This window comes from Cyprinus carpio, chromosome A22, assembly GCF_018340385.1.
Source record: "Cyprinus carpio isolate SPL01 chromosome A22, ASM1834038v1, whole genome shotgun sequence".
Taxonomy (NCBI): Eukaryota; Metazoa; Chordata; class Actinopteri; order Cypriniformes; family Cyprinidae; genus Cyprinus; species Cyprinus carpio.
Genome location: NC_056593.1, coordinates 11,228,180 through 11,354,745, shown reverse-complemented (window position 1 = coordinate 11,354,745; position 126,566 = coordinate 11,228,180). Strand labels below are relative to the sequence as shown.

At 36.8% G+C, this 126,566-nt stretch overlaps 2 protein-coding genes across 3 annotated transcripts; both read left to right on the top strand.

Annotated features, from left to right (window-relative positions):
- Positions 1-6,150: 6,150 nt before the first annotated feature.
- Positions 6,151-16,827, top strand: LOC109086771 (LIM/homeobox protein Lhx9). 2 transcript variants are annotated; one of them, XM_042711880.1, is made up of 6 exons: positions 6,151-6,299; positions 8,823-9,033; positions 9,985-10,187; positions 10,821-11,173; positions 14,210-14,412; positions 14,822-16,319. In XM_042711880.1, exons 2-6 carry the CDS (start codon positions 8,860-8,862, stop codon positions 15,074-15,076), a joined length of 1,188 nt encoding a protein of 395 aa, XP_042567814.1. In that variant the 5' UTR covers positions 6,151-6,299; positions 8,823-8,859; the 3' UTR covers positions 15,077-16,319. The 2 variants fall into 2 exon arrangements, with proteins under 2 accessions (XP_042567814.1, XP_042567815.1); XM_042711881.1 differs by lacking the exons at positions 6,151-6,299; positions 14,822-16,319 and adding an exon at positions 16,665-16,827 and having other exon boundaries at positions 8,043-9,033.
- Positions 16,828-26,774: 9,947 nt separating this feature from the next.
- LOC122135018 (serine/threonine-protein kinase Nek7-like) lies at positions 26,775-95,452 on the top strand. The gene is made up of 9 exons (XM_042712454.1): positions 26,775-27,090; positions 48,319-48,398; positions 55,359-55,529; positions 62,678-62,821; positions 65,920-66,028; positions 68,850-68,957; positions 76,437-76,531; positions 91,481-91,596; positions 95,426-95,452. Exons 2-9 carry the CDS (start codon positions 48,345-48,347, stop codon positions 95,427-95,429), a joined length of 801 nt encoding a protein of 266 aa, XP_042568388.1. The 5' UTR covers positions 26,775-27,090; positions 48,319-48,344; the 3' UTR covers positions 95,430-95,452.
- Positions 95,453-126,566: the final 31,114 nt, after the last annotated feature.

Genomic DNA, 126,566 nt, shown 5'->3' with positions numbered 1-126,566 from the left:
TACAATTTACATATGCTATATACAGGGTTGTTGTCAAGGCCCTGTGTTAAAATGTCCTTAATGGCATACACTTTGAGCTACTTTGAGGGTGCAGGAGATTAACAATAAAAAATGGTCCTGGGCCCTTTCAGCAACGACTGTATGTGTTTGAGATTCCGTGTGCATGTTTATGTATTTACGCATAAAGAATTGTTTAATTGCATATAAAGTTTATTCATTCAAAGTACATCATATTCAAAGTACATCACATTCAGTTGTTAGTGTCTGCTACCTCCTGGCCATTATATGCATCTTCATATTTGCCTGTCTGATTTATATCTCCCTGTGGCTAACTGAGATTGATACTCAGGTTTTCCATCCACTGAAACTGATTTCAGCGCAAAAAATGGTAAGTACACAGATCACATACAGATTTTTAGAAATCTCTTCATTTCTAATCGTGCCGTCATTGTATTTACATGATACTCTTTCTGAAGATATGCAAAGCCAAGTAGGATTTTGCCCCAGGCACTGGCCGTCCAACCTGTCACACAGCATCGCAGGGCAGGAACAAGGAAACGGTCTCTGAATGCGGGAATGTGTGTGTAGCAGAGCCCTGTCCCAGCTTTGCCGACTGGCGCCGAGCACGATATCAGGCGACGGGAGGGTCCCAAGGCGGGCACACATTTATCAGGAGCAAGGCCCTGTGAACGTTGACAAGGAGATTCATGATCTCAACAGTTCCAGGGAGGACAGGCAGGCAAGGGGCTTGTGGCATCGTCAGTCCGGATGAGAGGCAAATTTATTTGGGTAAAACCTAAGATGAGGCAGCGGAGCGTACGGCAACAACATTTCCAGTGGAATGGCAAAGGTGTCACACTCATCAAGTACCTGGGCATGCCTGCCATCGGTCTGCTTGTTTTGCCTAGGGACTTGTCTGTCACATTAAAGTAGATGCATTGCCATTCAAGACCCTTCCCAGTCCTAGTGCCTGACCATGAAATAGGCCAACTTTCAAGTCTGCCTTATTCCTCTGCATCATATGACTTCAGAGATCGCATAGTGTTGTCGTTCTTTTTTTCCCCTTTTCTGTCCCTCCTTTCTCTGTTTCTTAGTATTTGGTGACTGAGACGCAAATGCTACACAACGCTCAGTCCCTCAGAGCACAGACAGATTTCAAGAAAACTTGCTTTAGCAAACAACTCACAAGCCATGCGCTCGCTAGACTTGTCATGCTCTGGGATCAGGTGTGGGAATCATAACAACTGAACAAGAAAACATGCAAGTGAGGAAAGGGAAAATGAGTCTAAAACCTCAAGGGACTACCTTGGAAAGAGAGGAAACTGGTTATGCTTGAGTAGGATCTCCATCCAGGAGATTCCTTTGGTGTTGAAACTGAGCATCTGGTGAGATCTGTTTATTTCCTCTGTCAGTTAATTGTGCATACAAGTCTGCCGAAGGTTACAGACTATATGTAAAATCTGTGGTTTATTACATGAATCTTTCTGCCTATATTAGCCATCTTGTTTTTTATATTGTCTTTCCGTGCTTATCAGCAGGTCATTAAGGTCAGAAACACCTAGGTTCTGGCTTCAGTCACACTAAGCTCTCTCACCTGTAATTCCCTCTGAATTGAAACCCACCCAAGCTGTTGTGGGGGCTACAGTTCCTGCATCTGCAGAGCTTTGGAGTCCGTCACCTGACCTTCAGCCAGAGCATATGCTACAGCAGAGTCCATGCACTGCCACTTTTCTAGAGGCATAGGGACAGTCTGCCTGGTCCAGCGTCCAAACGTATCACTGGTCCAGGCAAACCGTCCTTTCCAGCTCATGGGGACTGGGGGCAAACCCTTGCACCCTCAGCAGCATCACAGACTGCTGCTGTTCTCGCTATTCAAGTGCCCAGGCCAGGCAGAGGATGACACGCGTTGGCTGCGAGGAATGGTTGTCAGCCGAGTGATGGCTAGAAAATCAGTTTCAGCATCTGGGCTGTCCCTCTGAGTGTGTGTGGGTGTGTGGTCCATAACGCCGTTGTTGGCAGTGTTTGTGTGTGTGTTGAATCAAACTGTAGCCGAGCAGCCCGTCTGGTCATGCAACAGAGACAATGTCATTCAGCCTTGGGGCTGAAGCCTTACCAAAGTGGTCAGATGGAAAACCGGCTTCCCTGTGGTTGCACCAGTGCTCCTGAAAAAGCTCACCACATCTGACTGACAGTCACAGGGCCAGATTCCTTTGGACAGGACTGTAAATAGCTGCACAAAACAGTAGGGCATCTCCCCAAGACCCGTCCCAGTGTTCCAGCCAGACCGTCTGGCCATATCATGCCATATGTGGCACCATTCAGGCTGGATCAGGTGGTCAACTCATTCAATGAGAAACCTTAACTTTACCTAATGCGAAAGGGTAGGTAATGGTCTTGAGATCAGCCAGCGTGATCTCGGCAATGTGGTGTAGACACTGTCCATTCCCACTATAGCTTGGAGTGCCAGTTGTCCTGATTGCCCAATGCAATTAAAACCACTGAAAAATACCAATATGTAGTGTGATGTGCTAAATAGTTTGTGCCAACAGGTAAGGGCAACTCTATGAGGAACGCTTTCTTTGCCAACAGAACTGGTAGCAGAAGTTTACTTTGATTGGAATTAGGGGTGCACCGAATTTTCAGTGTTCAGCGTACAGGTTTCACTCTCCTCGTCATTGCGCAGTTTGACGCTCAATATTCCGCTCTATGAATGTGCTTGTGTACCGCTCATGCTCACTGGAAAAGCAAAGTCCACACAAATAACGTGCTGACTGGAAATTTCTGTGCAGTAGCCTATACTTGTTCCTGTTTGCAGTAGCGCTGCTGTGCTGTAACGTGCTGTTGTACAGCTGTACTGGACAACGCTGGTATACTGATGCTATCTTCAGTGACGCTATGCTCTGCTCACATGCTCTGATAATAATAGCTTCGTAGGAGTATCCATTATTTGGATTCTGTTACATAGACGTGAATAAAAATATTATATTGATATTTAATATTAAGGTAACACTTTACAGTAAGGTTCCATTAGTTAATGTTACTAACATAAACTAACAATGAACAATACATTTATTACAGTATTTATTCATTTTTCTTAATGTTAGTTAATGATAATACAGTTGTTCACTGTTAGTTCATGTTAATTCAGAGTCTATTAACTTAACAAGCACATCTGTTGATTTTAATAATGCATTAGTAAATGTTTAAATTAACATTAATTAAGATTAATAAATGCTGAAGACCTATTGTTCATTCTTAGTTCATGTTAACTAAAGTAGTTAACTAATGAACCTTATTGTAAAGTGTTACCAATATTAATATAAATTCTGTCCAGTTTTATTGTTACTTTCAGTAAAAGTGTTGCGTTTTTTTTTTTTTTTTTTTTTTTTTTTTTTTTTTTCAGTATCATTAAAATTGAGTTAAATTAAAAAGTCTTACAAAATTACTTTATATTATTTAATAAAATAATAAATAATCATTACAAAGCATTATTAGTTTAGGTTTTCGGCCAAGTGCATTCAGAACTTTCTGTTTCGGCCCAGAATTTTCATTTCGGTGCATCCCTATTTAGAATCATTCCACAACAAAGTAAAATGTATTTTGTTGATATAAGTTGTATACAACATATCTAGCTATGAAGCTAACATATTAAGCTAGAATTTCAGTATACTGGAGAGATTTTGACAATGGGACCAGTCTTGATTTGCTTGACATGAGGCCAGTGCATTGATTAATGAAATAGCTAATTGAGATGCACCCGAAAGGTGCTTCCAAGGCAGAAAAACAATGTTTGGGGTTGGTTTAAAACTTAGGGTCTTGGATTTGGATGAAGACTTTTCAAGGAATATTAATACTGCCTGCAAGCACTGTATTAGAAGCGGATAACTTCATTGGGTTTAGTAAATTTAGTATAGTGGTGCAGGAAGGGGAAAAAAAAAACAAGAAAAGGAAAAAAGGAAGAGAAGTGAAAAAACTGTTGGTTAGGCAGCAGTTGGACTGTTGGGATGGCTATGTGCTATGGAGCCATCCTCCATCTGTCAACACGGGGAGTTGTGATTCTTGCATCAGCAGAGCAGGGCTCAGCATCAAGAGGAAAAGGGTGAGGAGGGAGGGAAAGTGAGAGAGAGAGATTTTAACAGCAGCTAAATTCTCATCAGGCACGCTAGACTGAACGTCCCCTCTTCGAAGCAAAGCACGAAACACCGGTGAGGAGCATCTGCGCTGTGGCTTTGTTGCCTCTTAAAAAAGTACACCACGATGGCTCTGGAGAAATCGTGGTCCATCTTCAGTTTGTAAATATTTGTTTCATGGTTCAGCCGTCACATATGGTTCATAAATGGACATGGTTACTGTGTAATCGTCTGTATCCCACCATAGTTTTTTTAGGCGTTATGAATGAGACATGCTAAAGTATTATGATTATTCTAGATGATTATGGCTGGGGTATTTTTTACAGTGATGTTAATGGATTTGCAGAAAGTGGTCTACAGCAAATGAGCCTGGGAAATTTAGTAGTGTGCCTTTGGTAATGTAACAGCAGTTTTTCATTTTTAGGTCTATTTGTGTACTTATGCCTAAGTCTCCTCCCCTTTGAATTGCCTGGCATGAAAGGTTGCCCGCAAGTCAAACTTTCAAGATAAGATTGCTTTCTTCTTACACCAATAGTTTATTTAAAGATATCAAAACGCTTAACATTCTTGAGTCAGCCATGTTTCTGAATCAGTGGACTCAGATTTGCAATATTTAGGATGTTATTGCATTGTATGTTATGGCTTTGTGTGTTTCAAAGTATCGGAGAACAGATTTTTGATCTTTTTGTGTTGGACAATTCACACTTTTTAAAATTTAAATACGTTTCCCTAAAACAGAGCAAACAATTCCCTATAAAAGCTTGTACTAACTCCACAAAATAAAGAACAAGCACAGAGGGCCTTGAGCACTAGGGTTTAGGTGTAAATCTTATGTACTTTTGACTTTTATTACAGATTTTCTAGAGTCAGCAACTCAACAATTAGGTAAATCCTTTTTTCTTCTTCTTTTTAGCTGTTATACTAAATTACTCTGAACTGTTGCCACAAAGTTGTGCATTATATTACATTTGTGTTGTTGTCTATCTTTAGTTGAACTAGGATGCACTTCCAGTTATACAGTGTGCATTTTAAAATACATTTGCAATTTAATTACAATCGGTGCTTTTATAAATGTTCAGTGTTTGTTCTGTGCATAGGGGAGACTAATGTTGTAACACATTGTTTCAGCATGTAACAGTTTTTTTGTGCTGTGTGTCTCAAAATGTGATATAATATTCCCATATTGGTCTTATACAATTTAAAGCAGTTTAGAAATATTGTACATCTTGAACTGTGTAAATTAATGTCAAGTAAATAGAAAAGTTACAACCGACCTCACTACCAGATGGGCTGTAACACTAATTGAAAACATGAACATCAGTTTTCAAATTTTGTGCATGAATTTATTGTGATTTGCTTGTTTAAAACAATTATGCAATCCCCCATTTAATGCTAAACATTTTAATTCAAAATGGTAAATGTATAGGAAACATTTCAATTCAGAATACCAAATAAATTATAAAGTGTTACAACTCTCTCTATTTAGCAATGCTTTCTTTCTTTTTTTTTTTTTTTTTTTTTTGACGAAAATCTTGCATAGATCCTGTATATCAGATTAATGCAGAACCTGCTGATTCAGATTATATCAGTTGTCATTTCACATTCATTAGCATGAACACAAATCTCATTATAAGCCAGATGTGAAATTATACTTTCTCGCCCCAAAATTGTGTAAAAAAATATAAAAGAATTACAGGTCTTACAACTTCTGCTGTCACTTCAGAGGTTGGTGATCATGTATGATGATGACTTCACCCCTGTGGCTCATTTCTAATTGGTTAAACTCATGCTGTTACAACTAACCAGTGTTAGAACACTCCATGGACTAGTAAACTGTGATCTATCTATCTATCTGTCTATAGAAGTAGCCTCATACTAGACGCCTCAAGGTAAGAAAACTGCGTAATGTAAGTTAGTGATTTAACATTAAGAAAATTCACAGAGAAAAATGATTAATCTATCCGCCTCTTACAACTCTCGAAATGGGCCTTGTGCATTAGACAAATGATGTATATTCAGTGCTCGCGCTGGATTTGTCGTAATTGACACTCACGCGAGAAACAAGGAACAGCCCCCATCTGCTGGTAGGATCGCTCGTGTCTCACCCTCATCCATCCCTCTCTCACCGCAGCACTGCTGGGGCTTCAGGACGGCGCTCTGCGGCTCACGGTAAAATACCACTTTAATATTGCTTATGTACATCAATATACTGTTTTATCATTGTAAACGATAAATTGAGTCGCTTTGCAGAGTTTCGAAAAGATTATTTATGCATAATTGGCGAGGAGAGACCTTCAATTTGCACATGTAGGCTATAGGGCAGGTGAGACAGGTAAAAGTTATTGCAGGCGAAAAATGCAATGTATATTGAAAACCGAATTCATTGTTAATGTAAAGCTATATTGAAGCCTAATCCGGTGTGAAGAATAGCCTATTTAGATGTTTCGCTATTCATTTAAAATTGACATCTCGAATTGTGAGATCAAATAAACCTAAATATTGCAGAACGCTAATTATTAAACTGGTTTTCGTTTGGTACAGACAAATTTGATGGTCTTTGGAAAAGAGTAGAGAGTAAATAATTCCTTAATAAAGCGGAGGACAACCTGATTCGCTTTTTGCTTGTAATAAAATAATACAATTAGCCTATCTCACGTAGAGCTGTGGAACTTACGACTATAGTAAAAGAATTAGCTTTGTTGGTTATAAATATAACAAGTGAAAATAAAATTGAATATAATAATATTTATTTTGTATAGGCTAAGCAAAATAATCGTTTGCAGTTGCTGGGCATTAAACGAACTGACTGTGATACAGTCTACCTATGAAAAAGTAGCAGCTATAGCGTTTTTTAATCATCACATTTTTATAAGATTTAATTTGAACCAAATGAAGACATTATATAATAGGCTATATAACATAAAGCTCATTTGGTGACTTGCAGTCAAAAAGAAATAAATATTTTCCGTGGATTTTACGAAGTGGACCGCACGGTTGTGAGGCTATAGGTTACATCTCAAGATTAGGAAGAATTTATAAACTTTATCTAATGGGTGTAATCATCTATGAAAATTATTTGAGAGGAGGGCATTGAAAAGAGGAATATATTCCGAAGCTAATTAAAACAATTTACTAGGCTATTTGGACTGATCATGAAGATAAAATGACACAAGGAAGCGGCAGTCTGTCTGAACCACTTAGACTTTTTGCCGTAAATGATAGGCTAAAAATTAAAAAGATATAATGCTCACACTAATCTCAAATTAGGCCTATATAAATGAATGCATTTAATGAAAGTCGTGTGTTAATTTTAAAAGGCGACGCTTGAGCAATAATTGATAAAATAAATGAACGGAGTGTTACGCTTTAAAAGCTACGTGTAAATAAAGAGATGCATAAATATCGCCTACATAATCCATGCTGCCTTTGATATCATTACTATCACGACTAATTGGATTTAGGTTGCTATCAAGGAGGTAATTGTTATCATTTTCAAATACAATTCTAGACCATTCCTCGTATGTATTGGTACAGAAAAGAAACGGTGGCAATGAGATTCATTTGACGTTTGACATCTGAAAATCAAAGAATGTAAACAACTGCTTATTCCTCCTCCCAACAGCATCGCTCCCCCTTCCCTCGCTCCCTCCTTTCTCTCTCTTTCTCCCGCAAACACAGAAGAGAAAGAGACCATAACACACACACACACCTTGATAAAGCAGTCTGACAACTTTTTAAATTATGCCACCACTTTTTATTAAGTCTAATTTTATTTTACATGTCATACATTGTACTCAAACGGTTGTTTTACAATTTTACAAATAGCTATTATAGTATACCGTTATGCAGTGAAGATACAAGGTGCAGTGCAAATTTAAATTTAATTTAATGTAGGCTATATAATATATATAATTTCAAATGCATGCAAATATATAAGCGAAAACATTAACAACACAACAAAAAATTTGGTATTTAGAGGTTTAATCATAAATGACACAAACAGGCTTTCAGGTGCACATTGTGGCTATAATTCGCGATAATAAACTAAACCAAACCAACTCTGCAATACAATTTTCCAGTCAAAACCCAAAACTACAGAGAGTTCAGTGATTCAACACTTAATACACACACTTTTGAACCATTCAGTTACACGCATTGGTAGAAGTACAAACTAAAAACTACAAGAAAAAAGAAAGCCTCACAAAAAAAGTGTCAAAGTGGCAAAACACCAGCTAAAAAGAAGTAAAAGGTGTATACCAAGTGCTTTCCAAGCTCGTGTTGCCCATCACCATCGGTTTGAAGAGAGAGTGACAGGTCTTTGTTGGTGAATAGAAATCAGTGGCATTGGAGAGAGGGAGGACTCCTCCTACCCAATTACTCAAGCTGGGCAGGCGTTTGCTCTCTTCACAAATAGGACACAGGATCTTTAACACACACAGTCCCAAACCTGACTTTCAAGCATTCGGATCCTCAGTAGGAGATTGGGACTATCTGAAAATCTACATTTAAAACATCCTCCAGACTTCCTTAAGGCTTTGCCTTATATCGACCGGACTATACTTTTTTTTCTCCTGCCCAACAAGACGTTGGAGAAGTGGACTGGTTCTCCTGCCTGTTCCTGCGCCGTCCATCAAATCCCACCGGCTTTATTTCTAAAATATTGATTGCATTTGTGTGAATTTGTTGGTGTAGATCCAATCGGATGTTTTAAGGATCCGGAAAGCTGTATATGGAAGTTGTGGGGTGCAAGGCGAAAGAAAGCAGTTGCACATTGCGTCCAGCAGCCATGCTTTTCCACGGCATCTCTGGGGATCATATTCAAGGGATCATGGAGGAGATGGAGAGGAGATCTAAATCGGAGTCTCGTCTGGCTAAAACCGTTCAGATGAACGGACGAGAGACGGTAAGACTTGTATTTTAACGTGTATTTTCCATTGGAGCAAATCTCAGCACCCCCAAAAAACTCTCGTCGCACACAGTCTGTAACCTACTTAAAAACACAGAGACGAAAATTAGTTTCTAACGTACGATCCTCGTTTTGAAATATTAGCAGGCCTCGAGAAACACGAAAAGTCATATTCAGGCAGATTTCAAAAGTAGGATAAATCATCTGGCGAGGCTACAATTATAAAGTAAAATGTATTTAATTAAAAAGTAAAGCGAGGAACACATGAAAAAAACAACATTTGTATGCCAACATACTATTTTATATTTTAGAACTAGATTTGTTTTTGTTTTTTTACCAATACGCTATTGAAATTTTATTTGAGCAGTTTTTACAACACAACAATATAATTATTATATATATAGGGCCACGAAAGATAAAACACTGCTAAAAAGAAATAGCAGCTGTATACTTTAGGCATGCATATGATACTATTAAACAGGCAATAACAGTAGTAGTAGTAATAGTAATAATAATAGTTGTAAGTATTGTTATTTTATTTGCATGCTTTTGATGTGTAAATTTACATTTTAAAATAGAATAGGCTACACTATTGTTGTTGTTATTATTGTTATTATATTTGCATACTTTTAATTTGTAATTTTTTTATATACAATAGACCACACAACTACACTGTTATATACATCTTAGGAAAACCAAGACAAACGCTTTATAACTTGTATAACCATCCAGTATAGCTAATTTTTGCTTAATAAATAAGTCGCTATTCACTTCGCATTCTGATTACATTTAATAGTTATTTTTATTTTATTAAATCAATTCATTTTTAGGCGATATTTTTATTTAGTTGTAGTTATATCTATTGCAACTCAATTGCTGAGCGCATAAACGTTCACTCACGCCATCTCTTCATGTTTTACTTTTATTGTATTTTAATTTTCTTTGAAGACGATGCCCTCCACGAGCCCAGAGAAGCCTGCGCTGTGCGCCGGCTGCGGTGGGAAAATCTCCGACAGATACTACTTACTCGCCGTTGATAAACAGTGGCATTTAAGATGTCTCAAGTGTTGTGAATGTAAACTGGCCCTTGAATCTGAGCTGACGTGTTTCGCGAAGGATGGCAGCATTTACTGCAAAGAGGATTACTACAGGTAAGCTTTCACTTAAATCTGCATTAGGCCTTTTTACTAGGCCCTGCATTGTAAAAAGCAATTTTTACCTGATTTAAATTAGTTCTGTCGGTATAAATTTGTGTATATAGGTTGGCTCAGTGATGTTTAATAATATTTTCAATTTTAATAAAACCAGTTAACTTAGATTTCCAGTTTGGTTTGTAACTTCTTAAACACAAAAAGAACTGGTGACATCAGTGGCAGCCATTGACCCATACAGTGATCTTTAGTGATTAAGTGACACGCTTAAATTAATCTAATAAATCGAATTAATTCATGCTGAATGCACGTTTGTTTCTAAGTTGAAATCTTAGCCGTTTGTTTTTACTGCCACCTTTAAGTTAAACTAGCAAGTGTTTGTTCTGGTTTCACTATAAACACGTTCAACTTTGTTTATAAAGTTTAACAAATTTTTGCTTAACTATCTTAATTTTTAACAGATGGTTCGAAAATAGTTCTTTTAAGAATTTCTTCACTGGATATTTATTTCTATATGCACATGCTCGTGCACGCGCTTCTGGTCTGTTCAGCGATGTTTGTAAATGGCCTAATTAAGGTTATCACCAATCTAAGTGATTAGTTTGATTATAAATGACTTGTGCTGTTCCAGAAGTTCTCCGTGCAGAGATGTGCCCGCTGCCACCTCGGCATCTCCGCCTCGGAAATGGTGATGCGCGCCAGGGACTCCGTGTACCATCTGAGCTGCTTCACCTGCACCACATGCAACAAAACACTGACCACGGGTGACCATTTCGGCATGAAAGACAACTTGGTTTACTGCCGGGTTCACTTTGAGACCCTTATTCAGGGAGAGTATCACCCTCAATTAAACTACGCCGAATTAGCGGCCAAAGGCGGAGGGCTCGCGCTGCCTTACTTCAATGGCACCGGCACGGTACAGAAAGGGAGGCCGCGGAAGAGGAAGAGTCCGGCGATGGGGATAGATATCGGCTCTTACAACTCAGGTGAGATGTGCATTAAGAGCTGCTCAAATGGACGCCGAAAATGTATTTTGCTTGCACTTTATATCTTTCAATGTTCATGTTGTAGGCATAGTTTAATTAACTACATATAATTGTGCTTTTGATAAACATTGCTTTGATTTTTACTTTTAGAACTAAGAGGAAAATTGACAAATGCGTTTATTTTAATTGCCGCTTATACAACAGCCGATAACCAAATGGAAAAATCAGTAATATAGGCTATCAGAAGAATCTAGTCTAAATAATGCAATGCATTTCTCAAATGTATTTTTATTGATTTTATATATTGCAAAATTGCATTCCATTATTAGTGAGGGTCTGTTTGAAGTGCACCAAAGGGTTTTTCGTAGCGATCCAATAAACTTCCCCAAAGAACCTTTCAGCAAACCATTCTTAAAAGAACCATTTTTTAAGAAACATTTTTTATTATTATTAGTGTTTAGAATATTAACCTTAAGAAACTTGCTCCACTATAAAGAACCTTCAGGTTCCATTGATGTTTGAATGTACTTCATGGAACCGTCAATGCTAATAAAGAACATTCATTTCTAAGAGCGTGGATAAAGTGGGACGGGGTCTTTCGGGGAAAGTGGGACACTTTTAAAACTTGTCCTGCGGGATTATAATCATTACTCATCATACTGTTATGAGCTAACTTGGCATAAACCATGTCATACAAGGAGAAGAGCTTGTGTAGGTTATTTCCTGTGATGATGGCATAGACGTGATGATTGTAGCTGTTGGTTGTTTCATGGTTTTAAGTTGGTCCAAACTGGTCTAGATAATGAAACAGATGGATTATCAGGTGGTAGGGCCTTGGTGAAGCTTGTAGATCATCTTGGACTAGTAACAAACCAGCTATGATGTTCTAACACTCATTTTGATTGCTACAAAGGTTTAGATTAGTTTTTTTAAACTAGCCTATACATTTAAAGTCACCGTCCCACTTGGGAAAAGCAGTGTTTTTAGTGTGTTCAGATGCCTATAGTTAGGCCTATTACACACAAATAACATTAAATGTGGTCTTATTGTATTTAGCCTACACTTAGGATGCTTGTAGCATCAAAACTGCTAAAAGTAGCGAGTAGCAAAATCTGCGCTCTATCGCGAATTTACCAAAAATGTCATAAATCTGACATTGTAAGTAGGCTACTTAAGATTATAATATAGTATAAAATATTACAGTATCATAGACTACTAAAATAATGGGATTCGTGTGATATAGGACATTGTAAGCTAATGTAAAATGTTATTTTTTTTTGTCATCAATTGTTTGATATTCATTTTGTGTTGGGATTTTATTTCGGCGACAGTAAAACATCGCGCATGTCTTGTTGACGATTGGATCTGATTAATTATAGGCCTCGCTCATTAGTGCGTCATCAAACATCTAATTTGAAATTCTCAAAGGAGCGAACCCGTGACCCAGCCCCACGTGCGGTGAAGATCCCTCGTCTACAGTCCTTATCTGCCCTCATATTACCAGCCATTATTTCACATTCCTCGCTTTCTTTCTTTCTTTTCTTTTACTTTTTGAATTCATACGTACGTCATAATGCCTCCCCGCTGCGCCTGTTTTGTTTGGGCTGTTACAATTACTGTCTGCTTGGAAAAATGTGGCTTTGTGTGCCAAGCTTCTGCCGTTCTTCATGAATGGAGATAAATAAGGGTAATCTGCCTGATAATTGTTCTCCGTTAATTGAATGTGAAGTCGGAATCTCTGGCTCTCGACCAGCTCCGATGCTGTCCCTTCAAGGTCATTGCTGTTCTCAGGACACGAGCGCGCGCACGTTAGGTTTACGCACATCAGTCCGATTTTAAACTCTTTCGCTTTTTTTTTTGATCCTGACACTAACGCGTTGTGAAGGATGTAATATTTTATCAAGACCTAAGCTGTAGTTTGACTTACAAAATTAGACGGTTGTCAGATGTAATCATTCTTAAGATATTAGCCTACGACTTCCGCGATATTATTGAGTAGTTTTTTTTTATTTATTTTTTTTATTATTGTTCTGTTTTTTTTTTTTTGTTGTTTTTTTTGTCGTTTTCATTGTTTTTAGTGTTTAAGCATTTTTGTTTGTTTCTACTCATATTTTTGGTGTAAAGTTATTCTTTCGTTTTTTCTATCTTTTGTCTTTTGTCTTCACTTCTGTTTTTCTTCTTTCATGTTTTACAGTGTGAGCTCAGAATTATTTAGGCTACTTTCAGTATAGAGTTATTAGGTTTTAGACCGTTTTTTGTTTTGCATTTCAAAATTATCTATAATTTTACATAGCACCATATATTTTTATATTCGTTAAAAAAAAAATTCAACATTAGACTTGTTGCACAGACATTTGTAGATAGAGACCTCTGGTGGTAAAAAAAGAGATCTAGCTCTCGAAGTAAACACGCGAGAACATTTTGTTCTCCTCACTGCTAAATTCATATGAATTCTTGCTTTGCATTTTTGTTGATTTTTACGAGTGTAAATATAAAAGTAAACGGTGAGATGAAATGAGCATCGATCGAATCTATTACCAAATGAATCAAATGAAGCAGCGATTTAAAATGTGGAACAGTTTTGATTGTAAAACCATTTCAGCTTTTTTTTCCTTTTTTTTTTTTGCAGGTAGTTTGCTAGTATTAGGCTAATGTTTATACATTTAAACGCAATAAATTATCAAGATGAAAAGGAGAAAAATCTCAGATAAATATGAAATAAACAAAAAATTATTTGTCAAACATGCCTTAAAGCATTTGTTTTGAATGTAGTTACTATATATTAATGTATTTTGGGGGTGATTTGCCCATTTATTTATATTTAGTTAATTTAGTCTGGTGTCATGTCATTCTGATGTTTCTTTTTATAATTAATATGAAGTTAAATGTGACTAAAATCAAGTGATCCTTTATTTATTTCAGTTTGTTTTATTATTATAGCTTATTACAGCACTGTTTTTGAATCAGCAATGTAGATCCAGGTCAAAAATCTTCATAATTCTCACTGCTTTATTTTTGCCCTGTTCTGGCACTCAGGTTGTAATGAGAATGATGCAGACCATTTGGATCGGGATCAGCAACCCTACCCTCCATCCCAGAAGACCAAGCGCATGCGTACGTCCTTCAAACACCATCAGCTTCGCACCATGAAGTCCTACTTCGCCATAAACCACAACCCCGATGCCAAGGACTTAAAACAGCTCGCCCAAAAGACAGGACTGACCAAAAGAGTTCTTCAGGTAAGCGTTGCCACACAGTAGACTCCATTCCACATCCACACCAACACCTTCTCATCATCTTGCTTTCCGTTTCAATCCATCCATCTTTTTTTTGTTATTGTTGGGTATTGTCATGTAGTTACACAAATTTTACTAAATAGAGGGGCAGTAATTCAAGGGGCAATACTTGTGCACCAAAAAATAAATACAATAAAAATCCATTGGGGAAGCTTGAAAAGTTCATTTGGAACATGGTCCATGTTTTCCAGTAGAATCCCAAGTAAAAGCTGAGGCTTTCGATTCACTTTGGCATTGTTTAGTAGTGATTAAGTTTGTGATGTTAAATGATATGACTCACAAGTAGGCAAAAATATGACAATCATTCGAAGCAAAGCACAAAAAGAGTAAAGACACTGGGATTGGTTTGCAGGTTTGGTTCCAAAACGCACGGGCCAAATTCAGAAGGAACGTTTTGCGGCAGGAGAATGGGGGTGTTGATAAGGCTGACGGCACGTCACTTCCGCCGCCCTCTTCTGACAGCGGTGCTCTGACCCCACCCAGCACGGCCACCACACTAACTGACCTGACCAATCCCTCTATCACCGTAGTAACATCAGTGACCTCTAGTTTGGACAGCCACGAATCCGGGAGCCCCCCACAAACTACCTTGACAAACCTTTTCTAACACGGATTTGCATTTATTTATTTTTTTTGTCTTTACCCCCTTTATTTTCAGATTCTATTTTTATTTTCCACAACAAAAACCCCTTCGGCGACCACAGAAAGACCTTTGGAAATGTAAGACGAGACCTACTATGTGTAGCATTTGCAACCGCGTGGCAGCTGAGTTTGTAGTACTTGTCAGTTAATATGTTATTGTGCTCACTTTATTCATAGTTGCAATTTCAACCCGCCACGTTTATGAAAACAAAGTGCGTCAGCATACAGCACATGCTATTTTTACTGCATATTTTGGTAGTGACGTCTAAATATATTTGATGACATTTCCAAAAATATGTTCGAGCAACAAACAAACTCTTATAGTATGTCCTTAAATGCCAAGTGGATGCTGTAACCTCAATTTAGGTCTGTTTTGTCACTGACTCTGGACTCTAATGGGAATTTAAAATGTTAAATTTGCCACGATGTGGTGCGAATCTGGCCTGGATCGTTCGTCGGGCCTCAACTAGTGAAACAACTGTTCTGAATGAAGATATCCAGCGCTCAGTGACAATATGGCGCCCAGTAGGAAGCGTTATGAGTGATTTGTGAATGCTAAGCAGGAAGTTAATTAGAAGCGACACACATCACCCCGTTTTGTTCTGTTCCCCCCTGTTTTGCCACCGAACAGACCAAAAAAAAAAAAAAAAGAGAGAAAAAAACCCATTTACGGCTCGGTTGGAGATCGGTCGGGGCTCTTCGCTAGGGTGAAACATTTCCTTGTGTGATGACAAATTTGTTCTGTTGTAGAACAAAGTGGTACACTAGATCTACTTCATGAAGTAGATGCTTAACTCAGTTCTACTATGTGCCTTATGCGACTTGGACGAGAGTTTGTGAAATTCAGGAGATACATGTTTGTTTGTTAAATGATTTCCATCCTTGGAACGCCTCACTAGTTTTGTACTGTTCTGTTTTTCATCTGATTTTTTCTGAAGATCTTTTTAATGGTGTATTCCGTTACAAGGAGGCGGCGATGTCATAGAAGGCAGTTGTGCACTCTTTCAGAACTAGTTGGTAAATCCGAGAATCATATATATTGATCTTCGTGTTAATAGTACAGTACGTGTTCTATCAAGATTGTCCATGTTTCCTTGTTTCTTGAAAAAAAAAAGATGGTGTATAGAAACTATTTCCCCTTAAATATTTATGGACCAAACAGTTGTTATATCTTATTAAATTTGTGTGAATAAAACTACTTTGCTTTACCAGCGTTTTATTTTTCATTACACAAACCATTTTTGAGTTGCTTTCAGATTTAAACCTCTGCTCACACCAAAAACAACACGACATGACAGATCGAACCTTGTCTTGCTTTCATTCTGACATCAATTTCAGACTTGATTCTGTTTCTGTTGTTAAAGTAATGCCCCATGGATTTGAACCAAAGCCCTGTAGTCAAGACAAAAAAAAATGCTTTTTAATGCATGAACATGGCTACGTTATACAGAAATACCAAGCACAGGAATGCTAGAACAACTAGTAAACATAAACCTCTCAAAGCAAGGTTGCTCTGTAGTTTAATATATTGTTACTTTATGATTTTTTTTCAGGGAGAACAAATCTTGGGGCATTACAGCCAAACTTCACGACGTTTGAAAATTCCCTAAAGTATTAAAAGAAGCTTTGATCGGAATTCTTCACCATTGAAGACAAAGACAATATATTAGGATCAGATTTTAGTGATTTAAAAAAAAAAAAAAATTCCTCCAAAAATGTATTCCAAAATTTCTTTCTCTTTTCCTTCCAAACAAATTTCTGTCCTGAATGTTTAAAAACCATCTTTGTAAGAGAATCCACACCAAACGGGATATTTTTCTTACCACCGAAATGAGGCTGAAAGGCAAAGAAAAATAAACTGTACAGTATTGTAGATACAAAACAGAGCAACCTTGCTCCAAGAGGCGACTCCAGGAGACGGGATCTACGCACGCATGCATGTCTACACACACACACACACACACACACACACTACCTTGTAATTCTGCTTGCTGTAAAACATTCCTGTGCAACAAATGTCACTTATCATGAATGCACAGCCTTCCTAAAACTTGGCAGCAAAATGTCCGACCAAGAGAAGCTGGAAAGGAACACCATATGGCTGTATTTAAAATGAAAACAAGTTAAAAAAAAAAAAAAAAAAAAAAAAAAAAAACTTTTTTTGCATGCACTTCAAGTTGTGGACGGCAATTTCAGATGGATATTATTTTATATAGATGTTTTATTTGTTATCTGTTGTATTCTATAAACTTTAAGGGAATTTTCCTTGTGAATCCAAAATCTTAACAGTTAAAAAAAACAAAAAAACAAAAAAACATAAAAGCATGCTTAATTTGACAATAAAAACGGGTTATCTTAGAAAAAAAAAATATTTTGGGTTCCCTGATTTTCCTAGTAACACATTCTTGTATTGTGGTTAAAATAAAAAATAAACCTCATTTTAAGGTTGATGGTAAATGTTTTAAAATACTATGATACATTTTTCCTTATTGTATTCAAAATCCAAAAATAGGGGGAGCATTGGGGCACATGTGGGCCTAGTAAACAGTAAAGTGTTGAATTCTTGCTATGCCAGACATGTCAATGAAGCTTCCAGCTCCATCCATGCTGGACGACCACAAAAACGTCACTCCTGTCAGTCTGTGGACAATTTTTGTGCTTCCTCCATAAAAACGTTTAGTCAGGCAAGATAAAATGTGCTCCATGTGGTAACATCTAAGTCACATAATGTGACTCAATCAACCTAGATGCACTAGGTCACACTAACAGAAGGCACATTTCAGATTTTATAAGCTTTTAATGGTTATTATGGAGCATAGTCGTTTAAAAAATATCAAATTCCTCACGTTTACACAGTACGTCACATTCAGTAGTCGCTTCTCCTTTGGGCTAAGTCAGCAAACAAGAGGCTCTTAACACCCGTGACCGCAGGGAATTCTTTGGAAAACAAGAGACCTTGAGAGTTTAAAAAGAGGCGCTGATGAGTCACGCTGGAGGATTTGTTACACACTTGAAGGAGTGGACGGTCACCATAACCAAAAGCAAACAGGAAGATGGACATCATCCTCCTCCGCAAACTGCAATAAGGAAATCACACACACATTCATGAGGAGCCAAACTGCATGAGGAGATCAAGAAGGTTTGTGATTATTATGTTTGCATGAGCAAGCTCGATTACTGGTTTTATGTTGTAAAAACTATTTTTTTATTTTTTTTTTACATACTCTACTTATTACCAAAAAATTACCATACTATTAAAGATACATGTCACCCAAAAATGAAAATTCTGTCTTCATTTAATCACCCTCATGCTGTTTCTAATCTGAAGAAGGACGTTTATGCTCCCAGATGTACAAAAAAATATGGACATCAGCCGAGACAAAATAAAAACAAAATCTCAATAGTCTCTCATGGATGTCAATGAGATTCAGTTGAGAGCATGTGTTTCTCAAATATCATTTAAGACATCATAAAGTCTCAAACTGAGCAAAGATTTTTTCAAAATCTGCAATTAAAATTAATTTTTATCACATTCTTCCATGAATGCATGCTAAAGCTATGCTAATGTGATGCTATCCCTTGTTAAGAAGTAGTACACTTACATGTATACTTACGGAAATAATATAATTTAAGAATATACTTAAGTGTGAACTGAATGTAATATTTTCCGACACTTAATTGCATGTTGTTGTCAATTATATGAAAATGTAATATAGTTTACATTTATATTGAAAGCAATTAGTGCTTTTGACCTTAAGTTGGAATTTCATTACTTCTGTTGTCATTGAAATATTAGAAGCATTTATGGTAAAATATACTTCAGTGTCATTTATGTTGACACTTGTATTTAAATATATTTGAATGAAGTTAAAATACATTAAATTTATTATAAAATCACAATACAGTTAAAGTTATAATCAAGTACTTTGCATATAGCGTACTTAAGTATGTTAGTCAACACATCAAAATAAGTGCACTTCTTTAAAGCATGACAAGATTATTAAAATATATTTTAAATTGTATTTTAAAACTTATAATTTGACATTATTACAAAATGCACTTTTTAGAAGTGCATTTAAGTGTTAAACATTGACATGAAAGTGAACTCTATATTATTTGTACAATTTAAAAAATATATATATATACATACCGGTAAGATTTACACTACAAGTGCATATTCAATGCACTTAAGCGCACTTCTTTTTCCACAAGTGATGCTGTTCACATTCACTTTATGCCTCTGTATTCTTACTGTATGTCTTATTTGTGTATTCCTTACTTCTCAGTAATTTTAGGCAAAACATATGAGTCAAAGTTGATGCTTAAGTGAAACGTGACTCTTTTAAGTCTCCTGAGCCATGAAAGAGAAACCTCTGAGCAATGAATGTTCCTCTGGGGAATCTCAGTGGTGTCTCTCTAGTGAATATCTGTGGTTCAGAACACAGGATGGTGTGTAAACAGCTGATGTGTGTGATGTGGACTCAGGTGCTCGTGTGACTGACATGGTAGAGTGAGCCTGAGCGACACACACACACACACACACACACACACACACACACACACACATTCACACACACAGACTGATACATTGCACATACGAGAAAGCAAGAAGCCCGGTGTCAGATGATGTGTACAGTCAGCCTGGTGCTTTGTGTGTGTGTGTGTGTGTGTGTGTGTGTGTGAGCGCGTGTGTTTCCAGACAGTGGCAGTTCCACACCAGCACCTTTTATCCCTGGAAAGTATGCATATCACTGCCTCTGCATATCCTACTCTGTCAAAAGTACATGCTCATGTAGCGGTCTGCAGTGAACATGCACACACACACACACACACACACACACACACAGACTCTGTGACCCTTAACAGCAGCAGCAGCAGATGCGGAAAACACATCAGAGATTTCTGAACATAAGGGTCAGAGGTTAATGACTTACATGCAGGTCGGGTAAGTAGGTGAAAAAAGGTACATGTAAATGCACACAGGTGCACACACTCATCTATCTATCTATCTATCTATCTATCTATCTATCTATCTATCAAAAAAAATTTCTATGTATATATACTTGCATTTTCTTCTGAAATAGCTAAATAAACCTAGTTATATTTGGTTATACCAGGGAAAGTTATTTTTAAAAAGCCTATCACATCATATATTAACAGCACCTTAAGGTCTTCCTCTTTTTTTTGTGAATGAGCGCTGTTACAAACAAGCTTTGAAAAGTCTTTTAAAACTATGATTGAAACTGAAAATTTGCTTTCCCTTGTTTGCTCTTTTATTTAGTATTTGGTCTTTTAATAGGCTCTTTTGTTCTTATGTTTTACATTTTCTGTGTTTAACTGTTCTCTACATGTGCAGACTCATAAAATTGCCCAAAATGCTATAATTCTGAAATCACAACATGTTAACCAACAAGCCTGGTTTCTCAAAAAAAAAAAAAAAGATATTTCTAACAACTGCATATTTATAACAGCTTGCTATACAAGTTGTAGTCAATGCTGAAATAATGCATTTTCAATACAATTAAATAATGGATGATGAAGTTGTAAGAGTGAGATTTACCTATATGAAATGCTTAGCTTGTATATTTCAAATGTTGAATGCATATGTGTACATTCATGAAAACATAGAAAACTAAATTCCACAACTGCAGACACACAAGCAAACAGAAGCAGACAAATAAATAAATAATGAAGTATGTGTTTGTATGATTTTTATTTATATGTATTAGATAAAAGCACACACATGTAAGTGTGTGTACAATTACAAATCAAGCTTGCTGTTTCTTTTTCTACTACAGCGACCCTATCGTGCACTGCCAAAAAAGTTCATTGTCTAGGGGTAAAGACAAACAAGACCCGAAAAAAGACACCAGAATCTCAGCGAGATGTCATATACATTCCAGACCGAAAAAAGACACCAGGAAGGTTTTTTGCATTATAGATATCTAAAAAAAAAAAAAAAAGTTAATATTACAGAACCGCCGCCGTTCTACTTTTAATCGACACAATCTGATTATTACACAGATTTCAAGACAACAGACTGTGGTGTTGAACCAGAGCTCCTGTGTGCAGTCACAAGAGCTGCCTCTTATCCATCTATCTAATTATTCCCTCAGAAACCAGAAATTTGAAGATACTAAAGACAGTCCTATCTGTCATGAAGCAGCATTGATCTCATTGAGAAGCAAAATGTGGGTGTTGAGGGAGCCCAATATAACTCATGCCATTAAATTCCAGCTTTGCCGTTATTCGCCAACAGAATTGACAGATTTTTCCGCAGACATTTCTTTTAATCTTCAACGCTTGTTCAAGAAGGGGGGAAAACACACAGTGTGTGCTTTACCTGTCTTATATGGTATTTGTGAGGAGGTTAGCAGAACTGCTATTGAAGTGTCATGTTCAAGAAGGGGGGAAAACACACAGTGTGTGCTTTACCTGTCTTATATGGTATTCAACTGTCAAAATGCAGGAGAAAACATGGTTACTTTCCTTATACGGAACTGAAAATTCTCCCCTCAAATGCTCTGATTGAATGTAATACTATACTGTATACTATATCATCTGAGTGTATTTTTGGCAATTTTACTGCTGACAATACATAATATTGTTTTATATGGCTAAAATCTGTGAAGGTGAGGTGTGAAACAAGATAGCCGATCTTTTGAAATTAATTTGACACTAACCAGTTTATATACTGTTTAGATATGCTGATACGATTAATGTTTTGTAACTAAATACAAAGTGCCTTTATGTTGTCTAGCATGCATCACTAACAGTCTTTGAACTTGCAGTGACAGGTACATGCATATCGAAATCAAAATCAAGGAAATTCGGTGGATAAATAAGGGTGAACTGTGCTGTTATGCACAGTTAAGGAAATCACAACAAATTGTGAGGTTTATGTGGTTTGTTCGTAAGTTTTCCTGATAAGATGAGAATATTAGACATTTAATGAACTAGGGGGGGGGGGGGGGGGGGGGGGGAAAAACTGCAGGGGGGGGGGGGGGGGGGGGGTGACATTTATAAAATAACGTAAAGCAAAAAAACAAATTACCGTTTATATATACAGCACACACATATTAAACACACTGTCTGGGATGAAAGTATTGGGAAACCTGATCATTACACCAACAGGGACTTTAATGATTGCATTCGAAATAACTATGACATTAATAATGGAGAGGTGGTCTCTTTTTGCAGCTATAATAGCTTTCACTCTGCTGCTGGAAGGCTTTCCACAAAATTTCTGTGAGAATTTTTTGGCCATTATTTCCGTAGAGCATTTTGTGAGGTCAGGCACTGATGCTGGACGAGAAGCCCTGGCTTGAAATCTCCACTGCAGTTTCATCCCAAACATGTTCAGTGGGGTTAAGGTCAGGGTTTCTGTGTGGGCCAGTCAAGCTCTCATCCAACTCACCCAACCATGTCTTTACAGAGCTCACTTTCATGCTGGAATAGAAAAGGGCCTTCCTCAACTGTTCCCACAAGGTTGGAAGCATAGCATTGTCCAAAATATCTTGGTATGCTGAAGCATAAAAGGGAGAATATTTGAGAACATGCTAGTCTCGTGAGAAATCAAGTTCTTGGCTTATATTGAAATCTTCGTTTTGTTCTTTCTAATTTCGTGACCAGTGTTTTGCTTTGCTGCTTGTCCTCCTCTGCGACGCCTACTTCCTACCGTTCATCCACTGGAACAACAACTTTTTTTGTGAATTGCGCATAAAACAGTAAGCAGGAAACTAGAGATTATGGGTGGTTACTAAATTTTAAATATGTATATTTTTCTTACTCAAACGCCTTCATTCTTTTTTCTTTGCATTTCTCTGGAGCTCTGTGCGAGGCAACTTTTTTATAATGGATGTAATGCGCTTTTTTTGTGCTTCAGAATCTCACCCCCCGTTCCCTGCTATTATAAAGCCTTGAAAGCCACATTTGTTTTTTTAATATAACTCCAATTGTATTCATTTGACAGAAGAGAAACTGTGGTGTCTCCTGTGTGCAGTCACAAGAGCTGCCTCTTATCCATCTATCTAATTATTCCCTCAGAAACCAGAAATTTGAAGATACTAAAGACAGTCCCTATCTGTCATGAAGCAGCATTGATCTCATTGAGAGCAAAATGTGGGTGTTGAGGGAGCCCAATATAACTCATGCCATTAAATTCCAGCTTGCCGTTATTCGCCAACAGAATTGACAGATTTTCCGCAGACATTTCTTTTAATCTTCAACGCTTGTTCAAGAAGGGGGGAAAACACACAGTGTGTGCTTTACCTGTCTTATATGGTATTTGTGAGGAGGTTAGCAGAACTGCTATTGAAGTGTCAAGACAGGAAAAAAGAAAAGAAAGAAAAGCAGCGCACAACACTTGTTGATTATCAACTGTCAAAATGCAGGAGAAAACATGGTTACTTTCCTTATACGGAACTGAAAATTCTCCCCTCAAATGCTCTGATTGAATGTAATACTATACTGTATACTATCATCTGAGTGTATTTTGGCAATTTTACTGCTGACAATACATAATATTGTTTATATGGATAAAATCTGTGAGGTGAGGTGTAAACAAGATAGCCGATCTTTTGAAATTAATTTGACACTAACCAAGTTTATATACTGTTTAGATATGCTGATATGATTCATGTTTTGTAACTAAATACAAAGTGCCTTTATGTTGTCTAGCATGCATCACTAACAGTCTTTGAACTTGCAGTGACAGGTACATGCATATCGAAATCAAAATCAAGGAAATTCGGTGGATAAATAAGGGTGAACTGTGCTTTTGTGCACAGTTAAGGAAATCACAACAAATTGTGAGGTTTATGTGGTTTGTTCGTAAGTTTTCCTGATAAGATGAGAATATTAGACATTAATGACTATGGGGAAAACTGCAGGTGAGATTTATAAAATAACTAAAGCAAAAAAACAAATTATTTTATATATACAGCACACATATATAAACACACTGTCTGGATGAAAGTATTGGGAAACCTGATCATTACACCAACAGGGACTTTAATGATTGCATTCGAAATAAATAGACATTAATATGGAGTTGGTCTCTTTTTGCAGCTATAATAGCTTTCACTCTGCTGGGAAGGCTTTCCACAAAATTTCTGTGAGAATTTTTGGCCATTATTTCCGTAGAGCATTTGTGAGGTCAGGCACTGATGCTGGACGAGAAGCCCTGGCTTGAAATCTCCACTGCAGTTCATCCCAAACATGTTCAGTGGGGTTAAGGTCAGGGTTCTGTGTGGGCCAGTCAAGCTCTCATCCAACTCACCCAACCATGTCTTTACAGAGCTCACTTTCATGCTGGAATAGAAAAGGGCCTTCCTCAAACTGTTCCCACAAGGTTGGAAGCATAGCATTGTCCAAAATATCTTGGTATGCTGAAGCATAAAAGGGAGAATATTTGAGAACATGCTAGTCTCGTGAGAATCAAGTTCTTGGCTTATATTGAAATCTTCGTTTTGTTCTTCTAATTCGTGACCAGTGTTTTGCTTTGCTGTCTCCTCTGCGACGCCTACTTCCTACGTCATCCACTGGAACACCACTTTTTTTGTGAATGCGCATAAAACAGTAAGCAGAAACTAGAGATTATGGTTTACTAAATTTTAAATATGTATATTTTTCTTACTCAAACGCATTTCTTTGCATTTCCTGGAGCTCTGTGAGGCATTTTTTATAATGGATGTATGCGCTTTTTTGTGCTTCAGAATCTCAACCCCCGTTCACTGCTATTATAAAGCTTGGAAGAGCCACATTTGTTTTTTTAATATAACTCCAATTGTATTCATTTGACAGAAGAAAGACCTAGGATGGATTGAGGGTGAGTAAATCTTGGGGTAATTTAAATTTTTGGGTGAAATATCCCTTTAAGATTTCCTTTCACTGATAATGAGGGGCCTAGACTAATCCCTGAAAAACAACTCGGTCAGGCATGTTCTCCTGGCATCCGCCAAACCCAGACTTACCCATCACACAGAATCAGCATGATTCGTCACTCCACAGAACACATTTCCACCGCTCCAGAGTCCAGTGGTGGTGTGCTTTACACCACTCCATTCAACGCTTCACAAGACAAAAATACTAAGTAATAAAATCATTTTTTGCAGTTGCGGCTTGCATGCAGCAGCTCGACCATGGAATACTGAATATACATACTCCATGAAGCTCCCACTGCACAGTTTTTGCACTGATATTAATGCAGGTGAAAGATTGTATCTATTCAGTAGAGAGTTTGCAACTTTAAACTCAAGCACGCACCTCCTTATTCCTGAGTTGCTGGTGTTTCTAAACGCTTCCACTTTCCAATAATACCACTTACAATTGACTTGAATGTCTCACAGGGATGAAATTTCACAAACTCATTTATCGCAAAGGTGGCATCACAGTACCACACTTGAATTCCCTGAGCTTGAAACATAGCGGCTCTGGATGTGCATCACTGTATTTGTACTTTTGACAGCAGAGGGACGGCAAATCTAAGCAATGTGCTGCTAAAGGTGCTCTGCTGGGCAGTAAAAGTCTTATGGACCTCTTTAGATGTGTTTTTTACCTTGACAGTAAGTCCATGTTCCCACATTCCAGGGGTTATTTTTTTATCATTTGCTATATGAAACTTCTCCTTCAGCAAGTCTTGCACTAGATGTATGATAATGTTTCTGAAGGGTTAGTATTTAATATTATGATTCTAATAAATGTGTCTATTAATATATTTAACCTACAAAATATTTACACTCCAACATGAAACTTAGATTGGAACAGAAAAGAATAGAAGAGATATGAATGGTATGGAATAGAATAGAATAGAATAGAATAGAATAGAATAGAATAGAATAGAATAGAATAGAATAAAATAGAATAGAATGAAGGGAAGCTTGTTGAATAAAATAGACGGAAGGTGAATTGAAAAAAAAAAACGGAATAAAATAGCAGTGAACTTGAATAGAAGTGAGGTGAAAGCATAGTGTATAATAAAATTGAAGTGAAGTGAAACTTATAGAGAACAGATCATAATAGTATAGATGTCAAATGAAACGTAAAGAAATGATGTGCAAAAGAATAGTTATAATTAGTGGAGTGAAACATAAAAGAATAAAACAGAATGCAACAAAACGAATTACAATAGAAAAGTGGTGGCATGAAATTGAACAGAAAAAGGGAATGAAATGAAACTTGCTAAATAGAAACTTACATAATAGAGCTGTCACTGGGGTGGTAACTTCTCAAAAGGTGCATTTTGTACTTTATTTACCCCACAGAGGGTGCAAATTAGTACCTCAAAGTTACATATTAGTTCCCGAATGATACACATTAGTACCTTTAGAAAAGAGACAGCTTTCAGAGGACAGAACTCAAGTAAAACTTTGAAAATAAAATGACATTGAAGTGAAACTTACAAAATAGAACTGAGGTGGAGAGAACAGAGTGAATATTTCATAAAAGAGAATAGATTAGCATAGAAATTAGGTGATGTGAAAACAGAATAGCTTGCAATAGAATACCGGTGAAGTGCAGCGGGACAGAATGAAATAGAACTGATGCGAACCTTCCTTGGAGAGTAGAGCAGAAGAGCATAGAAAACTTGGAGAATAAAACGGATTAGAGGAGTGTGAAGGGAGATAAAATAGAATCGAATAGCATCCTTCCGTATTTCTTTGCTCTTTTCTCTGTGAATGTTAAAGTTGCTGGCCTGTGGGAAGCTTCCCGCCCCTCTCCAGCGAGCATGCTGGGATGTGTGTGTAGTCACACACTCACGCGAACACAAACACACTCACTCACTCACACACTCTGTAGGCGCGAGTGAATAGATCGCGTGTGTGTTGCGGCGTCGCACAGGAACTCAACAGGAGCTCGACCTTGACAGACTGAGAGACCACCACTACCACCACCATCATCATCATCATCCTCCTCCTCATCCTCATCCTCGGCGCGAGCTCCAGTTCAGCGCGCGTGAAGCCCAGCTGGCACTTCCTGGTAAGAGTTTAGCTTCATTCCCTCCTGTCAACTTCAAAACAGTTTATCGTGCCACTTTTCCGGTTCACTGCCACGCAACAAGCACAATTTGAGTCGACGAGGAACTGTGTATCCGAGAAACAGACTATGTTTTAAGAGGCTACAACAGAAAGCGCTGAGGAAAAGTTGACAGAACTTTGGGCTAGTTTGAGTTAGCGCGCTAGGCTAATGCTGCTGTGGCGGTAATTCACCCGAGACAAACATCCAAAGTTTTTGTTTTAACGCTTAAAAATGCTCTATTCATTCTGACAGCAACTCACCTTGTTGTGAAAGTAAGTTTGAAGCTGTTTTACAGAGTGTCGGTTGTGTTTTTAGCAGTGACACGGCACGGTTAGAGCATAGTGGCTAAGCTAGTCTGTCAGTGTTACACATGCGCTAGAAATCTGAGGAGAAATTCACTCGAAGTTACTGGCCAAATAGCCTTAAACCCAGACGACAAAGGTATTTAATGCTGGTTTACTCTAGAAATGTCACAGATAAGCCGTGTATTTGAGAGTGCGTGAGGCATTTCTTACTTTGGCAACACTTTCCAGCTGTTGACAGCAACGCGTTGGTACTTGTTTGTGATCTTGATGAACTACACTGTTCGTATTATTAACAATGACATAAGTGCATAAAGGAGGAAAGTTCATTATTACGTCTTTTTTTGGCACTAAAATTGAAATGACGTTAGGATTTAGGATATTGTAAGTTTAAGCAATATTTAACATTAAAAACCCAGTGGAAGTACAGTAGCTTGTAGTTAAGTGGATTCAGGGCTTGTCAGATTCACATCGGACAATGATTCAGCACAAAATTTAAAACAATAATGACTGTGGCTTAGCTTGTTGTAGCACTCCTGAAGTTGTCACTTACTCACGCTCACGTCTTTCCAAACACGTGCTATGTTTCTGTGGAACACAAAATCTCATATTAGAATGGGAGACTGAGTCATCTTTTAAGTGTATTTGTATGAAATGAGATGCAGTAAAAGTAAATGGGCTCCAAAGCTGTCAGTCTAAACATTCTGCCTAATGTTTTTGAGTTCCACCGAAGAAAGGAAGTTATACTGCGTGATGCAACTCGAGAGCGTAAATTATGACACAGTTCTCAGTTTTGCAAAATATGGAGTGAACAATATAAAGTCTTAAAAGCAAAATACCCCAGAGTGATGTATGCATACTGATGTATGTATGGTAATATATTTGAGGTTTGGTATTTGTGTTTTTAAGTGGTGTTTTGATGTGATTTAAGTACATTGAAATGTGTACATAACTGTGTACTTTAACTGTGGCAAGATGACTGACAGGTCAGTTTGCGGTGACTGGATGTGACAGCGGCATCCATTAAAGACACTATTATAATGTGGTAGTATTTACAAAAACCTGCTTATTCGTCTGCTACACACTCGAAAGTATAAAAGTAAAGCATAGTATAAGTAAGGCGAATTGGGATGTTAAATCTAAAGCTAAATCTGTCTGTTTTGAGATCAGTGTCAACCACAAACCTCAAAGTGGGCCGAATCCAATACGCAGAAATGTGACACCTTTCCTGTGTCAGTTTATAGTCTTTGCATTATTACACATTTGGTCTTAAAATGTAAATTATTTTATTAAATTATTTTAGAATTGTACTAAATAGTCTAAAATAATCTGAAGTCTATAAAATAATAATTGTGTATTAATTTAAACAGTTTTATGTTTGTTTCATTCGACATTATTAAGTTGGATGATTTATAAATATAGCTTTATATTTCAGCCACTGAACAATTTCAATATTTCAATATTTAGCAAGTCTTTCAATATTTCAACAGGTTTGTGTGCTCATTTGATTTGAATTCGAATGTGTTTATCTATAGTATATATAACCTACAAAATATTTAGATGCACAATTGTTTCCACATTCCAGTGCAAAACTGCCAGTTGTGTAGGCCTAACTTTATAAGTTTTGCATCGTTAGACAATCGGTCTTAAATTCTTTAAAAAAATGCAATAAAAATCCTAATGTCTTAAATTTAATCTCCTTACTTTTTAAAAAAATACTTTTGATTATTCATTGCATTAAGAAATAAGTCTATTAAATGAATTGATTTTATGTCTGTCTCATTGGGTATATTTAAATTGAATTATTCATAATATATCATATCAGCCACTCAACCCTCTAGATATCGTATTGGCCACTGCAAAACTTGAATGCTAGATGTTTCAAACATCAAGAATAGCTATTATCTGGTCTTAATCATTGAAGAATATGATGCTATTTGAATAAATGCATTCATTTTAGATTATTTAGGCCTAGTTGACCCTCATATTTAGCCTTGTATACATTTTCACAATATTGTCTTTATCAGCATGAAGTACTTTAGGCTGATCTGGCACAATTTAAGTTTTCCTGTTTGCAAATTTTTCCCGTCATTTTTGGCCTCTCTCGTTGCTTTAGATTTCCAGAGGAAATGAACTCTTTCATGGCATAATTACACGATGCATATGCCACTGTAAACACAGTAATAGAGATACTGACAGCCTGCGTTTGTCACAAAATATGTGAAAACTGGAGTAAATATGCGCTGTGATCCAAAAGAACAACCTCAGTGTCTTCGTACGGCCCGCTGCCGGCATTTTTTACGTCCTCGCTGCAAACGACACTTAATATTTCACACAGGATGACACGGGGAGAAGGCAAGAGGACGTTTGTTTTGAAAGCCTGTCTCTCTTAATACGCAATACCCAGAGTGTTGCAAATAGCCGGGTACGCCAGCCTGGCATACTAACACTCATCAGCTTTCCGCCGAGTTTCTGCGGCCCAAGGGCTGTTGAGGTCTGTGGCTGGAGTGAGACGTAACACCCCCTCGTTCCGGGATCTTGCGCGACAGGACCCTGCTCTCTGCACTCAATCAGTCGGGGAAACAAACAGCCGGCTCGAGAGCTGCAGGAGGAAGCTGTGGCGCTTTTTTTTATTTTTTTCAGAAGTCATGCCAAGTTGGAACTCGAAAACCTTTGGCGGTGCCTTTGCAGGGCAGTGAATAAAAAAAAAACTTTACACGTGTCTGAAGCCAAGCCTGGAAGCTCGTGGGGTGTTTGAACTGCTCTGGAAGGTCTCGAGAAGTGGGCCGGTTCCCGGGCCCCGCCGCGAGCAGGCATTGGTGGGGGGCCGAGGGGGCGTAAACTGAGGGCGAGTGCCACCATACTGTGAAGGCCGGGCGAGTGGCCAGCATCGTTGACAGTTTAACAGGGAATATTTTACAGCACAGCATACTGCATGCTGTAAACAGGGGTGAGCTACATAAAGGCTGTTTATCGTACTTGGGAAGCCTTGGAAAAAACAGCATCTTTAAGCTCCGTATTAGAATAAAGCAGATGGCTTGGGCCAGTGCGGCTCGGGAAAAAGCTGGAGATGAAAGCCGGCCAGTTTCTTTGAACAAGGAGTCTGTCACGTTACTATCTCCAGGTCTCCGGGTCAAACCGTGCACTGTGCCGTGCTTTTTTTTTTTTCACGCTGACATTGGCCAAAAATATCCCAGGGAATCTCATTAATATTGATGTTTTGATGTTGCAAGCATTTTCAATGGTTGTTAACAGGCCAAATGTGTTTTTAATGCACCATTAAGATATTTTATGATCTTCAAAGATTTTTTTTTAAGTGTCATTTGTCTTGACCATTCTTCGACTTTGACCACTAAAAGTACAACAGTAGGAAAACAAGACAATATCTGCTGCCTTTCTAGTGGAATTGGATAGACTTTAAATGACTTGAGTTACTGAAAAAAATACTTTTATTTTCTAAAAACGTGAACAAAATAATTGAGCAGAAATAAGCCGAAAGGACTTATGTTTTGGCAAAACTGTTGTGCTTTTAAGCAGCCAATTTGGATATTTGAATTAAGTTTTAAGAAGAAAGTTTGCAATTATTCAGCAGTCATTGCCAGCGTGATCATTATTCAGCTTGTCATGTTGAAACTGGCAGATTTTCTTAAAGTAAATGGATTGCTTTGCTGCCATGTCCTTTTAAAATTGTTATTTGCTAATAATAAATACAAATTTGACATTAATTCTCAAATTCTGGATTTGTTTGATTTGATATTTCCGTGTAATTCAGGGTATTTTTGGTATTTTTCTGTTATAACATAATTTGCTTGCATATAAAAGAAATTATCTCTGCCAGTGATGTGTAGTATACAGGATATTATTTAGGATTGATTTAATTTTTTAAATCTTTTTTTTTTTTGACTTCATTTAAAGAACCAGCTCATTAAAGTCATTTGATTTAGTATTCTGTCTATACAGGATGCTCTTTATGTTTGATTCACTAAAAAGAACTACAGTATTTTCTTTTAAGAGTTATTTGTTTGTGAATCAGACAGAGTTCACTGATTAAGTTTGTTTCTGCAAACATTTTGTGTGAAGAACTCACATTTACAACATAATGAAATATGATTTCTTAGCTACCCTTGGCCACCAACGTTAGTTACTGCAATCTTCAATGGTGAAATCGCTGTGTGAATGGGGCATAAGCCTTCACATACAGCACAGAGCAAACCAAGCCTTACAATCTTCGTACAACTGCAGTGTTTTATCCAGCACCCTTATCTCGCATGAAAAGGGCAGATCCTTTGCGCCCCATTAAAGATTCACCAAAGACATTCTCTTCAAGTTCTGCTCTGTGTTCTGAGGAAGAAGCGCCGGCTGATCGTAGTCTGAGATGGTTTGAGTTTTACAGATGTATTTTCATGAAAGAGGTGAAGGGCAATTGATGAATAAGCGTAGAAGGGGTTCAGAGAAGGGAAGTTCCTAATGGTAGGTGTGGTGGAGAATAGTCCTCTCAGGATTTTTGTGAGCTCCTCACTGCAGGAATGGCCAACATCAATAAACGGCCCCACTGAGCAGCCCTTTGTGACTTCCGTTAAACATCCACTCCGTTCTGTTCACAGTCATCATTTTTTTGCCACTTTTAATTGCCCCTATTTAATTAGTAATGTTTGTGACTTCCGTTAAACATCCACTCCGGTCTGTTCTTGGGTTATTTTGATTAAGAAGAAAAAAAAAAAAAACCAATACAATAAAATAGAAAAAAAACATGATAACATAATGAAAAACATGATTTTAAAGGGATAGTTCACCCAAAAATTTAAATTCTGGCATTAATTACTCACCCTTATGTTGTTCCAAACCAGTAAGACCTATTTTCATCTTCGTAACACAAATTAAGATATTATTGATGAAATCTGAGAGCTTTCTGACCCTGCATAGACAGAAAATGCAACTGAAATGTTCCCAGACCCAGAAACATAGTAAAAACATCTGTAAAACCGCCCATGTGACATCATTGGTTAAACTGCAGTTTCAAGAAGCTACGCGAATACTTTTTGTGTGCAAAGAGAAAAAAAAGACTCAATTATATTCAATAATTCTTCTCCTCCAAATCACATCTGGGAACATTTCACTTGCATTGCTGTCTATGCAGGGTTGCACACATTTTTTTATGTAGAGATTTAATTTTAGCTTTAGTATAACATAATACTGTGCTTATTTTTACTTCTTTTTTTTATTTATTGAAAGAAGAAGCCAAACCAATGTTGACATTTTAGGAAGAGTGTTTTCAGCTTCTTTATTTTCATATAAAAATATGCATGCAGTTGCTTTAAACAGTTTCTTCAAACAAAATAAAGCTATACAAAACATCATTCAGTTTAATTTGTGATAATCGTAACTGATAATCGCAATTACCATTTCAACTGAATAATTGAAAATGATGATTTTTTTCATAATTGTGCAGCCCTATCTTGCACTTAAATATTGGTTAAAACTGTGCAATTTTTATGTAGCTTGAACTTTATACTTCAGCCGTTGCGGTGCTGCACGACATGACAACTGTCTCATCCAGTGTAGACACGGTGTAATAAAGGCAGCAATCTCTGTGTGTCTGTCTGTCTGTCTGTTTGCAATTTTATTATGTCGAAGAACGATTCATCCAATCGACTTTACGCGTGGCGGATGTGTTGCCACAGACCCAAAGGCGTGCGTATCGCATTTTGGTGCAATATGGCCAGTTTCAAATCGCATATTTGGCACGCTTCCTTTGTCTTGTCCTCATTTAATTTAAAGCGCTCCCACACAGCTGAAGTCCTCGGCATTTTTGTCTTCTCTTCTATCCAGATGAACTGAATTATGACGTTAACTCATGGGCTGTTCATATTCAAGCGCGAATGAGAACCGTTTCGCAGGGGATACCATGTGTTAAAAAAAAACCAAACGAATATTTGAATCTCAAAATTGAAAACGGAACGCTAACCCAGCAAACGAATATTCAAATAATCGAGTATTCTGGTCCAGACCTAGTTAAAATAGTTCATTTTGTAGCTTGAACGTTTTAATTAATACTTTTTAGGATTTAGTAAAATATTGCACAAGAATATTGGTTAAACTAGTAGAATTTTTATGCACATTGATTTTTTTTAATTAATTAATACATTTATTTATTTTTTACATTTTGAATGAACTCGCACCAAAATATTGGGTAACACAAGTAATTTTTATTTAGGTTGTACTTATTATTGAATGAAATATTGCAAAAACACAAATATTGTGTTTAATGTTTATTTTGCATATCCCTAATTTTGACACATTTTTTATAAAACATTTGATATATTACATCTCTTTGCATGACCAAGGAGTTGAAATGGTTAATTGGGCTGAACCGTTCAAACTTACAGAAAAACACGTTTCTTTCCTCGACTGAATTGTGATGTTGACGAACTGTCAAAGGCTGCAGAAGAAATCGTGTTATGATATGCGTCCGATTATTGCATCATGAATATTCCAGAGAAATGAAGCATGATCAACATCTGTTGTTTTGGTTCTGAGTGATACAGAGCATAACGGTAATAATGGATCGTGCGTTCAGTGATTGCTGGGATGCCACTGAAATCGTCGTCAAACTTTTAGTCACTCCATACGCTGAGAAGAAAGGGCCCAGGAGCTAGAGATGGAGGGATATTCAGGACTGTAGGCTCCTGTTAGCGTGATTGCAGCTGGTGGGCTTGACCTCTGGCTGCGGCAAATAAAAGGAATTTAGCCCTGAAGTGGAAGTTGTCACATCCCATTGTGGTCAGAGGTTAGCTGGAGAACTTTGTGGTCAGTGACATGGCTTAGTTCTCATTAGGGCACGTGAGATGGGGTCTGCCGCACGTAGGGTCACGGGTACGGCCAGGGGTCTGCAGGCCACAAACAACACGCAGTTGTATTATACAAGAAAACATTTGTTCATCCTCAAATGAATCCTGATTAGTAACCTATCATTATAACTTTTTAACTGTTACTTTTGCCAGTATTGACTTAAATATTAATATATTTATATTAATATATAATTGTTATTTAGTAGATAATGTTTTTTTTTTGATTTTTTTATTAGTTTCAGTATTAAATGCAGTATCACAGTTATTGGGTAAAATAGTATGTTTTTATTTTGGTATTATTTTATTAAATGACAAATCACTCAAATATTGGGTAAACTAAATATTTTGTTCAAATGTAACTTTTATTTAATACTTCTTAGTTTTGAATGAAATATCACATAGTAATAACACATTTTTGTTCAGATTTAACCTTTTAATTGATATTCTTTTTTTAGGGCTGGGTTTTGACACAAATTTCACAGTTCGATTCTCATTCACTTCGCTTTCGATTCGATTACCAATTTGATTTGATATGATTCCATATCTATTATTTTGGATACATATCAGGTACAGTACATGCCAAATTTTCTCAAGGAAAAAAAAAATCTATACTAATGCTGTAAATTATGCATGAGTGTGGTTTTGTAATATATTGTTTTAGTGTTTAAGGTTTTAATTTAATGTTTTGTTAAAATTTACTGTTTTTTTAGTTTTTAAAATAATAAAGTTATAATTACATAATATTTCTACTTCAATTCATTTTTTTATATAAACGTTTAAATGGTGGCTGTCATAAAAAACTTGATGGATTTATTCAAACATAAACATTGAAGAACAGTAAAAATTATAATGAATATGTTATATGGGGCATATATTTAGCAAAATGCCGCTCTCTCAGTTTAGTTATCTGATTAATGAGTTTATGGTCACCGAATATGTATTTTTTTCTGAGGTAAATGTGACGTTACGTGACATATTGTCACGTTAGAGTTATTGGGTAAAATAGTACATTTTCATTTGTAATGTTTTTATTTATTGGTTATTTTTGTTGTTTATTTGTAAATCTGTAAAGTTTTGTATCACCTGGTTATTTTGTTTAAATTGAATTAATCATATATTTTCAGAATTGAATGAAATCACACAAATATTGGATGAAATAGTCAATTTGTATGTTAATTGAACTTTCTAATTTATATTTTCAGAATTGACTTAAGTATTGCAAGTCACTCGAATATTGGGTAAAATATTTATTTGAGCTTTATAATGATTTTTTATTTATTTTTTACATAAATTACTTAGGCTAGATATTTAGGTTGAACTTTTTAACTAATACCCTTTTTTTAAGTGTTTTTGAATGGTTTGATTTTGAATGAATTATTTAAATGTTGTGCCCAAATTAAAAATAATTCTTGGTAGGTTGAGTCTTTTAATCGATATTTTGTAATGTTGAATGAAATTGCACATATATTTGGTAAAATAGTGATTTCTTATTTACTTTTTTAATTTACTTGGGGTTAAATAAAATATAAGTATGCTTATCAGCATTTTTATTTTATTTTTTTCCACTGAACTCATTGCAGTGCATTCTGGGAAGAGTACATGCATCGCTTCCTTAGAATTGGGGCTAGATGAGATCTCCTTCACTATCACCTTTTAGATCAGAGCTTTTGTGTCTCACTGAAAATAGCTTCTTTTTTCCCCAAATTCTGTTCATGTTGACACTTTTATTTTATTTTTTTACTTACAAGATGCTGTCAAAGCAGGTGCCTGCAGGTGCGTGCGATCTAGCTGAGATCTATCAGATTAACATCTTTTATGCTGTGCTTTCTTCAGAAGTCAATCAGGAAGGAACATTGATTTACTTGACAACTCATTGACTCTGTTTTTGTCAGTGCAGTCAGTGCGTACAGTTACAGAAGGATATCAGATGGTTTTTGTAATGTAAGTTTGAATAGTTTCTGTGGCTCTGCACTTTGTCTACGGGCTGTTCTTGACTTTGGCGCAGTCAAATCAACCAGTTTGACCAGATGTAAGGTTGTCAAGTTAAAGACACAATCATTGTTTGTTGTAGAGGGAAACTGTATATTTGTTGTACGTCTTGGTGTTAAGAAGTGCTGTGTATCTATTCTCTGTTACTCAGCTCAGTGACTTTATTAATGTGTTTGTGTCACTGAATGGAAATCTGGTATGTTCTTTCATAATTCACTTTCAAATCAGGCTTACACTTTTAAAAGCTCATAGAAGGTAAAAACGAACAACAACAACAAAAAAAGCTTCCTGTCAGCCTCAAATGTGGCAGGTGGTTTTTTTTCATGTTAAACAGCACATAGACCATCTATTAATGTTTCCTGACACATTTCACCACTCACTTTTTCCACTAGTGCCAACAAACGTCATTTTGCACTGTGTGTGTGTGTGCACAGAAATATAAAATGTATCAATATCAGTAAATATATAAAAATAATATAATGTATATACAAACATATTGTATATAAAATGTAAATATAGCCCTTGTATTGTATATCTACGGTTAAAAATACATTTGTAGATATACATTAAAATACATAAATAACTATGTTTGCTTGTTTTTAATTTATATTGTTTTATTGTAATATATATTTAGTGTTATTTTAGTGTCATTGATATACTGTTAAAAATTTTGTTAATCGTCTTTTGTTTAAATTAGATTTTATATTTTCTGTTTACACTTTGTTGTTTGTGTAGTATAATTTTATTGGTATTATTTATTAATATTATTGTATAGTTTTATTTATTTGTTTTATTTTTTATTATTTTAGTACTTAAAGTCAAACTGTAAATGAAAAAAAAGTTGCATCAAGCTTAAATTAAAATAAATGTAAATTTATTTTATCATTTATATCAGGTAAGTCATGTTTATATATATATATATATATATATATATATATAATATATATATATATAATTATTATTATTTATTTTTTTTTAGTTTTTTTTTAGTTTTAGCTTTAGTTTTAGTTAATGATAATTACCCAGTTACATTCAAATTAAATTTTGGTTCTAAATTGTAGACGGATAAAAAAAAAAAAAAAAAAAAAAAAAATCATTAACTATAAGAGGTCTAAATATTTTTAAAGCATTTGGAGGAAATGTTTATTCCGCACCCTATGTTATTCAAATCGGTCATCTTTGCGCAGACAAACGGGCTAGTCAAGTTACCGCTAATGGATTATTTGCATCACTTTAGGATTCCCTTCACCGTGCTCAAGCTCTGCACATCAAACAGCGTCCAGGGAGATGCGCGCCCCTGCAGGGTAATTAACTGTTCCCTCTCAGACCCTCCACTATAAAGCACCTGCAGGCTTGACGGCACACTCACAAAAGCTCGAGCCCAGAACTGATTCATCAAACTGGCCCTCGAGAAGACACACAATAGGCAGTAGGCTGAGGTGGCCCGGGTCTATTGCTGCCCTGCCAGCTCCTCTGAGCCCCGTCCTTTTGACTCAAGGATACGTAAAGTGGATCATTACACCTGCACACACTCCAGCCTCCTACGCCGCGCCGAATGTTTGTGTGTGTGATGATTGAAGGAGCCCGACTTGGACGAGATACAAACGCATGCACACCGTGACTATAGTGCGTTTCCGACCCCAAAGCAGAGAGGTAGGGCATCTGTAGTGCTCTCAAATGTGTGCTCCTCCGAGACCTGCCGTAAAATAGAGTCAGGTATTAAAGGCAAAGGCCTGTGCACTACTTTGTGTGTGGGTATAAATCAAAGCCGGCCCTCACATGCAGAGGCCATTTGTGCTGTGCTATTTACTTCCGCTGAGAAATAATCATTACCCTATAAAATGTGAAAGTGAAAAATGTAAAGGAGGCCTATAAATAGGTGCCTAGCAGGAATATGGATGGCCGGGCCAGACTCCCTCAAGACCGCAAGACTGGGTTCCGTATGGAAATGCAATGGTTGCAGGCTAAAAGAAAACAGCCCTTTAGATGAAGTAGTCGGGTTCGGCATTTTTACATTTGCCGAATATTATACAATTAGGCTGCGTTTGTTATTTTACATAAAGCTACTGGAAATGTTATTGAGATTAATGCAATTCTTAGTAATATTCGTACATTAATGCAGGAGTGTAAATGAGCATATGGTGCAGCATATGCATTTGTGTAAAGCTCAATTAATACTGACATTGATTAAATCCTACAGTTATATATAATATAATAACATGTATATGATGTGGACCAGTAAAAAATTACCTAGCAGCAACCACCAAGAACACCCTAGAAACCACAAAGATTTGGGATTAAAAACGAGTTAACAAGACCACAGCATCATGACAGTTTTTCCAAATTGATTCCATATTGATTTTTTTCCCTATATGGCTTAAAATTTACAAAGTGGTAATTAAATGTATCAAATGTAAAACAAATTTATTCTTACTTGACAGTCAACATGTTGAAACTGCTTGAGTCGCCATAATTATTTTCGGAAAGCGCTGATATAAGGTGCATCCCGATCTGCGTACTTGTTCACGATTCTATGACGTTTTGTAGTATAAATAGCGCAAGTATTGCGTTCACACTGAAAATTCCAAATATAGAAAGTGCACTTTAAATACTCTGATGATGCAGTTAAATAACCGAAAAACAAATTGTGCAATGTTAGACACTTCATGCACGCAACTGTTTTATTGCTTTAATTATGTAGCGGAGGGGCTGGGATTATCAGAATCTGATTATAAATCATAAAATAACCTTCTATAATTCATACACTACACCAGTGGTTCTCAACCTTTTTTTCCACTGGGCCGCACTATGGTCCAAGTGCAAGTCTCATGGGCTGCACGCATATCATTTACATATTACGACATCAATACAAATCAACCAGATTTATAATATTATAGCCTAAATATTATGATATCTATTCAATTACATTCATTGAAATAAATAAATAATTCTACTCGCTATTAATAAAACACTTGATGCTGTCTGGAGCTGACCAATTTTGTGAAATTCTGCTCAAAAGGATAAGTATAAGCATAACTTGATGCGCGACATTGCTGAAAATGTGCTTTCACAAATGTAATCTATATTGATCCAAAAATGGAAAGTTTCGAATTTAATAATCTGAGGTTCTCTACAGAGATGTTTTTCCATTCGGATGCTCAATTTTACCGAACTAATGGCTGCTGAGTAGTGCATAAGTACATAGAGTATAAGTGCACAGTGTATGGTGCGTAATTTGGGACACAACTATAATCAAAACATCTGGTAATATGGGTTTTTCCAGGAAATGCTAGTACTTGCTGAATCTCCACTTCTCGTAAATACTACTGTGTATTGTGCGTGTTATTTTTTGACAGACATCAATGTTGTGATATTCAAATGATAATGATTTGAAAATCTGAGGATTGCAAGGTTTTGTTTATTAAAGTGAATGATTCCACGAGTGTGTTATGTAATAGGCTATATTTTTTAGTTCTAATATTCCAACTGACAGACAGACAAAGTTTTTGACGGATGTGACAAGTGCATAAGAGGTAAAATATTTGATTTTGGGGTTTTATAAAATGTGCTTGAGACATTCGAAATGCTCTTTGCATAGTTCTTTATATTAGGGATGCACAATATTGGATTTTTGCCAATATCTGATATGCCGATATTTTTTCAACTCATTTTGGACGATAGCTGATGCAGATAACGATATATTTTCTCTAATTTAAAAAAAAATATATATTTTTATTTTTGGAGACAACACCAAAATATATGAGATACTAATTTTATTGGCAAGGCATATGGGCATAATTTTTCATTTTGGAACGATTCCGATATTTTTAGACAATTGTCGGCCGATTTAGATAACACTCCGATAAAACTGTGTATCCCTACTTTATACTTATTTTATGGAATTAAGTTTATTTCATAGCTTTTAAAAAAGTTGCATTCAGCTGTCTTAAATTCATTGACTTTTTAAAATCAAGTTCTTTTTTCAAGTTCTGGAAAGGAGTGGGTTTTGATTGCTTTTATTGTGTCTCATAACAGAGGGTTTATTTAAGCCTTCATGAGCACTGAAGAAAGCATGGGCTGAAACGTCTGCTCTTTGGTCTGTTTTTGAGACACTTTGCACTTTTGTCACTTTTTCATATATGGAAAATGATTTAAAAAAGTATATTTTTGATTTGACCTTTTTTGGTCTGATTGGACTTTTCCAGTGTGCGGACAGTTTCAGCTACTAGGAGTGTAAATTGGATGCTTTGTCACGATACGATATTGATTCTAATATTCTGATATACGGTTTTTGCTGATACTTCTACAAATTCTATGATAGTATTCGATAGTTAAAGTGTATTTAAATTTAGAATAATAAATAAAAAAATAAAGCTGTTAAAACTTTATTTAATACTTTTTTTGGCTGCTACTATGGGCTCAGTGTTAAAAACCTTTTCTATAGATAACCAAATTACAAACAATAAATACAATATAAGAAAGACGAATTAAATAAACAGTGCTTTTCAGGTTTATCAGGTAGATCTAAAATAAATCTTCAGGTACAGAAATGTAATAATCAAATGTAAAATAACACTGCATAGTCTTCACTGTATGCTTTAAATATAGATTAATTCTTATAAAAGTTGTTCAGTAAAAATCAGTGATATTTTTTTATTTTTTTTGACAGACATTTTCTGTTAGTCTGCTTTCACTTTAAGAAAAGCACAGATCCAATATACGATACACATGAGTTTTCATTCTCAACTGTTTACGTTAAGACATAGGCCTAACCGACTCTGTTTTCTAGGATATTCGCCAAGGTGCGCGTTGATGTAATGTGGTCTGTATTTGTTCATCCATGCACAAAAAAAGCGAAAGAGAGCTCAGTTAGGTATTGGCGTGCTGTCGATGTGTCTGTCTGTATGAGTGTGCTTTGGATATGTGCCCGTGTCACTGCATGCTGAACACTTTTCACAAGCGCTCGACAATACCATCAACTATCCCAACCATCTTTTACGCTTGCCCTTCAGGCAGTCTTATTGTCCCGACATGTGAGTTTGAACGAGAATGCACAGAATGTGATAATTCATAGACGGACATTGGTGAAAATGTGGACAGTGTCAAAATAAGGTGCCTGTTTATACTACAGATATCGATATTTTACTTGTGGCATTGATACATCGTATCGTTAGACATTAAATCGATGTATTGATCCATACCGATGGATCATTACACCCCTATCAGCTACCTACTTATTTAAGATTATGAAATTGCAGATCCTGTTGTGAATAATAGTGAAAAATAGCTTTTTTTTAAAAAAGTACTGTTCCATTATTACTCATTTTGACTTATATATTCATATATTCATTAATTAATGTTTGTGTTTCTGTTCCACAGTGTTAGGTATCTTAATTGTTCAGTCAAATAATAGATCAAAAGTCCTATTGGATGAGTCAAAAAACAGCATCATTAAATAGCTGGAGAATCTATAGGACTGTATCCTGAATCTTCAAACATGTCTTGAGCTCCTTCATTGCAACTTGCACTTCTAGGCTCATGTTTCTTTTCGGCGCTGATTAAAATAAATGTGCAAATGTCGGTCCTTTTTAATTTCAGACTGTTCCATCATTAATGATCAGATGGTTTTAGCTTCACTGTCATAAAAAAGGTTTCTTATAATCATGGCCACTGCTTTTACTGTATTCAGAGGCTCAAAGCGTTCTTTCATGTGCCGTTCGTACCACGCTCTTCTACTGTTGGCTTTCGTTTCCTTCATGCTCTCTTGGATCGGTCTGCATATGATCTGGTCCAAGTGAACACCTGTGAGCAAAGGCTAATTTAAGTCCAGAGCCAGTTAACATCCAGGCTCCTTGATCCACAAAAGATCCTCCTCCCTTTCTTGTTACTTCTTTCCTTTTTATACATGAAGAAAAGGAGCAGCCAAAAATCTGGGAATAAAAGACAAATAGGGCAGCCTGCCATCACATTCATCACATTAAGTTGCCCTGTTATGCTTGCTAGGCTAAAGATCGGTTCGGTTATGTCTTCTTTTATCATTCTGGACACCGGAGCACAGGGTGAATCTATTCTTTGATTAACTTTTCCTGCTTTTAAGAATGCAAAAGTCTGCAGTCCATGCATACTTACAAGAAGTTGATATGAAATCACTGCAGCCTCCAGGAGTTGATGCCTTGTACAATTGCCAATTACTCTTAATTTCCACATAACTAACAACGGCATTGGTTCATAATGGACACCCACTCACAATAAAGACGTCTAGCACTTCAAGGTTAGGAATATGAGTTATTTAATCAATATTAAGCAACATATTTAATGAGGGAAAATCTCATAATGTGAAGATTAGAGTTAACTTTATTAACTGTTGCAATGCCAGCAAGGTTCTGTTTTATTTTAAGCCTGTTTGCTGAATTATTTTTATGGAATAATATGGAAAATTATGAAAGGATTGATTGTTGGGTTTATAAAATGCTTTGTATTTGTCAAATTATTATAATTTTTATAGTTTAAAAAAAAATTTTTTTTAAAGATTTATATTTAAAGGCATTTTCACCTTTATTATGATAGGACAGATCAGAGCTGACAGGAAGCGAAGTGGGAGAGAGGGGGATGAGGGGAGGATCGGAAAAGGTCCTTGAGTTGGGATTCGAACTCGGGAAACCCGTAGCGCAGTGGCACTGTATAGTGGTGTGCTGCGCACAAGGCTATCGGCACCGACCAGTTTGAATAGTTTTGAATGATTTAAATAAATGTATGGAGTACCGCAAATTAAAATTATGAAATGCATACAATTTAACAACAGTTTATTAAAGTTTAACAAAAGTTACATTATTAGGGCCCTATGAAATCCATTTAATTTTACCAGATTTCATGTTTTCTGAATTAATTGTTCTGGATTCCAATTGAATGATTTTATTACATTTTAATCCATTCAATTTAATTTTAAGTGAAAAATCAAAAAGCATGTCTAATAAACCGAATTCATTGTTTATTTAAATTTGTGCAATAGTAGGGCTCTATGGATTTATGATTTAATACAAATTGATTATCAAAAATGGCATTAATCTCGCAGCTCTAGAGATGAAGTTCATGAGGAATTCTGTAGCATTCTGCATTAAATTCCATTTTTATGACTGGATACTTCAGTTCCGTCTGTGTTTTCCACATCGCAGAAATGGGCCCTAAGATTGGGAATATTCCAATGCTGGACTGGAACTTAAATTTCCAGCGTGAGCACCATATCTCCAAGTATAGAACCTCTAACCATCAAGCCACAGTTCTATCCTTTTTTATGTTAGATGTTAAAAATTGGGTGTTCAAAAATGTTTGTCACCGAATATGTAGCAGGTGATGAAACGTCGGAAACTTTTTTTCTTTCTATACTATGCAGCAAAACTGCCTCTTGAGTTGTTAGTCAGCTCCCAAGCCTCTATTTCAAGTAGGTTGCCTACTGTCATCATGGCACGTAATGACCCTTTTGTCATGCTAAGCTATGTATAGCTACTTACTTGTTGCCGGTGCCCCTTTTTTCAGTATGTTAATTTTACAAGCACGCAGCTGTAAACCATGTGTTACTCGCAGATGCCGTAAATAGCCGGTGGAAAAAGTGCAGATGAATGTTTCTCCAGACAGTTGGGTGTTGTTGGTGTGTGTTTTTGCGTGCGTGTGTGTATACAGTCGTCTCCAGAGGATGCGGCTCCTGTAATCATTCTTGTTTGGGTGCTTGTGTGTTGATATCATGTGGCATGTTTAATTGATTCTGTTAATGAGGGTGTTGGATGGAAACCGCTGATGCCCTGAAGTCATTTTGACACAGAATAGGTCAATCAAAGAAGCCATGCTGCCAGGCTCATTCTGAACTGCTTGAAACTCAAGTAGAAGTAACCAACAGGGCAACCCATCTCGTGCTGCCACTGGCAAATGCCAGACTGACTCTCTACCAAAGGGTCAAAATTAACTTTTTGACACACCTGCTGGTGCAGAGTGATTTATCTGCCATGAAACTTGAACTTTACTTTACAATAATATGTTATATAAAAATTGTTTATTTCAGATATTTTATTATTAATTTTATTAACATTTAATAATATATAAAAGTGTTGTTGTTGTTCTTATTATTATTATTATTATTATTATTATTATTATTATTATTATTATTATTATTATTATTATTATTATTATTATTATAAATGAATAAATTCTACTGTTAACGCAATTCTATTGTCTATATTCTATATATTATAATTTTGGCACACAAGTGTTTAATATTTTATATTAAAATGTTGTATATATAATTTCAAATATTTGTATTATTATTATTATATATAATAATATATATCTGAACTAATAAATTCTACCGTTAACTAAATTGTATTAAATGAATTTTGCCGAAGAGAGAATCAAAATACAAATAAATAATACGTTTATATAAATATGTTAATCTTAATACTTTATTTTAAATAAATATGCTTAATATTTAAGACTCAGCAGTCTTTTGCTATGCGTTTGATTTACATACAGGTGAATTTGCGCAGAGTGAAAGAGATAATCATTTCACGTGCGCTGCCGCTTCGCTTGATCTGAGGTGGCTACAGCAATCTATCACGAAGAGTGCCAAAATGATATTTATTGCTTGAATTTCCTAATAAAATGGACAGAATTTGAAATCTGAGACGGTTTCATATCAAAAGTAAGCACAAAGCTTAGCACATTGCTATTTATTGGATGGAAGGTGCACTTTCTGAATGGTTCGTTCATCAACTGAAAACAGAATCGCTTGGGATTTAAGAATCGATATTGGTTCATGAAAATGAGAATCTATTAAAATCGAGAAATTTATTTTGTATTTTTTTAAACCCAGTCCTAGCATATTTTGTTGTTTTTAGTGGCCTCTGCTGCCACTACAGTCTCTGTTCATGAAAAAAAATATATTAAAATTATTGTATTAATTTCTACAAGTAAATTTTGACATTACAGCATTAGTTTTTTTTTTTTATTTTATTTTATACAATTATTTTGTTTCATAGAGACAAAGAAAGAGAGGGAAAGACAATTGTAATGTTTTAAAATGAATAAGAAATTATTAAAATCATTATTCATAAATAAGACCAATATTAAATACTTATATTAATGCAAAACTCTATTCTAAATTCTGAAATTGATTTTGGCATCACAGCATTAAAGCGTATAGTTTATCATGCATTGTTTGCTTTGAAATATCACATTACTTTACAAACAACATTTCATATTCACTTTAAAATTCAAAAGCGTGTTTGAAATTGGATTTGCCACTCTGATTCATGTAAAAAAATAGTTTTTTAATCATAATAGTTTGACGACGGCAGCATTGTACATCGCCGGCAGCATTGTCCAGTGACTGCTGTCTCAAATCTCTAATTAGTTCCCAGAATTATTCACCTCAGTTGCATTTTGAAGTTTCGTAAAGAAAGAACAAAGAGCGGGTTTCCCAAGTATGCTTTTTTGGAGCTCGGGTGTGTTTCATTAATTTAAAAACTTACTCTTCCAATACTAATTACATACTTGTAGAGAGACTGTTTAATTGTGTGGCTTTCACGACTAGTTCTTCCCCAGAGAAAATGCATCACCCAAGCAGTTTCCACAATCCTTAATGTGGAGACATATTTAGCTAAGCTGCAAAAATGGCAAACAGAAACAAATCTTCGGCGGCAACAAACCCTGTCCTGCTCGCACTGCCACTCAAATCTCAGACGTGGGGTTGGTGCTTAATTAGTGTTATTAACCTTCAACAAACCGGGCTGATATTATTTTGCCATGGTGACAGCTTCAGCTCCGTTTCTCCGTTCACCGGCATGAGGTATTTTAATTGGCTCGAGCTCCTCGATCCACTCAGCCCTGACAACGCGCGGAGACGGACGTTCACTGCAGTGAGCGACATGTAAATGGCCTATGAAAGGAGTGTTTCTTTCTTTCTTTCTTTTTTTTTTTAACCCTCGCTCATATTCCTTCAGTATAGTGAGGACACAGCAAGCTCGCCCGATCTGCGTGCCGCAGTGAAGTGACAACCGAGCAATCATTAAAAATTTTGATGGCTGCAGCACACAGGGCCATCTCCCAGCTTGATGTAAAGAAAAGTGCGCAGCCGTCTTTTATATTTGCTCTCTGTCACTGACGAAAGCTCAGGCCTAATTTATTCCTTCTCATCGTAGGCTCTGCAAAGACAACACATCTTCGCTGTTTCCTACGTGCGCGTACGCTTTATTGTGCCCACATTAATGTCTCTGTAGGCTTTCCAGGAGCACTAGACTCAGCTGTTACTAGGTGCTGCTTTATGGGTGGCTGTTATTGAAAGGTGTTTGTGTGTAAAAGTAATGAAGTAATATTTGAGTTCATATTTGTGGTTAAGCGACATTTTTTAATTTAATTTAATAGCCAAAGAAACGATATTTAGAGTGCAGAATGACAGATATAATACTATTTAATGATCCTGAATAAGATGTGCACATTTTCTGAATTAAATTTGAATTTATTCTAAATTTGAAGAAACACATTTTACGCAATACTTATAGCGGCAAAAATATTTGAAAACAAAATGTCAGTTTTTCATTGACAAGGTTGTTGTATGTTGTTTCTGGTACTAGATGAAATGACCCCTTGTTGTTAATTAGCTAACTTCGTTTACTGTGTGCAAACAGATATTGGCAGATGCCATTGATTAGGTTTGCAGTTAATCTCAAAATGCACACTAGGTTTGGATCACTTAAAGTTGTTCACATTCCATTTGAGCATATTTCAAAAACAGAAGTGAGTCCACTTTTAAGTCCAGATACAATATGAATGCAAAAAACACTGGGTTTACTTTTTGGTTGCTGAAAGAGGTATGAGTTGATTTTTTTTAAAAGCACAAAAAAAGTTTAATTTGAGCATTTAAGTATTTTACAAAACCTGGCTTCGTTCTTCATTTATAACCTGACTTCATTCTTCAGAATTATTGCCAGAATAACATTTAAAGAAACGATTCACACAAAAATCAAAATTCTGTCATCATTTACTCACCCTCAAGTTGTTCCAAGCCTGTCTTGAGTTTCTTTCTTCTGCTGAACACAAACGATATTTTGAATAATGTTGGTAACCAAACAGTAGATGATAGCCATTAACTTCCATGTATGGACAAAAAATATTATGGAAGTCAATGGCTTACTTTCAATCAAAAATTGGTATGTAAAATTTGTTCAGCTGAAATAATGAGAAGCAGTTCATTGTAGAAGAGCTTCACTAGAACATGATACCCTGAACAGCATAGAGTTTAATTAACCAGTTACTTAAATTTAATTACTGAAACTATATTTTCAATTTCATCTTTGGATTTTGGCTAAATGAAATCTTGAATTTCAGCTTGAGTAAAAAATTATTTCAATTCACTAGTTATAGTGCATTTCAGATCAATTTTTTTTTGGATGAAATCTTGAATTTCAGCTTGAGTAAAAAAATCATTTCAATTGAATTTTTGTTTGAGTAAAAAAATCATTTCAATTCACTAGTTATAGTGCATTTCAGATCAGTGTTTTTTTAACTGACTAATTTAGAGATCATATAGCTGGTTATAATATTGAGTTTTGGTGGTGGAACTGGTGCTGTACCTGCTGTAGTACATTAAGTTTTTAACTCTAACTGTGTGTCTAGTATTCTGGCCACACTATATTTGGTTAAACACATCCAAGTTTTTTTTTTTCCAATAATTTGCTTTGGTGCTCGACGAATGGGCTACAAGTTTTAACAATTGAGTCTTACTATTCAATTTGAAGGGTTTCCAGTGCCGTGGCTCTTTGACAGGTCTCATTAACACAATGGGTATCGTGTTCTCAGCGGATCGGGTTCCTCGGGCGAGGTGACACGCCGACTGTTTCCACAGCAGCGTGTGATTGTCAGGAGCAGTGCTTCAGACCCTAATTCTATTACCAGATTCACACGTCTACATTCACTGGAGATTATTACAAGGAGGGAGGTTTGCTTCTGTGGCCGTGCCGGGAATGGTAGATGCATCTTATTTTGTTTGTTTGTTTGTTTCGCAGGGGTGTAAGGGACTGCTGCTGTCACGATGGACGCCCAATCACAAGGCCAGCAGCCACCGGTGCCAGTGTTTCAGCCACAGGTTTGTGTGCTCTCTCAAATATAAACGCAAACACACATACAGTCTAGCCAAACCTTCTTTGTAATCTTGTTATATTGGCGTTCTACAAAGCCACTTGAGTTTTTTTTTTTTGCGCCGTCTACCATCCTGACTCACCACCTGCTTGCTTAGCAGCATGTAGCACGAGCCTGTCGCCCTCTTCCACATCCACTTCTGCCCCCGTCAAATCTCCCCGTGTCTGTCAATCCACTCGCAGAGACAGGCGGCGGTCTGCTCCGGCTGTCTCTCCGCTGTGCCGGGTGAGAGGTGATAATGAGATTCTGCTCTCTGCACAAGCAGCGTTTCCTGCACACAGGAGCCATCATGTGTTTCCAGTGCCAGAGACAGAGGTGTTGAAAATCTGCTGCTTTTAGCAGTCTTTTGCTCTCTCTCTTCCTCGTTCGCTCTCTTTATCTCTCTTTTGTCGTACTTCCTTTTCACACCCTCCAGACTAATTCCCTCCAATCATCCGAATCCATTATTGTAAGTCGTCTTGTGGTAGGTCATGAGTTATGTTTAAATTAGAGGTTGAACGTTTTTTACTGAGTAATCACTACCGATACAAGCTTTTTGAACATCAGATACCAAACTTTGGTATCTTCATTTATTTATCCAGTAAAATACATTTATTTTATTTATTTTAATCTTAATTTTTTTTGTTTTATTTTGTTATTCTTGACTTTATTATAGATGAACACAGTATCCAATAAAATACATTTATTTTAAGAAACTTTCCTTGACATGTTTTTTGCATTTTTCATCTTGAAAATATAAAAATGTTTATAATAAAGATTATTACTTTATTATAATGTTATTTTAAAGGTCTTGCTAAATGCATATAATCAGAATTTTTTTCATTGGATTAGAAAAACTCTTTCAAGAACTGTTCAAGAACCATTAACATAATCACAAGTTATTGATTGTTTAAACTAAAGTTATTAGTATCGTATTTTTTTTTTTTTTGGGAATTTTTAGTTTTATATAATAAATCATAATGCATTCGGTTTCTAAGCATTTTATTCGTTTTGACAAAAGTAAAAAAGCTTTAATCAAGCACACTTAGTTTTTGACTTTCAATTGTTTTCATAAAAGTTGGTTGGTTTTTTTCAAGAGAAATTAAGTTTTTTGTTTATTTTTTCATGAAGTAATTAATTGGTTTTCTTAAGTTTAGAATAGCTTTTATAAAGTAATTTAATTGTCAATTGTCCTATGTTGAATTTTGCAGATACAGATAACTGATGTGGGTAAAAATGCTAAATCCAGTAGTTTTTAAAATCAGTATGTTTAATGTTTAAATATTTTAAATGGGATGGAACAACCTAAGCATAGAGACTACAGGATTCCAGATATAGGATTCCAGTATGATTAAAGTTTTTATGTAATTGTTTGTTTCATTATTATTTTTGGGAGTTTTGCTTAAACAATATACTGCTTCTGGGATTTCATACGTTTTGGGCTCATACAGTCTCTTGAAATTTTTAAACTTACTCATTTTATCAAAAGGTATTGGCCAGTAAATCGGAATGTGGCTTTTTTAAACCTTAGTTATTAGGAAAAATCCAACACCGTTTGACCTTCCGTGACACATTGTATGGTCTTGTTGTGCTAAATTTGATAGTTGTCGAATACAGCTAGGTGGTGAAAACTACATGCCTGCCATCATTAATAAACCATGAGAGACATTTGACATTAGTTTGAACGCAACACTCAAGGTAAGTCTGCCAATGGATTACACCTTGACAGCTTAAGAGAATGACTTATACAAGACTCTCAACAAGCATCCAAGATCGACTTGTATTCCCTTGGAAGGAAAAAAGCAACCTAAAATGCTGAATTGTGTATGCAATCACGCATATGCCGATATCATATCTTAAAGTCCCCAAGGTTTGATGGATATGCATAGGAGATGCCGGATGAGTCGGTAAGGCGTGCATATTTGATGGTGCATTTGCTCTCAGAGTGAGTGGGAGGGTGAGATCTTCAGATCCGATTTTAATCGTCACTGCGTTTTTTCGACGAAGCAAAATCCCCTTGTAAAGCAAGGGCTTTAAATCCTGGAGCAGATTGAAAAGGAGCGGGGCGAAGGAGGTATAAATATTGCATGGGCCTGGCCTGGAGAGAGACGTTGATGAAAAGGATGCAGCCTGGAGAGAGACGTTGACCCTTGTTCCCCCCCACCACGAAGATCCCCCCTCCAGCACCCACCAACGAACACCAACACCACCAAGCGCCGTACCACCACCACCACCACCAAGCAGCGCTTCAGTTGTCCTTTCCTTGGCAGCCGCTGGCAGTGTTGTGCTGTCAGCTCACACCTAGTCTCCACACTGCTGCCGCCCTGTCCTCCGTCATTCTCCTCCTCCTATCTCGCATCCCCTGTCATGCGGCTTCTCACTTCTTTTTTACGTTTGTGTTTCTATTGGCCAACCCTCCATCCTTTGCTGTTGCTTCTGTGATGTGTTGTCCCTTTGAGTCATTTACCCAGCATGCTCTGCTGCATCTTCTGTCCCCTCTGACCTTTTTTTTTTTATTTAACCAAAGCGACGTTTTTTTTTTTTTTTTTATAATGTACATCAGCATAGTACATACATTTACTGTATGTGCTCAGTTTGATTTTCTAACAAAATCTGCATGGGCAATTTTTTTTTTTGTATTTTCACAGTTTGATTTTCTAACAAAATTTGCTTGTGCAATTTTGAATTTTTTTTACACTAATTAGTTTTTCCATAAGGTGGCAGCAATGCACAGGCCTGTCGCTTCACATTCGTAAAAGAAACCTGAGATAGAACAACAATGACATAGTACCGGAGAAGCAACAATAGTTGCTTGTGTGACAAGCTCTTATGTAAAGGGGTAAAGATGTATTTTAACTCTAGATTGAGTACAGAGACATCTTTTTCGATCATGACTTCTGGAGAGAAATAGAGCAGACACTAATCAAGGATCAAAAGGTGTGGTCACATTTATCATTGTTTGTCGAAATTTCACGGGGCGGAATCCAGTCATTCCAATAGGAATCAGTGTGATTGGGAGTTTTTGAGAGGGCAAAAACGTGAATTTTCCGCATTGATCAAATGAAAGTTGCTTGCTACACAATTGACTTTTGCATGAGCTTTGCTTTATTATTGTTTGCTAACGTGACCGCATCAAAGATTTGCGCAAAAATTGTTCTGTATCACAATTCAAGATATTCTTGGCCACTTCTTTCCTACCTCTGTGCGTCATTTTTTTTTGTTCCCATTTTCAAGTTAGTCACATAAATTGCCATACTGACCAACAGAAAGTGGCTTGGTTTGAAAGTAACATCTATGTGAGCTTTGCTTCTTGCATTACTACGCTATTGACAAAAGACAGCAGACTTTTTGCACCCCAAATTTTCACTAATGTGACCGCATCTTAATTTTTTATGAAAGTTGTTCGGTATCCCAATTCCAGCCCTTCTCGACCCCTTTCCTCCCACCCCGTGTTTTATTTTGGTTTTCTCCACTTGCCAAAGAGCAGGAATGATCCATTTGTCGTGGGCACATTACCATTGCTTTGCGATGTTTTGTGGGCAAAATGAAGTCATTCTGTGAGGAAAAAATTCCCCATGCAGATTTTGCTCATTTTCAAGTTGGTCACACCAATTGCCATACTGACCAATAGAAAGTGGCTTGGTTTGAAAGTAACTTCTGTGTGAGCTGTGCTGCATGCATCTCTACACTATTGACAACAGAGGTTTGAAAGTAACTTCAGTGTGAGCTGTGCTGCATGCATCATTACACTACTGACAACAAACAACTGACATTTTGCGATTTTTCCGAATGAATCCCAATTCTCTCTGGAATCAATTCTGAGCTTAGTTTTTTACAGCAAATGGCACTGCGTGCTTTAGTCACAGCCATTCTTAACTTTCGAAAAGGTTGAAGCGAATTACAGAGTGTTCACATTCAAGTTGCGTTTACATTAATCTCACAGCATAAAAGCTGAGATGCAAGTACATTTAATCACTCACATGACTAAGCATTAAGTGTGCAGTTAAAATCTAGCCTAGAGCGCCATCTGCTGTGCATCACTAAGCTCAGAATTCGATTCCAGAGAGAATCGTGATGCTTTCAAAAAAATCGCAGAATCGATCCATGAATCGATTTATCGTCGCCCCCTTAATCTTAATGAAAAGCTTTGCGTCAAAGTTGTTCAGCATCCCAATTCAAGCAGTTCTTGGCCCCTTTCCTCTGACCTCCGTGCGTTATTTTTGTTTTCTCCACTTCATGCAGAGTGTCAACGAGCCCTTTGAACTCTCGCCCCTCCTGCAAGCTGCAATCTGTACAAACCGTGTCACGCTGCTGTCGAGTGACCCCGGCGGTCGTGGAGATCCTCGGCTGCTGCGGTTCATCTCGTGTCAGCTCAGTGCTCTAAATTGTGTGGCAGAGCAAAGCCACGGATGAGACAAGCTGTCAGTCAGGGCGCCCCTGCTGCCCTTTGAAGGCAAGGCCAGGGGGCAGAAAGGTGCCGCAAATGGCCTGTGAAGTTTACATACACTGCCCACTGCTAAACAGATTACCTCTAATGAAGTGTCTGGAGCTCAGGCCGCGTCAGGCCTAATCCTGGCTGGCAGTGCGTCCCTTCGGCTGCCAAAAAAGTCGCCACCCTCTGGCCTCCTCCCGCCGCTATGCCGGCCTCCCCAGCGCTGGGAGGTGCCCGTCGTTAATCAGGCTGGACAGTGCGCGAGCTGACATGCAAATGTAGGTCATTGCATATGTAAATGTGTGATTAGCGAGCCGCATGCCAGAACACATTAGCTCGACTTTGCTCTCAGCATGCGCTTGTCATGCCGCTTTAGAGGCTCATGCTAACATTTGTCAAGCGACCATGCAGGGAGTGAAAGCAATGCCTTGGCCCTCTGCGGACAATCCGCTGCTGACCAAAATCAACACAATACATATGTATCATCTATGGGTCAATGACTAATTAGAGTGTCCACAATAACCAAAAGCAAAATCTTTTAAAAATCTGGTGCAAAGTTCTTAGAAATGTGGTACAATTTTTTAATATATTGGTCAAAATTTCCAAAAGCAAAATCTTTTAAAAATCTGGTGCAAAGTTACGTTTCGAAAGTTATGTATGCTATTTTCTTTTGGTGTAACTTAAGTATAATGTAAATATTTATAAGAAAATATAAATATATTTTCTAAGGTATGTATTGATGAATTTTTATAATATCTATTATTAATTGCACAACATGACGTTTGCGTGGGTCCTCTATGATGTAATTTCCTGTTTTGTTTTCCTGCACCCCATGGTTTTTATTTGGCTGACAAAAGTGAAGCAGTTATTGATTATATTACATAAATATGTCATTAAAAATAAATTCTTTAAATTCTTTAACTAATCAGTGTTGTTTTTATTACATAAATATGTCATTAAAAATAAATTCTTTAAATTCTTTAACTAATCAGTGTTGTTTTAGCATTATTTATATACTATTCTATATTTAGATTATGGTTTTAATATAATATTTATTTTAGATTTTAATAGTTTTAAGCTTTTTTAATAGATAGTTTTAGTTTTGTTAAAGAAAATGTGTCATTGACCCCCTATGTGTTTTTTTTTTTTCTTGGTTTGTATAAAACAACTTGTTATTGTGCTATTTTTTTTTTTTTTTGACACTCTGCACGTTGCTGAAAAACCTAGTGTCTTGGATATTAGCTTGATATTGTTAAATTTAGTCAGATCCAGCTTTCTTTCTTCACTGCGGTGGCAGAAAGAGAGCGCTGCTTCTGCTGCACCAGATGTGTCCCTGGAAGAAGGGGCTGAGAGTGTGTTGTCACATGGAAAAACAAGTTACCTCAGTGTGTTAATTGGATGGGGCAATTCTTTGGCTCACATCTTTTTTTTTTCCCCTTAAAGCTGTCAAGTTGGAAAACAATGAAATTCTTAAATTGGTTGCCCCTTGATCTACATCCACCCCTCCGGTGTCTAGTCAAGCTGCAGTGTTTCCTGCAGCTCATTTATTTCAGTTCAACCCGTTATATATATCAGACAGTTTTACACAATAATGTTGATGGATTTGACAGATCGTCCAAGTATTCTGGTATTGTAAGAAAGACACGGATGCCATTCACACCAAGTCGTTGTTTGTTGCCATGACTGAATATCCTAATGGATGAATGTTTCGGGGAGTTGAGCGATACTTAAGCTTGATATGGAATTATAACATGAAAATATATTCCATGACTATAAATAAAAGAGATTCAGCATGTTTACAAGAATAGGTTTGTGTCACCCTGCCCCTCCCTTTCGCATCTTCACAATGTAATTTGCCTTCAAGGCCGTCTCATGGCCATCTTCGGGTAGTTCATCACGACATATTGCGTTACACTATCTGTCACCTCCAGTTGCCAGAATGTTAGTGGGATTAAAGTTTACACTCAAAGCCTCTAAAGGTCAGAGTGTTAATTAATTAATTTATTTGCTTACACCATCTCCGAGGGGCTAATTCTGGGTTTTTGTTTAGATTTTTAAATTTAGAGTGCAAGTGTCAAGGCACTGCATGTATTCTTGGGAAGAGCACTCGGGGTGGTTTGTCACTAACTGGTCCAGCATAAGTCACTTCAGAAATAGGGATGTTACCACTCGCCTGATTTATCTAGAAAGTATACGGCAAAGATTCATGTTGTCCTTTGGATTCAAAGTGGATGCTTAATGTTGATTCGTTTCCACACTCTCTCGCCCTGACACATCGCCCTAATGACACCTTTCCCAGATGCCCTCCAGAGATGTCTTCCTTCTCTTGGCATATTAACAAACACAATCATGGAATTTGGCTGGCAATGGCCAATCTGTGGGGACATGTTTGGTTTGTCATTTTAAGTTTAAGATGAATGCAAAAGCATAAAACGAAAGCTGTGTGATGTGCATTTCGCTTTCTTGAAATGTTCTTGTTTTGTTCTTCATTTTCAGAAAATCCAACAGGATATGGGCTATAACAATTTAGCCAATTTTCACATTGAAAAAAAGATTGGAAGAGGACAGTTCAGCGAGGTTTATCGAGCTACATACATGCTAGACCATACACCGGTAGCTTTGAAAAAAGTGCAGGTAAGAACTTTTCATGCTGTTTGTCTTTATTTGTGAAAAGTATATTTTACAGTATCTCTGCAATGAAATTTTTAGTCTATGTTTTATGTCAGTAAAGTCTGGTGTAAACATTTCATTACTTGAAATAAAATAAACGTTACCTGAAATAAAAATAAAATTAAATAATAGTTTTTTTTCTGCTACTTCTCAAAGCAACTAAAATAACTAAAACTAAAATTTTATATATATATATATATATATATATATATATATATATATATATATATATATATATATATATATATGTATATATATGTATATGTATATGTAAACTAGTAAAAATGACACAACAAAAAAATTACTAAATGGAAATACATTTTAAAAATGGTATATCAGCAATACCACAAAAAATAACTCTCATCATAGCTAATTATATTAGCTATTTTAGCCAGAAATAGATGCATATTTATTTATTTTATTTATTATTATAATTATATTATATTTATTATTATTATAACATTTTACAATATTTCTTGATATTTTGGACAGTGTATTTGCTCTGAAATTGCTTAACAATGGCGGTTTTTAAATGTTGTTTAAGTTTTTTTTTGTGGGCTGATATATCAGCCGATATTTGGCATTTTGCAGTTCTGTTTAAATATGGATAGAAGTCTGTCTAATAATCAGATGGAACGGTTAAACAAAGGAGTTCATGTATACAAAAAGTATTATAACGATTGCGTTTATATTATTAGTAATAGGCAAACATTATAATACTTTCTCTTTTGCCATCAGCATTAAGCAAATACGCGTTTATTTAATTTGAACAAATCTTTGAATGACTAATGAACATTTAATATCACAAATCTTGCAAACTTAGTAGAATCCAGCATGAGATCTTATGAAGTGTGTATTTTTATTCTGCATGATCGCGTGTTCTCTGTGATGGTCGGTCCTTGTTAATTGAATGCTCTAAACTTTAAACTCGTGATTTCAAATTATGCTGTGCTTTATGCATTTGCCCACTGTCATATTCATGTCATTTTCTCTGTGTGCTGTATGTAAAATAAGTGTTACCCTGCCTTTATTTAAAAAATATGATTCCCGATGCACACAAACTTCCCAGAATACAGAGTGCCCTGTTGGTTACAGTGTTTACTTCCTTTTTTATTATATTTTTGTTAAATATTTATTTATTTGTGAAAAATGCTTTGTCATCTAAAGTATAAGTATGTTTATTTTACACATTTATTTTTTTTAATCCATTGTCAAATTTAAAAATTTAAAATTATATTTGGGTTATAAAAATCGGTTTAGATCGGGCCCCCCTGCTTTCCAAGATATCGGCATCGGCTGTCAAAAAAAACAATATCGGTCGACCACTAGTTTGTATTATTAAATGTTAATATTGTGATTAAATATTTACAGTGTATTGATTTGCAATATTTGCAATTGCATACACTTAACATTGTTAATATCACAATTTAATCATGTTGTTAAGCATTTTTAATGAATAAAGTTATTGCAATTAAATGTATTGTAAATATTTAGTTGCGATATTATCAGTTTGAAACCTGTATAATTAACAAAATAATTGCAAATAAATATATAGTAATATTTGGTATGTCAGCAGATTCTATTGAATGCTGAAGCATGAAGCTGAACTGTCCAAAAGCCACTCTGAGAGATTCGTGTTTGGATGGCAGTTTGTTGTAGTTTGTGTCTTGATTCATTTGTTCTGCTGCAAAACACGGTTGCACAGCTAAAGGAAATTGTCAACACTTTTTATATGACTTTAATCCAAAGTCAGAGGCTGAGCGAATCAGTTTTTTCTTTTAATTAATTATTTATTTATTGGAACATTAAGTCATGAATTTTGCATAACAAAAACGATATCATAATGTAAAACATTACTGGATTGACTGATTGTAAAGCACCAAAACACACACAGCCATCAATACATTTCTGCAAATTTAATTTGAACAGAAGCAGGCATCTGATTGGCTTTAGCGCTGATAATCACGATTGAATCTGTTTCTTTTTCTGCCATAAAACATATTCACAGACACAGCCAGCACAAAAAAAGCTCCACAGTTTCCTCCGGCTGTGCAGAGCAGACGTGCTGGAAGAAATAATTGGCAAGCTCTAGATTAAAAGACTGGTGCCCGATTACCATGGCTTCTGCTTTCTTAACACACTGCGGTCGACTCTGTCACTACCAATGACTTTATTAACACTAATGATGAGCCCAGAAACAATTGGCATTTTTGTATATGCCCTTAAAAATGACAGGTAGTAACAGTCTTTACTCAGTGAGTATTTCCCATAATGCAGTTCATTCATGCCACTTGTTGTGTTCTTATAGTATTGACTTGAAAATGCAAACTTTAGAGCTGCAGTTACATAATATTTCATACATATTGCAATGCAGATTTTTGGAGATCAAATATCAACTTCAATCTCTGTGATTTTGTACGTGGTTCAAAGCTGTCAGGTTGGAGGTCCACTATGGGCAGCGTTTCCACCTTTTGTGATTAGGATAATTATTATAGGCGATGTTTCCTGACGCAAATGTTGTGCAACCCTGATTGCACGAAGGAAGAATGTAATATTCGGACTAGTTTCACTCTCTTTAGGTTTGAAAGTTTTGGCTTGATTTTTAGACTTTTGCCTTGAGATGCTCATAACATTTTCTGTTTGCTTTTTACACTGTGCTTTATTATAATCAGGACAGACATGATCAAACAGTGTTTTAACAGATACATCTAACATACTGTCTGCATAATCAGCTTTGATATTCTAAAACAGCACAAACAAGCTTGTTTTACAACAAGTATGACATAAAGTCAGCCCGTTATAGCAAAATAAATTGTGTTATCAATGCGAACATGAAACTTTTATTTGTAATTTAAATAATTAAAAATATTCACGTAATTGTATTTAAATAATAAAAATAAAAAAGTCTTAAATATAAGATAAATGTATTAATACAAATAAATAAAGTATATAAATATTAATTTGTAATAAATAAAAAGATTACAGTGCAAATAAATATATTCAAATAGATTCAATAAATAATTACATGTGTTAATCAATACTAATAAAGAAAAAAATATTAGTTATAAATTAAAAGCTAATTAAATTAATACAAATAAATAAATAAAATAGTAATGCAAATAAATACAGAAAATCAATAATAAATTTAATAGTAATGAATATATATAATGGTAATGAAATAAAGTCAAAAGCATGAAGGATAATATAGTTGGAGGAAAGCATGAATTTGTAAGAGTTTTTGGATGGAAGGTTGTGTTGTTGAGTGTAGTAGGTTTTGACTGGTCATTGTGCAAAAGGTTTTGACTGGCAAGTGCTGTGATTGACCAATTAGAATGTTTTGTGTTGCAAGTGCTGTGATTGACCAATTAGAAGCATTTGAAGTGATCTGGGAAAATAGGGACGCTTGAGGTGGCAGGGGTGTAGATGTGGTGGGACAGGAGTTTGGGGGTCCTGGTTTTCAGTGAGGAACATTAACGCAGGTGCTCTACCACCCTGTACCAAAATTTTTTACGCTTGATTCTGGGCAGGGGTGTCATACTCTCTGGTGGGACAGGAGTTTCTCCCTCCTGGTTTTCATAGAGAGTTCATACCCCCTCCTGGATGCAAAGCTCGGCAAGATTGCACCAAAGAAATTTTTTACCTGTTTATTAAGAAACCAGAGAAATAGGAGACCGACACCATGTGCCGCTATTAGGATCTCTAATCCTTTTGATAGATCTGCCGACCTGATAGGATGCCAAAGAGAGAGAGCAAGATGCATCAACAGAAAACAATCTGATCTGAATCTAAGAAACCAGAGAAAAGAGAGGCTCGACTTTCTGTTAGGCCGCAGATTACGGTCTCTTTGTGTCGCCTTCAGGCCAAGATTTTTTTTTCCCTTTCTTTGAGAGAGAGAGTGATTCACAAAGAAAAGTTTTTTGACAATAAGCATTTAGGCCAGCAAATTTTCCCCACAAAATACAGTTTTTCGACAATAAGCATTTTAGGCCAGCAAATTTTTAAATTTGTATTTCTACAAAATACAGTTTTTCGACAATAAGCATTTTAGGCCAGCAAATTTATTTATTATTAGATTCTTTCTTTGCAGTGCCACAATATATTAAGTATTCGACAAATGTATTAATTTTTTTATATGATTAGATTATTGCTTTCATATTTTCAAATATATTAAATATATATCGAATGTATTAATTATTTTTTATTATTTATGTGATTCATTTGATGTTTCTTAACAGGTTTTTTTTTTCTCTAATAAATCATTTTCATCAAACCACCTTAAACAGGCTGCTGCTTGCGGTAGCACAAGCACTAACGAAAGTTAATGACAACTCCAATAAGAGCTGATGTCTAGCTGATCTGAGGTGTCTGGATTCTCGCTTTGCTCTGTTGTGTTTTTGTATCGGTTGTCGGATAAACCTTCCTTGAACACACACACACACACGCAAGCACACACACTTCTCTCTGTGTTGTCATGTTAATTGTTTCAGCTCCGATTGCATGCATTGCGGAGCCAGTTCACGTTCCATCTCCGTCTGTAGGCATCATCTTTGAGACAAGATAATTGCTGTCTTTTTCGCCCTGCTATTTTTTTATATTCTTGTTCTTTTGTATATACAGTAATAATCTGACAAAAGGGCTGATCACCCTTACGGTGATCTCCCGCAACAAAGTGACCCAAAGTCATGCGTTTTCTACAAGAGATGCCGAATTTCGGCCAGCGTCGGCAAAGTTGAGAACTTCAAATGAGCTTCAAAAACAAAGCTAATGCTTTGATGGGAATTGTTTTTGTTTGCATGCTTGATGTATTTGATTTATTTATGAATTTTTTTTGTGGCAGACGGTAGTGTGGTGAGGCGACCTCTAGACTTTTTATGAGAACAGAGAAAGAAGAAAGGTGGCACTTTCAAGCCCCCTGAGATGCATTTATTCCCACGGGAGGAAGCAGAGGTGGCGGGTGAAGAGGTCACGTTGCTGGCGGGGTGATGAAGGTCAGCGTCACGCTCCTTAACGACACTTTACCAACCGAATGCGCTGGGGTCAGAGGGTACCACAACTCTGGTCTTCCTACCATGTTCCTCCTCCTCTTCCTGTCTCTCATTCGCCCCTTTTTTAACTCCTTTACACAATCATTTCTACTCCAGCGCTAATGAATTCATTCGTTATAACCAGCTCACCTCAAGCCACTAATAAGCCGTTTGCGTAGAACACAGGCTCATGCCTTCTACCTCAGCGGACAAAGCTGGAGAAAAATAAGAAAGAGTCGCAAATCAAAATAATGAGGGAGACCGACGTGAGCCGCCCCTCCCTGGCGTATCTGTCTATTTGTTTTTCTGTCACTTTGAAACCCCTCCCGTTTCCCATAGTAAACAAAATTACGCTGTTATGCGGAAATGTTTTGCTCGTTACGTTTTTTTGCTCTCAACAGAAATCGCAAACACTTTTATCATACCGATTTCATAACCGCCCTCAGTTGATTTCTTCCTCTAATATTGCAGTCCATTCGAAACCCTCAACTATTAACATTTCAAGACTCGAGAGGAAGCAACGGGATTGCGAAATCGCTCACAGAACCCACAAGTGTGGCTTCTCATAATATAATTGTCAGTCTAATCGGCCTCGTCGTAAACAGAGGGTTGGCTTAATATTGTTCCCAATGGAAAACAAGAGTGAAATTATAGTGTTTAACGTGATTATAGTCAACATCACGCCGCGTTTCATGTCGGCCACATTGGATGTGCCAGCTAAGGGGAAGCAAGAATGGGGTTGACACCGCCGGCTGCACTCGCTGCAGCTGTGTGATCCAAAAATACATCTAACGAAAGTCACAGGATGGCGACAGAGGCGCAGACGTCCTCCCCTGTATCAGCGCGTGGCATGAACATTTCTTTAATAACCCCCTCTGCTGTGTCACAGCGAGTAGCGGGGGCCCAACACCCTCCCACTTGCGAGGGCCTTTGCCTGTCTCGCTTCTCATTGATACACTTGTTTCCTTTTATTTTGCAACCCCCACCCCCACAGCTGTCTTCAGTGCAAGAACCGATTGCAACTTATTGACCAACCAACAGGAAACAGCGAAAAGCTGAAGGCTTGGGCTGGGGGGGATCATGCCATACTGCCATGCACTGCTGTTGCCTGGCCTACGATGTTAACATCAACCAGAAAATTCAGTGCATTTGTTTTCTTCTGTTTATTAGCGGTGCTTTCTAGGACAAGCATCACTTATGCCATTGGTCATATTTAAGGGATGTGAACAAACCCATCGCCTTTATTGTTTAACTTCATCTTACACTGTTTGTGCTACATACTGTATGTGAATGATACCTCAAAGCATGGAGCTTCAGCTGTGCTGTTATTGTCAGATATGGACATTTTGCCTGGTTGGTGATGAAATCCGTTGGACTTAAATTAAATTAGTGTACGGGCCATGTCTTATGCAGGGACTTCAGGGTGGGCTTTTTGAATTTGGACCACCCGGAAGACTGTTCAGAACTTGTTAAATTGTTCTAAGATTTTCTGAAGGTAATTAGAAGTGGATAATTAATGTCTAGTTTGAAATGTTGTTGATGGTGTATTTTTTAGATAGTGAATTGTTGGGTTTTTGTTAAATTTGAGCCAAAATCATCACAATTAAAAGAACCAAAGACTTAAACTACTAATACATTAATACACAAGTTTTACAATTTTAGTTGAATTACTGAAATACAGTAAATGAACTTTTCCACGAGATTCTAATTTATTGAGATGCACCTGTATATGTATGTGTTTGTGTGTGTGTATATTCACAACCACAGGCAAATGCATGCACGCACACACACACACACACACACACACACACATTATTGGACTGGACATTATTGGACTTTATTTATTTTTATTTTTATTTTTTTTTAACCATAATTAACACTACACAAATTAAATGACAACCCTTATTGTTAACCATTTTTCTGTTCTTTCTGATATTACCACAGTAGTCGTAAATGTGTTCCATTCAAGTCATTTGACTTTGAAGAGAGCAGACTAACTCAAACAGACTATAATTTCATGTTTACCTTCATACAAGCATCTGCTTTGGTTTCTGTCCCCGTCTTATTTGCAGGCTTTCCTGACCCACAGAGTCTTGTTAATATTTAAACAGTCACTGACATTCTGCCATTTTCCTCTGTCCCTCTTCTACACAGCAATTGAACCACCCCAATGTAATTAAATACCACGCGTCATTCATTGAAGAGAATGAGCTAAATATAGTACTGGAACTCGCAGACGCCGGGGACCTCTCACAAATGATAAAGGTAAGGACACATGCCGATTTGTCAGCAGTTTCCTTTTTCCTCCCTCAGAGTATTCCCACCATACCAGCTGCTAGACGACCGAACAAAGGTAAAATGATCTACATCCCGACCCCTTTTTAAGAGACCTTTGGTTATGTTACAACAATCGTATCATGCAGCTTCCGCACGTTCGATTCGCTCAGTGATCCTGTTTCCTCCTGACAACCCTGCAGCTCGCATCTACAACCTGATGCTCCACATTTAATGGTCTGCATGTAAAACCCCTCACTGCCAAATCTCCTCCTGCATAAATAATTCCCAGCGCAAACAAAGCGTTTGCAGAAGGATTGTCGGTAAATGAGGAACAGGACGGATTAGTATTATGATGCTTTCGACATATGCATCATAATGCACGCTTGCGCAAATATCCCGACTTCGGTCTGCTCCACTGCACCGCTGGATTTCTCAGCCCTTCTGCTCTGCAGAGCTTTAATTAGTTCTATTTTTTTATTAAACAGTGCCACTCCAAAGGTGTATATAGCGGCTAATCCGCTCAGCATTATATGAACGAACATTGAGCCATATGTAAAACAGAAGCTCCGAATGCATAAATTTGACCTTTTTTTTTTCATTCTTTTTGATTTTTTTTTTTGTCAGCCCCCTCCCTAGTTCTCTCTGTCCATCTCGGAATTCAAATGAAATCAAATGGCCCCTTCATTTGCATGCACTTACAGAATATTGCATGTGCCGTGTTTGCTTTTTAAAGGCACAGAGGGGGCTGCCGCTCTCCCTCATTGACATCAAACAGCCCTCTGATATGCAAATAGAAAGGCAGGGGAAGAATAGATCCACCGGCTTTGTTTGGATGTGGGCCAAGGTTTTCTGGGGCTCGAGACCACACGCTCACCGCCGTTCTGATCATTTCTGTGAAGAGGTATGGGTGGGGATGAGGCTCAAAATGGCCAGAGTGAGCGTTTTCCCAATTAAGTAATACGTTGCACTAAAATAACCCGTTTTGTTTTGTTAATCAATTCCCAACCTCTTTTAACTTCCTCGACAAGAAGGTTTACTTAATTGCCGGAGCCTCAGTTATTGAGACTGCATGTGAAAAGGTCATAATTACTGAGTCGTTTTGGCTAAGCAAGCTTCATTCTGTCTTAATTAATAACGTAACGTCATATTAGTTTCTGCTTTGAAGCGAGGTCGTGCACTCTTGGACCTCTAAAGCAACTGTGCTGGACAACACCGTGCTAAAAGCTTAGAATCGCAGCAGAATTTTAAAAAGGATCATTTGATGCTGTATCCCACTCGGCGTTTTAGGAGAATAATAGATGTTGGCTTCATTAAGTACTGAGCGGAATTGTCAGCGATGCGAAAACATCTGTTTGATTAAAACAAACGGTGCGCTTTGATGTGGAATTGGCTAAATGTAATACCAAACACACTTGAAATCTGTGTTTAAGTGAGAAAATGATATTCAGATATACACCATAACCATGTCAAGAGATGATTGGTCCATGCAAATATGTGTTTTAATGAAAATCCCAAAATCCCATCTCTACTTTTACAGCAGTCATGGAACATAGTTGTGCATTCGAAAAAAAAAAAAAGTCATTGTTGGATTGCATGATTCTTGAGCGAATTATTTGTCTCAGTTGATGCTTTGAATTTTTGCTTTCGATTGGTGATTTGTGTTGGCAGCGATAGCCCTTGGGCGTCCCCTAATTGAATGCAGGACCTTTCCCGATCTGCCCTACCCAAAACTTAAAACTATCCTTCCACATAAAAGGAAAAAAAAATGGCAAAAAATATTTCGTCTGCAAAAAACAATGGTTCAGCGACAATTGATTTGTTAGGGTACTGTTTGATATTGAATGCATAAATTGATTGAAAGTCAAGTCAACTTTCTGTTAAAAATAAACTAAATGTTTTACTTAGTTTTGGTAAAGTAACATATATACACACTACCGTCCAGAAATTAAGGGTTTTATTCAGCAAGAAGTGATAAAGACCCTTGTCTGCTATAAAATATATTTACAGTAAATGCTGTTCTTTTGAAATTTCTATTCATCAAAGAAAAAAAACTCATGATTTCCACAAAAAATATTAAACAAATTTTCAATATTGATAATAATAATAAATGTTTCATCAGCCAATCAGCATATTAGAATGTTTTCTGAAGGGTCATGTGACACTGAAGTCTGGGGTAATGATGCCGAAAATTCAGCTTTGCATCATAGAAATAAATTACTTTTTAAAATATATATTCAAATAGGAAAAAAATATTTTAAATTGTCATTTTTTGGTGATGTCTTCGTAAATTTAGCTTAGTTTTTTAGATATATTTTATGATGGGTTGGTGAGAATAAGAGACTTCTTTCAAAAACATTAAAAATCTTTTCGACCCCAAACCTTTGAATGGTACAAAAAGTCTGACAAAAGATTAATAATATATGGATAAATAACATGTTTACCACATATTTACCATGTGTTACGAAGAAACACCTAATATTTGTTTTATTTTTAATTTGATGTTTGTTTTTATTTTTATCTTTAGCATACTTTTTTTTTTGGCTAATTAATACTTTGTATTGACTGATAAAATCACAATTTTTTGAAATACATGTGCATCTGTAATGTAACGATCTTATTGGCGTTATTTAATTGCGTTCTATCAGATTCATGGAGACATTTCTCAGTACTTGTTGTGCATCTTGAAAGTCTCCCCAAATGTTTGTTTCCCCATGAGGCTCCTGCTGTACTCACAAACTTCAGATGTTTTCCATTGCAGTTGCTTCAAATGAAAAGGGAAGGAAAGTTTATTGAGGGGTTTCAATCTAGAGCCTGCATCAGATTATAGTCGAAATCAGAGCCCTTGACATTCATGGTCATCCTGTTGTGCTCTTTTTCTAGAGTAGCAGGGGTTCATGCTGAGCTTTTGAGACAATTTATATCTTAAGGCTTTTTAAATTTTAAAAACTGTGTGCCTTAAATAGTCATTCAGTAGGTTGATAAAACGTTGATGTTACAGGTTGTTGAAGTTTGGATTGATTTATTATGTGGTGTGTATGTGTTGCCATCACAGCATATTTATTTATTTATTTGTTTATTGCCTGCAGCATTTCAAGAAACAAAGACGGCTGATTCCTGAGAAGACGGTATGGAAGTACTTTGTTCAGCTGTGTAGCGCACTGGAGCACATGCACTCCCGCCGTGTCATGCACAGAGGTATACACACACACACACACACGTCTTGTGACATGTACATGTAGAAACAGACTTTAAAGGGGACATATTCTACACTTCTATTACATATTTTATTTTTTCTGTTCTTTTTTCACCCTCTCACTGACCCTTAAAGAAATATGTCACCTATAGGAGTTTCTTTCTTCATTGGAACATATTTAGAGAAATGTAGTATTACATAACTTGCTCACCAGTGGATCCTCTGCAGTGAATGGGTGCCGTCAGAATGAGAGTCTAAAGAGCTGATAAAAACTAAACTGTAATCCACAATTAATCCACATCACAACTTTAGTTCATCAATTAACCTTTACTGAAGCAAAAAGCTGCTTGTTTTTCAGAAACAAATTCATAATTAAGGGGTTTTCATTTTAAGCAGTCACTTCTGGCCAAAAATACAAATCAAAATATTTGGCTGTAATCCATAAAAATGCTTCCCCCAGTGAAAAAGTCCATACCCAGTTGTCCTCTCACATCAAATCCTCACCATCATGCAAAATCCCCCCTCCACAACCCCCCCCCCCCCGATCACAGGTAAATGCAACTGTTGAAAGTCTGACAGAAGACAGTTATTAGATGGATAAATAACATTTACCATGTATTTCGGTAAGTAGAATTTAGAAAACGATGTCCATCAGGGTGGACTAAGTTGCTAAAAAGTTGATAGATTTTGATATGTAAATATTGTTATTTTGCTTGTTGTTGTTGATGACTGTATTTTGTATTTTGTGTTGGTTTATGGTTTATATTGTGTTGGTTTTTAGTAATGTTTTGTTTTATTTATTTAATAACTATATGTTTTCTTAAAGGTGCATTTACATAATATGCATCCTTGGGTGCAAAAACAGACAGAAAAAGTGCAACCGTCAAAACAGTAAAACTACCAAAAAAAAAGAGGTAAAGAAAATACATGTTTAAACCTGATCAACCAACTAATTAAATAGTCAGCTGTTGGATGACTAATCAACCATCTTGATCTATCCCTAATCGGGACATTGTTTGACCCTTGAACTGCATAATGCTTGTTCTTTGTTGTGTGTTGCGTGTTGCGAAGGAAAAAATTGTTGTTCCACTTCTCATCTGCTTCTCATCAGCTCTGAGACGAGACTCTAAGGTCTTTGTTATGCACAAGCTTGACCAGACACACTGCAGAGCGCATTGCATCATCCTCAGCCATTTGAAAACAAGCAAGATGACGCAACTGTCCATGGCGATCCTAGACCGTCTTCCCCAGTTCCCATGTATTTATGCAACTCTTGTCGAAGTATTGTAGCATACAAGACCTGTGCGAGTCTGTGTGTTAGAAGTACTGGTAAAGGTTACAACAGGCCACAGGTTTACATTCAGATCATTTCCCTTTTTGATTGTAAACTCTTGGGGGCAGTCAGTTCAGATCTTGTTCTTCTTAACCGCCTGGCCTGTATGTATATGTTACTGTTGGAAAAGTTCATGTCCAGAGGTGTCTGACATCAAACACGAGCACATGCTTCTAGAACCGATGTGTCTTGGCTCAAATGACTTTCAAGAGACCAGCCAAGGTGATGCGTAATACCTTGCTAATGGTAACCTTTCCGTTAACCTTTCATAACATTTATATAGGCCTTTTTTGTTAGCTTTTTGGATTTGCATTAAATGCTGCTTCTGTTTGACATGTGTAATTCTGTTCCATCTGATCAGCAGGTTCTCACACATTCTGCCAAGTTTCACAGGTTCCCATAGAATTTGAATGCATGTCATTCACAAAGTTGTAAATTTGCCTCTTACCAAATTGTTACTGATTACAGATTACATGAAGAAATTTGTAGTTAATAACGTTATCTAGGTTACTAGTTTTAGATGTAACATATTGATATTAAAAAAAGTAAAGAGAAGGAAAACATTTTCCTTATATATATATATATATATATATATATATATATATATATAGAGATTTATATATATATATATATATATATATATATCTATATATATATATATATATAAAAGTTTCATAAAAAGCATTAAACATTACATTAAACAAGGGTTTCCCAAACTCGGCTTCATATAAGAACTGCAGTGGGTTTATGAGTTGATATAAAGTAGTGCTGACAAACGATTAATCGCGATTAATCACATCCAAAATAAAAGTTTTTGTTTACATAATATATGTATGTGTATTGTGTGTGTTTATTATGTGTATATATATAAATACACACACATACAGTATATATTTTGAAAATATTTACATGTATATACATTTATATATTTATATTCTTATTTTATATTATATATAAATATTTTTAATATAAACAATATATTTTTCTTAAATATTTACATGCATGTGTTTGTATTTATATATTCATAATATATATACACAGTACACACACATATATTATGTAAACAAAAACTTTTATTTTGGATGCGATTAATCGTGATTAATTGTTTGACAGCACTAATATAAAGCTAATAATTAATTAAATCATAAAAATGTAAAATAAAAATCATTTAAACACTTAAAATATAAATATTTTAATAATAATATTCCATCAAGTGACACTGAACTGTAAACATGCGAATGTAAAAAAGAATAATTAGAATCAATAAATTAAGAATGATTTACTGGCACAGTGTAAATATGTAATCAAGTAATCCATAAAAAGAAACTGTAATCTGATTATGAGCCTGTTTCTTGTAAATATACATTTAAATATACATAGTACCAGCTCAGTTAACCTTCATTTTACCATATCTACATTCATTCTGCAGAAAATGTGAAAAAAGATTGCTGATTCAGTTTGATTGTGCTGATCATTTACTCCCTCCACAGACATTAAACCCGCTAATGTCTTCATCACAGCCACTGGAGTGGTGAAACTGGGTGACTTAGGCTTGGGACGCTTCTTCAGTTCCAAAACAACCGCAGCTCATTCTCTTGGTAAGTGCTCCTCCCTCCCACCTCCTTCACTGATTCTTTCTGTCCTTCTTGGAAAACGGGAAAACGAGTATTGAATGTGGCGGAAACAGCCTTTAATTACTCAGTAGGGCCCGGATGTGTTTCATTAGGGCTGGCTGCGAGCAGAACCATGTGTCTGTTATAAAAAAGTGCCTTCCCGACGGCCCCTGGGGCCACTTGAGAGCAAAGCGTGCCAGTGGCTGTGTCCATTTCATTGAGCAGTTGGCCTTTCCTGTTGCCTTGACCCCACGACCCCGCTCCGCACATATGATGTCTGGAGGATGACAGGATCTTGAATCCCTAACGATGCTAGGCTAGGACACCCTATGGTGACAGAGCAACTTTTGGCGAAGTTGCCCGAGGAGGTGCTGCTTTTAACACGCCTTATATTCGAGATGGCCTGTTGTTTAAAATCTCATTTCAAGAATATACAAATTTGTTAACAGCTTGTTTTCTGCTTTATAGCAGTTTGTATTGCCAAAAAGATTATTTTCACCATCAAGATCAGATTGCTTGTGACATTTTAATATTATAAGTATCATAAGTCATATTTCTCTTGTCTGATCACATTTAGACTACCTTTACCATCATCTAACACTGTTATTCAGTTAATAATACTAACAATTTAATAACATTAAGAAATAGTCTTTAGCAGATTTTAAAATTATCTATTTTTATCGTACATCTCAGTGTTATTTAGTATGATACTGTGTTTCATTACTATGGACCCTTTTCAAAAGACTGTGATGATGTGTTTCAGTGGTCATCAGCATCGTAAATCCTCCCCTATTTAGATTTTTGTAAAAAAAAAAAAAAATTATTTTAAAATTTTTATAACATTTATGACGATATACTCGTTGCCCAACTATGGCGACTTCTGCTGCCGAGACACCTGTAAATGTAAAAAAAGGTCTATTTTGAATTAGTTTTTAGTGTTATTTTTTCCATCTGCTTTTTAATTTTAATAAAAAAAATTTAGGTATTTTGTTGCTTATATATATTTTTTTTTTATAAATGTGTATATGTAGGAACCAATATATTCTAGAGACACTCTAGCATTTATGCCAGTGAGTTTTGGTCAGCCATCTGACTGCCTCACATTATCCTTATGAATTGTGCAAACGTACTTAAAATATTAATGTGGTCATTTTGATCTAATTACGATTGCAGGACTTCTACTTCTGCATTTACAGTTATTATGCTGTTGCTGACAGATTACAATAAACACAACACAATTAGCACACAGGAATAGATTATAATAACTACTGTCTTGTATTCAAGATCTACAATATAAAACAGAATATAAATGACATATAAATCCAGTATGTTTGTGAAATGTGCATCTGTGTGTAGGAGTATAACAGTATGTTTTATGTCAACGCTTGATGAGTATGATGTCGACAAATAAAAAAATAAATAAATAAATAAAAAGTTTTGCAAGTGTCTAGAAATAACCAAGTTTGCAGCATGTCTTGTATTGCAAGCTTCTAGCCTTCATCTCGACTGCAAGCAACACTGTGAAACACATGTAAACCTGAACTCACAGCGCCCTCTACAGGACGCTCCGCTCCCTTGTTCAGAAGTCCGGCTTTTCAGGATGAGCTACAATCTCCGCAAGGGCTTAATCAGGGCTGTCCTTAATCATGTCTTAATGGAGCCTGTGTCACCTGGGGACCGGAGGAGCCGGTGGATCTATATGACCACATCATCCATTCACACCTGCTCTCGGGGCTGGTGCCACACGGTATCATTTACAGACTGCCATGTTAGAGATCCCTAACAAGGCTTTTTTAGGACCCCAACATGATTTATAACCGCTAATGCATCGGCGAATCGTACCACCGCAGTTGCACTTGTCTTTTGTAGAGTTATCTACCTAGCTACTTCCCTACCTACTTATTTATTTATCCGAGCGCCTGGAATTCTTCTCTCGGGATGTTTTAGTATTGACAGTAGGAATGTACAAACGAGCATAAAGACACCCAGGTAGGTACAGCACACATGCGAAAGAGAGTCTCCTGCGCTTCTCTGTCACCTGTCCCATAGGCTCCGGCTCTCCATACGAAGGCTGAAGGTTGAGCCTTAGCAGGGTATGAAATTCATGAGTGTCTACATGGCAGGTTAAATTCACCCATGGGCAAAGAGACCTTCGATCTGTGTCTCCCTCAGGGCGGGCAGACCAAAGCTTCCCGCTCCCGTTCTCGCTCGCTCCTCACAGTGGCTCCCCCTCTCCGTTTCTCTCCCTGCATGGGGGCGGTTTGGGGTGGAGGGTGCAGGGTTGCTTCGGTACGGTTTGGGGGTTGACAGTTCAGCCTGTAATGAGACAAACCACCACGGTAGAACTCTGGGATGCACATTGGATGGAGGTCTGGGAAGTGCCGTTCCACGGCTGTCAATTCTTCTCTTAAGAAGCCGAGCCCTAGCCTTTTAACTCCGTCTCTGAGTGGCTCCGCAGCCCACAGATACAAACAAAGCGCAAGACTGAAAGAAAGGAAAGATAGCTCTTCTTTACGTTTCCCGCCAGAGGCTTCCTAGCCTTTAAATTAAGCAGGGTGGTGAGCTGAAAGAGAGGGGAAATCAGAACAAAAGAAAGTCGGGAAGAGAAATAACAATTAAAACAAGGGAAAGCGAGCTAATCCTGAACCTTCACGTTCTACTATTAACGCCAAGAGCGGTGCTAATTATGTTCTAGCATCTTATCCAAGGGTTTTGAGGTGACTAGGAGAGCCGTTCTGACTCAGAGGTCTGAGGAGTTAACGGGACCGAACGGATTTTTCTTTTAATCCCTCACTTTGCGCAGTTAACACTTATTTTTTGTAATTTTTTTTGTTTTTGGGTTTATTTGTGGTTTTCGTAATGTTTAGAGTTAGGTTTAGTGTTTTATTTAGTTTATAAAAGGATCTTGCCTGTTATTGAAAGAATGTATCTTAATGTCATAATTCATAAAAATGGAATGAATCCCAACGCAACCTGCAATTTATTTGCATAAATAAGGAATGCACACTTAATTTGACGTGCTGCTGGAGTAGTTGCTCTGTAGTGCTTTTTCAATGCTTTTTTTAATCTACGCATGTGATGAAAGAGTCAGTTTCTTTGTGGCTGTTTTTTTTACACCATTTTTTTATTTTTCAGTTTAAAATAGTTTTTCGTAAGCTAGTGTCAACTTTAAGTAGACCATTCATAAGTGTATTCCCACAAAAAGTGTCAACACTGATGTTTTCAAAACATTGTTTTGTTTTAGAACCCTGCAACATAACAACACTGGCTCAACTAATAGCATGAGTTTGGAGGCGGGGCTTAATGTGTGACCAGTGCCAGATGGGTGGAGTGTTTCCATTTTTAATTTGTTTTTTTTGTTTTGCTTTTTTGTTTTTTGCTTTTTTACAGATATTTAGAGATGCACAATATGTTTGTACCATATTGGTTATAAAACAATATTAAAGTTGGCATGCAATGATTAATAACAGTTGAATGGATAGTTCACCCAAAAATGATAATTGTTGTTCCAAACCCATAAGACCTTCGTTCATCTTCAGAACACAAGATGTTTTTGATGAAATCTGAGAGCTTTCTGACCTTCAGTGGACAGTAACACAACTACTGATGTCACATGACTTTTTTAAGTCCTTACTAATTTCCTGGGCGTTGAACCTGTCACTTACGTTGCTGTCTATGAAGGGCCAGAAAGCTCTCAGATTTCATAAATAATATCTTAATTTGTGTTCCGAAGATTAACGGAGATCTTACAGGTTTGGAACAACATCATTAATGAAAGAATTTACATTTTTAGATGAACTATCCCTTTAAATGTAATCTTTCGCAAACTTCAAAATCATAATCCTTTTTTTTTTTCTATATTTATTTTGATACCTATGGCTTTTTCATATTGGATCATCCCTGGATATAACAATGCACTTATGGCTATTGAAGTCAATAATATTGACTGGTCAGATTCCGTTAATGGCATTTGTAATTTCTCATATTCTAGCTCTCACCTTCTGTTTGAGTTTCTTTCACTTGTATAAAAGAAAATACTTTTTAACATAGGTCGGTTTGACACACTGATTGCATCATAGGACGAGACGGTAGGAGGGAAGGGCCACATCTTTGCTTGTGTTTTTCTCAGCAAGTGTTTCAACCTCAGCCCCGCTACCCGCCCAACCATCCTGACACCGTTCGGTGTCGAGACGTTTCACTTTGGCTCTTGTTCTCGCCACCTGAGACTTCTTAACGCTTTGTCAGATCTGAGTTGTTTGTGCCAAGGCTAAACTTTCATAAACTGCGAGCATTTGTCAGAATTGTTTTTTTTTTTTTAAACTCTTTTCTTTTTTTCCCCTCCCTCTTTCTATCATCAATCTTTCACGCTGCCTGGCTGTTTGGCCACAGTCACTGAGCAGTAAGGAGCTTGTCACGGCTTCAGGGAGTATAGCGTAGGGAGTTTGACTGGCCTCTTGGGTCCCGCTCTTCTGCCTGATGGCTATTAGTCACTGCCAATTACCCACAATTCTTTGCAGGGCCACAGACTAAGCGACCTGACGCTCTGTTCAGTCTCACGTCTGTCACTGCCATTGCCTTCCAACATATGCAACATCATGGCACGTAATCATTGTTTACCTTTGGCAGGCTTACCAAACATTTCCGCTCTATTCCATTGGTCGAGCAAACAGACAATCCTGCCCACAGTTATACTTCAAAATAAAACTACACATGATATTTAGGAAGCACATTTTGAACAAGACCAAACCAGTATATACTGGATGTTAGCCATCACGCATTAGCCTGTGCTACAGTGTGAAATCATCAGATAGGACCTACATTTTCTTGTGGCACAACTGGTAGAACCATCGAAGATTTGTTACAGTGGCTGTTTTGGTTTTATTGAATTTCAAAGACAGCCAAAGAGTGGAGCGAGGAAAAAAAACATGAGAGAATTGATTAAAGTTTCATTTTTGGCTGTGTTGAATGGCTCCTGTTGTAAATCACTGAGGTTCTTTTGTAATGAGAAGTGAATGAGAGATTTGAAATCTCCTCACATGTAAGCTGAGGTTTTCATTCCCCAATACACATACTTGCAGTCTAACCCCCCAGCTCTCTAAACCACCCACCTACATGCATTCATGAACATTCACATTCGGCTCCATCTGTAAAAGTTGTTGTACAAGTCATAATCTGAACGTCAAACCACCTCTGTTCTCAAATTACGCAGGTTGTGTTTTTTTTTTTTTTTCAGATCAAGTTAGTTACATCATATATCCCAAATGAATGCAGTTTTGTTTCATTGCCATTGTTCTAGTAAATTGTGTGTCTGTATTTAGTATCATTTCTTTTTGTTGTAGCAGTAGTTCTTTTGGTTTTTTTTCTTTTCTTTTTTGTTTTAGTAGTTTTATTTGTTATGTTTGTTAGGTTTATGTGTTCAAAAATGGTACCGTCAGTATTCTGATAAAAATGTAAATAATTTTGGATGTACAGTAGGTGTATGTTGAGCAGAAGTATGTTTGTTTCTGTGTTTCTCAACTGGGTTTTCAATTAAATCATGGAAATCGAGAACCATATATGCTGGTTTATTTTTAATGTATCAGTCAAAGGGACTACGCAAATCAAAGTGGTTCTTATTGAATAAGTTATGTTACACTACATATACCTGAAATTGAGAAATAAGTTTTGTTTGTAAAAAATTATGAAAATGATATGTGTATATATATATATATATATATATATATATATATATATATATATATATATATATCTATATGTATGTATATATATATATATGTATGTATATATATATGTATGTATATATATATGTATATATATATATATATATATATATATATATATATATATATAGTATCAGTCAAAGGGACTACGCAGGGACTGTGTTTATGTGTGTGTGTGTGTGTATATTGTATATATATATACACACACACACATGCACAACACAACAGAAAAAAGCCACAACGCAACAAAATTAATATATATATATATATATATATATATATATATATATATATATATATATATATATAGTGGTTTCTAATGATGGCCATACCAAATATTTCTATTCCATTTTTGAATACATACTTTACTTTGAATATACACTACCGTTCAAAACAATAGCATTGTATAATATTTAAAACAATTTAAAATAGCTGCATTCTATTTAAAATTATTTTAAAATGTAATTTATTCCAGTGATAGTAAGAAGCTGAATTTTCAGGAGGGCTGTGACAGTCGCTGTGATGGTCGCCGTGACAACCGCATCACAATCTATAGCAAACATAATACAAAGCTTTGTATACAAGTGTAATAACAGTAACAGTTGTTGTTTTATTTATACTATAAGGCTATGTTAATTCACAAATGACCTCAAACGCCATATGGCGTTTCCTTTAGATCATGCTTTAGATTGGCAAATTTGAGTGCAGGAAAATACAGTTTATTCTGCATTCAGCAAATTAATTTCATGTTGGGCGATGGACCTTGTTGGAAACCAAATAATACATTGCCGATCTGGAGCCATCTCCATTCATGTCACCCATCCGCGTTCATACACATCTCGTTGAGATGTATAGTTGAGTATCATAAGCATAACAGTGAAAACTAATCCTGTATTTTCTGATAATATTACCAAGGGGCAACATGTATATTGAAAATGGCAGTGGACCCAAGACAGATCCTTGTGGCACTCCATATTTTAAATTGAGATGACTCCCAATTTAAATAAACAATGTGGTAGCGATCGGACAGGTAGGATCTAAACCATCTTAAAGATTGCCCTTGAATACCTGTATAGGTTTGTATTCGATCTATGAGTATGTCATCATCTATGGTGTCGAACGCAGCACTAAGATCAAGTAAAACTAGCAATGAGATGCAGTCTTGCAAGAAGCAAGTCATTTGTAATTTTAACAAGTGCAGTTTCTGTGCTATGGTGGGGCCTGAAACCTGACTGAAATTCTTCATAGAGATTATTTTTTTGCAGGAAGGAGCACAATTGAGCAGACACAAATTTTTCTAAAATTTTAGACATAAACGGAAGCCTCAGTTTCACATGATCCTTCAGAAATCATGTTAATATGCTGATTTGCTGCTTAAGACACACTGCCTATTATTATCAATGTTAAAAACAGCTCAACATTTTTGTAGGAAAGCATGATGCTTTTTTTCAGGATTCTTTGACAAAGGTTACAGATGTGATGATTTATTTAGGGTTGTTTTATTTTTTATTGTTATAAGTTTTTCTGCTTTAAATTCTGATCTATTTAAAATAAATTTTTCTTAAAAAAAAAAAAAACTACACTACTAACTCTTTGTTAGCAACCTCACTTTAGTCATCTAAAACTCCTCAGTCTGAATTCTGAAACCTTTGTCAATGAAGCATCCATGGATGAACTCCTCGCATAGCAAACCAGACAGCCTAACTCTCTCTCTGTCTCTATCTGTCTTTTTTTTCTGTTCCAGTGGGCACCCCATATTACATGTCTCCCGAGCGAATACACGAAAACGGATATAACTTCAAATCTGACATCTGGTCGCTAGGCTGCCTGCTCTATGAGGTAAGGTATAGAAACCCATCCCATCACTCCCCCTCCTCTGTTTATACACCCCATCCCTCCCTAACTCTCCCATTCTCTTCCTGAGCTTCTGCCAGCACTGTTTGTCTCCTTTTGTGAGACGCAATCCTACACCTTGCTGTCTGTCGTGACAATTACAATTTGGTTTTGTACTCCGAGGTAAATGGTCTCCGCAAAGGATACCTGCAGTATGTTTCCAAGCTGATGAGGAAATCTGAATGACATTTACATGTGTTTTAAATAACATCCACTGCTCTTACTACGAAATGATACTGACTGCTTTGATTAGACTTTAATAGCATACGCTTCTCCACGACACAGCGGACCAGGATCCATTAGACTCAGAGCAGTGGTTTTCTCTTCAGCTCGCAGTTAAAATGAAAATGAAGTTGCAAGGAGGTCAGCTATGTTTTTTTCGGCTGTGATAATTGTGTAAACCTTAAAGGGATAGTTAAATGGATAGGGATAGTTTATTCACCTTCACGTCATTCCAAAACCTTTTTCAGTGAAACACGGAAGGTACATTTTTGAAGAACATCTGTGCCTCTCTTTTCAATATAATGAAAGTGAATGTGGACTGGGGCTTCCTAGCTTCAAATGACAAATAAACACCATAAAATTGGACTATTTGACTCTAATTCCAAATTTTCTGAAGTAAACTTTAATTAAATTTAAGTTGCTATTCATTAATAATTTTCACCTCCAGTGAGATGTTAGAATTAGGGTTAGCATTGATTGGATCAATGAGTCATTGAGAACCAAATCGGTTGGTTTGTGAATGAGTCATTCACATAGTTTTGTGAACTGGTCCAGTTGATAAAATAAAAAATAAAAAAGATTATTACATTCATTAAAAAGAATGATTCATTCACAAATTAGACATTACTACTTCTTGCTCTCAGAAATAATCAAGAACAGCTACAAAGGTCAGAATTTCAGTGATTAAAAAACTTCAGAGAACCATATGAACCATTTTAAGGATACTTTAATGTGCTCTTTTGTCATTTTGAAGCTTGGAAGCCAAAATATCTAAGTGCCAGTGGTAAATGCCCCTACCCCCCCCTAAATTGATTTTTGATAATTCTGACAAGTTTGATTCAATATACAGTTTGATTAGATTAAACAATAATTTTATTCAGTATTTTTAAAATGTTTTAATAGCAGTGAATCTCACTCTTTTTGATTTCAAGGCCCCCCTTTAGTACTTCTGTTGTAATAAAAAAAAAAACTCAAAAATATGTCAGTTTAATGTTGTGTGTTTAATGTTTTAGTTATTTATAAAGGTATGGTTATTTGCTAATCATTGTGTTTTTTTCATACCTTTATGTGGTTTTTTTTTTTTATGTTTTTTTTTTCTTAGAAGATATTTTGAAGAATGCTGGTACTTCAAACAGTTGGTGGTCCCCGTTGACTGTGTTTCTTTGCCTACTGTGGAAGTAAATAGGGACCAACAACTTTTTTTGTTCTTCAGAATATCTTCTTTTGTGTTCAACATAAAGAAACTTATACAGGTTTGGAATGACATTTGGATGAGTAAATTATGAAAACTTTATTTTTTGGGTGTAATTTAGTTTTAATGTAACTTCATTTTTAGTATTTTAAGTTTATTATATCCTCTCCCCCAAGTTGAAAACCACTGTTTTTATAGGATTTAATAATGTTTTTTCGACAATAAAATAAAGGCAAAGTATTTCTATTCAGACTGTAGGAAGTAACTGGAAAGGAAAACATTTCCATGGATTCATGAATGCTTCATTCAAAAGTTTCTTTAAATTGAGAAAAAAGAAAAAAATAACGACCTGTATATTCTTCAAAGATTCTCATTTTGTGTTCAACGAAAGACGGTTAGTCTTTGAAATGAGATGAAGGTGAGTAAGTGATGATAGAATCATAATTTTCAGGGGAACTGTCCCTTTAAGCAGTGTGAGATCTTACATAACAGATCTTGCGAAATCACAGATCCCTGTTCAAAAGTGGGCATTTTGTATGTTTCTCTGTGTTTTTGGCCCTGGTTTCCTCTTAACCAGGTGACTTGGGCCACCTGGAATGGGTAGCAGCAATCCGTAAATGACACAATGCTTGATCCCAGGAGACACACTGGCTACCAAAAACTGGTATATAAACACACAAAAGCAGGCGCAAATTCACACTCGCACAGTGTGGAAATAGACGCATTGTTAGTCCGGTAGCCGTTCTATCCCTTCAATCCCCAGAGTGTGTGTTTTTTTCTTTGTTTTTTTTTTTTTTTTTTTTTTCTTTCTCCACTTCGTCTTTTGACTCTTTTTTGGGGGGAAGCTTACCAGTAGCTACACCTCCCAAAGTGCCTGGGGCTGAAAAACAACCATCTGAGTTCACCGCTGCTTGGAGACAGCATTTCTTGGCACTAATTAGTCTCCCATAATGCACCAGGCCCATCAGAGTGATCAGTCCACCCTGCTTAGCAGTGGCCATGGGTCAGCCAAGTGCGGGGAGAAGGCAAACGGGGAACAGTTGTGATCTCTTAAGCTTCTGTTAAAGCCAGGGCCGGGCTCGGCCTCGAACAGATCGGTGCTGTCGCCCCTTGGTACATGAAGACTTTCATCTTGTCCCGCTTCCAGCAGGTCATGTGACCTGGAGGAGGCGGGGAGCTGGGAGGTGATGAATTGACATCTGTTTGAGTGACAGATCTGATGATCGGCAAACCCGCCGGCAGTTGCTGTGATGTTACAGTAAAGGAGGATTGTGGACTGTTTTTCTTTCGTTATTACAAAGTTTTGAAGTTTTCAGTTGATCATCTCAATGTTTATTACCTTTTTTTAAACTCTAAAAATCAAAAGACAGCAACGATTTTATATATATGTCTGTATGAGTTAGTTGGTGTGTGGTCAATGGCATGTCCTCCAAGAAAATTAAGAAAAGTTTAAGAAAAAATTAAATTTTACGATCAAATTACATTTTTCAAGTTTTTAATATTTTTTAAATTTGTGATTTAGTCTATATGTTGGTGTTCTCAATAAAAAAATAAATGAAAAATAAAAAAGGGTTTCAGAAAAAATGCACAATCCAATTACTTTTTTAATTTTTAAAATATTTTACGTTTAATTTGTATTAATTTGTATTTTTAATTTATATATATATACACACACAGACACGTTTACAAAATTACAAAAATCTATTTTAATTTTTATTCTCATTTTTGCAAAGTTGCATCGCAACCTGAACTAATTTAGAAGTTTGTGAAATGTTAATAAGCTGTGAAGCAGGTTTTTTAAGCTTTTGTTCTTCATTATAATATCAGAACAGCTGTATCTCTCTCTACCATTTTACCCCAGAATATCAAAATGAATTATGATTTAGAAACTAAAAACATGTTCATCGTAGTAGAGATGTATTCAAGTCATTGAATGTACATAATCAATTTTTAATGCATTTTTGAATAATTTAATAGATGGGACAAAAAGAATGTTGTGTCATTTTATTGACGTTCATTTCATACATATAGGCCCATATATTGTGTATGTCCAGTTTCATTATTTATTTTGGAGTGTGTGTGTAAATATTTTCTTAGTAGACAATCGTAAGCTAGTTGCAGTGCTGTACTGCTGAATTGGTAATTTGCAGACTTGTGCCATCTTCCATTGATCCTCATTGATCTATTTTGTGTGAAAGGCCTATATGTGTGCATGTAATTCCTTTATTCTGAGAGCATGAATCTTTCAGTCGATCTGTTATGGGGGATTCGTGGAGGGCGGGGGCAGTGCAAGCTGTTGAGGTCATGAGGCCTTGATTGAAAATCATCAATACCTGTGCCATTGTATTCCTCGATATGCATCTGCTATTCCATTTGATGCCGATGCTCTCAGTTGGTGCTCATTTGGTCAGCTGATCATCCTTTGATGAAGAGGAGGGGTGTAGGACAAGGCCAGAGTTGGGGTTGATTCCCAAATGGCCTTCACGGTAGACAGGACACGTGCTCTCCACTGTGCATCTGTCAATAGCACTGCACTGTACTGCATGGTCCATCTGCATTATTGACAGCTCTCTGCAAGAAAAAGTGTGGTTTTGTGGTGAGTGGAAGAATTGAGGGTCACACCGTCTGTTTGGGTGTTTAGTTAATATTTTGTGCGTTTAGTAAAGTACATAATAAATGATTTAGTAGGCTGAAAGCTAACTGCTGTTAAACTTTATACCAAGTTTTTGCAGCCATTCACACACATCCATACGCGTGCGTGAAAATTGTTAAAGTGAAATTAAAAGTAGTAGTTGTTTAAAAATGACCAAAAATACTAATTACAATTTTATTATGAAATATGTATTTTCCAAAACATGTTTTATTCTAAAACTAAGAGAAAATCAAAAGTCGTGTTCCAATTTTGAGGTTGATATATTAAAAAACTGAGCTTTCTGTAAGATTTAGTTTGAATGCAGTACCAGACATTTCCACTAGATGAAATTGATTTCCTGTTTGTTTCCAATGCGATTTAAACTTTCTGTATCATGTATATCATTTTTTAAATTGTGCTCATATAGCAGGTGCAAAAACCTTTACCAAGTTCTGCACCTTTCCAATTAAAATTTTGAAATGATAATAAGAAGTTAAAATAAATACATTTTTTTTTTTTTTTGGTAAGTTTTGAAAATTTATAATTAAAATTTTAAATTGTAAATAGTTAGTGAAAAAGGTGTAGGTTCTTAAACCATTTTTTTTGTTTTCTTCGTGTACAAAAAGTATTCTCGTCACTTCATAATGTTACGGTTGAACCACTGATGGAAGATGAACTATTCTGATGATGTCTTTCATACTTTCCTGGACCTTGACACTTTTATTTATTTGGCAGTCTATGGGACAGTCTCAAGCCTCCCTGTTTTTATCCAAAATATCTTGAACTGTGTTCTGAAGATGAACAAAGCTTTTACGGGTTTGGAACGACATGGGGGTAGTTTATTATTTTCTGTATTTTCAGCGCCATGTGTATGCTCTTTTTTATACTTAGTGAATCATGTAGGTCAGGGGTCGGCAACCTTTTCAGCATGACGTGCCATTTTTTATTTTTCTGGTTAAGCACTGTGCAAAACCCCCCAAACCCCACCCCTTTTTCATGCATTATGTATTTATACAGTACATACACATTTTTTTATTATACGATAAAAAATAAAACAATAGTCATGTTTGATTTTCATGCAAATAATTTCGGAGGATTTTTTTTTCATTTTTTTTTTTTTTTTTTAATTTTTAAAATTTTTCTTGAATAACAAATATACAGTGTGACCGTACTGAACACCACTGTATGTGTGTGTGTGTGTCAGTGATGCGCGGGTTGATCCAAAATGAGCGGGTGCCTGCGGTCACCCGCGGTTACGAGTCATCCAAAAATATTTTTAATGATATTCGGGTCACGGTCGGTCGGGTCGTTTGAAAATAAAGATGCCAATTAAACCTTTGTAATTTATATATTACTAGACACAATTTTGAAATACATAGGCTTACACTTTATTGGCTGAATAACTGGCGCGAAGATGACGCATGAGCTCAGTCTCGTGATGGGAAGTTCGGTTCTTTTCCGCAAACCGGTTCTTTTGGACAGTTCGGTTAAAAAAACCGGTTGAAAAAAACCGTTCACCGGCTCTTTTACGCTCGACGTAATGATGTCATTGGCGATGACGTAATGGCTTCAAGTCTATCAAACATTTAAATATATTAAGTCAGTAATCATAACTTTAGTCAGTTAAAAACCTCATAATCATGAAAAGTTTACAATTACGTTTTGCAACAACGCACCCAAATACAGTAACAGCGATAATGTGCATACGAGGATTTAAGTCTTGAAGATATAAAGTAAATAATCAGCGCAGAAACCATGATCCACTTACTATACATAATCCATTGCGATTTATTTGTTATTAAATAAACTTACAGTACGTTTCGCCAGATTGCCCTTCATTCAAGCCCTCGGTTTCCCCGCGCACATAACATTAGCACAGAATCAGTTCAGAATCAATCACCAAAAGAACCAGTTCGGTTCAGACGCGCTGTGTGTCAGTCTGCTTCGCGCTGAATCACGCATGCGCAGTATCATCAGCTCCTCGGTTCTCAAATCGGACGTGTCTGAATGAAACGGTTCTCAGTTCAGTGTACTGCTGACTGGTTCTTGACTCAAGAACGAGAACCGCTCTAACCGGCACGCTGCAGTTCAGTATCATCAGCTGTTGCGCTTCTTGTCCGGTGAGTGACTACATTCCGCCCATTTAAAAATAATAAATGTGCGTCCTTGAAAGCGCGCCGTTTTCTAACGTAGCTTATTTACTTTAACTTCTTAGGTAATAATATCAATGGTATGATGGTTCAGATGCGATCAGATGCGAAATTACAAAACATATACATATATTTAATTGTTTTTTTTCAAAATTATCATTAGGGACAGTTTGGCAGTCGCTGGACATTGGTAGGGACACGTCCCTGGCGTCCCCCCCTAATTCTACGCCCCTGCGCTACAATGAGCATTTACTACTTTTAAAAAATGCGGGTCAGGAAGCGGGTCGGGTACAATATTTTCTTTTTCTTTTTTTGTGGTCCGAGTTGCGGGCGGCTTAGTTGAAAACGTCGGTCGGGTGCGAGTTGTTTATACATTGACCTGCGCATCACTGGTGTGTGTGTGACAAGGCCAATGCATTAAAACCATTCAGTTTAATAACTGTTCTATATTAATGCACTGCTTTAGACGCAGACAGTTTACACATCTTGCTCTCTCTCTTTCTCTCTCTCTCTCTCTCTCTCTCTTTCTCTCTTTCTCTCTAAAAGTGGACATATTTGAGAATTTTTTTTTGTAGTTTCCATCACTGGATATAGCTGTCGGTCATTTAACATTTCAATCATAAAACATATCGTTAAAAGTTGACTAATATTAAATGATTTGCAGCTTCATCTTACCTCACTATTTACTGACACTTTGCACTCTGCTTCTGTGAACAGTAAACCCCGCCTACTTTGATTTGATTGGCCATATCAGTCATTTTGAAATTGACGAGCGCTGTTAGACCACTGAGGCTTTGATCTGAAGCGCCTAGTATGTGCAGTGGTCTCGCACACATCCGTAGCCTAGCACAAGTTAATTCTCACACTTTAATTGTATTTATATCTCCTTACAGTCTGTGTGACTATGAGAAGTTTATTACCTCAAAATTTAAGTCAGTATGCAGTTTTCCCTATTGTTCGCACAGGTTGCCTGAATCATTTGCTGAACTGATTCAGATATTCCAAATCACAGATTTGAATCAAAAGTCCCCACCACTACTGTGCATTGAATTCACCTTTCAGTTGACTAAATTTTAACCTTGAATCAGACCACAAATTTTTATGGAATTCTCTTCTATTATTTCCTTCCCCCAACTATGAAGACCATTTCCTGTGGCTGTATTAGCCTGTGATGATCTAACCCATCCTTGGAGCACTCATGCAATTGGTTTTGGTGTTGAGTTTTATGACGCTGAAAATGAAAGGATCGTCTCAAGCTACCCAGATGGCCCTCTCCGTGTCCTCGCCGTTTCCACCCCGCACCATCTCCACTCTCTATTAAAGACAGACCGAGTTCATATTGGTGGATCTCTGCGCTCACGGTCAGGCCTGGCCTTTTGAAGTCCTCTTAAACCTCTTCTTAATAGCTGTTCTCGAAGGCATTTCAGATTTAAGTTGGCATAAATAAGAGGCTGAGACCGTTGCATCTCCCTTCATCGCAAAAACACGAGGCCAGGTTTCCTGCTCCAGGTTTTACAATTAAAACTGTGAAGTCACATCTTCGTTTACGACCATGTGTTTTCAGTAGAACATCGGAGATGAGAACCGAATCGGATTAACAAGAGCGTTAAAAGCAAACAGATTAGCATGCAACCCATGCAAGAGGTGTGTTGCATTTTTGATATGTGTTGCTAATGATATTCTGTCATTAAATAAGAATGCTTAATCCGTAGTTGCTGGGATGCGTTGTAGCACTTCGTTTTCAGAGTTCGGGAGGTTTATATATTAAATTTTTAGAGCAGATTTTTGAGAAGTGTTATCCCACACCTGAATAGTAAACATCCATCAAGACGTTTGAGCTAATTAAATCTGCCCCGCATCCTATTCATATATAGATTACTCAGTATACCTTGGTGTCTTCTCACCACAGATCTCAGATTTTAATTTGATAGCTTAGTGAATTAATTTGGCCCAGCCGTGTACAGATGCGGAATACTCATGTTCTTTAAAGATGCTTTGGGAGAGTGGCGTACGCGAACGCCGGCGTCTCGGAAGAACTCTTAACATTCTGATGAGCCCCATGTTTTGCTAATGATGCATAAAACTGAGAAGTGTTGCACACTCATTCAGCAAATTTACAAACATAACACGTGTCTGAAACTTTTCTTCTCGGGGTGATGGTGCTACTAAGAGGAGAAGTGGAGATTTTTCTCTTCTCATTTGTTCAAGAGGAAAACCCAGAGAGCTTAAACATCACTATGTGTGTGGGTTAGGCATTCATACAAGTCAGTGCCTGTTTGTGGCTTCAGATGGAGACTTTTTTAAGTCGCAGAATATGGATTCATATTTAATTGTGTTCCTTCCTTATGCCTGCGCCTCCATTTGATTAATATATCATTAAAGAAGAGTGCGAGAAGGATGAGCATCATGAAATATTGATGGTTTTCTCACACTCGAACATGATTATTTTTTGTTCCTTTATACTAAGGACTTTTACTAGGAGATTAATTGGCATGCAAAGAGTTCAATGAAGTACAAAGATCAATATTAAGATGGAGAATCAAAAGATCTCCTAGATTGAGATAAGCCAGTGTTTATTTTCATGTTATGGCTAATACCCAATAAATGGCTGACATTAAAATTCTATACTCTTTTTTTCAAAATACATTTTAAATATATATATATAAAACAAAGCTCAATCATCTTAAGTTCTACAAGTGAATTTAAGCATTACTTCATCATAATGTGTGGTATGGAAAATGGAGATTTTCCAAAGATTACATTTAAGTGCATTATTAAATTAATAGTGTTGTTAAGGATTCAAAATATAAGATAGCAAAGTTAATCTGAATGTAAAAACAGAGTAAATGAGAATGCATAAAAATGTATTATTGACCACTACGATACATAAAAAGAAATATATATTGTCCACTTACCAATATCGTACTAATGTGTCTGTGTGTATATATATATGCATTGTGTATTAAAAAAAAAAAAAAATAACATCTTAACATGGTAACATCTAAATTAAGTAGTTTAATTTTGAAAATATTATTTAACCTCACTAAATCAATCATACATTTTTACCAACAAAGCTATTTTATTGGTTAAATCGGGAAGAAATAGCTCTTAACTGCAGGTTACCACTTTGTACGGTGTGGGTACAATATTTAACTATATAAAAATGTTTATAGAAACCACTGGCACAATGACAGAAGACCTAAATTTCATGCTGTAGTCGACACTTTTAACAGTTTAGTTAATTGTCGGCACCTATAGCCTAGTGGGCAGTGCGTCAACATAAACACCATTGCTCTTCAAATGTCCCGAGTCTCTTCTCGAGGACCATAATGATTGATTGCGTTTCAATTTGGTAGCTTGATTTGGTGTGCCAAAATGTGTGAATTTTAATTCATAATGCAAGTTCACGTTTTATTCTCAGTGCTACCACAAGGGGCGCTGTGTTAGCGCAAAACTGTATTTTACAACCTTTCAAAACTTTACTCTTTTGGAATATAACAATGAAAATTCATTTTAATGGCTCAGAAAAAACTGTCGCCCCCGAGCATTGTTTTTTTCTTTTTTCTGAATTTGTGCCTGCATTTGCATGCAGAAAAAAAAATGCTCTGTATAAATATATTATGTAAAAAATATAGTTTGGCCTTAGTGGTTCACCCATTAAAAAGGTATTGTAGCAAGCTAGGGCAGTCAGGTTGTATTCAGGTAGGTATTAGAAAAGAGTCTGTTTTTGTCTTCCTATCTGGGTGGCCATATGTGTTTGTCTTTTTTAGTTGTTTTTAGTTATGTTGTTGCGATATTGTGAGCATCTATCTATGTGTGTGTGTTTCTGAGCAGGCGTGGCTGTTTTTACATGTCTGGTGTGTATTTGTGTCAGTGCACTTATGTGTTGGTGGTTGAGATTCTGTTTAAGTATGTTCCTCTGAGCTTTGGTGTCTGTGTGTGTGTTTTTCCCTCCTCTTTTGTGTGCGCATGTGAGTGTGTAAACGTGTGTGTCTTTCGCCACCGTGCACCGGTAGCCGAAGCCCCACAGACAGACAGCAGGCCAGCGTGGTGCGGGGTGGACTTCTCTGGAATACCAATGAGGGGAGTTGCTGGGCTCCGGGGGTCAGGGAGCAAGTCAATCATCTTGCCCATCGCCTGGGCGCCCGAATCAAATTAGCCTGAAAAATTCAGGGGCCGGGAGCACGGGGCGAGCAGCTGTCAGGGCCAAGAGCGCCCAGGCACTAATGAACCAGATGAATAGTGCAAAAACTCCAAAATAAAAACAGGACAGTTGACATTTTTCATCTGTCAGAAGCAGAAGATGCATGAAAATATGGTGGTCCTTGTTTAACCCTTTGCTGGCTACAGCTGCTACCCGCCCCTGACCCCCCTCTGTGGCCACACTTCCACAGGTTTGCACACCGCATGTAAACATTCAAAGTTGCCGCTGCGTTTTCATCTCGCTAAATGCCGTTCTATGGTACTGCACATTGCAATTATCCCGAGGAACTCATCGCAAGAGCAGCGGCACACTGCCGAGACAGATGTTGCTGTGAAATTACTCTATAGGTATATCATCTACTGTATATGAATGGGGGAAAAAAAAAAGATTTTTTTTTTTTTTTTTTTTTTTTTATTTTTTTTTTTTTTGATGGAAAAAATGCAGTATGGCAGTATTGCAATAATTACTCATTCACAGAGCCCATTACTGTCACACACTCCTAGACACATTCCCATCATTGTAACTAATGGAGGAACAAGAAGGACATCAAATCCAGCATTTATCTGCAAAAAGAGGAACAAGAAGGACATCAAATCCAGCATTTATCTGCAAAAAGAAAAAATTGTTATGTGTATATATATATATATATATATATATATATATATATATATATATATATATATATATATATATATATATATATATTTACCTGTGCAAGTTCTTCCTCTATTTTTAATCTTATATTCAGGGGTACTTGTTGAGGTTTGTCGAGTGCCACTTTTACCAGTGGATTTAAAGAAAATTGCCCTGCACTGCACAACTCACATTTTTGTTTGTTATGCATCTTTCAACTTTTTTTTTTAAAACCACATTTTATGATGTAGGTACAATACTCAAAGGTACGAAACAGTATATAGAAACAGCTGACACGGATTAACGCTTTATTCGACACTTCACGATTTAGTAAATTATAGCAGCTCGAATAGCAGTTATTTATATAGTAGTTAATTGTGTTTCGCTTTGTTAGCTTGATTTGATGCGCCAAAATGTATCTTTTTGCTTTCTCAGTGCAACCACAAAGTGCAACAAAATCTGCAATCAGTTTTCTCATTTCTACTCTCTTTTCGAATATATTGCAATGACTGTTCATTTTAATAGCTTAGATATTTGAATCAGTGGTGTGTGATTGTGTTCTGAAATAAGGAGTCCTCAAAGTTTATTTATTTAATTTTTTTTAAATCAAATATAAATTGATTGGTTAAATACACTTGGTTAAATACACATTACTTACACTATCAGGAAAAAAAAATCTATTTTATATTTAAATAAAGTATGATTCTCATCAAGTTACTGTTTTAAGCATTTAATATTTATTCCAAAATGATAACTCAAAGCAGTAACAATTTAAACAATGTATTTTATTTGTGAACTTATGTTCAGCTATTCTTTAGGTCTAATATTTAATTTCTAACTATTTTGGAATTTTTCGGATCATCAATCATCAAAGATCGGTAAATATTGGTCACATTAAATTTATTTAAAATTTCACCAAGCTGATTACTCACTAGAAAATGTTTACTTGTTTACACAATTTTTTTAATTAGTCTTCCCATTAACGCTATTATATTGTTCTTTCAGACTGGTTAGCGAATGCGGAACATGCACGAACATGAGGTGGGATTTATCGCATGAAACAATCGCAGCCAAACATAAGTCATATCCATATGACTTTTCCCCCATTCATTCGTAGTTACATTTGTATTTACATCCGCACACTTTAGGGAGTCTGTTAAAAGTGAGTGGGCTCAGGGGAGGCAAGAGAGATGCCGAGTCCTGCTGTACCTGCTGGTGTCGCTATTGGTCGGTATTTTTTTTTTAGAAAGTCAAGTCATTCACTTTATAATGTTATATTTAGTAATATTGTTTTTTTTGTTTTTTTTTTCCTCATCCAATATTTTTAGATTCAGAGAAAACTGATTTGAACCCCTGATTTGAGTACATATTATATATTGCTCAAATGCATACAATAAATGATATTATCGATATATAAATGAGATCATGTCATATTTCGATTAATTAACAACAGCTTTGAATGTTTTGGATATGATGCAGTGATTGGATCTAAAACTTTCAGATGACATAACCACAATTTCGCTGTTGTTTATTCATCTCTTTTTGCTTTAGCAAAGTCATGCCTCGTTTCACAGAACGTCTGCTAAAATGTCACTGTCCTTTTTTGCATCCTTAGTTACTTTTTTTCACGCAAGTATGCTTTTTTGGGACAAGAACTTTACAAGAAAAAAATGCAACACCACACAAGCTAACCAAACTCTTTCTTACATACAAGTGTGAATCTTAAAAAAATGAAGTGACTTTGGTAATAGAATATTGTTCCATATGTCACTTAACCCTGTTTTTGCTGTTGTGTGAATGCAGGCATTGACCCTTAGGCGTGGTCTTTTTGGACTTAAGCTAACACGAGTTTTACTCTGGCACATTTAGATCATATACAATAAGTTCTGGTTGCTGTAAGAGCACTACATGTTATAGAAACATCCCAGTCCTCCCAGTTCCAGCACTGCCAGTGATTAGAGAGGGACTCCCCCTTCCTTCCTCCACCCCTCCCGTTCCCATTTCGTGCGGAGCAGCGATGAATCCGGCTCTGCTCCATGAGTTCTGCCACTCTGCGCTCCTCCTCTGACAGCCCAGACGGTCGTTTTGCCTCGCTCTATCAAACCCCCTCTCGCCCCCACCCCCTTAACTCGCTCGCCGTTCCCTCTCTGTCCTTCTATGTCAATTTAATTGAGTTCTCGTCCAATGTGCGTTTGCAGTTTGGATTCGTGTGAGTACTCTGTGGCTTGCATGCTTGGCATCTGGAAAGCTTTTTTCTGAAAGTGTCCTCACCCACAGTCAGTGGATTTGCTTCGGGCTGTTTTTGCATCATAATCTCATAACGTCATCAAAGCATCGCCTTCCTGGCTGAGCGGGATTGCACAGCTTCAGGCTACCAGGATGCACTGCATGTCTTCAGTACCACCATGATTTATGTCCTGGAATTGTGACGTCGACAGTGTTGTATTTTTTCCACAAAACATATACTGAAAAGCTGAAATGTCACAGTCCTTTTTCTAAGGCTTTATTGAGAAAGAACATCCATAATTTTCTTTGCTAAGTTTAAGACCAGATATAGAAAGCTAATTGGCCATGAGTTGTCAATATGTCCAGATTTATTAAGACCAACTTACAGTTCATGCACATTTTTGAAGTATTGGTTCTATTGGAGATACTTGCCATCTGTGGTTATTGGTAAAATAAGTCATGATTTACTCACTCTCATGTCGTTCAGTTACTGTATTGTTATTCTTTACTCTCTTGTTATTGTAGATATTTTTGAATTTGTTTTTTGTGCGGAACTTTTTTTGAGATGTTTTAGTTGTTTGGGTGTTTTTGTGGTTGTTTCCATTACATATATGGACAAAAAATCCATATAGCGATCCACCATAATTGTGGCAATAGAAAATATACAGTCAAAACATAAATAAAAATTAAATAAATACATTTCGGTTTCTGATGAAGTAATTGACCAAAACAGTGAAATTTTATTATCTTGTCTCCGATGACTGTTCTGACTATCATTGTCCATTTTGAAGAATGTTCCAACCATTTTTATGCCTACATTGAAAGTCAGTGGGATTCAAAACAACAACTTTGGACCCCATTGACTTCCATTGTATGTGCAAAAAAAAAATCCCCCGGATATTTTCCAAAAGTCTGGTCTGGAAAGACGTGAGGGTGAAAAAATGAATTTTCTGTCAAAAAGTTTAATTAGCTTGTCTATGATGACATGTTTTGTCTGTGTCAGCATCCATTTTGCCCATACAACATGGTGAGCAGTGTGGACTCACTTCACCTTGATTTAACAAATGATGCTTGAGTAGCAATTCATAAAATAACTACAAAATAACTACAAAAAGCTAAACATCCTATAGTTAATAAATGTATTATATGATGAAAAATTTCATTAATGTAAATCATATTGTTAGGCTGCTCAGAATAAGTACATTTGTCTCCACACATCAGTCGAATTCGACGTCTTGAGCAACAGATGGCAGTTGTCTGCTTCCGTCTGTGGCATGGGACCATGTAGTCTCTTCCACAAACAGTCAGTCCCTGCTTGATGAAGATTTAGTGTGCGTTGCAGGATTGTATATGAGAGATATGGGTACTTACTCAACCTCCAGGTGTGAACTCTGAAGTCATTTAATGGAAATAACAGTAAAATATAAGTAATTGTAAATGCATTTTCACTAGTTACACATTTGATGAAATTGCAAACTTAAGGAATGAATAAATTAAATTGAAATGATCATGATATGAACCTTGCCAGATTGTTCCATACGAATTTGTAATCCATTTTTTAAGCTAACAAGACGTCTAGAACCAAACGTCCTTCTCTCTAAAAGTGCCTTTGACTTTTTTTTTTCTCTTCACATAGATGGCCGCCTTGCAGAGTCCATTCTACGGGGACAAAATGAACCTCTACTCTCTGTGTAAAAAGATTGAGCAGTGTGACTACCCACCACTACCGTCTGACCATTACTCTGAGAAGAGGTATGTTCCAAGCACAAGAGATTTTTTACACACTTTCTTTTTCTGTATTTCATTCTTCTGAAGTTGCTGTCACATTGAACATTATACAGCTAATTTTCACACACAAAATCCAGTCATCTCGATAGAAGAATCCACGCAATTAGGAACGCAAATTTGCCGTGATATTTTGCCAAAAATGTGACCTCACATCAAAATTTTCTGATGATTTCCTCACCTCTATGTCATCCTAGATGTTCATGTCTTTCTTTCCTCAGTCGAAAAGAAATTAAGGTTTTTGAGGAAAACATTCCAGGATTTTTCTCCATATAGTGGACTTCAATGGGAGCCAATGAGTTGAAGGTTCAAATTGCAATTTCAATGCGCTTCAGACAAAGGATTAACTGTGTGTGACCTTTCCAACATGAGTATCCAATGTGTGAAATCATGCATGCGCATTGCAGAGCTGGTGCAAGATGAGCATTTGTGGTTAAAAAGTATACATTTTTATGTTTTAAAAAAAAATGACTGATCGTTTCACTAGATGAGACCCTTATTTCTTCAGCTGGGATCGTGTAGAGCCCTTTAAAGCTGCATTGAAACTGCAATTTAGACCTTCAACCCACTGATCCCCATTGAAGTCCACTATATGCAGAAAAATACTGGAATGTTTCTCTCAAAAACCTTAATTTCTTTGTGACTGAAGAAAGACATGAGCATCTTGGATGGCATGGGGGTGAGTAAATGATCAGAAAATTTTAAGTTCTCCTTTAATAGTTTTGTGACTACATCACCGTTCTGTTGTACTTAACAGGATAGTTCCACCCCAAAAATGTCAATCTTGTCATTATTTACTTCTCTGTCACCTTGTGACAAGATATTTTGAAGAATATTCCAACAGTTTTGTCTATACATTCAAAGTCAGTGGGGTCCAAAACAACATTTTTGGACCCTGTTGACTTTCATTGTATGTACAAATGAAACACTGGGTCGTTTTTTAAAAGTCAGACAGGTTTGGAACAACATGAAGGTGAGAAAATGATGACATCATTACATTTTTAAACTAGTTAGCAGTGTCTATCTTGTAGTTCCCATGCTTGTGAACAGCAAGTTCATACTAGTCCATCAAGTAGACCATCACCAAACCAGCTTGTGAAATTTCCAGCACTGCCGGTCTTTTCTCGTAACATGCTGTCACTCTCTGATGTCAGCCATCGAAATCCTCCGATAGATCCGGCACGTCCGACCAAAGCTGCCATTATTATTATTTACAAGCCCGGCACGACTCATCTTCCATTCAGCACTTCCTTCAGCTTTTGCAGTGCTGCAGGGAGGCCTGGCTCCCTCCCTGTCTACATGTAAACAATGCTCCTGAAGGTGAAAGGCAAAAAAATGTCAGCCGCTCATCTTTGGTGTGTCATTTACCATCTCCTTGTATCTCACCTGACAGACAACCCCCTCATCTTTGGTGTGTCATTAACTAAACTGCGACCATCGAAACCCCCCGCATTTCTCTCGTGCAAAAAAGCATGAATATTTTACATATCTGAATCCTACTCGCCCCCCACCTGCTGCGCCCCCCACCATTCTTCTCCACTAATCTCAGACTGTCTGCATTTGCATTTCACATGCCGGGCTGATTAGGAGACGCAGCGCCATGCAACAGCAGCCACCCCCCCCCCACGGAAGAGAGAGGCGGTTGCCATGGCGATCCGACACAGGGGCATCTTCTTTCCTTCCTCTTTTTTTTCCTCTTTCCCCCACTTTTAATGATGCTGCTGCTGCCGCTTGTCTGCACTCAGTTTATTTCTCCCAGGCAGGCATCAGGGACTCTCAATCCCACATCCATGTCTCTACGGGGACTGTGTTGTGTTTTTTTTTTTTGGGTCTAGAATGTTTGTAGCAGAGAATTAAAACAAAGCATTCGCAGGGCCCAGCGGGGCTTCTTGCTGGAAGTACATTGCTTAAAGGGCACAATCCCATCGGCTCTCCTGTTCACTGAGCTCTGAATGCTTGCCATTTTTGTCAATCATCTTGTTTGTCTTAACCCAATGACTAATACCAGGGCTCTAGACTCTGACTTAAAACTGTTGTACTTGTGATGGACAAGTGCTTTTTTTTTATTTTGACCACAAAACTCTGTTTTATATTATCTTTTTATCGTTTATCGTTTTTATATTATAATCTATTATATTAAAATTTATAGTCTATATATTTCCAGAATACTTTATTATACTTATATTCATATATTTTAATTTCTATATGTAAAAATGATACATATATTATATGGAAATCAGTATGTAATTATTATGTCTATACATTATATATTATTATTATGTTATATAATATAGTTTGTATAATATATATATATATAATATATGTTACCCACACACACACACACACACACACACACATTTATTTGCACTTTATATATCTTATTTACAATAATATACAGGTATATACTGTACAATAAGTTACACGTTGTTTAAATGTAGTTAATCACATATATTAATCAATTAAACAAGCACTTATTATCTCCTAGTTAATCTTGACTCCCACCCCTTACTTCTACCATTATTAAAATTGCTAAAAGTTGTATCCATGTATGATCCTACTCAAAGGGTTACTCAACCCCAAATGAAACTTTTGTCATAATCCACTTACCCATATGTCGTAACCAAAACCCGTATCTATAAAAGCGCCGTTCAGGATCTATCGGAAACACAATTTTAAGATATTTTGGGACGGTCCAGATAGACTGCCAAGAGTAAGTAAACTGTCAAGGTCCAGGAAAGTATGGAAAAAGCATACATAAGACTAGTACCATTCTCCATCCGGGTTCAACCGTTATGTTATGGAAACAACGAGAATAAACTTTTTGTAAGTGAAGGAAAACAAAAATAACGAACTTTATTCAAACAAATTCTTAAATGTCAGCGGTCTCTCATGTGTCTCTTCCATTTAAACCGTCAGTGCTGTTAAATGCTTTTCTCTCTCAGCCGCGTCCACAAGGCTGCGCTGTTTAATTGGTATTTATTTTCTTTGATTTGAAATTAAAACAGCGCCAACCTTGTGGAAGGGACTGAATAAATTACGTTATTTTTGCTAGGTTTCGTCGCTTACGTGCAAAAGAATTCTCGTTGATCTTCAATATATGTTATGGTTGAAGTTCGCCACTGATGGAGATGGCGTATTCTTAGAGATTCATTCATACTTTTCTGAAGCTTGATGCATATTTTAACTTGGCAGTCTATGTGACAGTCACAAGCCTCCAACATTCTTCATCCAAAAATATCTTTAAAGGATTGAGTTACATGAAACCGAAACAAAGCTTTTGTGGGTTTGGCACGACGTGGGGGTGGTAAGTGATTTAATGAACTGAATATTTTATGCTTTGGGGTGGATGTGCCAGTGAATGGACCTGAAACTAACAAATGGACTAACTTAATGAACGAGTTGTATTTTTATGAACAATGTTAACACAATATTAATAAGGACTGTAACAAAATGTTATCATCATTTATGGTAAATATAGTTAACCAAAATGGAACCTTGTGAAAAGGCATTACTACACTTGCTGCTTTGGCCACCAATAAATAATGAGGATGACCCATCAATGGGAAATAAACCACTTTTTCAAAAACTCTTGAGCAAACCTGAAATTTGTCAACTGTTCAGTGGCTCAGCTTGGCATTTTTTTTTTATGTGGAGCTACGTATTGATGGATATGTATTATGAATTATATGTTTTGTCATATTTTTTTTCTTTTCTTCTTTATAATGTGGAGGTCTGTATTATGGATCTGTATTATGAATTGTTAACGTTTTCTCTTATCTTTTTTTTTTTCCTCAAGCTGAGAAAACTGGTAGATATGTGATCGCAAACTGAGTCTGCTACCCGATTCCTCTTGCTTCTACTTTTAAGACCTTCGTCTGGCCAACAAATGTCATGTAAAGCTTGTTTTGCTCCATCGTAATGCAACCTGGCATCTTTCAGTACAAAAAATTACAACATGAGCCACAAAGCAAGGCCTTTGGTTTACTAGAACTACACTCAAATAGGCCATAATGACCATTGACCTTTACATATAGCACTTCCAAGAAGAAAAAGGAAAAATAAGCAGTGTTGTAAACTGGTTTGACTTGATTTTTGCTCTTTCCGATGTTGGTACTATGCGATGATTGCATATTTACGTCCATTTTTTTTTTCCTGTCATTAGCATGAAATGTAAATCTGACATGCTTTTCAAAATCCCACAACACCCGTTCCAAGAACTTTTTCTCAGCAAAACCTTACGAGAAAAACATCTCTATAAAAAAGAATTAAAATTCCCCTTAAAAAGCAACTTTGTTGCATTTGAAATTTGTTCAGAGGTTTGTCGTTCTATTAAAAGAGCAAGAGATCATAGTGGTATTTGTCGCAGTTTCCATGGACTAAATAACAAGTCCAGATCTAAACCTCAGCAGTTTGTTCTTGCATCTTGCTGTGATGCTATAAAAACATGCATTCAATCCAAGTATTTCCTGTCCGTCCTTCCCGCACCTGAATATATTTATTGCAATACTTCTAGGCATTTTAAGACTTAGACCTTTGCAGTTTAAAATGTGTTAAATAAATCATAGATCATGACAATACGTGTGTGTTCGCCAGCTATCGTGTAACGCATTCAGGGTGAAGTCTGTTTCTAAAAAGGCAAATTCTTCCCAGTATCCGCACCTCTACGGCTGATACTTGAACTTTAATAAATGATTAATGCAAAGGCCTCACTTGCAATGCAGTAACTTATAAATATTCACACAGTGCCTTGTTCTGTACTTCAAAAAGCGCAAAAACAGAGCCTTTCTTCCTGTAAACCAAAACACGTTTTTATACAGAATTGGCAACAATTACATCATTCGGTCGTTTTACATGAAACCTAACCGGCGTGTCGAGCGTCCTGAAAGAGGTACGTTTACAAATGACTTTTTGCAATGCAACGTGTGAGTCCGTTCGAACTCATACATTCACCGAAGCGTTTTGACCTCTTCCAGACTGTAATCTCTGTGCTGCTTTTCCAGAATGTGGCTTGTGATCTTTGGCAGACTCGGTCTAGTATGAGTTACACAAGCATATGAAGTTATACTATACAGACAGCAGCTATTACGCAGCACCTTTTGCAGACAGTAGGATTTGCTGTGATAGTACCAAATATACAATGGTATGTTTTTTTCTAACTTTAGTCAAGAGCATTTTTAGTGTTTACTTTTTTCCTCTGACTGTATTTCGCAATAATCACCTTTTTCTTTGTCTTTTGTTAACACGATAACAGATTATGCTTGTTGCTTTATAGATAATAGTATGTATTTATCTTGACGAGGCACGCGAGGCCTGTTCCAGCGAGATCTGGATCCTTTACCGCGGTAAAGCACACATGAATCAAACGCTCACTGTCTGCCAGACTACTTTCACCAAAATCATTTGGGAGGGGAAGAGAAGAAATGCAACTTTTTTATTTATTTGTCTTTTTTGACGGTTTATTTGAACATTATATGCTAATTGAAATGAAAAAAATAAAATTAAATGACTTAAAACATTTTACTTTGGTGTTGTGTTTATTAAACGTTGGAACTGACTATGTATATTCATTTAGCATTTGCAAAATTATTTTAAAATTTAGAATTTTTTTATATATTTTTATATGTTTTGCTGCTTTCGGAGTCATTTTAATTGCACTTGCCAATCAATCCCCCAAAGCGTCGCCCGCTCGTATTTGCTTGTGTTTATTTGTATTCTTTTAGCGACTGTCTCCACTTAGCCCTGAGCTTTATTAGCTGCCAGCGTGTTGCGCTCGTGCCCCAGGGTCCACGTCCGGCTTATTCCCTACAGGCAAGACATCGGCAAGGGGACTATTTTCCCTCATTCTAATGAATTCCTCAAGGAGAGCTGTTCAATTTCATCACTGGAAATTGCTCCCTTGAAACTAGCAGAACAACGAAAACAAACTTAAGTAAACATCACAATTGATATCGGGCTTGTTGTTTTTACCTCTTGTAAGCTGCTGTCTTTAACCAGACTGGTCTGGTCTGGTGTCAATATTAGTTGTAAAAAAAAGGGGGATTTTTGGTGATTTTCTTGTTTTATTTTGTTGTCTGTGTACAGTGTATGTTTTGCTATTAGAAAACAGATGCAGGTATCCATCTAGTGGTGGTACAGTCTAACTGCACTCCACTGAGTGTAATGGAAGATCTTTCTGTTGTACAGCTCACATATTGCTAAACAACAGGAATTGCTAGACCGTTTATACAGTGGAATTAAGGGGCTTAAAGTCTTTGGACTCATGGAATACCTGAAAAATAGGAATATGTAAGATATTTTTAATATCAGTGTTTTCTATCCCTAAAACAGTAATGGGGATTTTGTAATTATATTATTTTTAATGTCATTTTTTTGCTGTTTTGAATTATACAATAAATGTAAAAAAGTTTGGGGATTATTATTGTTATTTTTTTTTTTAAGAAAGTAATACTATCCAAAAAAGTACTTTGTAGTTTCACTACAGGATTTGAAATGTCAAATTTAATTAAAAATGTCAGTTTTACCTTTTTGAAATCATAATTGTCCCAACACATTACAAATCTAATTATTTTCATGAGATGACGCAGTGTAACATTGAATCATTTTTTAAACAATTTTTAAAAGCGTACAGAGTTTTATTTTTAAAAAATCACATTAAAACAACAAGGCCCCATTTGTATTATGGTTTTATTTTTAATAATAATAATAAATATAATAAGATCAATAAGAAATCAATTTAAATATAAATAACATTTCACAGTGTTTTTTTTTTTAAAGAAAGAAATTAATACGTTTATTCAGGATGCATTAAAATTGATCAAAATTGACAGTAAAGACATTCATTTTTATTTCAAATCATCATATTGTAATGATTTCTGAAGGATCATGTGACGCTGAAGACTGGAGTAATGGCGATGAAAATTCAGCTTTGATCACAGGAATAAATTATTTTTTAATGTATATTCAAAGAAAAAGTGATTTTAAATTGCAAATAAATAAATAAATAATATAATAATAATAATAATAAATAATATAATATATATATATATATATATATATATATATATATATATATATATATATATATATATATATATATATATATCACAATATTACTGTTTTTCCTGTATTTTGATCAAATAAATGCAGCCTTGGTGAGCATAAAGGACTTCTTACAACAACATGAAAAAACAACCTCAAAATATATCATAATATTTTTGTTTTTTATGTTTTTTTTTTAGATAACTGAATCATTCTTTTGAAGAAAAAAAAAAAAGTCATGCTTTTTCAATGAATTTGTTGATTTAGTTCTCAAATCTGTGGTTGATTCATAAGCAAATTGTCTTGAATCAAAATCATTCATGAGTAACTGGAATGCTTATTAAAATGTGCTTATTTTGTGGTAGCATATTTTGTAACGTCCAACAATTGCATCAGTGAGTCTCCAGAAATTGAGATTTTTGTTAGCTGTTCGCAAAACATGTTCCAAAGCAGTGTAGACCTGTTATTGAACAGTGTGCTAGTTGTTACCCACTGATCCGTTTTACACTTTGTTGGCAGACTGCACAGACACTGAGAGATGTCACTACAGAAGCCCAGCTGACTCAGATGTGTTTTTACCTTTTGCACCAAGGCCAAATATATTCTCTTTCCTTAAGATCCAGGTGCTTGGTTCAGCTCTCTATATCTGTCTGTTGCCAGAGGGACCAGCACTTGTAACGTGTCCCTTCTGCATTGGCAGCAGATTCAGCTGCTGGCAGCATTTTCATAGATTTTCTTGCCTGTATTTCGGCAAGAAAAACGTGCCGTTTCTCTTTAGGTCTGGTTCTTGAGGCGAGTTTCACCTTGTTCTTGGTGTTTGAAGTGGCTGGGAAGCTGACGCTTTATTGGCCAATTGTGTGGTCAGCAGACAGTGACAGTCTTTGAGCCAAACTTTGTCCAAGTTTGGAGTTGTGAGTGCAGATGGGACAACAAATAAGTCATAGTTGGGGCAAAAAAAAAACCAAGTAGACAGAATCCGGGTTCCTCACTGTTCGTTTCCCCTGTGGACATGCATGGAGGAAAATAGCTAGAGCATCTCAGGATTTTTTTTTTTTATTGAAAGGATTTGTGCTTTGAAACATGAAATATCAATAGCATGCAGGTTTGAAATAGCTTGTGGCGCATACTTGGCAACTTTAAACCAATTAGTTTGTGAGGAGAAGAGAATTATCAAGGGATGATCCCCAAACATCCAATATTCAAACCGTTTCTCTTTTTTTTTTTTTTTTTTTTAGGTTTCTCCAAAATGTTATATCTGGCAATATCTTAGAACTAGGTTTCTAAGGAAAAAAGAACAACAGCGAGTAAACTCTGCCTAATGTATTGTTAATGATTCTGTTTTTTCTCTCCTTTTGTTCTTTATTGAGTCATTTTACAAAACGCGTTCCCTAATATACATGCATGTAAAAAATGAATATCTGATTCCAGTTTTTACTTGATCACTGTAGACATTTTCTACACACGTCAACAAAACCTAACATTTTGTCTTCATCACATATATATTTTTATATTTTGATTGACAGACTGAAGTACTTGGAGTTATTTGTCAACACTTTTACCATTTAGTTTTTATTTATATATATATATGTTTTTTTTTTTTTTTTTACTGTGTCAAAATGGAACTATCATCCTTGAAAACTGCTTTCTGAAACAAGCAAGTCTGCTTTTTTGATGCTTTATCTTATGTTTTGTCATATATTTAGTTTGGGAATAATCGTAAGGTCAACTCTGTTACTGTTTTTTTTATATATATATATATAGTAAACCATTGATAATATAATGGTGATATTTCTACAAATATACACATTTTCGAAGGATGTAGTAGCTTCACCGCAAGACTTTGTTACTCTGTTACTGTTAAGCTTTTACCTTTTTGAAGTTATGCTTCAACATATATTAGAATTTGATTATTTGTCTTGAGATGACACAATGCAATGTATTAACATTTAATCGCATTATTTTGACAGAATATTAAAATCATGTTAAAACAACCATTAAAAATACCATTTACTTACATGACAGTAATCTATGAGCTGACATTTGTAGGCATAATACACACACATTAGTTTTTTCTCTTTTTTTCCTATGGTTTTTTTTTTGTGTGTGTGTGTTTTCCCCCAGAGAAACCATTGGGAAATATATGGACATCTGTGGTAAACCATGGCAAAGTAAAAAAAAAAAAAAAATGGCTACCGTCTAAGTTGGACTCATAAACATTTGATTAGCATCTCCTGGTATATTTAGCCCATGTTGCCCATCCAAGGAAGCATCTCTAGAACCTTTTGGAGTTTTTTTAAATTAACTAACTATTGGACGCAAATGCTAGGTGGAGGTTTCAAAAGAAATCTGATCCAGAGAGTGTATTTACAGGTGGTTTTTACCCACAGCTGCTTTGAATTCTAAAGCCTTTCCGACCAAAATGTCACATCCCATCCTGTTGCCTCCCTCCATCAAGCTGTGAATGAGAGAGAAAAAAAAAAAGTAAATAGACTTGCTTGGGTAAGCATGAAAAGAGAGAATGTTTGCCATTATTTTCTTTTGGATTCCAATCTGGAGTGTAATGTAATTAAAATCATTCTGAGTCTGAAAAAATAATTAACAAGAAATAGACATGGTTCATCTTGTAAGCTGTATGTAAATAGTAATGGTGTAGCATTGATATGTGATTTTTTTCTTTTTATGCAAATGAAGTCTGCAATGCATTACCTGATAATACTTATTTGGTTATTAGATTTTGTCATTTCATTCAGGTTTATGGTACTTTTTTGAATGATTGTAGTCGTGCTTTTTATTTTATCCGACCGCACACAAATGAAATTTAAAAGTAATGTTCATTTTCACACATCTTTTTGTATGTTTTTGTCTTTTATTTGAATATATTCCTTAAATGTAGTGTTATTGTAATATTGTGTTGTGCATTTGTTCATTTATGTTAATTTCACTGTTTTACTGACTATAACGTATCTAACTTTAGAAAAAAAAAAGTGCAAATTAAACATAAAAATGAAAAAGTTCTCCTAAATTTTTGAAAAATTATTGATTTCCATCCATGTGTCAAGTTCTCCATAAATAATCACTTTTGTTTACATTTGTTTACTTCCTTTATCAAGAAACTGAAATCATTTTTAATCAGTTTGCTTTTAAGGACTTTAATCATGTGCATGAATTGAATCACTTTTTGAACTTCATTAAAAAAAGTTGCTTGTAACTATCGAGATGTTCTGTAGAATTATTATGCAGAACTTGTGTTTTCTTTTCATTTTTACAGCTTGTAATGCAAAGAGGTAAGTTTATTGTTTGTGTGTCGCCATGTCATAAACATGTCAGATGTGATAATGTGATATTCTCCTTTCAAGTGTTATTACACTGACACGAGTTCTGCTCCCACTGGAAAGCTTGTTTTTTTCTTGCATATTCATACAGAAACTTGTTTAATCCAGTGCATTTCATCATGGTCTCATATCCTCTGGAATGGCAAAGCACTCCTGGATGCCAGCCCCTACAACCGAATCCTTTAGACTGTGTTCGCCTACGCATTAGAGCTCTTTGGACCCGGCTCCCACCGTTTTCCAGTGCTGTAATGTTGTGCAGGTCCCTAGTAAATCAAAAACGCTACCAGATGCAGGAGTCCTCTGAGCTTTGCCTCGCTGAATGAAATGCTCTGTTTTGGGGCCTTGATTTACACGGCGAGCGTGCAACCACAGGCATTCCTGCATAAACCTGTGGCCTCGCTGCACGCTGAAGCAAAAGCCCGCGTCTGCCTGTGCGTTCCCACGCTTTCCTCTGTACTGTCTGCCAGCGGAGGCTGCACCGCTGGTCTCCGGTCATTACGAGAAGAAAGACAGGCTGCGATGCAGGGAAGGCTGGAATTGTCGGCAGAGTCGCCAACGAGATGCTTTTCATTGGCTGATGACCTTGTGAGTCCTTCGTTGAGAAGAATACAGCTTTGAAATCACATTCAAAGTGGTTTGGAGTTGCTGAAGTTTGCACCGACAGGAACAAAATTACTTTGTATGTACTCCATCACAAGCCAGTGCAATAGACTCTAAATATATTTGGAGGTGAAACATCTGTTTGGAGAAATTCCTTTGCCCAGGGAGAATGCTGGGAGCGAGCTGTTGTCGGCTGTATTTGTTGACAGCTTTTAACGCAAGAGAAGACATCCTGTGTTTTAAAAGTAGTTTGCTCTGACAGCAACGAAACAACAAAGTGGCACGACCTGCCGCATCTGTAAAAACACCTCGTTTTTCTCTTCTAAATGACTAGTGTGGCATATCTAGGCATGAGGGTGGGGGGCATCATGGCGGACTACTCTTGACACGGGCTTCTATCAGAGGGAGTGCTTAAAAATGAGGTTTAGTCCCACCTCCATGTGGCAGGGCCAAAAAAAAAGTGTGGGGATGCTAGCCTGGAGTTTTGCCGGTGATTAACAAGCAGACAGTGTTCATTTTGAGGGAAAACAGCAAGGGGAACAGTTGTGGGAGGATGGAGCTGCCTTTTCCTGACAAACAGCTCGGCATGTTCTTTTCCCAACTCTCTGCAAGTTTTTTTTTTTTTTTTTCAAACAACACCTGTCATACTGTTACTGTAAAGTCCAATTAACACAGTTGTCCTAGCCGCCCTCCTTCCCTCCCCTGCCTCCTCTCTACCTGTTCTTGTCAACCAGAGCTCAGGCTTTGTCTTAAGACCAGCCCACCAGGAATAAGGATAACAATAATGTGTTGGATCTTCAATGCAGTTGGTGATCAGTGAAGAATTTGTGAAGGGTCATTATATATACATATACATATTATATAGATATTCTGGGTACACTTTATCTACAGTACGTGTACTTACCCAAGAAGAACTGGGTAGTATAAGATACCTACATGGGTTAAGGTTAGGTTTAGGAGTAGGTTCAGGGTTAGTAAGGGAATGTAAGGGAAGTTTAATCACTTTGATCTTTTTTTTTTTACTTAATTGTAATGTAAATGTGATATAATCGTAAATGTATATAAAACACCTGTAGCGTATAAAGGTACAGCAAGTTAACGCATTGGATTTCAACCAAAATTTTTATCACTCTTTATGACATTTTGAGGTGTTGAGTGTGAAATGCATGTAATATGCATTTATGCAAATACATGGACATGGAAATTATTCCTTGAATTCATTTAAAGGCCAGCATTTGCATACAGAGTCATAATTAACTATTTACAACTTCGTTCCCAATGAGCATGAATGTGAATATTTCTCGCAATGGTCCACCAACCCCCCTTCCAATTAAGTATGCCGCATGAAATCTCTTCCACTGCAAACAGAACCTCAGACTCTCCCTGTATTTGTCTGAAATGATCCAGAGAGTTAAAAGTTTGAGGCGAGGCACCAGAATTGACTCTCAGCGCCTAACCTTTCCGAAAATTTCCCCTGTGTACATACGAGAACGGTTAAAAAGTTGCCCTGATTAGTTTACAGTTTGCTCAAAAATCAGCATAATAAAGCATTTGAATAGGATGAAGAGATCTAACATCCTCTGCTTGTTTACGATCGCTCGGCAGAGATGCCACGTCGCCTCCTCTCTGACCCTGAGGCACGGAGTCACTTAATGCACTGCGTTTCCATCCTGCGCTCCCATTTCGCCGGCAACCAGCAGCGCAGGAGTTCCCGATGGAGGCCGGATAGAGCGCAGCCCCTCCAGGCAGTCCTGGGGTGCAGTTACCCCCGGCATGTGTCTCTGCATGGTAATGAAGATGGGATGCACCACCATGAAGTAGATGGAGGAGCAAGGCTACTCACCAAGGACTGACCCGTGGTTCAGAGGACAGGAGACTGGCGCAGTGGGAGAGCCCCTTCGCTCGCTGATCAGAGGAACTGCGCCTTGGATGTGACGCTGAAGGCAACTCTAAAAAAAAAAAACAACTGATTAGATGTTGCTGTCGTCGCCCATGCAGCTAGCTGGAAAGACTTTTTCTTATTCTGGGGCTTGTTTGTTTCTTGCCCCCTCTGAGCCTTTTGTCATCCTCAGACAGCGACGGATGCAAGTTCTCTGTGGTGTGGGGCTTTGCTCGTAATTAGCTGAAAGTTCTCAGAGACTTGACAGGAAGAAAGTGTGGCAGAAGCTCAGAGTGTTCGCTTGTTTATTGTTTCCGCTTTTTTTGCCCCCAAATCTTTCTCTGAATAAATCAAAAGCACTTCTGCTCCAAGACTTTAAGACTGAATTTGAACTCTTTGTTCATCTGGAGCGTAGAGTTTTATGGTTAGTTACGGTATCAAAAGTGTATAAACTGAGCAGTCCTTTTCAGTCCAGAAAACAAACTTTTCTCACAAGAAGTTTTGGTGCACAACTCAGTACATTTGATTGCTATGGTATTTCCTGCATTTCACACAGTTTACATGCAAAACAAGGTTGATAGTATAGCACAGGGATATCATTTATAGATTCTGAAGTGTCTGCATTTCTCATTATCTGCTTCTTCGGTTATACAAATATTTTGAGTTGTCAGATGTTTATCCGGTCTGAAGTTTGTTCAGCATTAACAAATAAAATAAACTGAGCTTTTTTTTTATCATTGCTCTTTGGATATGAACCAAGTCTTTGCCCTATAACTAAACGTGCTTGCTTTTATTAGAGGAAACTCACAACTGAGTACAATATGCTGGTCTTGAATCTATCCTAAAGTGCCCAGTGAGGGATAAACTTATTTTCCCTGAGTCCAGATCTTGAAGGCAAAAGTGCTTCCATATTTATAGTCAAGGGTAAGTTTGAACTCCTCTAAGGCCACTTTTAAGCAGCTTAATGTCAAACTAACATAATTTCATCCAGTCTCATACCTAATAACACAGGGGATGTTGACATGCGCTATTTGTACAATTCTTACACTTCCGAAACCAAGGGCTCTAATACTGCTTAAATAGGCACTGATGTTAAACTTCCTTACACTTGTGGTGTTAAAGAATATACTACCCAGGGTCTAGAAGGTGCTCCAGGCATGTATATCAAGAGAAGAAGGGTCAGACCTCACTGTGAATGTATGATATTATGGCCAGGCTCACCTACCAATAGAGGCCAAACTCATACCCCGACAGTGCAACCTCCCGGCACAAAGGATGGTCCTGCCGCAGCTTTCCAGCCCCATTAGCACCCGAGCGTCAAGGCAAAGCTCCAGAAACCTCATTCATTATTCATCGGTGCGCAGGCAGAGGCCCTGATAAATTCTCGCTTTAAGTGACAATGAGTGACAGAGCCTGGGGTTTTTTATGGCCATCCCCTCCCGGCCGCCAATGGCGCGCTGGCCAAAGGTCCAGCCTGATCCTCTGCTAATGACCGGTATGATGTATGTGCAGCGATGCGTAGGCTGACACCGGTGCTCTACCGTCCCGCTCCCCCAGTCCCACACCGGGGGTAAGCTCCATCCCATCCCGGGAGCTCACCAGGCCACGGAAACTCCTCATTAGCTGGGACGCACAGGGTTAACCTGGAGGGAAGGTGATAAGGTAAGGGGATGGAGGGTGAAAGTGGGATTTTGGTCCTGCTGGTGGGACAGTCATCTAATTTTACAACATTTTGCCATGGGATTGCAATGCACCCTCACATAGACAACCTACCCTCACTTTCGGTGGATGTTAAGTTCCTAATACGTCCCAACAAATGTTTAAAATACCGTTTATTGTTCAGAAATGCATGACCTTATACAAGTAGACAACATTTAACATCTCAGTGTGAATATGTAGGTAGGACTGTCCTTGTTTTTCTGTGGATTTCGTTGGTATCTGTAACAATACGGTGAGTATTGATTTGCTCAGGGTTTGGTATTGAAACTTCAAAGGCATTTCAACATTTTATTCTATTTTAACTTTCAGCTGGAGATGGGAGGGGTCCTTAGCCTCTGTTTGTATCTTTACATCTCCAGTGATATCGATTGAATTGGATTTTAACCCCTCTTCTTTGCGCTGAACTGAAGACAAATGCTTTCAGTGGAACAAAGGCCTCATACTGTGTGTGGCTAGCTTTTTAGAGCCGAATCTCTGGGGTGCAGCCAATGTTTCTTTCCAAAAAAAAAAAAAAAAAAGATATTTCTCGGGTGGGAATGCTTTGCCGTTCCAAGTTTCTGATGTAGGCCTTGCTTCTTATTATTGTCCTTATTGTAATGATGTCGTTAAATAGGTGTTTTAATATGAGAACTTGTTTCCTAGTGTGTCTAACTGGGAAAAGGGCAGACAATGAAAAAACGTTAGGTTGTAAGGGTGTTTTTATTATGAGATATGAAAGTTCAATTAAATGTGATGTAGTTTTCTTTCCGTGTAAGAAGAATTTCTATTCTTAGTTTTATGTGCCAATAAAGGTGATGATATAAGCTAATGTATGTTCACTCTAGCCATGACAAAGAACAAACACATTCGTTTATTCTAGTCTTTAGCAGCAGCTCATTAGGTCGGTGTCTCTGTTTCATCTCTGATATGTCATTCAGTCAAGAGAATTCTATTTCCAAATCCCTTGGGCAGCCAGGGAATGTTCTCCCAGTACCTTGCTTATTTTGTTAGCACTAGTGTCTTACTCTAATGATTAGTAAGCTAACAAACCATTTTAATATAACAAGCACGTTCAAAGAACTGGGAAAGGCTGCCATCAAGTAATTTCATCATCTTGATTCTGATTGGTTGACGAACCTTCCATGGTTCCTGATACTGAAAATTTCTAATGATCTGTGGAAGGTGTATGAATTACTTGCAACAGATAAAGTAAAAAAGAATGTGTGTATGTTGTACTGTGTGCCTGCTTTTGACTGACACATTCCACCTTTACTAGAGAGAGAAATTGGGAAGAACTGAAGAAGCAGAGCTGTCTTGTCAGAAGATATAGAAGATGAATACCTCTGGAGAGTCCGCTAGCATACCTGCTGTTTGCGGTTTGGTCAGGATATATTATAGTGCAGCCCAGGAGAGTGCAATAGTATGTATATATTTAAAAATAGATGTATACATCAAAGTGCATTCAAGATGTTTGGAATCCCTTGTGGCATATTCGTTGCCTCTCATTCTTTTTCACATTCAATTGCTCTTTCTCCATTTCTTTCGTAACAGAAGAACTAGAAGTTGATGTCTGAATGCTTTGTTGCATTGGCGCATCTTGATTAGTGTCGCACATGCATAAGGTTTGTTGTTGTGCAGGGAGTTGACATGAATGTATCCTTTGATCTGGAATTTTAATGACCACCTTTAGTGTTCAGATGATTTTTTCAGAGGTATGCGGACAATGAGGTACTCTTGGTTTCCACATCCAACTGGTCAGCTATGTTTGTCCTATTCATCTGTGGCACTTGTGGTTCTGTCACCATATGCTACAGCTGTGTTAATGTTGTACCGAGGAACTCTCCAGCTGATTGGACATTTCTTGGCCCTCAAGACTGTGCCATGGCTACCTCCTTAGAAAATTCTACTTATTTTAGAGATACACAAGATACTCTGATGAGATACTCATTCCCTTGGGAACCAGTAGCTACACAATGTCATTCTACATCCATCTATCTATCTATCTATCTATCTATCTATCTGTCTATCTGACTATCTATCTATTAAAATATGAACAATATAGCATCTTTGCAACACAATACTAGGTGTCCAAAAGCTGTAGCTGTAGTTTTTCCCCATCCTGTCATCAAATCAACACATTTTCCTTTATCAGCTGTTGGTATTTACCACCTGCCTATTTGTGTACATGAAGTGTAATTTACTCACGTTAAAATGTGTAAGCAGGTCTGTATACAAAATGACACTTTGAAAGGTCTGTGTTAGTTTTTATCGGTTTCATGGCATGTAGCCAGTCAGAGGACGGGGGAAGGTGTTTTAATGGCTCTTTATCATCATATCCACCCTGATGAGAAACAGTGAAAGTTCATATTGGTAATGTCACATTTATAGCCCTCTGACTGTGTGAGTGTGCGCAGGTGGAACAGGATGAAGACCACACATCACACACAGCCCTGTGCCCTCTGGGCATCATGAGAGAGGAGAGGGGCTTCAGGGCGCAACTCCGTCGCTTTAGGCTGTCCTTGTTAGGAAGCTGTCAATCAAAAAGAAGATCTGGCCAACTTGCCTCACCATGCTGTAAACCTTCGGGAAGAGAGAGATCGAGGAATATATATAATATATAATTCCTAAAGAAGCCGATTTAAGCCCAGTCCTGCTGCACTAATAATCACAGGCCTCAAGATGGGAAAATGTGGCTGATGACTCTTTTAAAGGGCGGATGAGGGGGTGCATGCAGATATGTAAAAAAAACCAGGTCACCCAAGTAGCACAAAGGCAAATTGTGCCAGGAGTAACAGACACAGTTGGATCACACTGCCATCCAGTGGTGAGCGGGTTGGAACTTCACTCTTCATTTCAGGTTACTTAACTTTATGTCAAGATTCCAAAGGACTAAAAATACAGATGTCTCTCATATTCATTAGCTCGTTAGTGATGACTGGTTAGTAGAATGGCTGTTTAATGATGAATTGGATGTATCAGGACATAATACATCTACAAATGCAGGTGTAGTCCAACGCTACGTGTTTATGAATGTCTCGGTCATATAGAATTTCTTGGTACTTGTACTCGGGGTCATTGACGTTCTGCTTAAAAAGAACATTTAATTTTGTGTATTTGTTGTGGAATTGCAATGTGCTTATGTGGTTATAACAGGTAAAAAATAAAAAACATTCCCCACCTTTCTGAAACACGGCGTATCGGTTTTTTTACAAAGTCTCTCCGTCTCAGCTCTGCACGCGAGGCTACTATAGTGATGGCTACATCAAAACATATCTAAGGGCTGTTATTAGTAATGTCGGGCACGTATCATGGGTTGTCAGAAAAATTGGTATCTAGAGCTCTAGCATCTTGCAAATGAAAAATAGGTGTTCTACCTACTTATCCACTATTGAATATAGAGCACGAGCACTTACTCTTGATTCACCACTTAAGTGAGGACTAAGACTAACTGTTGTATGTTTTTTTGTTATTTATAACTGTATTTGTACTTTCTATGTTCAATTTGTGAAAAGGATTTTCAGTTAGGAGGTCTCAGAGATTGTACTAAGTGAAACGCTCAATTCATTTACCGACAGTTCGCAGGTCGGAAGAGACTTGTGCTTGACAGTGTTTGTGGTTTTTTAACGGTGCATAGTAATAATTTATACCCAGAAAATAGAAACGGACAGGTGACATATATTACAAGATTGGATTATTTTAAATACATTTTTCCAGTCTGTATTTGATCATGGACAATTTTTTTTGTTTTATGTATCGTGGTTAAAAAATCTTGTCGTATATTGAAGGTGTAAGTGTCGGCTTATTTATGATAAATCAAACATCACAAAGACAAGTAGAAAAAATCACAAGGAAGTCCCTGTCTTGGACAGAAATTACATTTGTAATTGTGTTAATAGCGCGGAGGTTATATAGTTAGTAACAAGTGAGTCCCTAACCATCACCTTCACTCCATGAGCAACCAATAAATCTCTGTACTACTACTAAGAAAGGACCACTATTTTCGGTCATGGATTCTATTCACTGGTGAGTGTGGCTGCTTTCATCAAATGCGACACCAGATTTATGGCATTGAAATGTTAAAATGAACAAAATGTCAGACTATCCTCACAAGAACCCGTAAGCAGGACTCAAAAGGACCACGTTTGAACCCGCAGCACAGCCTCACAAAATCCTGTGGAAAATAGGGACACTGGTGAATTGGGTGTAGTGGAAACACTGTCAGGATTGAGCTTGATCTCAATTGTGTGTGTGTATGCCCAGTTTCACCTATACGATTTGCGGTGCCCCAATGTCATGGCACTAAAATACATTTCTCAGCAATCAGATCAGCACAGAAGCAGCCTCGGAGCCCCTGACCACACTTAAGCTGCCCCTAGCGACACAGACAAGTTGAGCACTCATATATTGCTCTGCTCTGTAAATAGGAAGTATCAATTTAAAATCATGGTCCTCCACACTTTAATGCCCTATTGAATGGAACAGATACCGGGTCGTGGTTTACGTGAAGCTGGAATCATGGCAGAATGATCCAAGGGGGAGAGGAAGATCCACTTCGCAGGCACTGTGACTGTTCGAATCGACCAAACATAGTACGTGATAAGTGACTGGATTGGGAAATGCTGGCCATAACCATATACTGGTGATGCCATGTCCCCAGCGTGAGCAGAGATAAAAACAATATAAACCCATTATAAACAAAGCATTTGTTGGCAATCCGTATAAGGGACATAATTACTGTGATTATACATGACTTATACTGGTGTTGTTTTAAGTGTTGACGTTTGCGTATCGCACGAAGAGCCGCGTAAGGACATAAAACCTATAACATATGCGTTCCCCTACCTAACCCTAACTGCCCCCTGCACACCTGGCCACTCGATCCACAATGTTGACATCAGCACCGCTCTCGGTTGGTCCATCACCTACGACCCGATACACGACCGGGCTGCCATCTGCCTGTACACAGTGAAAAGCGTGATTCATCCATGTAGAGAACAGCCTCTCCAAAGTGTTTAGAGTGGCCTATTGTGGGGGCCAGCCTACGGCAGCACCTGTGCAATAATCATGTTGGCTGTCCCATAATCAATCAGGCTTCGATAATGCCACAGGGCCTAAAAAATAGAGGTGTACTGGAGTATGGGTTCCATCAAATGGTAGAAGAAGCTCACGGTAACACAAGATTGTAACGACCCAAAGGTAATGAAACCAGTGTAAAAAAACCATGACGATTAACTGAAAATGTAGTAATACTTATAGAGATATGTAAATAAAGGCCACAGTAATATGCCAGGAAATCAACAGTAGTGAAGAGTGAACATCAAATAGCCATAACATGTGGTTTTAACCATCAGGCCTTTTCTTGCCAATCATACCTGTGTGATGTGTTTGTGTGTGAGAGAGAGAGAGAGAGAGAGAGGGAAAGTGGAGAGTTTAAGAGTGTGTGGTTTTGCCTCAGTTAGGTCTTACCCCCTTTATATATTTTGGTTCTGGGATTTAGGGCTGATTATATTTGCGCAAATTCTGGGAATACAAATGACTATTGGTTAGTTGCTATGGTGTGTGGAAGTCTAACTGCTAGTGTGTGTGAGAGGAGAAGAGAAGAGTGGGAGTGAAATGTGTGATTTGTTGCTTGTGTGAGGAGAGAGGAAAGGAACCGTGAGAGTGTAGAGAGTGTAGTGTGTGTGTTTGACATGCATTAGGTCTTACCCCTTTATATTTTTGGTTCTGGATTTTGGGCTGATATATATTTGCCAAAGATCTATACAAATGCTGTACTGTGGCAGTCATGGGGGGACCTGTTGTGTGTGTGTGTGTGTTCGGATGAGAGAGAGAGGAGAGCGAGAATAGTCATTTTTGTTGCAATGATTTTATTTCCCAAATGCGATTCCCAATAAATTCCTGCGAAAGGGCCAGTTTTTTTTTTTGTTGGAGATACGATAGCTTATGTAGAACAAACGTCACAAAAACGTTATTCTTTAAAGTGAAGGGACCCAGAATTTTCTTTGGGAATCCTTTTAACTAAGGAAATGTTGAACGCCCAAGGAACAATCATCAGCGTGTTTATAATATGATATGTTCTGTAGTTGTTCGGTGGTGGCCTAAATAAGTATAGATGGTTGAGGATTTCTTCACGTGTTACCGAATATCTCAGGGGCTGCCAACTCTCCACGCAGGGTGGGGTAGAGGGTTGAGAACTGCACATGCAACTGTGAGCACTGGGTGTTTAGCTTCGGCGGCTCTCGGGGGGGCCCACCACCATTTCCCCGCATGCCATGGAAACCCACCCTCAAACGGGAAAACAAAAGCGCCCTGAAGTTGAAACGGTAGACAATAGCATATTGTGGGTGATCTGGCAATGTTCTCCAGTGTGTTGTGTTTGCACTCCTGTATAAGGCAGCAAAATGTTTTTATTTTTAGTTGCCAAAGCAGACCTAATCTGCTTGATTTAATGAATGCAATGGCCAATCAACAAAATCCACTCACGCCTCAAAACTCTGAAGTTGGGTTTGAGAGTGTTTTTTGCCCATTTTTTCTTTGCGGTGCACTCTTGTTTAAGACCTGCCTTACTACAGGAGTTACATGTTGTTTTTTATCTTCAAATCAATTTGTTACTGGCTTATCGTTGTTACTGCTTGTTTTTATAATATTGTTACTATTATGTTAAAGTACTATTACTATGAAGAAGTAAAAAGTATGAGAACAAAAGGCGGTAATACTTGACTTCTGCTCAAATATGGGTGAATTCAAAGCTCTACAAAGTCTCGCTCAACAAAAAACCTTTATTTGTGGAAACCCCCCAGTTGCATTAAAATTTCGAGGAACAGTTACCACTGTAGCACAAAAGCAGTTTCACTATAAAAACCGTTACAGCGATCAGAAATAAGTAGGGCAGTGAATATGCCACTGCTTTGAATGACTAACGCACAAGCCACAGCTTGTCGACATCACTAGTTTCTCACACTGTACGAAATTCGTCTCATCTGTGGCTCTTCTCGCTACGCGTCACACCAAGGTCCATTTTGGAGAACATTAGCTGAAACGCAGGAATTCGTACGCTCTTCTGTGTCAGCTGCACAGAAGAGCGTGTTCCTTGTGTTGCGGGTTGCTGTCACACAAAAAGAGCGCATTCGATGTGTGTTAAGCCTCATAATTCTCCAAAATGGCACATAATAGCACGCTGATTTGGGTGAGAGACAGAGGCGATGAATGCTTGAATAAAATTTGTATTTTTGTTTTTTTTTTTTTCTTTTGCGTAACAAAAAAAAGTATTCTCGATGTCTTTCATACTTTCCCTGGAACCTTGACACTGTTAGTTATTTGGCAGTCTACTGGGACAGTTCACAGAAGCCTCTCGGTTTCTCATCCAAGAATATTCTTAAATTGTGTTCCGACAGACGAGCATAGAAGTTACGGTGGTTTGAACGAAACATTGGGGTAAGTGCTAAATGGACAAATTATCATTTTGGTGTGGAGTAACTTTTGTAATGGACCGTTCCCTTTTAATGCACTGCTTTAAATTATGCAATCAAAACCGACACAACACACACACAACTAAACACACACAGATGTGGAGTGCGAGAATTCGGAGATCACAGACGCACGCAACATTGTCAACCCTTTCCCTACATTTTTTATTAATAAGATCGCCTAGATATAGATACTAGATCCAGCTACATTATTATCCTCAGCAACGAGTGTTAAAATCGCTGTTTTTTTGAAGTATCCTAATTAATTGTTGTAGAGAGAGACGCGCAGATGCAGCAAGTCAGGTAATGCAACACACAACTTGTCATCTCTCTCGATCGATAATTAATTAACAATAATGCTATAATTGATTCAAATCAATGTGATTCTTAACAACCAAGATTAAGATTCTCTCTGGGTCTGATATGAAGCAGACAGAATGCTTAGAGCTACGGTGCCGTACCTGATAAAATAAACGCCTTGGTTCAAATATCGCGCTGCAAAGAGCACTACGAGATTTTTAAACTTGTCTATAACTATGCAAATGACCATAGGAATACGTGGGATAATCAACGGCTTGCCGTGCATTAAAGGGTTTTTGATAAAACGGTTAAGTTCTTATGGCTATTCCTTCCGATGCTGATTTGCGTCAGCATCTGTGTTTTTATTCACGCTAAAGCACGGCTATAACCGCTTCACCCAACGATTCTGCGTATCACTGAGCAATACCCTTGAGCAAGCCACCCTTAACAACATAACCAATCCATATATAGCATTAAAGCTGTTCCGTGTATTATGTAGTTTCGGGCAAAATTAACTGTTTGTTTTGTTATTTTTTTAGTATAAAGTATAAGTACCAACGCCCCTTCTGGTGTTATGTTGCCATCTTTCATCATCTTAATTTTGAGACCCCGTCTAATAAACGCTTCTCATGGCGAGATTGTTGGATGTGTGCACGCTTCTGTGTGAGAACAGGGGCGGATCTACCGGGTGGCAAAGTGCAACCCTAAGAAAAAGCTGTCCCACTCCACCTACAACCTCAGAATTTATCACAGAATAAAATAATAAATGTAACAGTGATTTTTTTTTTTTTTTTTGTGGTTTCGAATGTGCTACTTTTCAGTGCGCCATCCCGGCGATGACAGAGTAACGCAAAATAATGGGAAAAACAGGTCTACTTTTATTAACTGTGCACGATGGTTGCACTCGCACGCCAGTGTAGTTGGCTTCATTAACAAATGACTTATTAGACCAGTATCTTTTTTAGTTCAAAACCACAGAGCGCGGCCCAGGTCACTAACGAATTGTTTTTTTACATTTGTTTGTGAATCAGCTAATTTTCTTGCTTTTCAGGTAACTCAGAAGTCCTCTGAGGAATCTAATCGCATCCGGATATGTCTGAGATTCTCGTGTAATTGTTTTTAGTGATCCCGTTCTTCGACCGCTCACACGTCAACTATCATCATGGATATAAGCCGTGAACAATAACATAAATCAATAAAAGATGCCGGTTCCACGGAAAACTAATTGCAGAGTTAGGTAAAAATCCATTAATTCAGTTTTCAAAACAAAGACACATTTCTCAAAAAAGTTTAACAAGGAGTGGCTACAACAGAGAGAGGAGAGAGCTGACCCAATCAGCCAACAGGGTTTTATACTACACCTACAGTATAATTACAGTACATTACCAATAAATTACAAAATGGAAATTTTACTGTTCTTAGTACAGTAAAACTGTAGCACAATGTACACCTTCAAGCATGTGACTGTCAAATTTTTTTGTAACAAGTTTTTTAATAGTGTCAGAAAGACATAGAAACTGCGGTAGTACTGTAACTGTAATGAACCTTTTATATTTTTTTTTTTTACTGTACTGTATTGTGGTGCCTGCTAAGTGTCATACAGTGTATTTGGTATGTGAACTTTTCTGTTTTTTTTTTTTTTTAATCTACTGCGAGATTACTTTACAGTAGTAAAATCAAAATGTTTTTTTCCTGAAAGTTCGTTGCTGAATTATACATCTGTATCTGTAATTTAATTTATGTATACTGTAATAGACATTGAGCTGCAAAAATAATTCCTGAATCCTAGTAGAGTTTTTTTGTTACGTGTTATTGATCTAAGTGTTTTCACTGGGCAGGAAAGTCTCTGTGTATTTGAATTGTAAGCATTTACACGCTTTTTTTCAACTGCGTCTTCACAAAATTTTTATATTATCACACAATTTTCTGAAACTTACACTCAAACACCAGAAGCACAACACCAAATCTGGCAAACCATACACATTCTCGGCCTTTGACTGCATTTTTTTCAATTTCACAAAACACTTTTTGCAAACACAACACATAATCTTTATGTAACACACAAAATCTAACAGGAATTAATTTGTTTTTGGCAAAGTGGTGTTTTGCAAAATGGTTTTGCCTTTTAAGATGTTGTTTGTGATGTTTTGAATGCAGTGCTTCATTTTGCAAGAGATGTGAGACATTTTGTGTGTGCAATGTTTGGATTTGTGTGTAAAGTTTTGAAAAAAAGTTGTTTGCGAGGATATTCTGCGTGGTTGCTAGGCTCGTGTTATGCAGTTGCTGGGGTGTTGCTAGAGTACATGGTTGATAGAGTTTGTTCTGGGTGATTACAGACATTCCCAAAAAGAAAAAAACCTCTGAAAGTAATAACACAAAAATCAAACATTGTTTTTCAAAACTGATCCAGTTTCAGTGCTTAGGATATTATTGTATTTCTTTCTAATGTTAGGAAATTCAAAAGTTTTTGTTGCTCTTAAACTTCCACTAAATGTGATTATATCATCTAATACCTTTGTAATTTTATATAGAACTGCATGTCTCTTTAGTGATACTAGATATATGGAAACATGCAGTGTTGGGGGGCCTCCAGCAACGTGGTTGGGAACCACTGGAATAAATGATTACTTAATGGTAAAACAATTTTTGTGAACACAACTGTGTACAGCATGTCAGACCATAAATCCCCAACAATTATGCATGGGAGCTTGCTTTGGTGTTGCCACCCCTCTCATAACCCCCATGCCACCCCCTTTGCCCCCTAAAACATATTTTCTAGATCCACCCCTGGTGTGGAATCCCAGTTTACAGAAGTGAGGAGGGAATATTACTGAATTTATTAGTTTTCCGGTATGATTCTGTATATCCATATGTCCATCAGTTTACACTGTAATGACGCTTCCAAACTTGCGATATGCCCCGAATCGGTCTGTTTTAAAACTAAAAGACAGAAAACAGACATTTCCTCATGCTGAGAGATTAAGCAGATGTATGTGTGTGAGAACAAAACTTCATCATATGGTGTGTTAAAAAAAAATTACACAGCGATAAGATAAAGAGCTCCTACCTTCTCTCTGTTTTTATTTAAACTCCATAAGATGAGGCATGTTCAGAACATTCTCTTGCCGTTTACTGTTGCTGTCAGGAACTATTTGTTAGTTGATGGACGGCATTTAATGAACTTGCTTTAAAAATATACATTTCATACATCACTTTTGGTTTTTGATACTTTTTATTGTGTGGTAACCATTTTATACAAATCAATAAGGTACTGGAGGCCATGCTGTAATCCGCTTTTGGTTGTGCCTAACAACGCCGCTTTCAGCCATGAGTTTATAATCACATACAGCATGGCCTCTCCTACCTTACTTACTTAAATGCACTTCGTGTCAGGTGGGTTCTTTGCCTCCACGTCATGCATTTAAAAGTCCTTCAATGCACGGCAAACCATTGATTATCTCTTATATAACATATTTTTCATAAATATACGTGCATGTATGTGTATTTATATATACATAATATAATATACACAATACACAGACATAAATTATGTAAACAAAAAACTTTGAGTTTGGATGCTATTAATTGCGATTGAATCTTTTGACAGCACTAGTTTTGCACAAGTATATTCTTGTGCGTTTATATTATTTTTCATAATACATACTATTTTTTAAAAGTATGTTAGCGTGTACTTCTGTTTCACACTGTTTTCAGGCATACTACTTATTGTATTTTACCTTAATCTTGCAATATAGCCACAGAATTGGGATGCAGTCTTCACTAGCGCACAGCGCTATGCCTCTGAGATGTTTCTGTAAGCAGACGGTACACCACCATGTGGACCTGTGCCAGACAGCCACAAAACCATGAGAAATATGGTTGCAAGTATAACAAAGATTTTTCTTTGAGGTCAGCAGAGGGCTGGTTTTGTCTTCTAACAGTCCCTTGAAATGCACTGGAGTAAGTTAAAAAGTTGTAGAAAAACAAGCCAATGTAACCACAGGAGTAACTGGTACATGTGTATTTATTCTTTCCACACACAGGTAACAGCTTTTAGACCAAATACACTCATCAAAACCTGCATACTGATCAAATGGTACTTAGCTTAGGCATAATTTAAGTGTGCTAAAATGTACCTAGAATGAGAAGAGAGTTCTTCTCGTTTATGAATATTCCCAGATAGCAACCGTACATCTGCAAGATGTCTGTAATAGATTCACTTATATCTGAAAAGCATCTGCTGTGTAAAAACATCTGATAAACATCTTTAAGATGTCAGTTTTTACATACATCTAATCATAAACATCTTAGACATTTTCTAATTATCTATTTGACATCTAACAGGAAATGCCCTATAGATGTATTGCTGATAAAGGAGAGGCAAACACTTATAAAAAAATATTAGTTCCAGATTTCGATTGAGCGTGTCTTTTAAATTGAATTGTGTATAACCAAAATTGTAAATCGTGAAATTAACCATTTCTCCATTCTTTTCTTTATTTAGATAGCTTGCATTTTTTGCATACTAACCGCTTAGCCAATCGCTAGCTGATTAGTCTGCTAGTTTTTGCTTTTGCAAAATTGCAAATGTGCTTTTCTGAAAGAACAGATTCTCCGGAAGTGGTTGATCACTCTTTGAAACGCTAACTTCCTACCACACCTACTATTTTGTTGTAGGGCCCATGTCCCTGTTTGAGGTTTTATATCTTGTTTTATAACTTTTGTGGGACTACAAATTTAAGAATCTCTGACCCTACAATCCTTACATAACATCATATGAAAAACTAAGGTGAATTTCACGTTGTACTCAGCATTCAAGGTGAATGTAATGGAATCATTTTATTGTTTAATTTCAATATAGGTATTTTGCAGTTATGGGTTTCTGCCTGTCTCTGATCTTCATACTTAGTTAAATTTTTGTGAATATTTGCATATCTCTAGTTATCTGACCAGGTGCTGCTTAAAATATTTGGTGATATAGATTCCAGGCAATCTGTGCATTATGTTCACAAGTCTTCAGGTCAGTTGATGTATATTAGGTCTATTTGAGGATCTATTTGGGGGTCAATTTATTAACCTTTTTATAACCTTGGGTGTAAGGCCAATATGGATAAGGACGGCCCACTTAATGCCTATGAATTACAATGTATGCCCTACCTTAGTCAGACTGTGATGACTGCAGCACCGCACATCAAATTTCCAAATAAAGAATCTTCTGAGGACACACCAAAATCTCCTGGTCTTTGCTTCAGAATTTCTTACAATTTTATGACATGAATTTTCTTAAATTTGGATCATTTTAATGTGTGCTTTAGTTTTTTAAAGCAAATGTAATGGTATAAAAGCATTTAAAAACCTAAACACTCATCAAAGCAGATATATTTAGCCTAAGACATTCACACTAATACTTGGTTTCATCGCCACACAATTATTTTCGCACGAAGTTGATTTTTGTAGTTGCATGCATCTTTGAATATTAAATGATGTGACAGAACTAAAAAAAAGTGCTAAAGAAAAGTAAATTGCACAATTCACATATGCATTTACTTTGGTGCCACTGTAAAAAGTGGTGACATGCAATTGTTACCTTATAGAGCTATTTCTACCTGATTTGTCCTGTAACAGTTTGTTGGTGTAAATTAATTCATATAATTTGATTCAGTGATGTTAAATAATATTTTTTGACTTCAATAAAACCAGTTGATTTAGATGTTATAATTTATTGGTTACCATTTTCTCACTGTTTACTACTTCCTCAAACAGGTGGAACCCCCCTTCCCCCCCCCCCCCAAAAAAAATAGTGAGCGTTATGGCCAGCACACCTGAAGCTCATTTGGGACAGCTTTAAAAGCCAGGTGGAAAGCCATGTGAGTTGCATATTCCCTGGATGAGAGACCATCACCTATCATTTTGTCTTAAAAATGGCCTGTTGTACTGTGTCGCCCACAGGCAGGGGGAGGAAAAGCTTCTGCTAGTGGTCCCGAGGACCAAGATGGAGGCGGTCATCGAGCTGGCACACTCCCATCCAATGGCTGAACATCTAGGAGCAGCAAATACCATCCAGCAGATGATAGATCATTTCCACTGGCCAGGACTGGATGTAGAGGTGAAATGTTTCTGTCAAAGCTGCCCAACCTGCCAGCGTACGTCCCCGCTCTGTCCTCCCCCCAGCATCCCCTTAATACCGTTGCCTACTATTGAGGTGCCCTTTGAGCAATCGGATGGATCTGGTGAGACCCCTGCCAAAGTCGGCCAGGGGCCACAAAAAACAGCCTCGTCATAGATGACTAGGCCACCTGATACCCGGAGGCTTTACTCCTTCCGAAAGGCGACAGCTAAGAACATCGCAGAGAAGTTGTTTTTAACTGTGCAGCTGTGTCAGCATCCCCAAGGAGATCCTGACTGGACCAGGAAACCCCCTTCATGTCCTGGCTCATGGGCTGACCACCTGCTATTGCAGGTGAATCAACTATAGACATCTGTCTATCATCCCCTAGATGGACGGCTTGGTGGAAAGGTTCAACAAGACTCCTTAAACAGATGCCCACCCGAGAAAGGGATTCCAGCCTGGGATCGTGTCATGGTCTTGGTCCCCGTCACCGCATCAAAGTTCCTTGCCACCTGGCAGGGTCCCCTACACTGTCCATGAATGTGTGGGGGCCATTCAGTTACCAAGTCAGACAACCGGGAAGATAAGGAAGCGGAGCAGATCTACCCATATTAACATCCTTAAAAAGTGGATGGCACGCATCAAGCAGCTTGCTGCCTTCACCCAAAACCAGCCTCCCGTTGTGGATGTGGACCCACAGCTGTCCGGCACATAAGAAACAACTGAGACCCTGGTCAGTCAGTTTTCAGATGTGTTCAGTGAGACCCCAGGGTGAACTTCAGTGATTCAGCACGAAATTCACACCCCGCCTGGAGTTGTCGTGCGGCAGTGGGCTTATTGGATTCCAGAGGCTCGCCAGCTGGCTATAGTGGAGGAAATCCAGAAGATATTAAAGTTGGGAGTAGGGATATGCCATTATCACATTTTCATGTTGCGATTAATTGCTAATGCTTTTGCTTTGCTAATGGCTACGGTGACCTCGGAATAAGAGAGAAACAGACTAATATTAGCGTAGATGCCATTCTTCTAACGATGTAGCAAGTACATACAGGGTGTGTTATGGGAAGTGTTTTCCCGGTTCCGGTTTACCTAATTAATGCAGCCTAAATAATCCTTTAAACGGATTTAGATTATTAGCAGCATATTAGTGTGTTATGTGTATCAACCAGTTAAAGAGAAAAGGTCTTTTAAATCTAGATTTAAACTGCAAGAGTGGTGGTCTGCCTCCCGAACAAGTGTTAGTTATGTTATTCCAGATTTTTAGGCGCTATAAATAGGCAAAGGATCTGCCGCCGCACAGTTGACTTTGTAATTATTCTTCTAGGTATTATCAAATTGCCAGAAGATTTTTGAGAAGGCAGCTGACGTAATGAGACTATATGTAACCAAGAGCTTGTTCAAATACTGAGTGCTAAACCATTCAGGGTTTATAAGTAATAAGCAGATTTTAAAATCTATAAGATGTTTGATAGGGAGCCAGTGTGCAGTGTTTACATGACAGAGAGGAGAAGAGAAAGAGAGAGATGCTCTGGTCTCTTTCTATAAACAATGAAGCTGAGTTTAAGTTACTTAAAAAAACAGCGATTTTACCCCCCTCCTTGCTGAGAAATATAATGTAGGATTCAGTATCATTAATAAAAGTCACATTGACAGCGCTGACAACAAGTTTATGAGTTTCTGAATGTTACTTTTTGCACAGCACGATCTCAGATCTGTGTGCCAGTGGTGTGTGTGCGCGCACATCAATTAATGCAGCGCATTGATAAGAACAGTGATTAAACTGAACAGTTTTAATGCATTGGCATTGTCACACACACACATACACATACAGTGATATTCCATACAAATGTTTCCTGTGCTCAGTGGTAGAGCATTGCGTTAGTAGCACAAAAGGTTGTGAGTTTGATTCCCAGAAAACACACATGGTTAAAAAAAAATGTGTATCCTGAATGCATTGTAAGTCACTTTGGATGAAAGCATCTGCCAAATGTGTAAACGTAATACGGTCACACTTTTTTTTTATTCAAGAAACTATAGGAAGGTTTTGGTGATGCATTGATCCAAGAGTAATGTCTTGTATGATGTAACAGTTTTGTGTCTTTGATTACATTTAACTTGAAATGTTCACACTTTCAAGTGGATATGATCTCATTAACCATTTGGGCACATGACATAGTACTATGTGGCATAGTTAAAAATGCAACTTCCTGGTAAGAAAGGACATTAATGCAAAGCTAAAGAGGAGAGTGTCCTCTGAGTGTCTTTGAAGAAGTGTTTGACCTTTGGATAGGTCTCGTATTTTTTGCTCTAGGATCCTTAGTTTTGATCCTATGCTTGGTCTTATGAAAAGTACAAAACATGTAACTTAAAAAAAGAGGATTTATATTTTTTTTTATCAGAGAGTATAGATTATTATTATTTATTCATTTTACAGATTAATTTGTGACTGTGTGTTTGTATTCTTGTAATGTATGTATGCAAAGGAAGATATATATCATTTATTCATATTGGTTCCAAAAATATTTCTGTGTTTTCAGTGTTTAACAGAAGATGGGGAATTCTCCTTTATATGGCCATAATGATAATTTTTTGCTTTGTAGAGCATGTTATGAATTCAGAGCTTGTGAAAGTAATGCAAAAGAGTGTAATTTGACTATGAAGAAATGTAGACATTGATTTTTTTTTAAAGAGTATCTTGTGTCGACACTAACACTTGTAAGAGTACTAATTAAAGTTGTAGTATTAACAAAAAAAAAGAAAAAAAAAGTCAAAGATTAAAGAATGCGAAACCCCATCATGTCAAAACATACATTCTACTTGTATTTTACTGACTAAAAAAAAAATTGAAGATAATTGAGATTTTTATAAATTAAATTATATTTGGTAACAATTTTCAACATTTGCTGCCCGGATTGTTGGACATTTTTTGTGTTGTTATTGTTTATTGGTGCAAATTCAAATGTCATTTAATATGAGTAATACTAATGCAATAGTTAGATACATAATTGAGCACTGCACCTTCAATACTTTTTCTAACTTTTATCATGCAAACATCGGCTTCATCAAAAATAGCTTTAAATTTGAAAGTGCAACAACTTGCTAGAAGAAAGCTTCTTGGGTCATTTGAATAAGTTTGTATTTTTTATTGTATTTGTTGTGTTTCCTGTACTTGGGCTACTTAAAATTACTTTTTTAGATAACCACAAGCCCCTCACCCCACACTCACTTCTAACCCCGACACAAACCCAGAACAAAAGTTGTGACAGGCTCTTTGGCAGCAGTCAGTTTTTTTTTTGTTTTTGGCGGATAAAGCAGACAGATCATGAATGTCAATTCCACGTAGTGGTGGGGGGATAAATCACACAAACAATAACCTTCCAGTTAAAGAAATTATTAGTTTTATTATATAATTTTAAGTAACATAATAAATTAATTAACAGATTGGTTAAATGCCTTAACTGGACTTTAACAAGATGAGCATTACGAAAAATTACAGTCCTAGTACGATTTCTTCATGCAGAATAGGTCATGCTTATACAATATTATCCCGATTCATTTGTGTAGCTCCGGTCCATTAACTACTATTAGACCAATACAATAGTTATATTTAAAACATATAATATTAATATGACTAAAAAGATAAGGTTGTTATTCTAACATTGTATTTAGAAATGTTGAAATGAACATTAAATACGATTAAGAAACAAGCTTTAAAAGATTTCATTGGTTAGTTGATATATGTTTGTGAAGGTGGAAAGATGTAGCGGTTAGCTAGAAAGATATTGAACGTGAAAATGAAGGATCTTATTGTAAGGGGTTTACCGGTGGGGGGGGGGTTCACAGTATTTGAGGACGCAAGAAATGGTAATACAACTGATGCTGCTACCAGTGAATTTTTTTTCTTCTTTTTTTAGATTTAGGGTACGGGCCACAGTAAATACAGCATGTAACAGGATAAAAATCATTACGTGTACCGCACTTCCACCGATAACAACGATAGGAAAAGTTGAGAGGGTAGTGTGTGTGTTGTAGTGTGTGTGATGATGAGGGTGTGGGTAAAACGTGTGTGCTAGGTGTATGTATAGGGGTAAAAAAAATAGCACTTTGCTGAGATCATTTAGTTTTGCTGCGACTTTGTGGTTTGGTAATCCTGTAATAAAATGTGGTTACCCTTAACTTGCTCTACTTGATCTTTATAATCATCTTGTGAAATTTTCTATCAATTTCTAGGCTTAAATTGTTTCGCACACAATTTTTGCTATTTCTTGTTTTTCCCTACGGACGCCTTCCATTTTTAGATCACAAATTTTCAATACATTCCCATAAGTATGTTCTGTACATTCCCTATACCTATATATTTTCTTACAATTTTAGTATATGTTTTTTTCAAACGCATTGCTGTTGTAGTGGAAATTAAGATTGGGTTTTACATTTCTACCTTTGCATCATGTAAAAACACTGGCTTTCATCAAGTAGTTGAAAGTGTACGCTTTGCTAGAAGACACTTGGGGGTCATGTTGCATGCGTTTTGTAGTTTTAGAGTGTGTTTGTAGGTATCGTACTGACCATCTAACTGAACTTGCTTTTCCCTTCAGTAGTCACCAGGGCCCCTTACCCTCACGACACTGTAAAAAGACTAACAAACACGAGACAGGTAAAGTTCTGCAACAGTCTGTGAAGGATAGGACAGTGATAAGGACTTGGTATAAGGATGATGATGATGAAGAAAAAGGAGAAATCTTATTCATATATCTAGTTTAAAACAACACATTGTGAAAAGTTTAGTTGTGAGACATACCATTTTCTACAAAAAAGTGAAGTGTTTTTCCAAACATATTTTTGCAGATTTGGACATATTTTTTGGACAGTTTGTTTATATGATATAAGTTTATATTACATTAGTTTTTATGAATAATTATGTAATTATGAAAATAGTTCTTCATGAATATTGAGCAGTTATTTAACTTTTAAACTTCTCATGTTCTTTTATTGTTTACATTTTGAAGGGTGGTTGCAACCCCAATCAAACTTTATGGGGTATTTGACGGAATACCAAAAATCTCAATTTCATAAACATTTTACAATGATGCTCCCCATTAATTAATGTTTAAGGGTTCAATGCATTTAACTAATATTAACTAACAATTAGCATTATTATTTAATTTACAGCTTTTGAAGCATTTCAAAAGTATTTTTAGATGTATTTCTGTTTTTATTGCCACAGTAGTTCATATGTTAACAAATTTTAACTGATATTAAATATAGGGTAAGTTTTAAAACATGGTATTTTAATAATATTTATAACTTTTTTTTGTGGTTTAGTGCTGCATTTGGTGGTTAAGTATCCGAAGGAAAATGTGTCGACTTTATGCATATAGGCTGGTTTTTTGATCCAGTTTAAAACGATATAATTGCTCAATCATGTGACAATGCTACCTCCACAACCCGATGCAACCCACTTCTCCCGCCACGGCATCACCTGCCACTAAAGGTAACAATGACACCGGCATCACCACACAAGACACACACTCCAGCAATTATACATTATCCTCTCCCCCACTCAGTCTGTCCCCTCATTACCTCTGACCGCCATCCTCCCATCATGCCACACTGTGAACTCTCCTTCAGTGCTGCGCATCATGATCAGTGGTATCTTTTAATAATGGGTCGAATCTTAATATATTAGTAAGGTTTTTCATGATACAAATCTCATACTTTCTTTTAATTCAGGCTGATGTCTTTCACATGCATAGATAGATATTGTCTCCACGCATAGGGGGAGCAAAAATAATATGAACCAAAACCAAGGCATTAATTTTGATGGCCGATGCAAATAATACAAACAGTGGAAGGATTTTCAGGTTGACTTTAAAGTCGGTAAGGGTCGTAAGCTCCTTTTAAATGAATATGTGACCCCTATCCATGTGAACAGATGCCCACATACAAAAAACCATATTCCCACCAACGCAGCCTAGTTTAACCCCCACAGTCTGCATTAGAACCTTAATGCAGCGCTTGGTTTAGGCTTGTAGGGGTGATAGATGTACTCCTCTTCCAATAATTCCGTCATATTCATTAGTTTCTGAAAACATTTGCATTATCGAAACAGTGTTTTTGTATATAATCTAATAACAAATGGCCATTAAAAGTTTGCAGTTTTTTTGGAAACTTCACAATAGGTCTCGACAAAACAAAGCAGTATCACACTCACTGATTGTGATGTTACTTGAGAGTAATTTACTTGAAAGTAGCTTTATAGTAAAAAAACAATTTTTTTTTTTTTTTTGCAGTATCCAGGAGGTCACACTGAGAAAGTTGGGTGTCTTTTATTTGGATAGACATCTAAAATTATTATTAGTTTTAAAACATCACAAACACACTCCTGCACTCATTTTACAACACACCCACACAGTCGTCACCTCACACAGGTAATGAAGTCCCCAGATTAACTTGTACATGAGTTTAGTTTAAGATTTTATTAATTATTAGTATTAGATTATTTAGTATTATTATTA

Excerpts from the sequence above, each read along its gene's own strand:
- LOC109086771 (XM_042711880.1), top strand. The coding sequence starts at position 8,860 with ATGGAAGTTGTGGGGTGCAAGGCGAAAGAAAGCAGTTGCACATTGCGT. Across the intron at positions 9,034-9,984 it reads AGATGAACGGACGAGAGACG|ACGATGCCCTCCACGAGCCC; the intron begins GTAAGACTTGTA and ends TTTTCTTTGAAG. Across the intron at positions 14,413-14,821 it reads TGACCAAAAGAGTTCTTCAG|GTTTGGTTCCAAAACGCACG; the intron begins GTAAGCGTTGCC and ends ATTGGTTTGCAG.
- LOC122135018 (XM_042712454.1), top strand. The coding sequence starts at position 48,345 with ATGGACGCCCAATCACAAGGCCAGCAGCCACCGGTGCCAGTGTTTCAG. Across the intron at positions 55,530-62,677 it reads ATGCTGTTTGTCTTTATTTG|TCTGCCATTTTCCTCTGTCC; the intron begins TGAAAAGTATAT and ends AGTCACTGACAT. Across the intron at positions 62,822-65,919 it reads ACCTCTCACAAATGATAAAG|CATTTCAAGAAACAAAGACG; the intron begins GTAAGGACACAT and ends TATTGCCTGCAG.